At 45.7% G+C, this 117,067-nt stretch overlaps 1 protein-coding gene and 2 pseudogenes across 2 annotated transcripts; all 3 read left to right on the top strand.

The window, feature by feature from the left end:
* The first annotated feature begins 15,585 nt into the window (after positions 1-15,585).
* Positions 15,586-105,987, top strand: RCAN1 (regulator of calcineurin 1). Of its 2 annotated transcripts, none has more exons than XM_064475687.1 (4): positions 15,586-15,928; positions 99,662-99,835; positions 101,848-102,007; positions 104,211-105,987. In XM_064475687.1, the coding sequence occupies exons 1-4, from the start codon at positions 15,686-15,688 to the stop codon at positions 104,381-104,383; spliced, it is 750 nt and encodes a 249-aa protein (XP_064331757.1). In that variant the 5' UTR covers positions 15,586-15,685; the 3' UTR covers positions 104,384-105,987. The 2 variants fall into 2 exon arrangements, with proteins under 2 accessions (XP_064331757.1, XP_064331761.1); XM_064475691.1 differs by lacking the exon at positions 15,586-15,928 and adding an exon at positions 96,738-97,019.
* Positions 30,336-32,768, top strand: LOC105089846 (large ribosomal subunit protein eL21-like; annotated as a pseudogene).
* LOC116155169 (protein kish-A-like) lies at positions 77,902-81,416 on the top strand (annotated as a pseudogene).
* Positions 105,988-117,067: the final 11,080 nt, after the last annotated feature.

Here is a 117,067-nt window from a genome sequence, read left to right as displayed (position 1 = left end):
GGGGCAACTAGGGATCAGTAGGTTGCTTGGTGAACACGGACCAGCGCACAGAGAGGCATTTATCACGGGACGACACAGCGCTGACTGCACAGCCCGGGGTGCTGAGACGCTTGTCCCTGCCGCTTCCTGACAGCTTCCCCTTTTTTCCCCCTAGATTCCATACAGGTCATGGTCTTCTTTTTTCAGCTGTTTTAAATATTACAGAGTAAACCACTGCTTTCTCTTAAATTCCGAAGCCCCAAGGCTACACAGATCTCAAGAGGGAAGTGATCCTGTCCTGCAGAGGGCTTACAAACAGCCCCTCTCCTCTGTCACAGGGTGAGTGCACGCCGGCCCCCAAGAGCGCATTGTCCTCCAGCATCTGGATCACCTGTTGTGACCTTGTACAGAGTTAAAGAATAAATGCCCTGGATGGGAGAGAATCTGACAAAGGGAGGATTGGCAGGTCGGAGCAATGGATTGGAGGAGAAGGCTGAGAAAGAAGGTGGAATCAAAAGTGATGGAGAATTTGAGTCCCTGTGATGGTTAATCTTATATGTGGGTTGACTCGCCATAGGGCGCCCAGATTAATGTTATTTCTGGATATGTCTGTGAGTGATTTTCAAGTAAGATTAGCATTTGAATCCGTGGACTCAGTAGAGCAGATGGCCCTTCCCAATGTGGCTGGACATCACCCAATCCACTGAGGGCCTGAATAGAAGGGAAGGCAGAGGAAGAGGGGATCCTACCTGATTGCTTCATCTGGAAATATTGTAGGATTCCACTTATATGAGGTACCTTGAATAGTCAAATTAACAGGACAGAAAGGAGAATAGAGGTTATCAGGAGCTGGGGGAAGAACCAGAGAGAGATTTACATTTAATGGATATAGAGTGTATGTTGGGGATGTTGAAAAAGTTTTAGGTCCAGATCATGGTGATGGTTACACAACATTGTCACACTTAATGTCAATGGAGGGTATACTTACCCATGGTTAAAATTATAAATATTATGTTATGTGTATTTGACTGCAGTTAAAAAAAATAGAAATGTATTCTCTCAGAATTCTGGAGGCTAGAACTCCAAAATGAAGGTATTGAGGGGAAAAAAGAAAGAAAGAAAAGTAGATTAGAGTTTTTATTTTTAAGTGAAGTTTATATAATCTACTGCGATAAACCGAACATCTTCAATCCCATTGGAATAAGGTGGGGTATAAATACAAGCGTATGTACTTCCTTTAAGATCTGTGATGGCGTAGGATGTGCTAGTGCTCTCTTTCAAGCTGTGGACGGGTGTGTGTAGGAACGGGTGTGCTTCCTGTCCAGACAGCTGACCCAGCAGAGGCCCTGGAGGAAACAGTCTGTCATGACTGCCCAGGCTTACTCCACCATTCCTCAGGTCTCTTGGAAAACATCTTGAGACAGGTATGAAAAGATCCGTAATTATATTATTCTGATGAACGCCTAAGACCAGTGACTTCCAGACTTGAGTGTGAATCAGGATCATCTGAGACGCCTATAAATGCGCATCCCCAGCGATTCCAACTCAGTAAGTCTGGGTTAAGCCCAGGAATCAGAATGTTTAGCATGGATCCCTAGTAAATCAGGTGTATTCGGTCACTGCATCTAATTCAATAAATCCTGCCTTAGGTACCAGTTTTCTGATGGGGAGAAAGTGAGCTTTGTCAAAAGCTATAACTTCATTTTTTTTTTCAAACTTGCACCATAGCATGTTTCATCAACATTAACACTATGGAAATCTCACGGTGGCCCCAACAACTCAATAGAGTGTTACCTTCACCAGTCATTGATATACTCTAACTGGAGGCATCTTCCCTCTCACACCTAGGGTTATTTGAGTTCTGCTGCAAACACAACTGAGGTGTCTGGTCTGGGGCCATCAGAAGGTGACAAAACTCCTGGGCTTTCCCATCAGAGGAACAGTCAAGTCCACCTGCCCTCGGGTGTTCTGACCTGTTACATCAGCTCCTGGTTGGTGTGGGTGGGTTTGAATATTTTCCTTCGGAATTCTCTCTCCGCGTCCTTGAGCCCGCAGGTAGAGCCCTGCGAATTCCTCCAGGGTCTGGGGAGGGCGTGGTGCTCTTCAGCCCACGATTGCAGGCTTCTGGGAATTTCCAAGCTGTGTGTCTCTGAAAGAGGGCTGCCAGCCCCCGACTCCACTATGGTCACTCCACCACCACCTGCCAGCTCCTGGGGAAACTGGGAAAGACAAAAACAACTTTGCATCAATATTCCATACGAAACCCAGAGCAGATGTCACCAGGCCTCTCATCAAAACCCAAGTCGGCCTAGTCCAGAAGGATGCTTTGTCCGGGTGCCCATGACGCTGCCTGGCCTCACATTACAATCCTACTAAGTCAGCTTGCTAACCTGCACGCCCGTGGTCATTCATCCACAAGGTTTCTCGACCCCACTCTCTTGCCTTCCCTCCATGACTCATCCTCCTACTCTCACCACCGGTCCACTGTGTCTTCAGGAACCAAACCACTTTGTAAACATGCTCCCTGTCACCATCCTGCCTCTCTGCGGCATACCTGGGTTCAGACACCAGGGGGAGCCCTTACAACCTCCACGGCCCAGGGTGGCTGTTCATCATCCCACGTCCAACTGTGGGTGTGAGAGTTCCTGCCTGTTTCAGGCAGGATCCCCTTACAGATGTAGGACCCAGTCTCGTTATTTAGAGCAGAAATAGATGTAATATCAGATTTATGTGCTTACAAAACCTTCAGAAGCGCTAGAGAAGCAGGTGGTAGATGGGGCCCCGAAGAACAACTCAGAGAATTAACCCACCAGGAGAGCTGCCTCTTTCAAGTCCAGCAGCAGGCTCTGGAATCGGGAAGTTGCACAGCCCTGGAACCTCTGCCTCCAGTGACAGAACACCTGGAGTGGCCCTTCCACACCTATGAGTTATGAATAAGCAGCACAATAGTTAAATGGGGAAGGGGGAGGGTCGAGCTCAGTGGTAGAGCACATGCTTAGCATGCACGATGTCCTGGGTTCACTCCTGAGGGATGAGGCTGTGGTAGATGGAATACTGGTCCCCCAAAGATGCTCATACCCACTTCCAGGAACTAAGGTGGCAGAGGAAATGAAAGTTGCTGATCAGCTGACTTTTAAATAAAGAGACTATATTATGTTATCCAGAGAGGGCCGAGGTAGTAACAGGTGTGCCAAGACGGTCAAAGAGGGAAGCAGCAGTGTCACTCGGAAAGAGAAAGGCAAAATGATGGAGGCAAAAGTCAGAGCAGAAAAAAAAAGTCAGAGCGATGCAATTTCTGGCTTTGAAGATGGAAAAGGGCCACAAGCCAAGAGCTGCAGGCAGCCCCTTGAAGCTGGAAAAGACAAGAACACAGATTCTTACTGGGGGGAAGGGGGCGGGAAGGAGCTCGAGAGTTGCGATTATTCACTACTATATATAAAATAGATAAAAAACAAATTTCTTCTGTAGAGCACAGGGAACTATATCAATATCTTGTAGTAACCTATAATGAAAAAGAATATGAAAAGGAATGTATGTATGCATATGCATGACTGAGACACTGTGCTGTGCGCCAGAAATCGACACATTGTAACTGACTGTACTTCAATTAAACAGAAAGAAGAAGAAGATGAACACAGATTCTGCCTCCAAAAAGGGATGCAACCTGGCTAACACGTGGATTTCAGTGACACCCAGTAAGACCTGTTTTGGACTTGGACCCTAGAACTATCAGATAATATATCTTAAATTTTCAAAATACTGTTTTAGGTCCTGATTAAGTGCTGTTTTCAGGCAATGTGATTTGTTACAGCAACCATAGGAAGAGATGCAGGGGCATAGGCAGAAAAGTCATTGTAAATCTTCACAACATGATAAATAAACAAGCTACTACAGAACATGGTGATAAGCGTTACGGAGATAAACAAAGCAGCAGAATGAGACATGCTGGTGGGCCTGGCCTGCTTTTAGTTAGAAATCCTCTTTTGTGTTTGCTTACAGATCCAGGGACCATGAAAATTCCTCCATGTGGGAGCCCCAGAAGTGGTAGGACCACTGTCAACTTGTTCCAAGGCAGAGTACCTGCTTGTACTCTGGGGCGGAGAATGTGCTGTTCAAACTTGTCACCTGCAGTGGAGGAGTGGCTTTGGGTGGAATCTCAGCCCCCGTTCCCTGAATGCATCCAGCATTTGTGAGCAGAATGGCATCACCCACCATTACTGTTCTGTAAGAATCCATCCTGCTATCAACAGTGTATCGGGGAAGCTATAGACAAGCCGACTTCCAACAGCTGGCCCTTTATTGGGGCAGAAATAGCCGAGCAGAGATTCCCCCTAACTCAAAGGAACCCAAGGTCATAGACACACCAGACCAAACGCAGCTCTGGTTCCCAGGGAAGGGATGCAACTGCCGGTGGGTTATTCTATATGGTACCTCAGGCAGGCTGTTGTGGGTGGTAAGTTGACCCCCTCCCCAAAAGAATGTTGAAGTCCTAACTCTCAGCACCTGTGAGCGTGACCTTATTTAGAAACAGGGTCTTTGCAGATGTAATCAAGTTAAGATAAGGTCATACGAGATTCGGGAGCCTTCATTCAATGACTGGTGTCCTTACAGGAGAGAGAGATTTAGAGACAGAGACACACAGAGGAGAAGACCAAGTGAAGATTGAGGCAGAGATTGGAGTGATGCAGCCACAAGCCAAGGAGCACCTGGAGGCACTGGAAGCCACAAGAGGCAAGGAAGATGCTCTCCTCGAGCTCCAGACGGGGCGTGGCCCTACTGACCCCTGGATCTCAGACTTCTGGCCCCCAGAACTGTGAGAAAGTCCATTCCTGCTGTTGTAAGCCTCCCAGGGTGTGGGACTTCATTTCAGCATCTGTGGGAACTGACATACAGGATAATCAGGGAAGGAGCAACAGAGGCTGAAACTCTGCCTGGAGTCCCTTCATAATAGGAATTTTCCTCCGTGGGAAGTAAAGTGGCCTAGAATTGGCCACCCATTCGCCAGCTCACATGTTTCACCAGGGGCTGCTAATTCTGCTGTCATCGCAGACCTAAAGCAAAGTCAGGGAGTGGCTAACTCTTATTTTCACTCCCCACCCAGCTTCTTGCCCTGTAGGTCTCCCCTGCACCTGGTAATTGGCATCCTTCTAAGCATTCTCAGGGCCAGGAGCCCTGGGCTCCCCCTCCACCTCCAGAGCCTCCCATCAAAGAATCCATTCCTGCTTCCGTTTCCTAGTCAATGGGATACATCTCTTTGCACCCAGGAAGAGGGGCTAGAAGGCTGCCTGTTTCCAGATGCCATGGGAAGTCTCCGGGTATAACATTTCCCACAAGCGCCCATGGGAGTGCCTGGCCCAGGACAGGTGCTCACTGGAGACCCGCGGAGTGAGGGGCGGCCCTGCCATTTGGGTGCTCACATCCTGCGGGATTCACCGTCAGGCAGGGCGTCCGAGCTGTCCTACGTGGCAGAGATTTTTTTTTAGCAAACAGATCCTGCAGTGCCTTTTCAATCACTCTTATCTGTGTCAGAACCTTCTGGGTTCTCCAGATCTGATCCTCCTGCCTAGGTCGGTCTGTTTGATTGAAAAGGTACCTGACCACGTGGGCAGCCCAGCCCTCCTTCTCCTTCTCATTTACTTTCCCCTTCCCCCCATGTCTTCTCTTTCCCAACTTTTATAAAGGGATGTGGGCCCTTCCCAGGTGTTAGTGAGAACATCACAGAATGTGACCTGTGCAAAGCATTAAGCCAAGCTTTGGACCGTCTGTCTTTGACCACTAGGTGGCAGTGTTTCCACAGCTTGCTGTCCCTTACCCTGCAACTTGCTAGGAGCCTCCCCAACAGAGGCACCAATTTGTTCTAAGAATGTTTAAGAAGGGAGAGCTACTCTAAAGCTAAATCATTCTTTTAACACATGTTCTCCAACATTATTCTGGAGAGGTACAATTTGCCACTAGTGTGTTCCAGCAAGTTTCCTTGGCTTTCTTGCTTTAAATCAGGTATATTGTGGCCATATTATTAGGCAATTTTTAAAAGAATTAGTAGACTGTTTTTTTAGGTCAGTTCTAGGTTTCCAGAGAAGTTGAGCAGAAAGTTCTGAGAGTCCCCTTTTATCACGTCATAACCCCCACACAGCACAATTTTCCCCTATTGTTACCCTCCTGTGTTGGTGAAGTCCATTTGTTACTAACGATGAGTCAATATGATACATTATTATTAACTAAATTTCACACTTAGCATTGGGATTTACTCTGTATGGTACATTCTATGAGTTGTGAAAAATGTTTAATAACATGTATGCACCATTACAGCATCATACAGAATAATTGGTTGGTTGGTTGGTTTTTGGTGGAGGAAGTAATTAGGTTTATTTTGTTTATTTATTTATTTATTTTTAACAAAGGTACTGAGGACTGAACCCAAGACCTCGTACACGCTAAGGTATGCACTCTACCACTGAGCTATACCGTTCTGCCCAGAATAATTTAATTGCCCTGAACATCCCCCGTGCTCTGCCTGTTCATCTCCAGCCCCTCCCCCACTAACCCCTGGCAACCACTGATCCTTTTACTGTCTCCATAGTTTTGCCTTTTCTGGTATGTTGTATAGTTGGAGTGATACAATATGTAGTCTTTTCAGATTGATTTCCTTCACTTAGCAATATGCGTTTAAGTTTCGTGTGTGTGTGTGTGTGTGTGTGGCTAGATAGTTCATTTCTTCTTACTACTGAATAATATTCCATTGTTTGGATGTTTCTTTATTCACTCAACTATTGAAGAGCATTTTGGTGACTTCCAAGTTTTGGAAATTATGAATAACACTGCTATCAGCACTTGTGTGCAGGTTTTTATGTGAACGTAAGTTTCCTGGCATTATGCAGGGGCCAAGGATACCCACCCCCACACTGTTCCTGTCCTCAGGGGGCTGTCAGTGTAGTGGAGAGGAAAGACAGTTAAGTGCTATAATGCAGTATGACCCTTGTATTTGATAAAAGTGATAAATAGGGCATCACAGTAGGGGTTGCAAGGACAGGGGAGCACAGACCTTGACGGGGAGGGGTGAGGGAGGGGAATTTGATGATCCTTACTTGGACTCCTTCCCCTTGGAAGTTTTTGATGATTAATTCAACCATGAATGGAAAAGGAGGAACTGAGCCAAGTCCTCAGCTCTGCTCCTGGGAACTTCCTGGAAGACACTGGAGGGCACCCATCTTGTCATCTAAGAAGAGAGGGGACCGGAGTGGGGGACTTGGAGCAGGGACTCAGTTACGAAGCAGCTTGGGTGAGCCACACAAGAAATGCTGGGGTCCTGAACGAAGAGCCTGGAGGTGGAAGAGAGGTAAGTGGGTAAACTTAGCCGGGGTGGCAGGACGATTCAGCAGGAAGATTGGCTTGGGGACTGGTTGTCTGGGGTGGGGATGGGTCAGGTCGGGGAGCAGTGGGGAGGGTGCAGCTCAGCAGGAGAGCACATGCTTAGCATGTGCAAGGTACTCCATTAAAATAAATAAATAAATAAACCAACCTAATTAACCCTCCTCCCTAAAAACAAAGAAAGCAACAACAGGAAAGTAATAAATTTAAAAAATAAAAAAAATTGAAGGAGGTAGAGGGAGCAGTCTATGGGATTCCTGGCTTCCTCCCTGGTGACCAGGCAGATTGAACAGGACAGAGTGGGGTGAGCAGATTGGGTGAGAAAAGTGAAAACTCGCATTCTGGCCCTTTGAATGTGAAATGTTCTTTGGAGACTAGCCTATGTTTCTGACCCCACTGATAGGCTGGGAAGGTGGAGAGGGCAGAACTCACGTAAAGCCCAGGAAGCCCCACAGCCGGAAGCTCAGCCCTGGGTCAGAGAGAGAGAGAGAGAGAGAGAGAGAGAGACAGGCTAAGTGTAAGGAGCTGTCCTTGGTGGAGTCTTGCCCGTTCTGTGTAGTTGCCCTGCTGGTTCAAGGTCACTCACCGGAGTGAGTGAAAATGTTAGGATTTCTGTTTTATTGGTTGAGAGAGAGGAAAGAAAGAAAAAGAAAGAGAGAAAGAGAGAAAGAAAGAAAGAAAGAAAGAAAGAAAGAAAGAAAGAAAGAAAGAAAGAAAGAAAGAAAGAAAGAAAGAAAGAAAGAAAGAAAGAAAGAAAGAAAGAAAGAAAGGGAGGGAGGAAGGAAGGAAGAAAGGAAGAGAGAGAGAAAGAGAGAAAGAGAGAAAGGAAGAAAGGAAGGAAGAGAGAAAGGAAGGAAGGAGGAGAGAAAGAAAAGAAAGAATCATTTCCTGCCACTCTACTATGTGGGGTGACCCAGGTGCCCACCCTCCCTGCTGGAGCCAGACTGGTGGGGTTGCACCAGGCACCCTGATGGGACATCTGGAGCTCCAGGTGATGTGGGTTGATGCCACTCCTCACATTTTCCTTGATTCCAGAATTTCGCTGTTATTGCAGGTCCCAAATACCCATTAGGAAAATTTACAGGTTATATTGTCTAGTTTTAAGCTAAATAAATCCTCAAGAAAATGGACAAGTGCCTTACGAAGCTGCCCACTAAACCATGGCATGAAGACACTTCTCAGGAAGCAAACAGAGGTGGACGGCAGGTAGGGGGAGGGCTGGCACGTTTCCACTCCAGGTATGAGCAACCACCAGCCCACTTATGAAGTCTGAGCCTTGGTGGAAGTTTTAAGTAAATAAATAAACAAACCTAACCCACCCCTTCAGGGTCAAGGGGACATTTCACAGCGAGTGAGCAAGTGACCGCTTTCTGCCAGAAACGTGTGGTAGGGTGAAAACACGGTGAAAACAGAAGTTTGGAAAGGTTTCTGTCATTAAGTGATTTTACTGCCAACAAATGATGTGTGAATCTATAAAAGCTCTCATATCTCACACTTTATAACTGGAGACACCATTCTCTAACCTGTTAAAAAGCTTCCAAGTGATCCCCTGGATTTTAAAACCCATTTGTGAAGCACATAAAAACAAGTAACTTGCAATTAATTTGCAAGAACCATTTACCAACATCACGGAGCATGGAAATGTACTAACTGCGTAATAATAATAATAATAATAATAATAATAATAATAATAATAATAATAATAATAATACACCTTTGCATATTTGGCAGGTGGGGTTGAAAAATGAGTACTCTGATTTAATAAGCAGAGTGCACAACACTCACTATGATTTTCCAAAAGAATGAAGCGTATTTAATCACATCACTCTCACTAAGACACTGTCAAAAGTAATTCAGAGGAACAGAAGGTTTTTGAGAAAACAGAGTATTTTTGATTGCTGATAGAAAAAGACTTTGCCTTCCTTGATCTTCCAAGCTAGAGATGATAATAAAAACACAGGAAACATTTAAATTTGTGTTTATTTCTCTATTCTTATACTTTAAAAATTCCTGTTTCTGTGTACATTTTTAATGTGTATTGCATATTATGAAGAGCTGGGGAGACGGGTAATTCACAGATAAATATTTTAAAGTGTATATAATAATACACACAGCTTAGTAATATGTTATTACATACATGATCTGCATGTATTTCTATACGACCCTTATGATGGGTGAACATATATTCATATACCATGTTATATACAGTGTATATTATATTATTGATTGTAATCATTTTGTAGTATATGTTACATTATGTTATGCATATTGTACATAAATATCATATTTGTTTATATTTGATAATGCATATGTATATGTTGTAATCACATACATGGATTTATGTCTTGTAATTTACGTATGTTATACTCTTACTGCATAAGAGTGTATGTGGAATCCTCCACCATGTCCCTAGTCCATTCACTCTCCCTCATTCCTGGGGGACTTCTTCACATTTTCTTAATCTGCCTTAAACTCTTGACGTCGTGTTCCTCATCCTCCCCCTCAGCTGATGGTGTTGCTTCCTATTTCACCGCGGAGATCATACCACTGCAGGGAACTTTCGCCATCCCTGCCCCGCTGTCACTTCACCCCTGCCACCAACACCTGTGCCCAGCTTGCTACCTTCTTTTTATGGTGACAATGAATGGATGCCAGTCTTCCAGCTGGGCCCGCCTCTCCACTCATGCACCAGGTGCCCTCCCCTCCTACCTGCACAGAGATGGCTCCAGAAACCCTCTAGCCCCACCTGGTCATCATCAAGTTTCCCTGTCTACTGGGTCATTGCCATCAGTATACAAACCTAGTGTTTCTTCTACCATCTGTAAACAACCCCCACCAAAATAAAAAATTCCCCTTACTTTTACTTCTCCCAGACACAGCTGTCACTTTAGCCTTGCTCCAGGTGAGCTCATGAGCACTAAGTCACGTTATGCAACACACCAGGCACTGTTCGGTGTCATAGGCAAATAAGATGTGGCTCCTACACTACAGGGTAAAACCAGAGAAGGAACCCATCACAGTGGTTAGAAACCATCCCTGAAGGAGGACACTGGGAGAGGCACCAATGATGTCCCACCCCGGCCCCTGAAGGGAAGTCTCTCGTATTGGAACAAGACAAAGACATCAGCTGGATCTCAGGACGGGTTAGCCCAGCACACAGGTGGCTTCCAGGGACAGACTGTCAATGGACTGGGTATGAAGAGGGACAAGTCATTGACGTACCATCCATCTTGCAATCTAAAGAAGAACTAAAAACAATCATAATAGCTTACTGGTCCCTAGACCTAGCCCCTGCCCTGGTATTCTTGCCCGAGCAGCTGGCCAGAGGGAAGGTCTATCTACCTGGCTTCCCTTTGTTAAGACTTTAACACAGAGGAGAAGGGGCTCTCCAAGTGGAATATCCAGAACCAAGAGTAAAATGATAATCCTTCCATTCTGAACCCCTCCTCTGAGCCAGGCAGAGGCTGGACAAGGTTTCTACACAACACTTCTAAAAGGAAGCTATTTGCATCACTTATCCATACAAGAGGATTTGAAGACTCCAAGAGGTCAAGTGACTTCCCCAAGGCCACAGAGATAATAAATAAGGGACAGAACTGGAATATAGACCAGCTCTACCTGGGTTTTGGCGCTACACAGGAGATTGTGTGAGACTATTATAGGAGTGATCATTGTAGCTCAAAACAAAGAGAGATATTTTGGACAATGACCACTCACTGAAAAAGCTCGGGCTCTGAACTTTCAGGAGCAGACATCCATTTGCTTATGTGCCCATCCCCTATCTCTGATGGCCTTACGATGGCCCAAAATGACAGCCTGGCTTCTAGGCAGCTGTTGAGGTCCATTTCTGGGACCTTCCTGAGCTGCCTGGCTGCATTCCTGCCTTTGGCTACCACGAGACGCCCACATCCTTAATGTAAACTAGCTCCAGGGATTTTGGTTACTTGCAAGCAGAAGAATCTTAACTCACATAAAAGCCACGCAAGTATTAGCAGTTTTGAAAGAGGGCTTAGAGTAATGTAAAAGTCAGGGAATTTCCTTTCTAAACTTGGAAAGGCAAAGTAACCAAATTCCAATACTTCCCCCCAAACCTAATTTATAACTCTGGCTTTCTGATTTAAAAAGCACCAGAAGACTGTTAGAAATAACAGGGGGGTTTAGGGGATTAAGAGGTATAAACTATTATGTGTAAAATAAGCTACAAGGACATATTGTACAACACAGGGACTATAAACAAAGATAAAAAATTACCAAGGATTTTTAAGAAGGGATTTTAAGAATGAACCTTGAGTAGGGAAAAATATCCCTCTTTCTAAAACCAACCAAAACAACAACAACATAGCATTTATTTTCATTCATTTCACAGGAGGTAATGAAATAGAAACTTTCAGTTGGCTTATTTAAAGGGTTTACTTGTCTGAGCAGACTTTGGAAAAGTTCATTCTTTCTAAAAGCAAACACTTAGAAAGCTGGCTATTTGCTTCTATCTTGAATATGTGCCTAAATGTCTATAATTTCCCAGAATGTGCGGAAATGCGTTTGGTTTATTTCAAAAGCCTACTGCACACAGCCCCCTTCAATTTCCAGAACAAAATAGGAAGCTATGGAAAAGTACTCTACAGTGAAACTTTCCCACCTGGCAAATGAGTAGGCTGGTTTATCTGCGCACAGGCATGTTTGCATAACCGGGTTGCATCAGATATGAGACAGACAAGTGCTGAGAACAAAAATAACCAAATGTGGTGTTCTGAGTGCCTCTCCGCCTTCTGTATTAGGAAATTACCGTGGCCGACTAGAAGGAAGTGTTGGGACGAAAATGAATGTGAGGTGGTAGGATGCAGTAATTAAACTGTGTGCCCTTTTCCCCATTAAAAAAAAAAAAAAAGGAATCACTGAGAGTAGCTCTTTATCCATGTTGGTTCCTTTCCCTTCCGGGATTTCGATCAAGTCCTCTCCTTTGAACCAGTGAGGAGGGAAAGTTCTTGAGTTAGATGCCAAAACAGGAAGCAGGGATCAATCTTAGATCCCAATGCCACAGCTCGAAAAAAGAAGGACAATGAGCAATGCCCAAAGGATGCTTCTACAATTTTCTACTGATTTTATGGTGAAATGGCTCTCAAAATATTACCCTCAAGTTTAATTGATTTCATCCTTAGAAATAAATGTCTGCATTCATACTTCAGCAGCACGTTTTGCTTAGTTTCTACCTGTGTTGTTGACAGCTCACATTTTCTGCTTCTTCCCCCTTGGAAGAGACCATTGATGTTGATGTTAATTGTGTGTCAGTGAAGGCATAGGGCACAGCATCCACCTTTCTTAGAGATGCAAGTTACTATAAAATTCTATTTTCTAGATGGAGAGAACCATGTGACATTTTATTACTAAAGATGTCACCTGCGATAGGGCAAGAAAGGGGCACTCAGACGTGGAAGGCATGACACTTACCCTATTTATTGAGAGCTTCCATCATCTCACTCTGCTATATTGACAGCTCTCTACCTCCGGAGAGGCAGGCCCAGTGCTGGCCCTGGGGCTGTGAGAGTGTGTCCGTGGGGCTGGCTGTGCTGGGGTAACTTGCGCTCTTCCTGGGATCATCCATCACTCTGGACCACAAGCACCACTGACTTTCTGCTCTCGATCTCCTCACCTCTCTCTTTCCCCTTCTGTTTCTCTGCTTTATTTTCCCTCTCTACTTTCTCCACCATTTTTTTTTTTCGGTTCCTTCCCTTTCTCTGTTTCCGTTAGTCCCAAAGAGCAGAGGCAGCTCCAGAACGAAACCAGGGGTGATGTCCTGCTTTGTCATGTGCTACGTGTTTGCTTGTGGGAAGGCCATTCAATTCCTTTGAGCTTCGGTTCTAAGAATCTGGAGTAATAATGTTTGTGTGGCTAGTTTATGTGTACTCCCACATACTATTTAAGAGCTGGTATTATGATTGGAGAGGTACAAACAGATACATGACACCCTCTTTACTTTCCTGCCTGGAGTGGGAGAGGAGAGAGATAAAGGTGGGGATCCAAAGTCACTGAAGGGACGTGAGACGCCGCCTCTCAGTGAGGACTCATTGCGTTCCAAAGTCAGTGACAGGTAACTTTGTCTTCACCACTTGCTTGAGGTGGACCTTGTGCTTTCCTCTCTTAGCTCAGTGACCAGCCGGCCGGGATGCCCCGGTCTGTGTCCACTACAGACACAGTGGACTACAGGCTTCTGTTTCACCAGGGCTTTCTTTCCTCTCACAGGCTTTGTCCACCAGGTCCATTCTGCTCTCCGTCAGTGGTTTAGGGAAACCCAGGACTGAAAGAGCTTACTCTCCTAAGGGTGATGATGACACAGACCTGCCCAGCAACAGATTAGCTGGGCGTCGCTTTTCAAAACTGGCGGCTCATTCTCTTTGTTACCTTTTTGAGAATATTTGGCTGAGCTGACAGTTTTTGACTCTAACATCACTCACTCCACCACACTTTATCTAACCCCTCGTGGCTTTTATCGCATTCTCTTTTTTTGTAAATACGGGCTTCACTGAGATACAATTCACATACCATAGAATTCACCCTTTAAAGTGCAATTCAGTGACTTGTAGTATATCCATGACATTGTGTAAACATTACTGCAATCCAATTTTAGAACATTTTCTTCACCCTCTAAAGAAACCCCATATCCTTTAGCAGTTACTCCCCTCCCCTTCCCTTCTCTCTCAGCCCCTGGTCACCACTAGCTGCTTTCTGTCTCTAGGAATTTGCCTACTCTGGACACCTCCTACTAATGGAAACATACAACATGTGGCCTTTTGTGACTGGCTTCTTTCACTTACCATTGTGTTGTCACGGTTCATCCATGTTATAACATGTATCCGTACTTCATTCCTTTTTATGGCTGAAAAGTGATCCATTGTATGGATATACATCTGGTTTACACATTCATCCGTCGCTGAACCTTTGGGTTATTTCTACTCTTTGGCTATTGTGTATAATGACGCTATGAACCCTCCTATATAGATTTTTGTGTGGACATATGCTTTGATTTCTCTAGGGTCTATTCCCAGGAGAGGAATTGCTGAGTCATGTGACAACCCTATGTTTAACTTTTTGAAAAACTGCCAAACTTTTTCTAAAGTGGCTGCACTGTTTTACATTCTCACCATGTGTGATGGTTCCAATTTCTCAAGATCGTCACATCACATTCTATGTTATGAGTTATCTCTGCACACATATTATCTTTGCACACATATTACTTCTCTCCTTGGATTTAAACTCCTAGAAGGCACAAACTTCACTGATGTCATAACAGCAACCACGGCACTCGGCAGGTTCTGAGTAAATCTCAGCTGTTAGTTGGATAAACTTTTTAGTATAATCACTTACAGTTCCTAACTAGAGGGTAAGCTTACTTTAGGAGAAAATGCAGGTTTAATTTCACATCTTCCAAAAAAGTCTACACATAAACAGCCCTTCCATTTACTGGTCCTTTACTGGATTCATATATGACATTCAGGTTACTTGTCCAAGTAATTAACAGCAAAGCTGAAATTCAGACTCAGGTTTTCACTGAACTGCATTGCCCTTTCCGTCTATAAACTCCCCAAAGGAAAGGACCAAGGTTTCACTTGTTATTTCCCATTGTACACAGTACATCGCGGTAATTCAAAATAGCATGTCTGATTATATAAATTTTGAGCAGTGATATAATGACTAATAAGCTAAAATCTAACAGTAAGGTATCGTTACCATGGTCTAGTTCAATTCCCTAATGCGGCTATATCTGACTATATACGGTAAGCATCTAACTACTTGCAAAGGACCACGGAACCATAGCCAGGACTATATCTCACTTAAATCCCCCGAAGTTGGCCTGTGTGCCTCAAAACGTCATCGCGTGGGAACCACAGAGGCGCTGCCTTTACAGCTGTTATCTCTGCGTCCAAGACACTGCCCGGCGCCATTCAGCTGGCATCCGCTGTCAGAAAAGCGGAACTGGCTGGAGACCTTTGCCCCTAACCAACATGGCCGCCCTGAGGCTTCAGGCTGAGGGCGGCAGAATGAGTATCACGTGAAAGAATCCTGCGCCTCTACTGGCTTTCTCTCCTGGCCGGGCGGGGGACAATGACCCCCATGGGACCAGCCTTAAAGGGCCCTTGGCTAAATCCGCCAGAGCTCCGCCCTCGGCGGAACAGCGGCGGGCGGGGCTGGCGCGCCGAGGCCGCGTCTCCGGGAACCCTGGTGACCGCCGCCGGCTGCGACGCGAGCCCGAGGAGGTTAACTCACAAGCCGGCCGACGGGAGAGCGCGAGGATCCCGCGCGAGCCCGGCGCAGCCGGCGGGGGCGCACGGGTGCGGGCGCCGGGATGGAGGACGGTGTGGCCGGGACCCGGTTCGGGACGGCGGCCGAGGCGGCCGAGGCGCGAGCGCCGCCCGGGGTGACGCTGCGGCCCTTGGCGCCGTTCTCAGGGGCAGCCGAGGCCGACGAGGGCGGCGGCGACTGGAGCTTCATTGACTGCGAGATGGAGGAGGTGGACCTGCAGGACCTGCCCAGCGCCACCATCGCCTGTCACCTGGACCCGCGCGTGTTCGTGGACGGCCTGTGCCGGGTGAGGGCCGGGCGGGGCGGGCCGCCGGGCGGAGGGCGGACACTTGTTGCCGGGAGGACGCAGCGCCGAGATCCCGGCCGGCCCGGGGCAGCCTCTCCCTGCCCGGGCCGCCGGCGGGGCGGGGAGGCGACCCCCGGGGCCGCGGCGACGTCCTGGGCCGCCCTGCCGCGGTCCCCTATGTCTCGGCTGGGGTGGGGGCACGCTCCCCGAGGTCCGGGTCCCCTGAACACCTGCCGGGCCGCGCGTACAGCCCGCCCAGGGGGTTTTCAGAGGCTCGCCTTTCCAGCTGGTAACCGCCTCCCAGCGACTCCCCTGCCCTAGGTGTTAGCTGGGGTGGGGAAGAGGGGGCGACGTAGGAGGAGACAATCAAGGGATGAATTAGCTCCTGTAATTAGCTCCTTGGAGCTCGTACTGTCAGCGTGGGGGCTTGGGCCGTGACAGGCACTTACTCATTTGAAAAGGGGGTCGCCTCATTCACAGGGAGAGGGAAACAGACGTTGATTGGCGACGTGACTTACTGTTCATAAATAGGACCGCGTCTCCGCATTCTCAATCTGCACAACTGGAAGAAAAGCCAATGTTTGGGTGAGGATCCGCGGTTGTTCATTATCCAGCTCTTGGCCAGTTTTGGTCGAATGGTGTTGCGGGGGAAGGGGCCCACTTTCTCGGCCTTTAGGATATTTAGTCAGGAATCTTGCTCCCTGATGGGCGACATGCCACCATAAGGGACACTCAATACATGGTGAGTTGATTTCCCCCACCCAAATCCACACAGTTTAGACGCTTTGGAGGGTGAGGGGGCAGGTATGAGTAATCAGCTGTGGTGAGGAGGAGGAATTTATTTCAAATCTGCAAATGTGTGCAGAATAAAATTTGGACAATGTGGGCAGTGCAGAATAAAGCCTGTCTTTGAGAGATATGGCCCATTTAGGAGAGCAGCTGTCAAAGAAAGTGATGCTTTCGGTGCTTGGCTGAGTCTCCATGTACTGTCAATGAACTGTAGCTGAAGGCGGCTGCCAAGAGGAACACCACTGTGGAACAGAGAATGGTGTGCCTGAGTCCCATTTATTTATAATTTATATGCTCATCCACTTTCAGAAAGGATTTACAGCGGCTGTGCTCTCAGATAATCGTCTATGTGTGCTTTCTAAAGCAACAATTGGCACACATACAGGGCCTCACTCATTCTACTCTAAAACCTTTTGTCTTCTTGAGGCTTAGGTCTAGCAGCATATCAAGTCTCTTTCTTAAGGGTCCTGGGTTGTCATTCTAAAGGAGCAAGATGAGATCATGTAAGATGCAGCTTATTCGCTTGGGTGTCTAGCAATTCGTAGGTTTACAGTTTCCCCAGTAACTCTTGGGGACCATCCTGAAATTGCTTTGTATAAAATCTCACCCACTTTGCTAGCTATTCTTTTGCCAAATGTATATTGAGATTCTGCTATGAGCCAGGCACTGTTCTAGGCTCTGAGGGCGCAGCGGTGAATAAAATAGCATCCCTGCCTTCAGGGCCGGCATTTTTGTTGTGGGAAACAGACAGTAAGCAAATACATGTCAATTATGTCAGGAGGTGATGTGCTATAGGAAAAAGTTAGACTGAGAAGATGGAGAGGTGGGGGGAGATGGCTGTTTTACATAAAATGATCAGGGAACAGCTTACTCACAAGGTGCTATATTGAGCAGAGACAATGTGTTGATGTTCATTCACTCATTATTCTTTTATTCTTCTGTTGTTTATCGAATGCTTACTACGTTCCAAGTACTGTTTTAGGCCTAGTGGATAGAGTGGTGAATATGGTGAGCTTCCTGGATAGACAATAAAAAAGGAAGTGAACAGGTGATTTCAGGTGGTGATCGGTGCAGGGACAACATACACAGGGTGATGTTTCAGAGAGCGACAAGGAGAGGGCAGGGTCTGGGTTGTATCAGTCACAGCCTAACAGGGACACTCTGGTGGTTCAGGAGGTTTTAATGAAGAACTGGTTAGTTGGGGCAGGACTGAGGGAGTCAGCGAGGAGTGTTGGGTGGCAGGGAGGAAGTCATGTCGCTGGCACCCTAGCAGAGGAGCCTCCTGGCAGAGCTACGGACACGAAGGTCTGGAATTGAGATGGTGAAGCAGGAAGTAGCAGGGAAGAAATACCCCCACTTGCCCCAGTTTTCTCATCTCAGTGGCAGAACCCAGCTGGCAGCCAGGAGGCAAGGGAGCCCAAGCAATACAGCCCGTGGGTGGGTCAGCCTTCCAGGGCCCAGGGCAGGTGGAGGGGGCAGAGAAGGGCCCTGGGAGCATTGCAGGCCAAGAGGACATGCAGACGGGGTCAGCACATGGCCACTTTAGATGGGGTGGCCCTGGGAGGCCGCTCTGCACAGCGTGGGCTTGGCTGACAGGGAGAAGCTCCTGGTGTAGTTGTAGTGTGTCTGGCATCCAGGTAGAGGGAACAGCAAATACCGAAGTTCCAAAGCAGGGATGAATGGAGTGTGTTCAGAGGACACAGGGAGGGCAGTGGTGGTGGCCCAGGTTGGAGGTATCCAGGGAATGGTTTCCATGGGGGCCTGGGAGGCGATGGCAGAGATTCGGATGTTATTCTGCTTGCAGAGCTAGGTGGAGAATGTCTTGGAGAAGGAGGTTGGGTGGGCAGGAGAGGAAGCAAGGAGGCCCCTTAAGAGGCTCTTGACTCCCGTGGTGGGGGCGCCGGGCAGGTGTCTGCACTGGGACAGTGGTGTTGCAGGTGAAGCAGGGCCTGTCCTCACCTTTCGGGGGACCAGAGCCTCAGAATGTGGGCTGGGGAGCTCTGAGCCTTGGGTGCCCATCCACAGAGTCCCGGAGACCATTGGTAAGCCTTCCAGTAGAAACATAGTTCCTCATTTAGCTAAAACCATCTCTCTAGGTGGGAAGATGTGACTCCTGAGATTTCAGTCTGACAGCCTTATTATTTTGAAAGCCCTGTTTCCTTAAAGCTGGGGTGTCACCTTTGGACGGTGTGATGAAACTGTGATTCCACTTCAGATCAGGGGTGTCTGACCCTTGAGTAAGTGGACCATTAACTGCATTGCCAACAGAAGTCCCTGTGCTGGTGGCCTGGGCCATCCCTCTCTTTAACCAGTCTGTTGAGGGGGACGTCCCCTGAGTGAGTGATGGTGTAGTAACCTGTTAGGGCTATGGTAACAAAGTACCCAGGGCTGGGTGGCTTATAGCCAGTTCTGTCGGCCGGCATGGATGGGTCAGGGCCCTTTTCCAGGTTTCACGCTTTTCACTGTGTCCTCACGTGGTGGAAGAGATGAGACAGCTCTGTGGGGTCTCCTTTATAAGGGCACTAATCACATCAGGAAGGCTCCATCCTCCTGATCCCTAAGCACTTCCCAACAGCTAACACTGTTACCTCTGTGGATTAGGATATCAACATATGAATTCGGGGGGAACACAAACATTCAGATGGTGGCAGCTGGTGTGAAGGAAAAAGACTGTCAGCGTTGTTTACATGTGTTCATATCATTGTCTAAACTTAATCTTAAAGGAAAGAAAGAAATTGACCTGAACTACCAATTCATTTGGGAATTTACATCAGAAGCCCGTTTTCTGACCAGTAACAGTTGGATCTGATGTGTAAATTTGTTTTATTAGCCAGATCATCATCAGTGCTGTAAATAATTTATGATGACTGTGTTCATTAAGTGTTTATCTAAAAAATAACTGAAACTGTATCATTAATTTCAAGTAATATTATTAGAGAGTTTCACACCATTACACATGAATGAAACCTTTTATTAAAATAAGGAGTTTTTTTGCTGTACAGATATTTGCTTAGCATATTTGATTCCCGTACTCTTTTTGTGAACCTTTTTTCTTTTTACTGAGAAAGCCAGGCAGTGCTTTGAACCACTAATTACATGTGCTTTGGATTGTTGGCAGTGGTTCACTGGGTCTCTGGAATAAGACTTTATTCCGTTGTCACCAAGTTAACCAGAAATTTAGAGTTCTCAAATAATATTCTGTTAGTTTCCAGACAGTAGATGTAGTTCGATAGAGTAATGGAAACAAATACCATTTTTCTGTTGTCTAAAACATGAATGTATATTTGATTGACAAAGCTTTGCCTGAAGGCTAATTTGGAAAATGCTAATCATAGAAAAATTTACTCTTCTAGTGAATAAACTCACCTTTCTTAAATGGCCACGTAAGATTTGTGATACTTTCCTTTTTTTTTTTTGTGGATTTTTTTTTTTTTTGGTTTGTTTGTTTTGGCGGGGGAGGTACTTAGGTTTGTTTATTTATGTATGCATGTATTTAATTATTTATTTTAATGGAGGAACTGGGAATTGAACCCAGGACTTTGTGCATCCTAGGCACGCACTCTACCGCTATGCCTTCCCCCTCCTTTCTTTTAATAACGTGAAATATTCTGATGGACATGGAAGCAGCTTGAGTGGTGTCCTTAAATTCTTTGCATCAGTGATGACTCCTGAGCAGTTCGGGAAGCTCCCATGCCCAGGCTGCTCTAGGCCAGTCCCAGTCTCAGAGGCTGGGGGCCGCCTGGAAAGAATCACCTGGAAAGCTCCCCAAGGTGATTCTAATTGGGAGCCAACGTCGAGGACCATCGTCTAGCCAGAAGCGGGTCTTGCCTGACCAGAGTCATTGTTGTATCATGAAAAGATACTGAATAGCTGATCCTTGGTTCCACTTGTAGCCAGATCTGTGCCTTGATTTCCTCCAGTCTAAAATGGGAGTCAGCCTCTGGTTCTGGCTCCTCCCTTCTCCTAAGTGGTGTTTGACCTTGTGGCCAGGAAGTGGGATGATTGGCTGTCAGCACAAGGGTCCAGCCTTTGGGCAAGTGACACGGGAGATAAGAACATTTACTTCGACAGGGGGTTGTCTCTGGGGCCTCTGTACACATCCTCTCCTGGTGCTGCTCACCCTCCATCCCGGCGTCAGGTCCCAGGCTTGTCCTCCCAAAGCTTACACTTCGGTAGACAAGATACCACTCAGTAGTAATCTGATGATTGCAATATTTTGAAGATCCAAGGGGGCACGGCTGATATGCAGTTTCCTCTTGTAAAGTTATATATGCTTGACTGTGTATCTGCCTGTCCCCGTGACCAGTCATCCTGCGGCAGCCTGTTGTAAATGTGACATTCCAGCAAGAGGGTAACAGGTGGGTTCTGTTACCGCATGAACCTCAGCCCTTCCAGGCCGTTTTCACTTTTCATCCTGGTGTCACAGGCACGTGGTTTTTCAGACTTCAATTACACATGAAATTTCCCCTGAAACCTCCTTAAGGGTGGAGAGATATTAAACCAATATGGTCTGGTTTAATTTGTTTGGGAAAGTTCAGGATGTTTTAAGTTTAAAGAAAGAAAAGCCTGCATATTATCTTTGTGCAAAGTTTGCTTTAGAAGTGCCCACTATTTCTCTAATTTTAGAATTTCTGACTCTTAAATAAACCCCTCCCCATTTTTTTTTTACATTCATGGGGTTCTTATGAGTTCTCACCACTCCCTTCCCTAGCAAAATTTGGTCCTCTTTTCAGCTCCATTGCTCCAAGCGTTTTTTCTTCAGTAGCTGTAGCTTTAAATGTTATTGCCAGCACCTACAGACTTTTCAAGCCCCAAAGACAATTACATAAGGGACTCAAAAAAAAAAAAGAAAGATTTGTGATATAACAGAATAGCTAAAGCAGAGGCTGTTTGATTCCCGGGTTTATGTTTCAGGCAATATTCTTTCTTTCATTTCTATAAATGTCATCAGATGACACAGTCCACTCTTTTTCAGACATGCCAATGAGGGGCCTGTCTGCCCTGTCCGGTGAATGCACCCCTCCTGTTACCATCAGAGCTGTTGTGCCCACATCAGTGTGTGTGCCGGGGGCAGGGTGGTGATGGCAGAGGCGGGAATAGACTCCTCAGTGTGCATTTTCTGTGCAAAATTGTGAGGACTCATTTCAAGGGCTGAGGGGAAGTGCCAGTTATTCAAAATACAACTCAGTTGTGACAGAGAATTTTTCCCTTTGTGAATACTAATCACTGTCACAACATGGGGACGCTGACAATTAATGAGGCGGTAAATGGCTTTGCTGTGTTCTCTGGGCGTTGGCAGGCTTCTGCCATGGTAATAGGAAGTAAAAATAGCTCCTCGACCCTTCTTGGGCAGAACAGAAACATTTTCAAAATATAACATCAGGAAAATATTAATGAACTCAACTCAGTCTTTGATGTTGGAGAGAGAGTTGACATCATGTTGTATAGATTTCAGTCACTGTAGAAATCCTTTACTATATTTGATTTAGTTTGTGTAGGTGTTTTTATTTATGTTTTATTTATATTTATTTTACTATTTATATTTATTTCATGGAGTTTAATATACTCCCGTTCCCCACTGATGTGTGTACATGAGGAGGCAGTGCAGCGTAAGAGTTACTGGAGTGGATCTTAAGCACACCTTTACCACTTACACGGTGTGACTCTGGGGAAGCCATTCACCCTACTGCACCTTAGCTTGCCTACCTTAAAATGGGGTTGCATAGTACACCTTAAGATGTGCATAAAATGCTTGTCCTAGGGACAGGAACATAGTAAACACACAATGTAGGTTAGTGTATTAGTTACCTACTACTGTGTGACAAACTAACTCAAGACTGAAAACAATAAACATTGATTATCTCCCAGTTTCTCTGGGTCAGGAATCAAGGGATGGCTTTGCTTGGTGCCCCTACCTCAACGTCTGCAATAGAGCATGAGCCGCCATTTCATCCGATGGCTCAAGTGAAGGAGTGTCTACTTCTAGATTGACTCACGTGGTTGTTGGCAGGATTGCATTTCTGGTGGGTTGTTGGACTGAGTTCCTTGGTGGCTACCAGCTAGAGGCCTTCCTCAATCCCTTGCCACACGGGCCCCTCCTTAGGGCAGCTCACAACTTGGCAGCTGGCTTCCATCAGAGCAAGCAAGAAAGGGCATGCGAGATAAAATGGAATGCATGGTCCTTTTTGTGACCTAATCTCAAGAGTGATTTCCCACCACTTTTACTGGATTCTCTTCGTTAGAAGTGAGTCAGTAAGTGCAGCTCACACTCAGGGGCTTACACCAGGGCATGAATCCTGGGGGGTGGAGGTCCCTGGGGGGCTGTCTTACAGGCTGCCTACCACAGTAACTGTTTATTAGTACATTTTTTACTCTGTAACCTTTTTTGACTTCTTGGAGCAGCTACTGTTCAGAAATGTTTAAGGTAGTTTCCCATCTGATTTGTTTTAGCTTCAACTCTTAAAAGAATATCATTTTAGACACCAATACTTAACATAAAATACCTCCCTGATAGGTTTATAGCTGGGTTTTGTAGCAAAAGCTGTTAGCCACTGAACTTTTGAACCAAGAGCTCAGGAAACTGAACCCTTTTTACACTGTGAAGGTTCAGTACATTTCCTTTCATTACTAACTTCAGCAGGTGCAGTGTGAAGTTCCCATGTGTAGTCATAATCAACACCATAGAAAGAGGTATTTGAGGTTGATCTGAATTCAGAATTAAAAGACAGAAATGTTATTTAATTCAGAAAGCTACTTTGGATTTTTTTTTTTTTGCACAATATAACAGTAGTCTGCTTTACTTTATCACCTTTATATTTTTTGTTAAATTTTCTGCTTCACTTCACAGATAATATAAGTAGTTGCTATTCATTAACATGAGATGCTTGAAGTATAATGTGTATCATTTCATCTTTTTACAAAGACTCTATGAAATAGGTACTATTATTACTCCCATTCTACAGATGTGGAAACTGAGGCTAGGGGGAGGCCAATTAACCTGTCCCAGGCCACATAGCCAGTAAAGGCAGGTTTTAGGACTCAAACCTAGTTTTAGCCAACTCCAAAGCCCATGCCATAATCATTTTATAGTGTGCAGTAACACACGTGAATTTTTTTGTATCTTTCACATCTTATTTAAACCCTAAGACATCTCTATGAAGAAAGTACTTTTATCCATAGGAAACTGAGCTTCAGATGAGCAACAACTCTGTTATTCTCTCAGCCGTTTATTTACATTAACGGATCTGTTGGAGGGCTTGCGGTCCATCAGTGGCAGCCGTGATGATGTTCTTGTGTTCCAGCAGAAGGCAGTGCCTGGTCACTGGGGCCAGACAGACCCGGATTTGATTCCCAGCTCCATCACTTCACTCACTCACTCACTCTCCCATTCATTCATTCATTCATTCATTCTACAACTGTTTCTGAGGGCCTGCTATGTTCTGAGCACCGTGCTGGTGACAGGCCAGCTGTGGGTCCCCAGGTGAGTCAGTCAACCTCCCCAGGTCCAGTATCCCCAGTTGCAAAAGAGGGACAGTAACCCTACCCCACAGTCACCGCAAGGCCAGTGTGAGGGGAGCGCAGCCCTCGGTGAGTGACAGACGCCATCCCTCCCGTTACGGGCTCCCCGGCTGGCAGGGAGGACCTGATAATTTTTTGTTGTGTGTGTTGTGTAAATACAACTAAATGGCGTAACAGATCCCTAGTAAACCACATGTCCTTGGGCACGACATCTACCCAGACCTCGTTTGCTTCATCTACAAAGTGACCAGGTTGACTGGGTCATCTCGGCGAGGTCACTTCTGGCTCTTGGATCACGGAGCACGGCCTGTTTACCCCTTGCTCCCCAATGTGTTCAATCAGACTTTTCTAAGTAGAAATTTGCTCAGGAAGAGAATTTCCTCTAGTGTGATTCTGGCTCTCTTCCACCCAGCTTCCCGGAGTTCCACCTGCGGGGGAGACAGCTTTTTTCGCCCATCCTGGGTTTTTGGCTGCAGCTTTTCCCCAAAAAGATGGATCACGAGAGAAAAACAGATAATCATGAATATCCTTGCGAGAAGCCTCAGTGAAACCTAACTCAAGGTGGAGGCTTAGAAGGGATGTGTGTAGCCACTTCCACAAAGAATAAATTGATAGAGAAATGACAGGAGGGGGAAAGCGGTGTCAGGCCCCCACACGGTAGCCTGCTGGGGGAAGGAACCTGACGGGGTGCCCCTTCAGGTCCCTCTGTAAGAGTCTGGAGCCCTCTCAGTAAAGGCGGCATTGCTATGCTACCTTCAGGCGGAAAAAGGGGAGAAGACAGACCTCTCCTGCATATGCTGCTTCGTAATGGCCTTCATTCAACTCAAAATAACTTCTGTGTCAGAGAGGCATATTTTGGGGTGACATTCTGGTCTCCACACCTACACTCCTGCCTGATCCTGCGTTGGTCAGTAGGAGGCCTGTCTGCTGGTTTGTGGTGAGAGAAGAGGTAAATTTCAGCCACTTAACACTTGTGCCTGTATTTGGTCTTGGAAATTTAATTGATCAGAGAGGAACTTGTGTCAGAGATGGTTTCACTGACCCCAGCGCTGACTCTGTCCATTTACCATTTGAGGGTTTGCCAAAGATACAGCCTTGCAGAGCCAGAACACTTAGGTGAAACTTTTTTTTTTTAAGTTTGTCCATTATTGGGGATTGTCCCAAAATCTCCTGATAATTATTTCTTTTTGATAGAGTGACAGTATATCCCAGTCGGTCCATCTGGTTCAAGCCTGTCGACCGGGAAAGTTACTAGTGGTACCGTCTTTCACTCTTCTAAGTTTGGGTGATAAAGTATATATGTAGTTTGTAATTATACAGTTAGTTATAAACACCCTATTTATTTAGCATTTACCATTTGCCACATATTTTATGTACATCATTTCATTTCATCCTTCTTACAACCTCCTAAGATTAATACTATATTTGCCCATTTTATAGATGGGGAAGGCTCCTCCCTTCGCAAAACTAATCAGCACATAGAATCCCATGGCACCTGGGCGTCTGACTCTGGGCGCAGCTGCAGAACCACGGCAGGAAGGGCCCTCACGCCCAAGCCTTCCGTCTCTCCAAGGAGGAATCAAGGCTCAGAGCGGTGACAACGTTTTCTCCGGGGTGGGGGGGGGGGGGGGCCCGGTCACCACACATTTACAGAACTAGAACTTGCTCGCGGGTCTCCTTCCTCCCAGCCCACGAGTTATGCAGCTCATCTAGTTTCCTGTGGAATAATGTCCTCCCCATCCCAGCTCCATCCCCACAAAGAACTCAGGGCATGCAGATGAGGAGAAGGACACCAGAGTCAACCGCTAGAACCGGCAGGGCTGTCTCCTGCGCCACCGTTAGGGGGCTGCCGAGGAGCAGGGTATCCCATCCCTCTTTGGGGAGGGGCGGAGGGAGCGTGGCCCAGAGAGCTGATCCCGGGCTGTTCAAACACCGGCCACCAGGGGGAGGTCACCTCACGTGTGTTCTGGGATGGAGCCTGGTAGTTGCCTTAGACTGTTTCAGGCATCAAAGACCGAACAGGCATTGTCAGAACGGAGAAGTCACTCCTTGTGCTGCCGAAGAAGCTCTTGTAACCATCAATGTGAGGTTGGAACTTTAAAGTGGAGAGACACCCCCCTCTGCTCAGTTCCCCATACAGAAAGCCAAAGCAGTGACAGCCACCCCCTGAGGGTACCCTCCCGCCGCGGGGCGATGGGACCCCCTTTGGTTAGAGCAGGGAGCACAGGGATGCTGAGCTCCCCCCAAGGAGTGACCCTCCTCTTCCAGCTGTGCCTGGTACGCGTTTGTGACATGCTCTGCCCCCGCCCCAACACACACATTTGTTGTACCAGCCTCTGACTCAAATTATCCGCATAAAGAAATGTAAAGAGAGAACTCACTCAGATGAAATAAACACTTCATTTCAGAGAGAAGAGGAATTTTCTGGGCTGGCTTCACCTATTAGGTGACTGCGTAGATTACTTCCAAAAGGCAAAGCTTGTGCTGGTGCATGGATTACCAGGCCAGTGTGGTGGGCTCCTGTCCTCAGACAAGTCCAGGACTACCTGCTGCTCGGGCCATGGAGGGACAGCTTTCTTCTGGGCTGGAGTCAGGATTCTGGGGAATTCACGTAGATCTTGGCTGTGCTCACACAACCACCTTTGCGTCCTGAGCTGCAGATCTCAGATGGTGATGGAGACCCCTCAGGGCTGAGTCAGCAGTCTGTCAGCTCCTGAAAACAGACCTCTCATCAGAAAAACTCACTGGGTTACAAACAGTGCGTGGCCTGGCCTGAAGAGCCTTACAGACGTTTGGCATCAGCAGGGTTGGTTGGCATCTATAGCTCTCTTTCTAGAATATCCGAATCCGAGATGTTTCTTTCAAATTCAACCACCTGTTTTACCCTGGCACACTTCCAGAGTGGTTTTCATTTTTAAAATCAGTTCTGGAATTTGTGTATTCCTTTGAAGTGAGACCCTAATGCAGTCTCTTATTCGTTTAATCCCGGACCCATATTGGGAAATACTGTAATGGATCATAACATACTTTGTAACATCCACACTCAGAGGATTTCAGTTATTTAGAGCATGTTCAGGGTAATGACCTGGTCCTCAGCACTAAGAGCCTGCCTGAGACTGTGGCACAGGTGAGGTGGATGAGGGTAGAGAGGTATTCGGGGCATGACTTCCTGCAGTGATTGGAAGGTAGTTGTGCAGAGGACAGAGTGGAGTGTTAGGTGCTGCATTCGTGGCCTGGAATGAAGCAGTAACACCTGAGGGCCGTGTCTGAGATTCTGAGCAGCTTTATCTTATATTGTAAAAGGAGGGCTGGGTGGTCCTTCACCTTACTAGGATGTTGTGAGAATTTAAGTACAGCAGGACAGTGTTTGTGATAGTATCTGAAGGCAGGGGATACCTGAAATGATTTATTTCTTCTTTATCAAGAACTCTGTTTGAATGTCAATGAATATATGATTAGAGGTTTTATATTGAGTAACCATTTAATTTTTGTTTGTTTATTTCCTTTTCATTTATTATCTTGTCCTCCTTTGTTTTCTCTGCTAGATAGCACCAGGGCCACATTGGCAGGATCACCTACTTCCAGGTCTTCTTGTTGCTTGCTGCCTGTCTTATTTTTATGCCTCAGCCGAGAGTGAAAATGTGCTCCAGAGTATGCACATATTACCTGTGAGCGCTCACCCTTTATGGACAAATGCCTTACTTTGGAGCTGTGCATATGATAAAGGCAGTAAGATGCAGTAGATAGGAGTGTGGACCTCAGAGCCAAGTCAGTCTGAAATCAAATCCCAGCTCTGCCAGCAGCTAGCTATGTGACCTTGGGCAAGTAATTTAACTTCTCTGTGCTTCAGTCTCTGTGCAAAATGGCATGATAGAAGTATGTACCTCAAGGGGTTGTGAAGATGTGAGCATAGACATAAAGGGCCAAAAATAATACCAGGCTTACAGTGAGTGTTTTGTACATATTACCATATTATGTAATTTATTTTTCAAACGCAAAGATTACAGTGTCTGTATTGCTCACTGCTATTTATCCTGTGCCTAGGACAGTGCCTGCCACATAGTAGGCACTTCATAAGTATCGGTGTAGCAGTGGAAATCAAACACTAACATGAAAATGAAACTATTGCTCTTTTCAGTTCATTAAATATTAAGCCTTATTTTCCCAGGAGTAATTCTGGGCACTTCCAGAAATTGCATAAATTACTTTAGGCCAGTAGGCTCTGAAGCTCTAAAATTATTGCAGTGATTGTGAGCGTGCGCACACACGCGCCTGTGTGCAATTAACAGACCTAGATGTTGCTGAGCGGCTAGAATGCCGGCGTGAGATGCATTACTCCAGACGACTGGTGTGGCTTGTTATCACGCGGCGCGCTTAGAAAATCATGTTTTAACATGGATGAGCGTTGCTAAAAAGTTGAAGACATAGAAAACCTAAACACTTAAAAAGAAACTTGATAAGATAATGGATATAAAACCATAAACTTTATCTAAAGCATAAAATCATTATTGATGACAGTAAGACATCCTAGGCTTTTCAGCACAATTTAAAAAAAAGATCCTGTAATTGAAAAATAAACATCCTGTTTGCTGGTGAGGTTTTACCCTTCCTCCTTCCCTCCCCTCTTTTCTCTCTCTCTTCCCCTTCCCTCCTTCCTTTCTCTCTTTTTGTTCTTAGAATGCCTTTTAGGAGACACAGATCTTTTCAGAAATTCATTGTCATCTGCTAAGTCTCCACCTACTGGCCAGGCTCTAGCACCCTCCATAGAAGGTCGTTCTTTTGCCAAATCTTGTCCTAAGGGGGCAGAATCAACTTGTGATCTTATCTTTGAATGCTGCCCTGGTTTCCATTAGATTGTGCCAGGAAAGATGACCTTCCATAATGAAATGCATGCTGTCTGCTTAGCACGCAGTGGCCTGCTGTGCTTTTAATTAAATGAACCAATCTTTTAAAACTCCATTTTTATCCCCGAAGCAGCATGTCACCCACAGTCTGTCCCAGGTCAGTCATTCCAGTTGACTATCATAGGGCGGCACCAGTGGGGACTGAAGACTGGATCAAGGGGCTTTAGCGTGGTGTGATCTGGGCTCATAGTTCTTGGAGCCAGTTCTCTGTGCTTTTGGTCCAGGATTACTCACCCCTCATCCAGCCTTCTAGCCAGAGAACACAGCCGTTACAAGCTGACGTTAGCGGAAGTGACCCTCTGTTGCCCTGTGTCCACACTGTGTTGGCGTAAGGGTATTTAATGGCCCTGGGGAGAACTTTCTGAAGATCACAGCTCACAGTGAGTGCCGTTTACTGAGTACCAACTCTGGGTTATTATATTTGTCTAGGTTGCTGTGTGCTTTGAAGTGTAACTCACTGTAAAGTTTGTATTTGGTCATAAAAAGCATTTACTAAAAATTCCTCATCGTCTTCCCTCAACCTGTTTCTTAGAGACAACCTTGATAAGTTTTACTGTCCTCCTTCGTGCATGCTCTATGCAGGTCTGACGCCATTAGCATGTTGCCTGCAAGTTCCAAATCCTGCAGATTTGAAATAGCACCTAAATGGTCAAATGTCCTTGAATCAGGGCTCTTCTGTTTAATCTCTTCGTCCATTATCTGAACCATTTTCATAATATTTTAATGACCAGACCTTATGTTTTAGCCTTATTTAACAATTAAGAGGGCTGATGTTCCCCTGTTCTCATTTTCAGAATTTATTTTCCTGGCCAGTTTCCTTTGCTATTCTCCTTCGAGAACTTTTAAGAACCACTCTGTCATGTTCAGAGTATCCCCCTGCAAAGAGCAAAAACAAAAACGCAACAACCAAACCTGTTGGTATTTTGAGTGAGATTGTTTTGGGTTTATAGTTACTTAGGGAGAATTGACATCTTTCAGTATTATGTTCCTGTAATGTTGTTCTACTGATTTAAGCCATCTCTCACGCCACCTGTACAGGTTTGACGTTTTCCATATATGTATATTCTTTATATAGATCACCCATGTGTTTCTTTGGTTTATGCTTTAGATTTTTCAGTATAAATATTTTTATGTAAGCTTAGGAAGTGTATTCAAATATGAGATCTTGTCTTCCGTTATACTTAATTTTACTTCCATATAAGGGAAATTGTTGTTTTCTATGCATTAACTAAAGCCTCTTACTGTTTCTAATAATGTTTCAATTGATTCTCCTGCATCTTGGAGGTATTAAATCATATCACCTGCCAACGGTGATGATTATGCCATTTTCTTCACAGCGCTTCTGTTTTATTCTCTTACCCACATGATTCTTTGACGTTAGATTTTGGCAGCGGCAGGTGGCATCCTTGTCTGGTACCCAGCGTTTAAGGGAAATGTGCTAGTGTTCCACCGTTGACCTTAACCTTGGCGTGGTGTTATGGTACTTTAATTTACCTTCCGGTATTGTTGATGAATACTTTCCTGTTCGGGACCTGGTCACACACAGCAGACACATTCAGCTCTCTCTCACTGCTTTTTTTGTAGTCTCTTACCTAGCACGCAATTCTCCTTTTAAAGAAGCGACTTTGGCCCTTCGGCCAGAGCCACCATCTTCCAATAATTCACCAAGATGACCAGCACAGAAAAGAGGAGAGGCACCCGCTCCATGTTCTCTAGGCCGCTTAGAAAACATGGAGCTGTCCCTTTGGCCACAAGCCTGCAGATCTACAAGAAAAGCGATCTTGTCGAAATCAATGGAATGGGCACTGTTCACAGTAGAACATCCCCCAAAACTGGATGAGTGTACAGTATTAACCTGGCATGCTGTTGACAGTGTTGTCAACAAACAAGTTCACGGCAAGATTCTTGCCAAGAGAACTAATGTACCTATTGATCATAGTAAGCATGCTAAGAGCCGAGATAGCTTCCTGCAACACGTGATGGAAAATGGTCAGAAAAGGAAGGAAGCCAGAGAAAGTTACTTGGGTTCAATTGAAGCACCAGCCTGCTCCACCCAGAGAAACACGCTTTGCAGAAACCAGTGGAAAGGAGCCGGAACTACTAGAACCCGGTCCCTGTGAGTTCATGGCATGATGGGTGTAAAAATAAAATAAAATGAAAGACTTCTGGACTAAAAAACAAACAAAGAAAAAGAAGTGACTTCAAGCATTTTTTAAAAACTTTTAAAAATTAAAGTATAGTTGATGTGCAGTGTTATGTGACAGGGGTACAACATAGTGGTTCACAGTTTTTAAAGGTTATCCTCCAGTTACAGTTATTATGAGATATTGGCTGCAGTCCCCGTGCTGTTCAGCATATCCTTGTGGCTTGTTTGTGTAGTTTATATGTAACAGTTTGACCTCTTACTCCTCTAATCCCACCTGCCCCTGCCCCTCCTTCTCCCCACTGGTAACTGTTAGGTTGTTCTCTCTATCTGTTTCCTTTTGTTGTATTCTCCAGTTTGTTGTAATTTTTAGATTCCACATGTAAGTGATATCATAACATTATTTCTTTGTCTCTCTCTGTCTGACTGATTTCGCTGAGCATGATACCCTCCAGATCCATCCACGTTGTTGCAAATTCCAAAATTTCATTTTTATGGCTGAGTCGTATTCCATTGTATGTACATAGCACATCTTTCCAGAACATTTTCTGAGCCACACGTCTCCATCTGCACAGTCTCTACGCCGTCAGCGGAACCCCCTGTGTGGATGGAAATGTTCTGTGTCTGCCCACCCAGTGCACTAGCCCCTGAGCGTCTGAGATGTGGCGGGCATGACTGTGAAGCTGAATTTTTAATTTTATTTCATCTTAATTAATTTAAATCATGACAAGCAATGGAGCCCTTAAAATGTGGCTAGTGCAACTGAAAAACTGAATTTTTAGTTTTGTGTGAGATTACTGTATTTTCGTTGAAATAGCCGCATGTGGCGAGTGGCTCCAGACTCGAGCAGCCTGGGTTCCTCAGCCGTGTCCTGAAAGGCTAGGATGTGAGCGTTAGCAAGGCCCTAGCGGCTGCTCACTGAGCCCAGAGAGGTTGAGATCGGCCCCACACCACACAGCAAGTTCATGACTAAGCTGAAGTGAGAGGCCAGGCTCCTTGTTCTCGTCTCAAGCTTTTCCTGCCATGCCTGGCCCTCGCCTTACTCCTCAATATCCACGTCCCTTCTTTAAATGACAACCAGAGTCGCGGTGTGTGCGGACCTATATGCCTTCAGGAAACACATCTTAGCCCCGCTGACTTCTCCGCTGAATGTGGGTGGACCCCAGGGCTGGTGTGGATGGAGAGGCTTCAGCTGCATCATCTCGCTCTGCAGGGCAAAGGCGCTCCGCCATCAGGGCGGGTGCACGGGCCCTGGAGGCCATGTCCCACGGCTGCTTGTCCGGGTTTTCTGTGTGGCCTCTGCTGGTGGGATGAAAGCACCATTAGGCACTGTGCCCGGGCATCCTCAGGAGATACTAGTACTGAGCCCTGTTAGTACAAATGTGTTTTCTAGCCCATTCCCTAAAAGAGTGTAAATGCCCATGAGGTTGCCCTTTGCGCCTGTGACTAAGCTAAACCTTAAGAGAATTCAGCATCCAGTCAGGGAGTCGGGGAGGAGACAGAGGAAGGAGAGCCTTCCAAGGAGGCCCTTGGCCGGGGGCTCCAACGTAGAAGGAGGGCCTCCCAGTAACCAAGCAGCCACGGCGTTGCTCACAAGCTGCCTGGAATTCTTTCTGCCTCGGCCGGCCCCTTTCTCTCCCCTGGGGGATCCTGGTCAGGGCCACTGCTGGTGCCCTCTTAGCTGTCCCTTCAGCCAGTCATTCAGGTGAAGCAGGAGTGACCCGCCCTGGACAGGAGGACCCTACCCTTGTATCTGAAGGTCAATGATCGTGGCTTAGAGGTTAAGAGCCCCGGATCACCTGGGTTTCAGCCCAGCCCTGTGGCTCCTTCCGTGAGCCTGGGCCACTCACCACCTGCTCTGTGCCTAGTTTGCCCACCTGGAAGATGGGGGCTCAGAATCACACCCCATCCTGGGGCTCTGGTGAAGATTACGAGTCTATAGGTGGAGGGTGCGTGGGGGGCCCAGCTCAGCTGTCCACCTTCCACAAATGGTAATTCTTCTTCACCTGGGAGAGGTCACCTCTCTCCACTGTGAGGGCGGGTGACCTCCAGGTTCCATCCACCTCTGCCCATCAGTGAGAGCTCTCCATGCGGGCAGATCTGAGGAGTGTTGCTGGGGTGTGCGCAGATGGCTGCACCAGTGGCCCCAGAGAGTCCCCTTTCCCAGCGGCATCACGTATACATCCTAGCTTGGCAGAGGGGCGGCTGGTGTATCTGACAGCAGGGTCCCAGGCCCCTGGGGCAGCTGGTCCAGCCCCATGACCCTGTCGGAGCTGTCAGGACGCCGGCTCACAGGCCAGTCCAGACAGCATGTTGGTGATGCTTGCCCGGTGGCCAGTGCAGGCGGGTACAGGTCTGAACCTGTTTGCCAGGTGAGAAGTCAGCGCCTCAGGTGGGAAGAGGACCTGCCTCCTGGGAGCCCGATCACACCCCCTTGTTTCTCTTCCGCAGCACCGGCTGCCACGGTGGCTCCAATGCCAGCACCCACCTGCAGAGCCTGGCCCCCAGATGCTGGAGTTTGTGATGAGTACATGGGTTATATACACTCATTGCAGAGTCAGTAACTTGCTAAAAGGTCAAACTCAGCTTGATCAGAACACAGCATTACTAGGATTCTACTCCTCCTGCAGCTGGTGCTCCAGTATTTCCCCCCATGATCAGGGAAGAGTCTTAGAGTACTTTCTTAGAGCTTAAAAACTGGGGAATTTTGCCCCCCTCTCTTTTCTGGTCTCCCAGCACACTCAGAGAAGGCACATGGCCTTGGTGACTTTCTCCAGCCGTTTACTCAGCACCTGCTGTGTGTGGTCCCCATAGCAAGGGGGCCACACGGATGTGCTTAAGTAAAAGCTTGTATGGTGTTTTTTGTTTGTTTTTAATTGAAGCACAGTCAGTTTACAATGTTGTTCATTTCTGGTGCACAGCATGTGTGATTCAGTTTTTTATATATATATATGTATGTGTATATATATATACATCCCTTTTCATATTCTTTTCCATTATAGGCTATTACAAGGTATTGAGTATAGTTCCCTGTGTCAGTGTTTATCCTGTGCCAGGTGCCGTTGCACCTGCTTAGAAAGGCAGATGTCATCCTCACACAAACCCTGTGAGGGAGATGCTGTTATTGCCCCATTTTATGGATGGAGTAACTGAGGTACACTCACTGCTGCACAGCTAAGTTGGGGTTGGGGTTGGAGCAGGATTTGAACGCAGGCTGTCTTATCCCAGAGTCCTAGTTCTTAACCACTACCTCCCACCCCCTACTGCCTCTCTGCTCCGGTCCCTCGCCTTAGTTCGATGCCAGCATCCCTGGGAGGTCTACACTTGTTGCATGAAGACACTGAGGCCTGCAGAGTTCACGTGCAGGCAGTAGCCAGCCTGGGGTTCAGACGCCACACCCAAGGCTCTGACTCCAAACGCTGCTCCAGCCTGTGCCCCTGGGGGCATTGCCATCCTAGCCCCTGGATTCTGCCTTGCCCCGCATCTGTCAAGGGCAAGTAACTGACTTGAGGGGGCTCCAGGCTCCCCTAGGGGCACCTCCTTGCTCCTCTTCCGTGGAACATTCTCGTATTTCTTTTTTAGCTGTGTCTCTGACTACAAAATTGTTCTATGTTCCCACACACATGTTGACTGGTTCTGTTTCCTCCAGACAGTTCACATCCTTTGCCTATTCAGCTGCTAGACTGTTTGAGGCAGGTCCACTGTCCGACTCAAGGGTCAGGACAGAAACTCTTCTCATCTCATCAATCTGTGTGGAACATCTTTACCCCTTTTCTGTCCTGCAACAATTCTGAAAATAATCACGTGCCCCTAATGTGGAGTAAGAGGATCAGAATGCAGACGTTGTTCATCCCCCAGCCCTCCAGCCTCACGATGAAACAAAAGTGTAAACTGGCAGTTTTTTCCCTACACATATTCTACAAGCATGACTGCCTAGGGAAGTGGTCATCCAGGGCACAAGCCAGTCCTCTAGTCTGAACACCGGTTCCTTGAGGGCAGGGCTCTTCCTGATTCACCCTGCACCCTTTTTGGGACCTAGCATGAGGGGATCTGTGATACATGTCTGTCACATGTAATTGATGGGAAGCCCCAGGAATACAGAACTTCCACGAAGAGAACATCCATGGCGGTTTTCTTCTCAGTTTTCTGGACATTTTCTCCAATGGTGTATTTACTAGACCTATTTCCTACTCTGAAAACCATGCATATCTTTTCTCCACGTCCCAGTTGTCTCCGCAGCCAGAGGACCCCTCAGCCGACCGTCAGACTCACTGAGGCCCGGGTCCTCCATCTCTAGGAAGCTCTGTGTCCGCGCCTCTAAAACCCAGACGGTTATTCCAACTCCGGCAGCTCCGTCCCTGCCTAAGAGGGAGGCCGTCTGGACTCATGCGTGAGAACACTTCACCTTCTTAGTAGGAGCACAGGAGGGCGGAAACACTGGCTCGCCCAGCATCCCTTCATAACTTCCGTAAGAGGAGGCTTGTGTTTCTGGGTGGCACCTCAGCCAAATCTTACTCCTAACAATTGAGTTATTTTACGATTGGTGATGATGCATCTGGGACCAGCCAAGCAAGGAGGGGCTTTGCATGTGGTAAAAATAGGTTGTGCCTTTGTTGCCGGAGAACAATAGGTTCTTTCTTGTCTGGAGCAGGAAAGAATTCAAGAGCGAGGTACAGTCAAGTGAAAGCAAGCTTAGAGAGATACACACTCCATAGACAGAGTTGGGGCCATCTCACTCAGAAAGGAAAGCGACTGAGGAGGCACTCACTCCAGAGGCAGGATGCGGGCCATCTCAAAAGGCGATAGGGAGAGAGGCCGAGCGGTGTTGGGTGTTTAAAGCAAAAGCAGATACAGCCTCCATAGGCAGAGTGCGAGCCGTCTCAGAAGTCAAGAGAGTGACTGTGAGGTGCAGAGCTGTTCGTTTTTATGGGCTCGGTAATTCCACGTGCTAACGAGTGGGAAGATTATTCCAACTATGTTGGGGAAGGGGGAGGACTTCCAGGAAATGCCCACCTCCCTCGCCTGCTTTTTGACCTTTTCTGGTCAGCCTAGGAACTGTCCTGGTGCCTGTGGGTGTACCGTGAGGCTCAAGGTCCACTGGAAGTCAGACCTTCTGCCACCTTGGCTCTAACCAGTGTGTCCTGTCCTCAATGGCTGTGCCATTCCTTCAGTGCTCGTGCCCTGCCCCCCTCCCTCCGTCTCACCTTGGCCAACGGTTGGTTATAGGCACTCTGTTAGCACTTGGTTGTTGGGCTAATTAGCATTATGTCGAAACCCAGGAAATTGCTCATATTTGAGCATCTTTGACCTAAAAATATTGGTGCTTTACTGTTAGGCGTCCCTCCATGATCAGGTTTCTTGTATGAAACCGTTTCATAGTGAACTTCTCCAAACTAAAGCAGGATTGAAGTCATCATCTGAAGTCCCAGTCTGTGTAAACTTGGGTTAAATTTTACTGAAATGTAAGTGATGGAAGATTTAGCTCATTACAGAGGGAGGGCCAACCCACGTGTATTTGCAGTCATGTCGGCGTTGGTGCAGTACTGAGCTCATGGGTGTTCTGTGTAGCGAAGCCCTCATGGCTGCTCAGAGCCCAGAGCGGGTCCATCTTCATGCTTCCATATGCGCTTAAAAGGAATAGCACCCCAGTCCCTTCCCACATCCTCCTGGTGCTCCAATTAAGTCAGGCCATTGAGGTTTCCTGTGATTGTAGATTGATGTCTCCCAATAAGCCCTAGGGTACGTGGAAATCATATAGGAAAATCTGGTCAAGGACAAGATGGCCTGAGCCAAGAAATGTTTCTTCTTGGAATCAGGAAACACAAGTCACAGACAATTAGGTTCTGTTCACTTTTTAAGACCACACAAATCAACACGGGTCCTTGATAAATGGCTGTGTCCATGTAGACTGTGAGCCCTGCTGTAGAGCAATGATAGGCACCTAGATGGTCCCAGAAAGGTGGCTCGGATGGAAAAGGAGATCAGGGATTCGGTGGGTGTGCATGGGAACAAACCGTCCCATTGTGTTGATGTGTTGTCTAATCCTGGTGCTGGGAAAACAGGATTTACCCCTCCCCCTCCCACTTAAACTTTAATCACCTCCCGATTCTGGTGTTGTATTCAGAGAGCAGCAGCCTAAATACTGATCCTTGGGTTTTATCAAATCTTTTTTTAGCCAGTCAATCAGGAGGCAGCGCCAGCCGGCTGTGGCCCTGTGCTTGGGTGCTGTCACCCTGAAATAAGGAAGGCAGTTTTATTTGGGGAGGGGGCCTGAGTCCAGCAGGAGAGCTACCTGCAGATGGGGCCAGAGGGGGTGTCCCTGACCGGTCCTGACGCCCAGGTGCCCTGCGAGGCTGGGAGCTACCCCTGCCCCACCAGTGGCCCCCAAGAGCAGAACTTAACTCCAGAATGAAAGTTCAAACATTGGGGTGAATGAGGGTTATTTTCTCAGGTTTTCTAGCTCCCCATCATTTTTTTCGTCTCTCTAAAAAGGAAGACTTGGTCAAGATGGTGGGCCTGGAAAGTCTGACAGGGTGCGAGGGGGTGGGAGCGCTTCCCCATCCCATGCAACGACATTTTTACAGCTCAAATCCTGGCCGCGCTTCCGTTTGCTATGCAACCATGCATGTTGCAGCGGGGACAGGGGTGGGGGAAGGAGGGGTGATGGGGGTCAGATTAGATGGTGGCTCTTTCTGCCAACTCGCATAAACTGCTGGCCAGTTGGATATTTGCCTGCTAATCAAAAAATCCAATTTGTGGGGATCTGGACCCCTTTAGGTAGATCAATTAATTGAATTGGAATTTAGTGGCATTTATTTATTTATCTATCTATTTTCAGTTAACTGAAAATTTTTTTTTTCCTTTTCAGTTTTATTAGGTAGAATTACTACAGTAAAGCTGCATACATACATTCTATTGCATGTAACCACATACACACAGTACACTGCACATTTCCTTTTAGTTTACATGTATGTTACTGACCATTGCTTCTAAGAACAAATTAGAGCTTTAGCTTTTTAAACTTTTCAGTGCTTTCAAATGACTTAAGCTGTTTGGTCTCAGAGTCATTGTGTTTGAAGCCCAGCTTCAATTTCTGTCCCTTGGCTCATACCCACCAGGGGTTCCCTGGTGCGGAGCCCCTCAGCACCCCTCCAGCGGCTGGCGCGCCCCTCCTCGGGCTCCTGGTCTGCACCACAGGGCTCTGTGCCTGCTCTTCCCTTCGCCCAGAAAGCTAGATCTGGCTTCCTCACCCGCTTTGGGTCTTGGCTCAAATGTCACCTTCTCAGGGGGCAGGACCCTGGCCATCCTATTTCAGCTGCACCCTGTCCCCTGGACCTTCTGTCCCCCACTTTGTCCCCACAAGACCCGCGGTGGGTCTCACTATTTATTGTCTGCCTCTTCCTACCCAACTCTGAACTGCATGCGGGCGGGGTTTTTTCTCCTTTTGTTCACGCTGTATCTACGTTCCCAGGTCCGAGGGCTGTGCCCGGTATACAGTAGGGGCTAAATCAGTACCTACCAAACTAGGGAACAGATCCCTTCTGACAGATCTCCAGTGGTGCAGCATCCTGGAGGTGGGCGCGGGACTCGGCTCTCTCTTGATTCTCTACTCTTCGTAAGGAGAAAGCTTTTGTTTCCTGGTTTCTTCTGAACACCGCACAGGTATCACCTTGGACGTGCATTATATGGGCGCAGCTTGATGGGTTTTTACTAAATAAACAATTCCTTATCGCCCCCAGATCATAACAGAGAATAGTATTGTGCCCAGAAATTTCTAGCCCAACCAAATCCAATCATTGTGGTCACTTTATGCTACAGCTGTCATTGGCCAGATGATCTTTATGTTTTAACAAGGACACGGTTTTACTTCTCCAGGAGATTTCTAGCTTCTCAAGTGCAGGAGACGTGTCTTCTAGTCCTTCTGTAACCTTCCTCTGCAGCCTCGCCCAGGGACAGATCAGCCATAGGAAGAAGCGTTGGCTAAAATCCCAGTGGCCTGGAATATTGCAGCCCCGTAGGGTACTAGGTGAGGAGCAGGTGCTGGATGAGGGGGAGATTTGTTAACATGAAAAAAATGTGTGTCAGAATAATGCAGAGATAAGACTCCACCGAAGAGATGCAATTTAGAAAGGGAATTCAGAACAATTTTCCTTCCGTTTCCAGTTCTCATTCTGATTTAGAGGAGTCCTAAGATTGGTATCCTGTGAGGCGTGCTCACCAGACAGCCATTCAGTCGTTCACCTGTTCGTCCAGCTGACATTTACTGAATGCTTCTGGCGGTGTCCTTAGCCCCGGGGGAACCAGAACCTTGCCTTTGCCGTCAGGGGAGGTGCATTTTCACAGCAGAGACAGATGATATGTTTAAATGTCTTGGTGATAGTTTATGATTAGTGCCCCGAGTGAGGCACCTGAGGAGCCGTGAGGAAGGAGAACAGGAGAGATTTAATGGGAGCCCGGAAGGTTCTCTGATGAGGTGACATACAAACTGAGATCTCAGGGGTGTTGAGAGCCTGGTAAGATCCAGATAGGGGGTGGCTGGTGCAGAGGCCTCAGAAGAATGAGCGTGGGGTATTCACGCAGGAAGCCGGTGTGAGTGGGAAGTAAGAAACAAAGGGAAGATGGGTAAGCATTGAAAGGTGTTCTCCAGACTTAGGTCTTAGTCGGGGTTCTGCAGAGAAACAGAACTGAGAGGAGAGATGTACAACTACATCTACAGGTCGACCTCAGACACAGCGTGGGTCCCAGACCACAGCTATAAAGCCAGTTATTGCAATAAAGTGAGCCACACGAATTTCTGGGTTTCCCAGAGCACATAAAAGTTATGTTCACGCTATACTGTAGCCTATTAAGTGTACAATAGCATTATGTCTACAAATACATTGGATATAACTTAATTAAAAAGTAGTTTATTCCAAAAAAATGCTAACCAGCATCTGAGCCTTCAGTGCGTCTTATAGTAACATCAAATATCACTCACCACAGATCACCATAACAAGCGTCATAGTAATGAAAAAGTCTGAAATGTTTCAAGAATTACCAACAGGTGGTGCAGGGACACAAAATGAGCAAACGCTGTTGGAAAAATGGCACCGATAGACCGGCCTGAGGCAGGGTTGCCACAAGCCTTCAATTTATTAAAAACGCAGTGTCTTCAAAATGCAATAAAACGAGGTATTCCTGTGCTTGTGTGTCTATATGTGTCCATCTATGTACACAAGCAAAACGGAGTTCCGTATTCACAGATGCAGATATAAAGAGCTCTGCCCAGATGTCAGTTCCTCAGAGAGCTTCCTTGAATCTCTAGCTAAAGCAGCGCACTGTCCCTGCCCCTTCCCATCTGTCCTCACAGTTGTCTTCAAACGAGCATGTAAAATTTTAAAACACTGCCCTTTCAGCATATGAAACTGGTATCCACTGAATGCATATCAAAGTGTGACCCTCGGATAATGGATACAGCTTGCTTTTTATTTTATTTTATTTTATTTTATTTTATTTTATTTTATTTTATTTTATTTTATTGAGTTATAGTCAGTTTACAATGTTGTGTTAATTACCAGTGTAGCGCACAATTTTTCAGTCATATATATTCATACATATATTCATTGTCACATTCTTTTTCATCGTGAGCTCCCACAAGATCTTGTATGTATTTCCCTGTGCTGTACAGTATAATCTTGTTTATCTATTCTATATACACCTGTCAGAGATACTTCTTGCTTTTAGTTCCTAATGTCACACATTTGTATGGGGCTGTAGGGGCTAGTAGTCAGTGTGCATTTAGTTTTGTCATTTGGATTCAGGATACTCTGATGAATCCTCTCATGAAAGTCAGACTTAGAAAACGTACAGATTTCTTTTCGAAAAGACTTTGTCCCCCAGGCAAGCAGGTACTTGCTTCTGCAATGGTTTGAAGGAGCTTGACCTGTGAGCATTTTTTAAAAATTTGTAAGCACATGAGCCAAAGTTAAAAACAACTTATGATCTCTTCGGGATTTATCTCCTTTGGACTGATGTCCTCTGCACCCTTTGTAATTTTCCCCTGGCCTGTCCCTCATTACACCGTCTCACCTAGCAATTTGATGAAAATCTTAATTGGTGTCAATATCAACAGGACGATCTTTCGTAGGGGAATGTAATTTTCCACTGCAGTCAGCGATGACAGAAGAGGAGGTCAGTAAAAGAAAACCTTTTGCAAGAAGGCTGTATTTGCGGAGTTTTTCACAAGAACACACTGTAATTATGAAGTTTTATTTTTACCAAATACAATTTTTTTTTAACCATAGTAACGTCTGTTGTCTTAGATTTGGTAGAAACACTAGGAAAGAGAAATACTCTGAAGGTTTGTTTTGGACCATCATTTTGCCATGAGATTGTTGGGTGCTACCTGAGTCTCTGACTTCCCCTTTGGATTACTAATGTCTTCTGAGGGCCAGGGAGGGGTACGAATAGTCTTTGAAATGAGGTGTGACTTCTCCACGTCTGGAATACGGGCAAGAGTTAACCTAAAAAAATTGTTGCCTGGTGGCAGGTGGCAGACTGGGCTCTTGGAGGGCTCTTGCCAGCTGTCTCTGGTCAGCCCCGTCCTCAGAATCCACACAGGAGCTGGAGACGCAGGGCCCTAGAGCAGGAAGCTCAAAGGAAAGCTGTCCTGTGGTAACTGGGAGTAAACAGCTGGCTCTGGGTTAGACTTCTTAACCTGTTTAGCTTGGTGCGCATGTGTGTGTGTGTGTCTGTCTGTGTGTGTGTAGAGTTTGAATTTTTAATGGTCAGCCTTCAGGAGTCTGTGGTGGCTGATCTGGTCACAAGATCTCCAAAAATTGGGGTTAAGTTTATCAACCTACAGAGATTTAAAACAACATAGAGGCTCTTTGTATTAGTTTTCCACGGCTGCCATATCAAAGTTCCACAGACTGGGCAGCTTACACGTCACAGCTTATTTTCTTACAGTTCCGGAGGCTCTAAGTCCAAGAGTGAGATGTTGGCAGGCTTGGTTTCTCCTGAGGCCTTGCTCCATGGCTTGTAGACGGCTGCTTCTTGCCGGGTCGTCCCTCTGTGCGTGTCTGTACCCTAATTCCCTCTTCTTACGAGGACATCAATCAGATCGGATTAGAGCCTGCCCCAAGGACCTCGTTGTACCGTATCTCCTCTTAAAGTCCCTGTCTCCAAATACAGTCACATTCTGAGGTCTAGGGGTTTCGGGCTTCAACATACGAATTTGGGGGTGGGTCACAGGTCAGCCCATAACACTATTGGTATAATCTTAGCCCTCCAGCTGAAACAGAGTAGAATGGTGGTTATCACGGGTTGTGGGGGGTGGGGAAGATGGGGAGATGTTGGTCAAATGGTACACACTTTCAGTTTTAAGGTGAATGTAAGTTCTGGAGACCTAATGTACAGCATGGTGAGAATAGCTGATAATCCTGAGCTGTATACTTGAGATTGGCTAAGACAGCAGATCGTAAATGTTCTCACCACACACATGGAAAAAAGGGGTAACGTGTGAAGTGATGGATGTATTAATTAGCTTGACTGTCGTAGTCATTTCACACTGTGTGTATGTCAATCCATCATGTTGTGCACCTTAAATATGTACAACTTCTGCGGTCAATTAAACCTCAGTAAAGCTGGGGGGAAGAATCTGCAGGAATTTATTAGCACCGTGGTTCCTAAAACAAGCAAGAGGTGTTCTCCCTTTGATGCTCTAAAATGGCAGCCACCCGACTCCTTTCCCCAAGCCTCACGTCCAGCCCAGGTGCAGGGTCTTCGGGTGTCTTGTCAGAAGATGCTCTGAGTTCACCTGCCCTCCAGCTCCTACTCCCTCATCTAACCCAGGATCGTTGATTCCCTGGATTATTGCAATGGCCTCCGAATCCTCGCCTCTACCTTTGCCCCCTGCTAGAACTCCAGCTCTCCACATAGCAGCCAGTGGTGTTTTTAAAACAGAAGTCCAATCCGGTCACTCTCTTCGCTCAGAATTCTCCAGCTGCATCCCAGCACAGGCAGCACAAGCTCCAGAATGCTTTTCTGGGCCCGTGAAGTTGTCCATGAATTGGCCGCCGTCTGCCTCCCCCCAAGTCTCCACTTGGATCATGCCCTTGTTGTGAGTTCTCCAGTGTGCCAAGTACGGTCCCTCCCGCAAAGGTCTGGAACCCTGGAAAATTCTTCCCAATCAACACACGGGGCTTACTCCCTGTCTTCTAGGTCTCTGCCCAGATGTCACCTCCTCCAGGATCTTCCTTGAGCCCCTGGCTAAACTGGTGCACTGTCCCCCACCCCCTTCCCATCTGTCCTCACAGTCGCCTTCAGACCCCTTGTCGCTCCCAGACATCCGGGTACATAACTGCTTATTTCCTCTCTATGCTGAAATGGGAGCTTCCTGAAGGCTTCCGTCCTCCTGACCACTCGTTCCCAGCACCTAGAGCAGTGTCTGCTTGTAAATAGGCAGGAGTCGTAACTGAAAATCCGGGGCTCATGGGAACCTGCGGTCAAAGGCCGAGAAGGCAGAGCGCCTTCGCCAGTGAGCACAGACCCTTTCCCCCCCAATCCTAAGAGGTCACAGGGGGAGACCCGCACTGTTCCCAGTCCCACCCAGAGCATGCCGCGCCTGGGACCATTCCTTGAGAAATCACCTGCAGGACTAATGACTCACCCAGCTTGCAGGAGAGCAGCCCTGTTGGCATTTTGATAACAAAGTCAGAGCTGGGAGGTCACGGGCAGTCTGGTCTCTAATTCTCGGACCTTAAGAGAGCGGTGCCCGCTCTGCAGGAAGGAAGCAGAGCCCCGGGAGCTGCCCTGCCCGCTGTCTTGCTCAGCCGACGTGCAGACCACTGACCCATCTTCCTCACTTATTTTTTTTTTCCATAAATACTCTACTGAAACTGTCATGTGAGGTATCCTAACTGTGTTTAGTATTTTTTAGGTTCTGTAAACAATAGAGACTTTTCATTCTTAGGGATTTTTGTCACATATAATGGGACTGCCGTCTGGGAATGGCCACTCCTTTCCTTTGGGGCTCTTGACTTCCGTGATCAGAATTTAGCAAACGGTGTGAGGAGAGTTGGGGGCTTGCGGGGGATGGAATTTCCCCTTCCTCTTTTCTCCTGTTTGAGAAAACTTTTCAAGTAAGAGGAAGGAGAGGGTATGAATAATACTTTCTCAGATTGAAAAGATCTTTTAAAAAAATTTTTTGTTTTGTTTTGAGGGGAGCTAAATTAGGTTGACTGATTGATTGATGGAGGTGCTGGGGATTGAGCCCAGGACCTGGTGCCTGCTAAGCATGCGCTCTAACACTGGGTTATACCCTCCCCTCCTGAAAAGACCTTTAAGGGGGCAAGCTCAACTTATTTTCTGACTTCCAGAGATACTCAATTTTGCTTTGTTCTGTTTTTAAGAAGCCTTTACTCCTCCCTTCCTTGCTCTGCCCAGTCCTGGAGCTGTCTGAGCAGAGACAGTCAGGACCCTAGAAACAGTGTCTTAAGTTGACTGGGACGCAGGACTAAGCAACTTTCCATCCTGAGACTCTGACAGAATTACAGGGGAGGCCCAAACACTGGCTACTTAAACCCTCCAGCTGGAACACGTGTCCAGTTGCTCTTTCCCACAGAGACGAAGACATCTCCGGGGCGACCCTGAGCCTGTCCCCAGAAGGGCCTAGAACTCAGGACTCACTGCTCAGTACATCTGTTTGGCAGGGGGGTTCTTCTCTGAGTGCTTGTTTAAAAGCCATATTTGAAGTTTTGGCCTAAAACTCCGCTCCCTCCTCCCTACCTGTCCTTTTCACAAACACCCCTGTGTCCCATACTTCTCTCTGCTTTCCCTTGACTTACAAGGAGCTTCTGCACCTGTGAATGTGCATGTGACACATGTGCGTGGTGGGAAGCTCCCAGGTCTCAGGCTTCAGACTCAAAGGGCCTGGGCTTGGGGTCCCTGCTCTGTGCAGCCTCAGATTAATTGCCTTTCAACTCTATGAGGATAAAGCGGGGCAAATACTGCACACCTCCTAGGATCACAGTGAGGCTCCCACCAAGGTGAGTGGCCTTGGAGAAGCTTCCAGAACTGTGCTGGGCAATGGGAGGCGAGAAGCACCGCCAGCACCTCACCGCCCCACCTTGGTTCTCATGACCTCAGCCCCCACCCGCTGTTGCAGGCGCCGTCTCTCCAGCTGCTCCGAGCTGCAGCGCATAATTCCTGCAGCCCCGAAGGACGTGACTGGATAACAGCCTGACAAGTGAGCTGCAGTGATATTTGAACACGAGCCCCGATCTGATTATTCTTCAGTCACTCAACCCCAGGCAAGAATGGATTCATACTTTCCACTGCCGCCTGCGCCAGCCTGTTTCCATATCAGCCAGAGCCTCAAGAAGATGGAAGGACACGCTGTCATTCTTTCCATCCACGCTGACCCTGCTTGCTTCAGGGCGAATGCCAGCACGTTTGGGAGAGGAAGTTGCAACTGCTGACCAGGCCGTGCAGACCGGCCCCGTTTCCAACACGCTTGAAGGTAGATAAGCAGGCTCTTGTGGTTCTGAAGCTGGACTTGCCTTACCTGTGAAAGCAAAACAAACAGGGCCGTCTCCTTCCTCCTTGGGAATTCTTGGTCAGGTTCTCTTATTTTGAGCTGTCGGTGTAACGGCGGTGCAGACGCTTTGGGTCTGGAAGTAGTGCCATGTGACTTTCTCCCTGGTGTTCCCTGACGCTTGGTGTCAGTTGTAAAAGTCAGCTTGATAACAGATTCCTTATGGATTCTTCCCAAGAGCCCCGGGAGACAGATTGGCGGTGGTTACTTCTACTTTACAGAGTCGAAAGGCAATTTAAAAGATAAAAGCAAAAATTCTGCTCAGGGTCATCCCTGCAAATCAGCGGTCCTGGTGGAATCAGAGCTCATGGCCCCCGACCTGCCAACCCCCCACCTCCCTCCTTTGAGCTCAGGGACATTCGTGGCTGACATTCTTTTCAGTTTTAGTAAATTCATTCAAGAGAAATGAGAGACCAGATCTATTTTAGGACCCCTGACTAATTTTGTCTTATTCTGTTTTCTGTAAAGCAAAGAGCTATTCATCAGCAAGTGTAAGCAATGTCTGAGTAACGCAGCTACACTGTGCTGGGTTTGGGGTCACGGTCATTGAACTGGTCATGAGCGCTGATTAGATACATGCATTGAGTCATACAGTGTACGTGCTGGGAGAGACTTAGTAATCATGTAATCCAGCGGCTCCCAAATCTGGCTGTTTACCAGAATCACCTAGAGAGCTGATTCCACATACAGACGCCCCAGAACTTCCCCAGTCCCAGCACCAGCGACCTGGCCTCTGTCTTTAGTGCTAAATTTCTAACAAGCTCCTCAAGTGATTCCTATACACCCAGCCTAAAAATCTCTAAATTTGAGGTTCAGAGAAACATTTGAGAATCACATTTTCTTATTTGCTGTTTTTTTGGGGGGGATTGGGGTTGTGTGTGGGGGGTGGTTTGGTTGCCTGCCTACTGTTTTTATTGTTCTTCAGGTGGAGAACCTGGGGCCCAAAGGCTAGGTGCCCCTTGCCTGGGGTCACACGACTAGTCAAGTGTTACAGTTGGGACTGGAAACCCACTTCTACTCTGTGCATGGCATTAGCGTGAACGCAGCCCGACGGCGTGGCCAGCAGAGGCTGGTGGCCAAGGCGCTGTCAGCAGAGACACACACAGCCCACTCTTGGGAATGTGTTGTAATGTGTCCCAGGCTCCTGTAAAGTCACTCTGGCCAGCATGCAACTCTCGGAGGACCCACTGGGTTCAGGAGATTCTTGGCTAACCCTCAGGAAGCATTACTTCTGTCTAGAAAGACTTTGCCCTCTCTGGGCAAGCCCACCGCCCCAGGGCCCAAATGGGACCCACCAGGATTGGAGCAGGTGCCAGGGCTTGGCCCTAGAATAGGGCTGGTCGGTCCAGTCTACCTGCTGCCCTGTGACAGCAACCTGCCTGGCAGTCTTGCTGTTACACAACCAGTTCAGTTGTCGTAGACAGTGAACTTCACTTGTCAGTGGCTTCAATTAAATGGCCCATTTTACTTTATTAAACATTGTTTTTCTTCCAGTTTTGTTGAGATCTAAGTGACATACAGCACTGTGTAAGTTTAAGGTGTACAGCATAATGATTTGACTTTAGTGCACATCCATCATACAGATACAAGAGAAGAAAAAGAAAAGTTTTTTCCTGGTGATGAGAACTCTTAGGATTTACTCTTAGCAACTTTCATATATAACATACAGCAGTAATAATTGTATCATTCATGTTGTACGTTACATCGCTAGTACTTTAAATGGCCTCAAAAATGATTGTCCAGTAGCTTCAGATGGGGCACTGGCTATCTTATTACTTACTGGACCTAATAGAGAGATGATAAGAATGGGTAGTTCGGTCTGTCTCAGATTTCCAGGGGGTCTGGCTAATTGCTACTCACAGCAGAAGACCTACTAACCTACGATGTAATACATTCCTTAATTTCCTCCTGCAAGATAATGCTGGTGCCCCTTCTGTTCCTGGACTTTCTCAATCTAATGTTGTGACTTATTTCCAGATCAAATATATAGAAATTTCTTTTTCAGACTGTGCCCATCCTGGCTACTCATGTAACATGGAGTCCAGTATGATGTCCTCATTTAGTTACCTAAATTATGTATATTTGGGGGGTGGGGATCATGAGGTAAGTAGTCAGAGATGCAGGGTCAAGGACAATGTAACATCTCCTGTTTCCATCCGGCTAGCCACCTTCCTAGGGGACCTTCCCCTCAGATACTTGCAGGCATTTCAAGCTCTGTGGTTCCAAATCCTAGCCATTGTCTTTATTCCTGCACTTGCCATCTGTCTTTTGCCCCATCCTATCCAAGGAAAAGGCTGTCACCACCTTCTCTTTCAACCTCACTTATTCAGCTACAGCTTTGTAGATTTCACATCTGCTTCCACTTTCCCATCCTCACTGTCACTGCCTCAGTTCACTCAGAATGCCTCTTACCTGGGTTTCTGAAACAGCCTCTGACCTTGCCTTCCTGTTCTGCTCCGGCGACTTCTGGTCTACCTCTTGTCTGCTCCCTGAATGATCTTTCTGAAGACCTATGCAATCTCCTCCCTATGCTGCTTTTAACAACTCTTCCACACTTACCGGTTGTCTTTAAAGTTCAAAATCCTTACTTTGCAAATAAGGCCTTTCATTTGCTCCTGCTTAGGACCCTGCCCTGTCCCTGCCATCCCCCAGCATAGCTCATCAAAGCCAGGGTGCAGAACCACTTGGGGTCCCCAGAACGCAGTGTGCTGTGTGATGGAATCTGGTGTTGGCTCCGTCCAGGATGCCTCACCCACTTATGCATCGCGCAGACCCTTTCCAGTCCTTCCGATAGCCTTAATTATTTTAAAATAGACTTTATGTTTTAGAAGAGTTTTATGTTCACAGTAAAATTGAGCAGAAGGTACAGAGGTTTCCCTTGTACCGCAACGCCACATGTGCACCCCGTTATCAGCATCCCCCACCAGAGCGATCGATGCATTTCTTACGACGGATGCACCTACCCTGACACATCATGATCACCCACCATCCATAGTTCACATTAGGATTCACTCTTGATATCGTTCATTCTCTGGGTTTGGACAAATGGATAATGACATACCCACCATGACAGTATCATCCAGAGTGGTTCCACTGCCCCCAAAATCCCCTATGCTCTGCCTGCTCCTCCCAAATAGCCTTTCAGCGGAGGTTGACTCCTTCCAACTAACCTCTGATCTTTTCAGATGAAGAAACAAAGGAACTGTCTCAGTATCACCAGTTCCCAGCACAGTTGCTTGTCATGTTGTATGTTATTAATAAATGTTTGATGAATGAATGAATGAGTTAGCTAGTCACTTTAAAACCAAGACACAGAATTGCCCCAAAGGGGAAAGCATGATTCATGAAGTATCTCTGGGTCTTCTCTCGCCTGCTCGTGTGTATTATTAAATTCATCTGACTGCAGTAGATTTCCTGCCAAGCAGCAATTAGACCCCCTGGAAATCTGCCCGGTTTCAACTTTAAAACATTCACATGCATTTACCAAGATGTGCAGCCTTCTCCAGTGCTCCTGCACTAATCTCTACCTGCTGTAATTTGTTTCTTCTAAAGACTATACTTGCTGGCTGGTTTTGGTTTTATTTTGTTTTTTTTTTTTTAATAAAATGCATCGTTTTTCCTTAAAAAGGAAGGCTGAGTTTCAGAGCACACAAGACAATCATAGACTGATTTAAAGTACAAAGAGAGCTCCGTGGACCCTGGAAGCCCCACCAGCCGCCCACCCGCCGCTCCCTTGTTCCGAGTTGGATGGCGTCCCGCGGGCTCTCTTCTTGTCACAGGCTTGTCTGGAAGGCAGCCAGAGCCCTGCCCTTGAAGAGGCCCCAGTTCTTGTTGCTGGGAAGAACAGGTCAGGGAGAGGGCACGTCTCGAGGCCGGGGGGTGCAGGTGTGAGCCCGTGGAGCCCCTGGCTCTCAGAGAGGATGCAAAACCATCCTGGTGTAGGGAAACAGGGGAAGCTGGGGGGCCACGTATAGAATCGTGGAGTTTCATCTTCGGGCGGTTCCTAGGGACCGTCTACATCGCTGAGCTCTTGGACACGAATCAAAACCTCCCTCAAGCTCTTCTGCACGTTGCCTTCCCTCCCCTCCAGCCATCACATCTGGGGTGCGTTGTTTTGGAAACTTGGGGAGGGCCCTGGTTCATTCACCCACTCACTCAAAGAAACACAGACTTAATGATCCCAGGCGGTGTGATGGGTGGAACCCCAGGGCTGGTGCTGCACAGGCCTGGGGGCGCCTACTCCACTTCTTTGAATTTGTTTCCCCATCAGTAAAACAACTCAGAGAGTGGTCCCGAGGATCAGTGAGATGGTGAGTTTGAGGGTCACATGGTGGCTGGGGGCTCATCCACTCTTCTGGGTTTCATTTGGTGATTTTTGTGCACGTCCTTGGTCAGTGGAATTATGCTTCAGAAGTCCTGATTCCTGCTCGATGCTGAAGGCCCTTGAGAAGACACTTTTACGTCACATCTTCCTCTCTCACCTCCAGGAGTAGTGTCTTCAGACTCCAGATGTGACTTTACTGAAGAGCGGTTCACCTGGAGAACAAGGCTGTCTCAGTGACAGTGTTTGGCGCCTGCAAGAAGTTCCCGAGGGGGAGGGGAGGGAGGGAGGGAGGAGAGGAGGGAAGGCAGTGACGTCACTGGCAAGTTGAGTGGGTGGTTCCAGGCAGGGGGAGACCCTCAGCTGCATTTGCTTTACGGTGCTATCATCAACACTGAGGTGGCCCTGGGCCACCTGGGGGCCCCCGGGCGTGATGGCAATGAGGGGTCAGTACGTGGGGCAGAGAGCGGCTCACTCCACAGCTCTTAAAAGCTCCCGATTTCGGTAAAGAACGATCCACGATGCTGTTTGGAAATTCACTTGCTATCAATCGGCCGTTTTTAGCAGAGCCCCTCAAATTCTGGAATCCAGAATTGCCACCGTCCTTTTCCCCATATTTCCCCTCAGTTCCCTCTTGCCTGTCGGGTTCCACCTCCTGACAATCACACATTTACTTTTAGGTGTTAACATTTACGTTCTCTGCTGTAACCATTGCCCATGTTTTAGTCGTAACTTGATTCTAAAACCTGTAAATCAGGAAGTAGGGTTTATGCTATTATAGCTACAAAATATTCTTCAGTGCTGGGCCAAGCCATTGGTTAGAATTACATGTCCTTCTGAGCAGGTCCAACTTCATGACCCAGAGGCACTTGAAGAGAAATGTATTTAGCGTCAAAGGTGAATGGAAACTCCTTTGATTCACTCCCAAAGCTGCCAATTGAAACTCGCGTCACGTTATGCTTTCCTTCATGTTTGGACCTGACTTTCTTGAAGAGATTTTTGTTTTTCTTAGAGTTTCTATTATTTTTTTTTTAAGTGTCGTCATGCTTTATCACCGTCTTGAGTGTTTGCATCTTCTCAACTATGGCAGACGTTCCGTTGTTCTCGTTTTGGCTCTTGGACTGGCTCTTCTCAGGGTCCGAGGTTCACCTGCCACCCAGGGAGTTTTCTTCACTCCTTTCTTGCTTTGGCTCCAGGGTTTCCTAGATCCCACGTTTTTCTTCTGTGTGGTTTACGTCTTTATTTTGCTGGACTGCATTCCCGTTAACTTCTTCTTCCCAATGAGACAATAAAGTAAATCGATTTCTTGAAAATATCTTGAAATGCATGTGGAGCTTTGGGGGAGTTTTTGTTCTTGCTGTTGCCGCTGCTTTTTACCACTGCGCTCGAGGGCTAGTTTCTCTGCATGAAGAATTCTCTAGGGAACACTGTCTTCCCCAGAACCTTCAGGGAAAGCTCAGTGTCTCTTACAGTCTGTTATCATTCTGACTTGCCCAGCTTTGTAGGTGACTGGATTTTTTTGTTTGTTTGTTTTTTGTTTTTTTGTCTTCAAACATCTCTCCTCATCTTTGATATTCTGAAATGTTTTACCCACTTGTCCACATGTGGGTCTTCATTCATGGTCGCCTTCATTTGGTAAGTTCTTTCTGACTGAAGCCTCATCTTGAGACCTGAAGAATCTGTTTTTTTGTTTTTGGGTTTTTTTTTAGCATTCCTAATCTCTCCCTCTTTATTTATTTCTCTTCTTTCTGGAATCCTAGAAATTGAATGTGGAGTCTCCTGCCTTGGTACTCTGTATCTCATGATTTCTATCTTTATGGGTTATTACGACACGGGTCATTTTGGCAGTTTTCTGCTAATTAGAGCAGCAGTGTGTATTGTAACAGCAACAACAAAAATGACAAATCTGAGTAGTTATAAGATGGAGTGAGTCCTTGGCGGAGGCAGGAGGGAACTGAATTGAAGGAATAAATGAAGGCTTTGTCTTTGAGAAGGAAGAGGAATGCTTCTTATTGACATAATAGCCAAGGAGCCATGCCAGGAAATAGAAAAATGTTCTAGTACAGAAGAGAGAAGTTCACTCCAGTTTCTGGGCTTTGCTGGTCACATAAAATAGAAGTTGAGGTCATCCACTTAGACTGAAGACTCCTGGGCAAGAAAAGATATGGAGCATCTGCTGAGGCAACAAGTGGTGAATGAAAGTTTGACCCAGAAGCCTTGAAGACTCATCTGAAGGACCCAGGGTGTATCAGTGGTAGGGCAGGTTGGCCAGGTTTTGTAACATCCAATAATTCGGGGCTGTGAGCAGGAGGGGATTGAAATTTGGCAGCAAGTGTGGTAACAGGACATTGATGAGAGAACTCAACCAAGATGAAATATTTTCACCAGTGATGTTAACGTGAGAGAAGAGCTCGATAATCTTGACTTTATCCAAGTCTGCGACTCAGTGTTCTCTGTGTCCCTCCCCCCAACCCTCGATCACCATCACCATGTCAAAGTTTGTCCCCAGAAGAACTGAGACCAAAAGGAAGTTGGAAGCCTTTGGTCCCCAAATTTGAGGGTCTCTGCTAAAATCTTTCCTTTTACATCAAGCCCGGATTCAAACATTATCCTTGGATCACCGTCATAAAGCCAGTCATTCTGGCTTGCACACACGCAACTTCCAGCTTGGCTCTAGGAGCAGGGCCCAGATAAGCCAAATGCACTCACTTTCATGGACTCTAGAATGCTGAAGCTGGGAGAACCTTCGGAGATCAAGCTCAGTGGTTTTGAAATGGTCTCATTTCGGGTTTTGTGGTTGCTGTTGTGTTTAATGAAATACCATTTTAAAACGAACTCTTCCACTGAGGCCACCAACACATACAGCGATGTACAGCCACCCCCCTGTGGAGTAGGGGGTCTGCCCTGGAGCCCCGAGCTGAGTTCCTCTTTACCTCCTGTACCATCGTCACAGACCCCCAGGATTTCCCCTTATTTTATAATTGATGAAACTGAGCCCCAAGGAGGGCAGGCGAGGTCAGAACTGCACCCAGGCCGCCTGCATTCTGTTCACTCTGCTCTCCCTGCCACTGAGAAGCAGCACGTTCTGGACCCGAAAGGGCTGTGGATGAATCCAGACATTTGACATTTTAGCCTCACGGGGATGAAAGGAGACACCTCAGGAGAGTTTTAATCCGAGGCTCTTTTACCTTAGGCTCTTATGAAATCTCTCGGTCATAGGGGAGTTAACAGCTTGTGTTCTAGTCCCACAGATTCATTTGTGCCCTTCAGATAAAGTGCAGGCTCATTCTGAAGATTTTCCAGCCTGCTGTCCTCAGAACCTCTGGGTACCGTGTTTCCATGGTGATAAAGAGGACTCTTCTTGCAATAGGGTGATTGGTCTCTGCCTTTTCTTGGTCACCAATTATGTTAGTGATAATTAAATTAGGTCTTTGACAGGCATGCAAGTGAAAGCAGTTTGTTGTAATTTACCAAATTAAATAGAGTGTCGATGATTAATTGTAAAGTCATTTGAAATCATATCTGTATCCTCTGTATAGTTTTAATTTAAAATGAATTGATTAGCATTATTAGGGAAATTTGGATTCATACATTAAAAGTACATTCATGTTTTGGCATAGTATTCATTTTTAGGTGGTAGATGTAAGTTTAATTCTTATAGAATAATTTAATGAAATTTTAAGTGGTGATTTATTTTTATCTTTTTTGTCAGAAAAAATTTGTCAGAAAAAATCAAACTATGTTTTGGCACATTTAAACATGTTCCATTCATTTATAAAGCAACTTCCCTCTGAGAACTCTTTAGAATCATGGTTAATTTTTGTGGGTCTTTGTTAAAGTTTGCAACTTACTTGAGTCTGTGATTGGAGAAAGGATTTTTCTTTTAATGTATTATTTATACAAAGTCACGTAAGTCTCTATAAACAAGAGCATTTCCTAGCACTGTACTGAAAGTCATTTGTGGGTCTTCTTTTCAAATTGTGTTTGAAGCAAGTTCACTAAGTATATGAAAATTAGGTGGGGGTTATGATCACATTCTATTTCTGGTTTATAACGGTGTTATTGTGTTGACCATGTACTTTATGTAGCAAATTTTGTTTCAAGTTTTCAAAAAAAAGAAAGAAAAGAAATCCAATCCACCATCATCAAAAGACAGAGATGTATTAGCAGAAAAATGTGTTATAGATGAAGGTAATCTGGAATGTGATTTCCAAAAACGTTTTGAGCCATAAAGTACGGGGCGCGTGGACAACATGCTTTGTAGGTTTTAGCAGCGGAGTGCTAACTCGGGACGCTGGCCACACTGCTCTGTAGTCTTAACTCTTACCACCGAGGAAGCTGTCATTTACATCCTATTCTTGGGATTTTTTTCCATGTTCACTAGGCCTCTTACACCACTGGTACTTAAATTAATGGAAGTTACATGCAGAAGCAAATAACCTAATCTTATTTGGAGAATTCTTGAGCCAAAAAAGCTTGCTTCATTTCCCTCCCTCCCTCCCCGACTTCTTCCCTCCCCCACTTCTTTCTTTCTTTTCTTCCTTCTTTCTTTTCTTTCTTCCTTCCTCCCTTTCTATCTTTTTTCTTTTTTGAATTATTGCCCTTTCACTTGATTTGTTCTCTCTTTTTTTCACCAGAGCATATTTTACCTATACCATTTTTTTTAACTCTGCATTTTTAGAAAGGAAAAGGCTTTTTTTGTTGTTTTCTGGAATCTTCTTGGTGTATTTTTTTTAATCTCTACAGGCAGCACACTTAATGAAACCTCAACTCATGTAGGAGCTTGGGGTTTTCATGTGGGGCCATAGAGGCCATGGGCACAGGCCCTCCCCTCCCTGTCCCCTGTCCCCTGACCCTCAGCTTCAGTCCGTGGTTGGACAAGGCCGCCAGGAGGAGTACTGGGAATGCCCCCCTGACCCCTTCATCCTGTTGCTTCCTGCCTCCTCCAGCCCCCCTCACCTCCACTTCAGGCCCCTTAGATCTCGCCCTGAGCCCAGTGATCTTTGCCTTAAAAACGGAGTTAACTGGCTTTAACCTCCTGGAGATTGTTTCCTCCTCTATAAATGGAAATAACCCATGTACACCATGACCAAGATGAGAAATTTTAAAATATATATGAACACCTCCATATGCACAGTTGCTGGCACGTGAGATGTGCTTAAATTGTTAGCTGCTTTCCCTTCCTGGTCTTCCCTTTTCTCTCCAGTTATCCCTCCACTCCCACCCCCTGGCTTGCTCCATCCTAAGAGCTCTGTCCCGCGACCTCCCTGCCACGCAGTGCCTGGGGGGGCAGGGCGCACCCACAGCAGGAAGTGCTCCTGGTTCTCTGGGTGGAGGGAGGGAGAAACCCCTGCCTTCCATCTGCAGCTCTGGATGTTGCTCTTTCCCTCTGGATCACAGTCAGATCCAGTTTGCAATCTAAAAGATGCTAATGGGCAAAGAATCGCTGCAGAATAAAGGCAGTATTCGTTGTTAGTGTTTGTATTAAATTCTTTGAAAATAACTTAAGAGAAATTAGCTCTTTCTTGGGTCTCAGTCTTTCAGGATTTATGGCAGTTCCTACACAGCAGTTCTCCCAACTTCAAAAATAAGTTTTTTCCCCAAAATTCCCTGTTAGCCTACCATTTAGTTCTTGGAAGGCATTTTTCCACATGCTGCCTAAAAGGCAGGTCCAATGTGCCCTGTTCAGTGGCTTCTGCCCCCATCGTCCACAAGCATAAGAACTTAAGAGAACCAAAGCTCCCTTCTGGTTAGAGCCCTTCACCATTAACATGCTACCAACGTGGGGTTCTTCCTTCGACTGATGTAAGGAGACCCATCCAGGGCATCCCAGGTACTGTAAATGTCAAGGAGCTAAGATCTAACACACCTTTGCTCCCTGGCATCACTGCCATTCCTTATCAGCAAATGCACATTTGAGACTCAGTTGCAACTTCACATCATTATGAAGTTGGAAAACATGATTCTCAAAGTTAACGGAGAGGTTAAAACCCACTCTACTCCGAAGTCAAGCTCTTAACAGCCAATCTGATTATGTTAGCAAAGTCTTTCGATGGATTTTGTGGGGGAGCAATTGCATCAAATATGGAGTGTCTCTACTTGCCCTTTCTCCTGCCTAGCGTGAGCACAGAAAAGTGTCTAGATTGCAAGATGGAATTCTGACAACTGGAGGGGACTATGAGACATTGGCCGAGGTATCAGCAGCCTTGGAAGTGCTGAAGCAGGAGATCGGCTTTCAGTGTGCACATCGATCTTCTTTTAATGAGAACGTATTGTGCTTTCAAAGCTGGAGCTCAAGTCCTGAGTGGAAGGCTCAGGTCCCCGTGGACGCTGCATTAAGTGCACTGCCAACCAGATCTGCCAACACCTCCCCTGTTCTCAGAGCTAAGCCCTTTCTGTGCGGTTATCCATCATGTGGAATTTGGTCCTAACTGTGCAAACCAACCAAATGCACGAGAGACACAGGACAATATCCATTTCACTCCGATTATCTTCTGTCCACGTAACAGATGGAACTCTGGGATATAAATGGCAAAAGAGGGACACATGTTTCCTCCTTCTTTTTTTCCTGTTGTATTACTATTTCATTTCCCCAGCAACAGCAGCAAGAAGTAGGAAATTCCAGTGAAGCCAATACTTGCTAGAGATTTCTTGGGTTGTAGGTTTAAACCTCACAAAGATTTCCCTAAGCATTTCCCCTGTCAGTAACTGGGCTGAAGTTTTAAGTTTCAAAGTTGATTTGAGATTATTTGGAATGGTTGGTTACCGTTTTCTAGTGGAAGGCTGCCTCTCAGAGCTTGTGTTCTCAATCTTTTAAGTATTCAGAGTTTCTTTTTACGTTAAAGCATCTGGTTTGTGCCGACACAGAGCTTCAAGTCGCAGAAACACGTAGAACCATAAAGACCTTTGGGGACGGGGTTAGGGTGGGAGGACGGCAAGGCAATACCATTTATCAGATTTTTAGTTTAAAGCCACGTCAAAGAACGCGAAAGTCAGGGTGAGGGGGTTTAGCGTGACTCTGGGCCCTCCTCGGCCTCCCCGCCAGGTGAGGATGAGGCTCGCTGGTCTTGCGTGTCTCCTGCGGGTCAGAAGCGGTCTGACTGGTGCTCCCCCAGGCGAACAGTGGTTGGTCCATACCTGCGCATGCGCGCCCAGGATGTGCACGTGGGCAGGTGTCGGTCTGTGCCGCCTGCACGTGTGTGCAGGCACTGGTAGGGGAGGATGGGAAAGGAGCAGGGAAGAAGAAACAAGGAGAGTTTGGTTCGTTGTAAGTGAGAAGCTAGTAGACAAAGGAACCATGTTCTTTTGGGAGTGGAAGGGTGCTTGTCTTGTAATCAGGACCTCCATAGACCCTGGCAACCAGCACGACCCTGGACCTAGCGCTTCCACACTGTAGCCCTCCTCTGTCCAGGGGACGTGCCACCCAGACCCTACACCCCTCCATTAACACCACGTTCTGGGTGCCCAGGACCCTGCAGTCCCTCCCCAAATGACCCACATCCACTTCCAAGATCTGTGTGGGCTTCTTCCCCAGACTGTGGACAGGTGGTGCCCTGCTAGGGCAGAGGGTGGCTGAGGGCAGCTGTCTCCGGGGCTGTGGACAGAGCTTCACTATGTCATTTGGGGTACCCACCTGGAGTGGGTAAGGCCATTTGAGGTGTGACCTCAGAGAGTGAAGTGCAGGCAGTCATAGGAAGAGAAGCGGTCAGTGTTCTCTGTCACACTCCAGTGGGGAACACCAAGGAGTCTGAGATCCTAAATTTGAGCCTGGCCTTCCAGGACACTCTGACTATCTTTGTCAGCTCAAGCTGTTATAACAAAATACCATAGGGGATGTGGCTTGTAAACATCAGAAATGTATTTCTCACAGCCCTGGAGGCTGAGATCAGGGTGCCAGCAAGGTAGGGTTCTGGTGAAGGCCCTCTTGTGGGTTGCAGACTGCCAGCCTCTCCTGGCGTCCTTACGTGGTAGAAAGAGTGAGTAAGCTCTCTGACCTCTTCTTATGAGTGCACTAATGCCATTCATGAGGGAACAATCCTTATGACCTAATTACCTCCCAAAGGCTCCACCTCCAAATACCATCCCATTGGGATTAGGGTATTGATATCTGAATTTGGTGGGGAACATTCAGTCCATTGCAATGACCATCTGTTTTTTCAAGGTAGGAAAATAGAAAGTATTTGATTTAAAATGTATTATTGATGTATAACTTTTGGCCATTTAGGTTCATGGTTATGCAGGCCTGTGTTTGTTCATAAAGGCAGCCTGTTGCAAACCCCTGTGCTGTATTATTGAGCAGGTCTGGAGTTCTTCACTCAGAAGTTGGAGACCTGGGGTCTGGAAAGGACTTTCTGTGCCCAGAAGCCATCTGTGCTTGCCAAAACTATCCCCATTTCCACTGTGGCATTATCTAGAACATTCCAGAAAGGTCTCAGGTTAGATGAGAAGTCCAAAGCACCTGAATGAGTGCAGTAACCATCCCTGCCTTCCAGGAGACGGGTGCAGCTCCACTGAGACAATAAGCATGGAAAGGCCTTACACTGTCGTGTGCCATTGGGGTTATGGTGGTGTCCCTCATCCTGTGGACCTGATGGTCACTGTACACAAAATGGTGAACAAAAATCCAGACGTGAACCTGCCCTTACAGAGCAGCAGTCAAGTGCATATACATCATCATTGTTGAGGAGACACGGTGAAGCCCTTGACTCAAAAGTTATGTCTTTTCTCTGCAGCTAGGATTTATTAGATGTAAATGGCAAAATTTTCCAAGAGCACAAAGAAGGAAGGCCATTGGATTCATCTAATAGCACCTTTTTAAAAATGGCAAAAAATGAAGGTATCAGCCAGGAAGAGGTCCTAGTGCTACGTGATGAGACCCCTTTTTGTGTAGGCAGTGTTTTCTAACCTGTAATTTGTGACACACACATACACACGCTCATCCAAGTGATCGCTGCAGTAGTGTCTTCCCCCAGTTAGGGCTGTCTGACTATGACACAGCTGTTCCCCAGCTGCTGGGCCCTCACCCTGCTGACCACCATGTAAATGGAGCAGCAGCCCAGATTCAGGGGCAGGGGTGGGCCAAGAGGCACTGCCAAGAGGCCGGTGGAGCAGGCAGCCCTATGTGGACCACACCAGCCTCTGAGAGCCCACTAGCTGTGCAGTGTTTTCAGTCAAGGTTTCTCAAACTGTCCATAAGGGTGCCCTGCTTTGTTTCAATGTCCAACCTCTTGCCAACAAATAAATAAAATATAATAAAAACAAATTACTAGAAGAATGAAGTGGATCAGGAAGACATACAAAACACAAGCCTTAACTTTTTATTATTAGATGCAAGGGATATGTAATTTTTCTGATAAATTGCTTTTTTGTTTTTACATTTTTTTATTGAGTTATAGTCATTTTACAATGTTGTGTCAAATTCCAGTGTGGAGCACAATTTTTCAGTTATACATGAACATACATATATTCATTGTCACATTTTTTTTCCACCGTGTGCTACCACAAGATCTTGTATATATTTCCCTGTGCTATACAGTATAATCTTGTTTATCTATTCTGCATATGCCTGTCAGTATCTACAAATTTTGAAATCCCAGCCTGTCCCTTCAGTAAAGAAGATGTGGTATATTTATACAATGGAATACTACTCAGCCATAAAAATGACAACATAATGCCATTTGCAGCAACCTGGGTGTTCCTGGAGAATGTCATTCTGAGTTAAGTAAGCCAGAAAGAGAAAGAAAAATACCATATGAGATAGCTTATATGTGGAATCTAAAATTTAAAAAAAAAAGAACATAAATCTGATAAATTACTTTAAAAGATTCTAAACTCCCAGTTTCTTTTCTTACCTCACTGAAGACTGGCCACTGGCCACAGACCACACTTGAGTAGCACCGTTCTAAATGGCAAGGAGAGGTCAAAGCTTGGACTTAAAATTAGAAATATGTGTATTTATAATTATGAGGTTTTCATAAACTTTTCAGGAAAAAAAGAAGAAAATCAATGAACATCATATTCAATTTGCATTACTTTAAATTTTATTTCCAGTGAACAGAGCACACATTTTACATAGTTGTGGTTCTTAACCTGGTTTTTGTGGGGGTTTTTTGGTTTAGATTTTATGTATTTGTTTTTAGGGGGGGGAGGTAATTAGGTATATTTATTTATTTTTTTGATGGAGGTACTGGGGATTGAACCCAGGACCTTGTGCATGCTAAGCATGCACTCTACCACTGAGCTATTCCCTCCCCTCTTAACTGGTTTTTTATTCTGCTTTTGTTCACTGGCCCTTTTCTCACATGTACATCCCCCAGCTGCACTGCCTGGGTCCTGGCCCACCTCACCTCCCACCAGGTCGCTGTCTCTGCTGTCTGTGTTCCTCCAAGGCCTGATGTGGCCCCTACTTGCCTCTCTGACTTCGTTTCTTATTTATTTCCCATGCTACAACCCTTCCCCTGTACCCCATGTGCTCCACCGTGCTGAGTTCCAGACAGTTCTGGACCATCCCTGGCTTTTCACGCCTCCCGCCCGCAGCCCTGATAAACCAGCACTCTGTCCCCAGCGCTCAGTGAACCGCAGCTGTTAGTTCCCACAGATAACAAGCTCCCCACTTTGCTGCATTCTCTCAAGTATCGTTCTATCATAAACAGCACTGACTTAAACATCTTTACACAATTTGTCTTTTTTGAATATAGGAATTAATTCCCCCCAATGGAATCATAGAGTCCCAAGATTATGGACCTTATAAACATGGTTGTCTATTGCCAACTTGTGTTCCAGAAACGTTGAGCCACTTTTTGGTGTCAACACCCATAAATCCTGAATTTCAACTCAGAAATATGGTGCCAATATTGGCCCCAAGTTAGGTTTTACACTAGAGCGTACGGTAAGTCCTCAGGTTTGTAATCGCTAATGTCAAACTACTTGGCTTTTTGCCTTGGATAGTAGTTCTGCAAAGGCAAGGGCCTGTCTTCCAAAGTTCATTTACCTTGAAAACAACGGACACCTAATCAATGCACGATGGCAGAGGTGAAGACAGTGAGCCTGATGCGGAGATGAGTAGGAGTTAAGATAAAAATTCTGTTGAAAGATGTCCCTCCTATGTATCTGGCAAAGGTGGTGCTGAAGAGTAAAAAAGAGAGCCAGGCATGCGCAGAAGGTTGACACGGATGCACCATCAACAGCATCTTTGATTATCTGGGGTAAGGGTGTCTATCCAACATGTGCGCTTGTCGTAATAGTGCCGGCACTGTGAGCACTTTGCGGATCTCCCACTGAGTCCTCACAACAACTGTTTGGGCTAGTACTGGGGTGTTCTTGTCCCTTTATGGATGAGAAACTGAAGCACAGAGAGATGAAATAACCTGCCCAAGGTGGCAAGTCCACAAGGCACATAGTGGAGCTGGGGTTCACTCCTGGGTGGCCCAGAGCCCCAACACCACCCTGTGACAACGCTGTGTTGAACTTCTGCATTGGCCTGACTTGTAGTTCTTTGTGTGTGTGTGTGTGTGTGTGGTTATTATTGTTATTATTGTTGTTATTATAGAAAAGTCACAAGTTTAATACCAGTAACATTTGAAACCATTTGCCAACGATGCCCACCATGCTTGAACAGAGTAGGATATCCCTGAAAACAAGGCTATCCAGAAGGATGATCACCATAAAGCTATCGGGATCAGGGCATAACACGGACACCTTACAGCCATGCAATCCCGAGCCTCCATTCAGAGTTCCCCAGTTGTCCCCGTGGTGTCCTTTGGAGTCAAGGATCCCACTGGGGCTCACTTGAGGCAAGTGGTTTGTCTTATCTCTTGAGTCTCCTTAAGTCTAGGACAGCTCCTTTGTCTTTCCTGGACTCATGACCTGGACACTATTGGAGGGTACTAGGCCTGTCATGTCACAGAATGGCCATCATGTCTGATGTTTCCCTAGGATTAGATTCAGGACTTGTATCTTTTTTTTTTTTAATTGAAGTGTAGTCGATTTACAATGTTGTGTTAATTTCTGGTGGACAGCACAGTGATCAGTTATACATATATACATATATATAGATTCCTATTCATATTCTTTTTCATTATAAGTTACTACAAGATATTGAATATAGTTCCCTGTGCTATAGAGTAGGTCCTTGTTGTTCATCTATTTTATATATAGTAGTGTGTATCTGCAAATCCAAAACTCCCAACTTATTCCTCCCTACCTTCTCACCCACTGGTAACTAAGTTTTCTATATCTGTGAGTCTTTCTGTTTTGTGAATAAGTTCATGTGTGTCCTTTTTAAAAAATTCTACATATGAGTGATATCATATGATGTTTTCTTTCTCTTTCTGGCTTACTTCACTTAGAATGACAGTCTCCAGGTCCATCAGTGTTGCTGCAAATGGCATTGTTTTATTCTTTTTTATAGCTGTGTAGTATTCCATTGTGTATATATACCACAACTTCTTTATCCAGTCATCTGTCAGTGGACATTTAGGTTGTTTCCATGTCTTGGCTACTGTAAATAGTGCTGCTATGAACATTGGGGTGCATGTATCTTTTCAAATTAGAGTTCTTTCTGGATATATGCCCAGAAGTGGAATTGCTAGATCATAGGGTAAGTCTCTTTAGTTTTCTAAGGAATCTCCATACTGTTTTCCATAGTGGCTGCAACAAACTGCATTCCCACCAACATTGTAGGAGGGTTCCCTTTCTGCACGCCTTCTCCAGCATTTTTCACTTGTGGACTTTTTCATGACAGCCATTCTGACTGGTGTGAGGTGATACGTCATTGTAGTTTTGATTTACATTTCTTTGATAATTAGCAATATTGAGCATTTTTTTAATCTACCTGTTGGCTATTTATCTTTATACCTTTTTATAAAGCACAGCTCAGCAGTGTTAAGTATATTGACAGTGTGCAGAGATGCTGTTGTCCTAGCACTTCAGGTACTAAGAATGTCTTGGGAGGATGCGGGCTTAGCTGGCACCACATTCCTCCCTCCTGCCCTCCCATGGTGTAATTCCTCTGCCCTTTGCAGTGCCTCCCCTGGGCATTGTCACCTGTACTTCTTCCTGTGCCACGTGTGCCAGGTGCCTGCCTCCCCTAGAAAATCTGCTTTCCTGGGAATGCCTAGTACATAGTATGTATTCAGTCAGCAATGGCCAAATATTCAGAACATCCAGGGGGTAATTATGGAATATAGAGAAATTTGATTTTTCAGGAGCATGAGAATGTTTCCAAACTGATGTCACCGCAGATTAAATCAGTGCTCCAGGAAGTCTTTATTGATTTACAGCCAAAATGTGACCTTCAGAGATTACCCCTGAGGGAACCAGAGCCAGATGATTATTTGATGTGCCTTCATAATGGAATTCACAGAGCATGCAGTCAGATTTTCTTGAAGCGCTCGTTCTGCCTGACATCACAGAAAATCTGAGGCCGACCTGGGAGTGCCCCACTTCGGTTAATGCAGTCACATTTAAGAAAATGTAATTGAGTGTAGCACTAGTGCACAGAGTGACAAACGATGTGAAATTTTCTGGGTAAGTCCCTGAGTTGGAAAAGATAGGATCTTGAGCCTTTTGAGGGCCAAATCCTGAATCCTATGTGCCTGTGGAAAATTGAGTCGGGCAGGAGCCAACCCTGCATCAGCTATTTTGAACAGTAGGACTGTTCTGGTCCCCTGAGCTGAGGCCAGTATCAATAGAATATTTCTGAGTTAAAATTCAGGTTTGATTGGTGTTGACACTGTGTATGAATTCATGTTTAGCTTTTTTTTTTTTCCTAAACAGATTACTCAGGTAACTAACTTTTATGTAATATAATCCAGAAAGAGGTAAACATTTTCCAGAAAGAACTGTTTCTAACAATTCTGCTTTCAGATATTCAAACCAGCTAAGTAGAAGTAGCAACAATATTTTTAACTCTTGGGGGAAAATAAAACTCTTCAAATTATTTTTGTTTACGTACAGAGCATCAGAATGGTATTTAAAGTTAAATAGGGTAAGCAGGCAGAGAACTATTTTCGGTAGCAAAAATAGTCCAACCAGGGCTTATAAATATATTTGGGGGATTTTTTTTTCTACTAAAAATAAAAGTTTTAAAGTAATCACATACCAAAAAGAGTTTTGTGGTGCTGGAGAAAATGGCCTAGATTGGGAACGTTTACTATGTATTTATGCTCATTGTGATTTCAGCCCAGCATTAGTTTTTAAATATATTGAGAGAGGCTTTGCTGGACATTTCTCTTTTTTGTTTCTTTATTTCTCCATTAATTCTTCACTTAGCTTCCCCCAGGCTCTCATTATGCTCCCTAGACAGACGTATCATTCTTCTGAGGTCTTTGTGAAACCATGTCAGTATTTGTGATTTTTGACACGCTGTTTTTTGTTGTCGCTTCAACCAAATTTTCTTCTGGTACATTTCAGATTGTTACATTAAGTATTAAAATTATTAAATAATTGCATAAATGGTTTCCATCCTAAAGCCTTATTTTCATTATTTAAAACTATGTACCCACCCTCCTTCCGTGCAGATGTTTTCCATCAAAGGGATGCCCCATAAAAACCAGAAACCTTGAGAGGAGTGTCAGGATGAGCCTTCCTTGTCTGCTTCTGTTCCTTTTCATCAGTTTCTCTTCTTCTCTATTTCCCGTCCCTTCTAAGAGTAAGAGATGGAGAAATGGGAAAGGAAGAGCCTGCTTTTCAAGTTCTTACAGAAGTCTGGGTTGGTGTCCTTATATGGAGCAATTCACAGAGGAGTGTTCAAACGAACCTTCTTGCAGAAACTTCCAGCGCCTTCCAGCGTGGGGGCTTCCTTAGTGGCCCCTTCATGGGTGGTTTGCACTTGTGCCAGACTATGCCCTTGATCAGACCCACCTTCAAACCAAAGCAGTCTAGTTAGAGTCATAAATCGTACATCCCTGTTAACAGTTTAGGCAGATTCAGGGTTTATATTCAAGTACTCAAAAATGCCCAGAACCTGACTTCTTGGATTAAAAATTGGGGGGAAAATTTTTTTGATGGTCTTAACCCTATCTCAGTTCAGAGCCTGAAGCGTGAATGAGCTCACTGATCAAAGTTCCCTTTAAGTCATATTTACTGACTCACCACAGAAATCTGCAGGCATGTGTGTATACCTCACCTGTGCCTTTTTTGGTACTATCTTAAGGATTTACAAGAAGGCGTATTTGGGTACAGCCATCCTGGGTAACAAACAGTCAGAGGGCATGAACGTGCATGTTGGTGGTGCCAGTATGAGCTACATGACCTTGGGCAAGCGATCTGAGCTCACCGAGCCTCATTTCTGCAAAGGTAAGAATGAGAATGCCTTCCCTGAGTCCTCCCAAGGGCTTGGGAGAAACTGAAATGAGTTACTACATGTGAAAAGACAAAAACTGCAAAGTGGAGTTTGAATATAACTTAGAATTATTATCAGTCAGAGCCTGCATAAGCAACTGGCAAATGTGAGCTACATTCTCAAAAGATCCTCAAGACCTTCTCTGGGTCCCAGTTCCGGGTATTTGGACTGACTTAATCTGCAGGAACAAGGGGCTGTTTGAAAGCGTGGCATCTGCAGCATTAGGCTGATTAGACCATGACCAGCAGGATGCTTGTGCGTCTTACAAACAAGTTCTTTATCTTCTGTCTTGCCTATAAAAGTTATAGAAACACCTGCATAATAGGATTCATCATGGAGCTTATTAACTTGAACTTGTCTGAACCCATCACTCAAGAGCATACGAGCCACTATCCAGAACAAACAGGGTTAGATAAGAGTCCTTATAGAAAGAATCCTGTGCTGTGAATCACAGATTGTGTCCAGCTTCCTGACACTGCTTAATTTTTCAGGCAAGTTTTCCTTCTCCCCCTTCCCCCCACTAATCCTGACCTTGTACGAATTTTCGAACGATGCCTGGAATAAATAGGCTACATTTATCCACCTTTGCATTCTCACAATTTCCAGCGACTCTAATCGGAGTTTCATGCAGCTAGGATGACAGTAATTTATGATCTTTTAAAAAAATTACTGCAATTACTGGGAAGCCTATTTTTAGTATTCAGGTGAAATGTGTTTATAGTGCTCCATTAGCATAGATATTAATATCTCTCCTCTGCTTTCCTGCAGTTTGTTCCGTTGAATAAGCTGAATTCTGTTATACGTGATTATGATCTTTCCTGCCCCTGCTATCATCCTTTTGGAGCTCCCTCATCACTGATTTTGCAACAGATGAGACAGATCCGGGGAGGTGAAACATTCTGCCCAGTGCAGCACAACTTGTTTTTGCCAAAGCCAAGGCTAGAGACCAAAACTGACTCCTGGACCAGTGTCCTAAGATGCCATGGCTCCTCGGGAAACCAGATTAAAGCCTCTGCTATTCAAAATCCTTAAATTGTCAGATTTTCTATAGAAAAGGGTATATAACATTCTGATTGTTAGAAGTTAAAGGCTGAACCATTTTGAGCTGTCAGTGTCTAAAATGGACAGTGCAGCCCTGTCTTAATCTTAAATAGAGATGCAAGGGTTTTTCTTGATATTATCTTCTCTGGATAGTTCTTGATAAAGCCATTCCTCTATCAGCCCTGCTCATCAATCCATCTGTGCCACAGGCACTGTGTTTTGCTGGAGATGAAGGTGGTGCGGTGCATAAGGTGAAAAGAAGGGCCTGAGCCCGAGGCCAGCTTTCTTACAGAAGGTCGCTGGTTTTGCAGACCTTGTTGGCGCAAGACATCAGCGTGGGTTAACATCTTCCACAGAGCGGCCAAATGTCTCATGAATAATCAGCAGCCTTAAGAGAATCCAGCTTTTTCCATCAGCAGTACATGGGACCACAGGCACCTCCTTGACAGCTCAAACTTGTCAGCATCGTTTGCCACGGGGTATGATGGATCATTCTTCGCTATTTTAAGAATTTGTGTTAGGCTAGGTACAGTTTCATTGTCGCTTTGCTCCAGATTTTGATGCCACGTCAAACCTCCAAGAGAATTAGGCACGACATATAGCCTCAGTTCCTCATCTGTGAAAAAGAAATAGCGCCTCTCCCACAGAGAAGTTCGAGGGTGAAAAGAGAGAACAGATGCCAGGTACCTGCCTCCAAACCCAGTAGTGAGTAAGCTGTCGATTTGTGGAAGCTGTCGTTTCCCATCCATCTCATCACCACCGGTGTCACTGTTGACTGCCAAGTCTATTGACGTCTTCTTCTGTGAAAGGATATCGTCTTTCCATCCTTTAAGTGTGTTAAATGTGACAGTTTTTTTTAACGTTTATTATTTTTTCGAAGTTATCTGGAAATTTAAAATCCCATCCCCTGCTATGTGCTAATATGCATCTTAATATGTCTTTCAGTTCAGCATCTTCCCCAGGCTTGGAACAAAAGATACTGTCAATGATGGTGAAAGCTGTATGCGGGGCTTTCCAAGTGCTGGGTTGGGTTTTATTTCCTGCTTTCCTCTTTGGTCACTCCCTGACTTGAGGAATCACATGATCTGCATCAATCTTTCCATCAATGAAATAAAAATATATCAGTTGCCACCTCCACAGCTCATGGGATCATTGTGGGAGTTATGAGTTAGTGCTTCTGAAATGGGTGGCTGGAATGAGCCAGGTGAGCATGAGGAATCCACACGGCGTTTCCAGTTGAACGGACATTACCCTTATCCATGGCTTCTGTGTGGGCTTCACAGCTTTCAAGTACCATAATGTACCCAATGTTCCCTCAACCGTTCGGTAAGAACACCCACCTCAGCATGGCCTCTAGACCTTTCAGGTCACTTGACTGATCTGGCCCAGGTCTATTACACAGTAAGAAACAAAAACTTCCACACTACTGGGTCCTCATCTGATAAGTAGGCTGAGGTGTTCCTTTGCACATATTTTCCAGCATTTTGAAAATTGTTCTAAATAGTTTCCCTACTGACTCAATGGCAGTAATTGCAAAAAATGAACCATGTCCAAGAGAGTTCTGTCGTATACTTTATGTCAGAGTATGAAATTTTGTCTTGAAAAATGGTTAAAAATTAAATGATGTATTTTCAGCTTGTGTGAATTACGAAAATTATTTATACTGTGTCTGTTTAGAATTAGTACCAGGAATGCTGAACTTATTTTAAATCCTTTATCAATTCTTTGCTACTTTTTTTTTTTGCCTTTTAACTTCTTAAAAATAACTTTTTATTTATGGAGGTTCTCAGACACTTACAGTCTAATGAACCCTGTGTACTTAACTCACCACCCAGATTCATCAGCGATCAACACATGAATCCCTCTTCCCATCCTTACACCACAAGGTAGTTTTAAACATACCTGTGGGCTTCATATTTCAATGATGTGCATCTCTGAGGGATAAGGACCCTTTTATAAATAAATAAATAAATAAATAAATAAATAAATAAATAAATAAATAAATAAATAAATGTACTTTCTTAATATCAAGTATTGATTCTGTGTTCAAATTTCCCCAGTTGCCTCACAAATCTCACATTTTTATATTGAAACACATACTTTTCAGGGTACTACCCAGAAAAATAAAAATACTTCTCAGTCTCAAAGCTAGAAGATGAGTAAGAGAAATAATTAGTAAGGGGATGGCTTGTTGACTCTCTTCCCATCAGCTCCAATTGAAGATTTGAATTGTGCATTGCGTCTGAGTTTTTGGTGTTGGTGTTGGTGGTGGTGGTGGGTTTTTTTTAGAGAGCACAGGTAATTTTAAATTTAAAGATAAATACTTTCCTTAAAACACAGGCAAATCAAGGCAATTCAAAGTACTCTGTGTTTCTTTTGGTAATAGTGTAAAAAAAATCGGTGATTACATATTGAAGTGTCCTTTTAAGCAAAGCATAATGGTGACATTTTACAGAACAGAAACGTCTAAACTGCTTCTAATTCCCTCTCAAGATACGTCATCTTGTTCTGAGATCTCTTTTTGGTCTCAAAATATTTTTGCTTTACAGCTTCTTTGTTTCATTAAAAGAAGATCTGATTCTGAATTGAATTCACTAACTTTTGATCGTGAGCCCAGTTCTGTGCTATGGACTTATCTACTGGAATATATGATGTCCTTTTGAAACCCGGAAACATGGGTCTGTCTCACGAATTTATGACCAAAAGTTTATTTGGGAGTTAGAGTTAAGATTTTAAAATTGTACCTAGGTTTATGGATTTTATATATCATTCCACTTTTTATGTGGAATAACCTTCATCAGAATCATTTCAGGAAATGAGAAAAGTAGGATATGGTTATGAGTCAGCCATGGAAAACTACAGCATGGAATGAATTAGTCAGAAGAAGGGTTTCAGTGGCCAACATGAGCTGTGTGCTATCAGGAAGTGGTGTGACTTTCCATGATTTTATGTACTGTAAATCATGTGGCAAAATGCTCCAGACACCTGGAGTCTTTTTTTTTTTTTTCCAATCTTAAGTTTTGAGATAAAATTGAAAAGTACTATGGCGTGAAAGCACCACAGCCCTCTCAGTAGTTGGCCATCCCTCCTATCAGCTCAAATGGATTTCCACCCCACTCCCACTCTGTGGGGGATACAGACATTGACCCAAAAGCCCATCAGTGCTGCTAGATCAAGTCAGAAAAGCAGTTGGCCTTGACAGAGTCGCTGCTACAAAGGACTCTGTCCTTTTCTTTTGTTTCTAATACATTTTTTGTGCCCCTGGTGTTGCTGCTTATATAGCAGTGCCATTTATGGTCTGCAAGAGAGTTGCCGCTCCCTGTGCCATGCCGTGTTTTAGAAAGGTGCTCTGAAATTTCAGAGGAAGGCAGCATGAGCTGCCTTCTGTCAACCCCTTAAAGAGAAAGAAAAACTCGTAGAAGTGAAGTGGATTAAATTTTGGATCATGTAAGTTTCATAAAACTACATCTCTAGAGGCAAATGTTGAAAATATAATCAACCCCTAAAACTAAGCATGGAGGAAAATAAGTTTGTTGTTTTATTGGCCATGTAAGTCAGTTAAGATCAGTAAGTAAGCGAGTCATCTCTTCCCTGTTATGCTTGATAGGGACATAGAGCATTCAATAATTACAGCTGGAGAGGTGTATATTTAGAGAGAGAGTGATAGATATCTGTATATACACATGCAATGTATATGTTGTTTACTGGCGTATCTAATGGAATAATTCTGTGAGTGCTCAACTTCTCATCAGCCATCGATGAAAGTCCAGTTGACTCTGATGCCCATGGCAACCTGGATAAATATCCCTCTGGAAGAATCCTGTACACCAGGTTCGCCTTGTTTGCCATGTGTGGCCATCTGGCAAGATTCCCCTGGAGAAGTATCCGTCCACAAGTGAACCCAGGATGGTTTAGTGTTCTTGTCACGCGGTACCACTTAGCGATCAGATGGTGATAATCAGCACGATCTTCCTCCCCTTCCGCCCTCGACCAGCGCTTCCCTAACCTTACTGCGTCCCACAGATGAACGCTTCTGTCCCCTGAAATTCATACTTTGCAATGCTAACTCCCATGTGGTGGCATTAGGAAGTGGGACCTTTGGGGTGATTAGGTCAAAGGGCAGAGCCCTCTTGCATGGGATTAGTGCCTTTATCAAAGAGACCCCCAAGACTCCCCGCCCCTCCTGCCATGTGAGGACACAGTGAAAGATAGCCCTCTATGAACCTAGAAACAGGCCCTCACCAGACACAGGACCTGCCAGCACCTTGATCGTGGACTTCCCAGCCTCCAGAGCTGTCAGAAAGAAGCGTCTGCTGTTTATATGCTGTCCAGTCTACAGTGTTCTGTGTTAGCACCTGAACAGACTTAGACAGCATGCATGAGCATCACCTGGGAATCTGGTGAAAACAAAGACTCTCCTTCAGTAGCTCAGGTGGGGCCCGAAGTTCTACATTTCTCACCTGTTCACAGGTGAGTCCAGTGCTGCTGGCTCAGGGCTACCCTGTGAGAATCCAGGCCATCCAGGCCAGGACTGTATAAATGAGCAATGTCTGCAGAGTTAGCAAGAAGCCAAACCCCAAAGGGTGTCACCGTATGATGCTGATACCTCCAGAGCCCTTCTGTGTCCATGACCTCGAGGCTCTACATGACATTGATACCTACCCCCAGCAGGACCGGGAAACACCCCGGGATGGGAGAACCCTCACAGGCACGTGGCAGGACTCCCCTGCTGGCCTCTTCACCTAACCTCTCGACTACACTTCATCCTCTGAGCACACACGGCTGTCTGCACACACAGACTCTGCTGAAGCCTTGTAAAGGTCCGATAATTCCCTTTCTCCACTGGCTGGACTCTTTCTTAGTACAAAGATTTCTAGAACTGTTGGTCATCTGTGTCTTCTCATGGGACGCACAAGACCTATTCTTAATCTTCAGAGATTTTTATTACAGCCCACTTGTCTTCATCCTCCAATGTGCAAGGCTCAGAAAGTTAAGAAGGATGAGAAAGGATTTCAATTTTAGTGGCCTACGGGGAAATGCTAGACGTTCTATGAGCGAAGATTTGAGAGGTTTAAGAATTCCTCAAGATTGATTTAAATAAAGAGAGAAGAAGGAATTTTCACCCAGCGCGTAACCCAGCCTGGACACTTCAACGCTTGCTGTGTTCCAGAACCACCCATCATCAGACGTGGGTTTTGGACTAGCCAAAGAATGGTCAAGCCAAAGTGACAGAGCCACTTTTTGTCACCTCCTTTTCCCTTGATTGCGCCAATGGAAATAGGTTAAAGCTTTGATTGGTTATTTTATTACCATGGAATTTTCAAATAAACCAGCAAATCAAAATTATTATTTTAAGATCCTAGGAAATGTGATTCAGGGTTTGTCATTATTTTTTCCAAGGAAGAAACTGTTATAGACATTTTCTGCAAGGGTAAATTTCTGTGACTTTTCCAGTTAGAAGCCAGCCAGCAGACCCTTCACACAGCCGGTTTGAAAAGAAACAGTGTTCAGAATGTAGGAGTAAAAATAGTTCCACTGGCATGCATACATCCTCCCGGCTGGTCGCCCTTAGTGTAATGGGTGCCTTTGAAAGCCTTTCCACTGTTTTCCTTGGGTCTTTGTTTAGGGGGAAAAAAACCCATTCCAAATGATTGCCAAGAATGTGGCCTTTGAAAAGGCATGCTTAATCATTGACACAGAGTCTCCTGTCTGTCTTACTTTATCAACATCAGAGAGTTATGTGGTTTAGCGTATGTGAGACTGACTGACAGCTTGGTGCTGGATGATGGCGGTTGTGAATTTATGGCAAAGCTCCGCACAGGCCACTGGACGAGTCTGAAGTCTGTGCATTCCAGTGGTGATGCTCCTGTCCAGTCATTTTCTTTCCGGGACATTTCCTTGAAAACACGAAGACGACCTATAGATTAGAACTTGCACTTCTGCAGAGACCTTCTATAAGAATTTTTAGTTAAGAGCAGTAGGTAGTTCAAGATGGGTGTGTTTTATGTGGTACATACTCTGAAGTTGGAGATTGTACTAGTTTGCTAGGCTAGGGCTCCTGTAACAAAATGCCATGGACTGAGTGGCCTGACCAACAGAAATTCATTTTCTAATGGTTCTGGAGGCTGGAAGTCCAAGATCAAGGTGTCAGCAGGCGTAGATCTCTTCCGAGGCCTCTCTCCTTTGCTTACAGATGGCTGCTTTCTCGCTGTGTCCTCTGTGATCCTTCCTCTGTCTTGTTCATCCCTAGTACCCCTTTGTGTGTCCAAATTTCCTCTTCTTATAAGGACACAGTCCTGTGGGATGAGGGCCCACTCTAATAGCCTTATTTAATCTTAATCACCTCTTTGAAGGTCCCATCTCCATTTGAGAGGGGATGACGTTCAGCCTGTAACAAAGGTCATAGAAACCACTTTGAAATTGCAAAATTATTTTGTAGCCTTGTATTATTTTGCAGTTCTTCTGCTTCTTTTCAAGAATGGTTCTGTCATTATCTTAGGAGGGAGACGGCAGGTCTGGGATTCTTTTGTAGAAGTAAGAATTGCGACAAGGACTTCATTCTCTAAGTGATATTTCTGGTCAGTGGAGAGGGTTTCACTCTGCGAGGAGACTGATTTGGATGGACATCCGGGATGTTCTCCAGGTAACAGAGTGGACCTTTGCCACTTTGGAGTCTTGGTTGGGCTTCCTCTGTTCTCACTTGCCCACCTCGCTGCTAATGTGCTGTACCATGGCTACGGGACAGCAGGGGGCCAGTCCTCAGAATTCCTCCTGGATTCTGTAGCTCCTGGGGTCAGTTTGGGTGGCCAGGTCTGCCCTGTGGGACTGTCCACTCCTTAAGGAACCATGGTGGAGTCATTTCCGGGCCCCAGAACCTGGCATGGGCAGTGCCTGTGGGAGATATTCAACTAACAGATGAATGAACGAATGAATGAATTTCAGAAGAACGTCAGCTATCGAGGCTACTGACCTTGCCCTCCGTCATTTCCCTCCACCCCGTGCAGTCCCTTTAGTGGCTGCTGGTATAGATCCCACTGGTGGAGTTAGCCACTGGTGTTAACTTTAGGTACATTGGAAGCAAGGCGATATCGTGCGGTCAGTCCTGTTTTAACGTGAACTGGAGGGCCACCAGCTCCACCCTGGCCGGGAGAGAGTATTAATTTTCCATGTTTGGATGGACCTGGAGATCGTCATTCTAAGTGAACTAAGCCAGAAAGAGAAAGAAAAATACCATATGATATCACTCATATGTGGAATCTAAAAAATAAAAAAGGACACAAATGAACTTCCTTACAAAACAGAAACAGATGCACAGACATAAAAAACAAACATATTTACCAGAGGGGGAAAGGAGGTGGGAAGGGATAAATTGGGAGTTCGAGATTTGCAGACACTAACTACTATATATAAAATAGGTAAACAACAAGTTTCTACTGTACACCACAGGGAGCTATAGTCAATATCCTGTAATAACCTATAATGGAAAAGAATGTGAGAAGTATATGTATGTATATGTACGACTGAAACACTATGCTGTACACCAGAAACTGACACAACATTGTAAACTGGCTATACTTAAATTTAAAAAAATTGTTCCATGTTTACCTTCATAATTTGTCCTCTTGGGGTCTTAGGCACCCACCACTCATGCTGATTTTGAGCAACCACAGCGAGTCATGGGGTAGACGCCTCTTCAAATTCACCTAAACCACCAGGTGAGAATGTGAACATTGCTATGAAGAAATAAAAATAATAATTATACGAAGTCATAGTCTGTCCATGAAAGTGCCTTCAGGGCAGATTTCACCTTTCTGAACGCAAGCAGCCACAACCATGGCTTCTGGCCGGCCGACTCTGTGCTTTTGCCCGGTACCTCCGACAGCCACTAACCGCCTGAGTCAGGAGGCGCCAGGACCCAAACCAAGCATGCACGGACAAGGCCCCTTAGTCACTGGCCCAAGATACCCAGCTGCATTTCATCATGCAGGATGGAGACAGTAAAGAGCATGAGTAACAGAAGGCAAATGAAGGAGAACTTCAGACATGACGATTTGGTCATATCCCAGCATCCGACAAACGAAATTTCACAGTCCCTCTCCTGCTCATTGACCACAAGATAATTTGTTGGCAGGACAAGTTAGCAAACTCATCAAGCCTACCCAAAATGAGAAACAAGCACACAAAATCAGCACAGAGGGGAGAAGCCTGCATTTCTTGGTACCTGCTTTATCCTCTTACAGTCCTTTGCTTGAATTTACAATGTAAAGTTAGAAGGTTTTATTTGGATGGCATCGAGACAGAATGTAACATTCTTCTGCCAGCCCATTTTGCACTAGATATTAGTAGATTTACTGAGAGATGTAGATATTCATAACAGCTTTTAAAATTATCAAGAATAATGTTTTTCAGTTAAAACATTGTTTCTCATGATGTTAAACAAAATATCAATTTTATCACAATATAGTTAAAGACAAAGATTTTTTTCTTTATTTTTTAAAAATTTTGGGGGGGTAAGTAGATTTGTTTATTTATTTTTAGAGAAGTTACTGTAAAGACAAAGAGTTTTGAAGTATTATAATGGTACTTAAGTTCTATCTCGATAAAGCTGTTGAAAAAAATCCAATGCTCAATTCACAGATATAGAGAACAAACTAGTGGCTACCAGTGGGGAGAGGGAGGGGGGAAGGGGCAGGTTAGGGGTAGGGGAATAAGGGGTACCAACTACCAGGTATAAAATAAGCTACAAGGATGAAGTGTACAACACGCGGAATGCAGTCAGGATTTTGTAATAACTATAACTGGAGTATAACCTTTAAAAATGGTGAATCACTATATTGTACACCTGAAACTTATATAATATTATACAGCAACTATACCTCAATTAAAATAGGTACTATGCTCATATTTCAAACGTTTCAATATTGTGGAAATTTTAAATCCTGAGCACATACTGACTTAAACCTTTGTAATCATTTTTACCCTTTGGAAAACTGTGCTTTCCCAGTTCAAGGGGACCTCAAAGAGCTTTTGCAGAAATCAGAGAGCTGTCGTTTTATTAAGAGAACTGATTTGACTATTGCTATGTTAATTTCAGAATTCTTAATCATCCAGCTCATATCTAACCAGGCAAACCAAATTTCATGTGTAGCTTTGAAAGCAAATAGCATACTGGAATTCAAACACATTGAATGGCTTACTTCAGTGTTTCTCAAAAAGCAGTAAGGCACAGTTCTTAAGAACATGAGCTTAGAATCTGTAGACTTTGGTTCGCAATCCTGGTTCCAAAGCTGAGTGATAGCAAGCCTTAGCTGGAGATGCCATAACAAAATACCTTTGTCTGGGTGGCTTCAACAACTGACATTCGTTTCTCACAGTTCTGGATTCCGGGAAGTCTGGGATCAGGGGCATCATGGCACAGGTTCTGGTGAGAACTCGAGCGAGCTCTGGCCTGTCTTCCTCTTCTTGTGAGGACCCTACTCCCATGGTGGGGGCTCCCCCGTCATGGCTTCATCTGAACCTGATCACCTCCCAAAGGCCACACTTGCTAACACTATTGCACTGGGAGTCTGGGCTTCAAATATGAATTGGTAAGGGACACAATTCAATCCACAGCAGTGGACCAGGTACTTAATTTATCTCATTCTCCTGGCCTCTTCGTGACAGGTTTTCACTTTTTCTCCTGGGACTGTTTTTTCCAAATTTTCTATCTCCTAGGAGGTATTACGTAGGTACATGATAAAGGGAGAAATGTGGGGATAACTGGTTGCCCATGAAGTCCCTTCTCTTGGCTCCACTGGAAATGCCCCCATCTCCCAGGTGTGCTGGGAGAGTCCCGGCACCTGCCCTCAGGCTCCTGAGACGCCCGGGTGCTGGGGGCCCTAGTCCTTCCCTGACATCACTGCCCCTTGGTGACTGTGTGACTGCAGCCTGCTGGGAGCCTTCCTATGACCCTTTGGGATCCAAAGAAAACACCACCACCAAAATCCACCATATAGCTAACTACATAGGCCTTTCAAAAGTAAGCCTCACCACCGGGAAAGAAAGTAAGGACCCCCACATAGAGGTTGTGGGAAATGTCTGTTCACACAGGTACGTCCCTGTTATCCAGAAAGTCATTTTCAGTAAGTCATGCACTGATGACTAGTCATTTTCTCCATCTTTTTTATTTTCCAGATGGGACATAGTAACGGGGCAAGCTACTTATACCTTTCCTGTTTCCCCTTTTAGTGGGAAAAACACACTCTCTTTCCATATCTAAAATGGAATTGAACATTTCTTGTAAAATATACATCTCAGGGAAAAACCCATTGCTATTTTGAACCTCTTCCTCCAATTCTTCAGTTCCTGGTAGAGTGGCTGTTGCCTTTGCCCTCTGACTTCTACTTTCTCAGCTGGAGAGTTATAACAACTTACTTGCTTCTTAGTGTATAAGAAAGCTGTGTTTCTTCAAACGACAAAAACAGTTTTACTTTTAAGCTGCGATGATTTTTCTTCCGTGTTCCTGTGTGTGGCACCCCCTTTGCATCAGCTTCTAAAGTAAATAGTAGTTACACACATATTGACAATATCTTAGCAGCATGATTGGGATTTTTCCAACAGTTTAATGCTCAGTTATCCCAGTAAATGATTTCAAGTTAAAGCCTACTTCGTTGGAAACAAAGAAAATGGTTCCTATATTTAAAATAAAACAAAATCTAATGGTAAGGAAGGAACTGTGACAAGTACACGGAGTCAGTATTTTTACGTCATTTCCTCTTAGAGGCAAAATTTAGTAAGTTCTCAGCCTACTGGTTGGCAGGTATTTGGAGCAGGAGGCTGGTATTAGGCAGAGTTTGGGTTTTTTTTTTTTTTAGTGGAAAAAAGTGAACTTTTGCCTCGTGATTTCTAGGCATTTTCTGAGTCACCGAATTGTTGTTATCCATTTTATTTCTGTAAATCTCTTTCTTTCACCATTCTTCTGATGATCAAAGAGCATGTTGTCTGAAGGATTTCATCTTATTCAAGATTGCCTGAAACCTCTCTACATTTCTCTGTGTTCAAGCAGATAGTTGAGACTCAGACAATATCTCCTTTTGGACCCATTTGAAATGACACATTTCAAAGTATCTCTGTATTAAAAGAGGTCATTCTTTCCTGTTGAACAAGAAATTAAGTGAATGTGCTTGGCACGCTGGGGCTGTTCTTAGGGTGTGAGAACAAACCTGCTTGATTTTAGATCCCAGAGTTATGATCCTCCCAGGAGTGTTTCAAATTCATGGAAGACAAGGAGGGGCTGGGGTGCAGGGAGCCGCTGGCATTTGGGGAGGAGCCGCTAAAACGGTCTAGAAGGCAAAGGACAGGGCCACGCAGGAAAATTTCTTTCATCCAAAACGTCATGAGTGTTAAATGTTGAGAAACTCTGAGAGGAGCCGTCGGCTCACAGACTCTTAGGACATAAGGGACCTTCCCGTCCAGTTCGGCTCCCCCATTATCCACAGAGCAAGCTGAGGACACACATCTCTCTGCCCAGCGTCCTTTTCCCTGGGCCCCACATTGCAGCAGTTTTCATCAGAAACCACAACGAGCCCCAGATCCACTTCCTCATTTCTAAAATGATCCTCTTAGTCACAGCTCCGATCAGCTTTCTGTGGGGACCCACGCTCATGCACGTCAGCGGCACAATCTTTTGTTGGAAAATGTCAAGCCAATGTTCACACTGACCTCCGGTTGGGTTCTGGAAGCGTGGGTGACACGTGCTGACCGGTAATACTGCCCGTGGTGTGATGCTGAAGTCGCCTCACCGGGGCAAGAAGCAAACTTGAGGTAATGGTGGAACAAGACTGGGGTGTGCAGGGGGACTGCTTTTGTGGCTTTGCTTCGCTCTTGCCTCCTGATTGAGTTCATGTCCCACTGAGAAGCCCCCAGGGCTGCTGAACCAGAAGCCAGTCCACCTGCCCCCGATTGCAGGCACAGGGCGCAGGAAGGGTGGTCTGGGGGCTCTCACACCGCTGACAGGGGGCTGGAGAAGCTTTGTCAACATAAAGTCACGTGTCAAATGCCTCCATCTCTCTGATCGGTCCTTGGCCTTCAGGGCTTGATCTTGAGGTTTGCATGGCACAGCCTTATGCAGCTTCCCTCCTGGCGCCCAAGGACGCTCGCTGACCCCTTTCTCGCTCGTACTGCTGTATGCAAAGACTTAAAGGACAGTCCCATGTACGGCCTTTTACTCTGACCTAGAGCTGTGCTTCCTGAGAGCAAGGCTGTGACTCATTCACCTGCTGTCTCCCAGACCAGCGCGGCTCCTCAGACAGGGAAAATGCTCAGAAAACACTTGTTGAGTGACTAAGGAAAGGAATCCGAAAATCAGATTTTCCCTCACTCATTTACGAGTTTTAAAAGGTACCAGGTACCTTTTTCTTTTTCTTTTTTTTTCCCTAAACTTCTCTTTTTAGATCAATATTTTGGAGTTGACAGAAAGCATGATCATTAATTCATTCAGGCATTCAGTCCACAGGTAGCCACTGGGCCATCTTCCTGGTTCCGGGACATGAGCTAGATGTGGAAATACAGCAGGCCACAGCAAGGTCCTTTTCCAGCCCTAAACCTGGGACCAATTACCAACTGTCATGTGTGCCAAGAAGGAAAAGGAGTGCTCGATAGAGAACTTAACCATGTCTAGGAGGCCAAGGCAACTTCCCTGAGGAGTGATGTTTTAAATGGCTATTCAAGCGGGACTCAGCCAGGAGCAGATTCGGGTGCTCCAGGCAGAGAGATCAGCCCCGGTAAAGGTCCTGAGACCTGAAGACGGGCCCAGCAGCACCGATGGACCTGGTCAGTGGCCGGAGCTGGACTTCGTCAAGGGCAGGACCTGCACCAAGAGGTGGCAGGAGGCACTGGTGGTCACGATGCCGGGTTTTCTCCTGAGAGCCAATGGAAGGGCACTTAGAAGGGCTATAGAGAGAGAAGGACAGGCCATTTCCCAACGCTCACGGTGGGAACGTCTCAAAGAAGAGGACGCAGTGATGTATTTTCTGAGGCTTACGTGCCAGCCTGCTTCCCAAGATGCATCCTCTTCCTCATGCTCCAGGTCCCATCTGTGGAGCATCCTGCAAAGAACTGGGCGGGGCTTCCAGCCATCCCTTCAGATAAACGGGCTGCCCTAAGCTCAGGTAAAAGCATCATTGGCCATCCACACACGTCACCCTCCGCCAGGACCCTCAGGACAGCCCACGGTGAAGGAGTCCTCCCAGGAGTGAAGATGGGGGTGGGGGATGACTCAGGAACCAACCAGAGAGATAGAAGGAAGGATGGCGTAGCTGAGGGGAGAAATGGGCAGGGATTTAAAAAAGAGAAAAGAAATCATAACAAATATATTAGATATTAATCCAACCAAATTGGTAAGCACTTTGAATGTCAACAGTCTAAATGCACCAATTAAAAGACAGATTATGACAGTGGACCACTGTCTATAAGAAATAAGACCAACCATATATTGTATATAAGAAACCCATTTTAAATATAAAGGCATGTATAGATTAAAAATAAGTGGATGGAGATATAAGTAAATGCTAACACTAATTTTAAAAAAGTAAAAAAGCGCCCTGGGCCCGGAAGGGTGATGTGGCTGGGGCTTCGCTGGCCTCACTATGTCTGCCATTTCCAGTTTTCAGAGTCTGTTGACTGTAATCTTGCTGCTTATATGTACCTGTGCTTATATCTGATCCTTGGCACCCAGCCTCCTGGACAGAAATAAAACTGGGTTATTGGGTATATTTTGGAAGCGCGCCAGAATTGGCGAACGGAAGAACACTTACGTTGCAGTGTGCTGTATTGTGATGGCCTTCAGCATCCTCTTCAAACAGTAGCTTGGAAAAATGCCAGAATTCAATTGTCATCAGACTGATTTCGATATGAAAAAAGGGACTTACTGCAGAAAATAATGGAACGAATGGTTAACCCTTTTATCTCTGAACATTGAATGACAAATTTCCAGCTGCTATTCTCTATTTTTGTTATTGGACCAATGTTCTATATAAATAATTAGGATGTAACCATTTACTACTTAAAGAGTTAAATATGTCTGTAACAGTCAACCTCAATACTGTCACTACAGTATCACATTCTGCATATGTCAGTCTGTTGTGTCAGATACCGGTTTTTGGTGAGGTGTCTTTAAGGCACATAGTAGAAAACAAAATTGGTAAATTACTCAAGTTCCTTTCACTGTGATTTGGAAATGATAAATCTTTATAGAATGAGAACTTTTTTTGGACTAGCTTTTTTGTTGGGAAAAAAAGGTTCAATTTGTGTGGGTAAAGATTGCATTCATATTGCATAAGGCTTGCTTTTCCCCTGGCCACACCATTTCAAGCATTAACCAGAGTACCTCTTCTCTTAGCAAACTAGTTTATTACAGATGTTTAAACTATTTAAAACAAGCCTATGCAGTTCTTAAGGAGGAAGATAAAATGAGATGACTTAAAAGTAGTATTGAGGAAATGTTCCTATTTAACGTCAAAGAATTTAGAATATCTGACTGGTGGTGTAGCCTCTGAAACCTCTCTGGTAAAGTTTAGATAAATGTCCTAAGCATAAATTTGACCAGCTAACTGTCATTCTCTGAATGAGATTACATGCTTAGAGTAAAAAGAACAAAACAGGACAACTAGAGAATGATAATCCTTTATGTGTTTTCATTCTTTTTACTGTCAGGTCTTCACATTTTAATTACTGCAAAATACAAACTGTATGTGTTTTTTTTTTAAATACAGCACTTTAAATCTAGCTTATGTTTTGTCTATTAACTTGAACTGGAATCTTCTGTGTAACTTAGTAAGTGATGATACACAAAAATTCAAATCTACTTACCTGTATACCATGGCATAAATATCCTTGGGCTTTGGTGATAAAGGAAGACCTTCAATAATTTTCATCAAAATGCTGAAAATGTGACTTATAAATTTTGTAGTAAAGCAGTTATTATATATTTATGGTTAACATTTCTTAAGAACCAAAATAGAACTTCTTAGCTAAAAATTGCCCACTATAGATAGTATTAATTAGATATTGTTCTCAGCTATTAGTTTCCTATAAAGGTAAAAAGAATAAACCTTGTTTTTTTTTAAATAAAAAAAAAGCTGGAAGAAATGAGGAGGATGCAGGTGGATGAAATGGAGGAAGAAGATAGAAAAGAGAAACAAACACAGGACTGGTTCATTCTGACTCAACATCCCTGTGCTGAGCCCTGGGTGTGGCTTCTCCCATTACAGCCTGACAACAACCCTAGGAGACAGATCTGGCTCTTAAAGTTTGGGGACTGAGTTCAGCCTGCCCCTGCTTGCAGCCTCCCACCTTCTCTGGCCCCACTTCCATTAGAACTTTCCTTCTGCCACTGCTTTAATGGGTATTGGCCCCAGCTGCCCTGGACCCTTAAGTTGAAGGAGAAATGGGAAGTTTGCATGGCCCCCTTGTCTGGTGTCTGCAAAACGTCCAGTGGCCAGTCTAATCTGACACCTGAAAACGACAAGTCTGGAAGATTATTTTTCTTTTGTGCTTTTTAAAACTTTTTCAGATGCAACCAAGGAGTAGAAGGATCTTTGAATATAAGTTAGAACAGCCCCAGCTGCCACTCATGCCACCTCATCGTGCCAGGCTGTGCTGGGTGGGCCTTTTATGTACACCAGAGGTGCTCAAACTTGAGCATGCGTTCCAGTCACCTGCAGGGCTTGTGAAAACACAGAGCTTCTGATTCAGTAAATATATTCTTAGCTGCATAAGGAAATAACACAAGTTGAGTGACCTAACACAACACCCACTTATTAGCTGACAGGTCTGTCGTCAGTAGTCCGGGCGCGGTGCGCTGTGGCTGGCTTCTCTGCCCCGGGTCATACAAGGCTGGAATTAAGTCATCAGCAGGGCTGCCTTCCTTTCTGGAGGTCTGGGGAAGAATCTGCTTCTGCAAACATTCAGATCCCTATTTCTTTACAGGGTTACCCTCCTTCTGAGAGGCCACCCCCATCCTTGCCACCTGGCCCTTCCTCCTTCAAGCCAACAATAAGAAATCTCTCTCAGGTCAAATCTCTGACTTTGGGAAGAGACTGGTATCTTTCAGGAGCTCACCCTGGCTAACTAAGCTCCCCTTCACAAACCATACTGTGTAACATAACCTAATAATGGGTAAAATCCACCTTGGCCATAGTCCTGGAGATTATGCCCAGCGTGTCCCCCGGGGGGTGGGATAGTGGACCGTATTAGAATTCTGTCTGCGACAGGAGGTGGGGCAGAAATTTGCACTTCTAACAAATTCCCGGGTGATGAGATAGCTACTGCTCTGGAAATCACGTGGTAAGAACCACTTACCTAGGCTAATGCCACCACCTTTGACTTAGATGTGCCTAGTTTGCAGATGAGGAAACCCACAGTGTTAAGTCTAGAGGTAATATTCAAAATACACAGCAGCTAGTACCTCGTGGGCACCGACCGATCAGAACAGATGTCAAACCAATCAGGACAGACTTGGCTACGTGTAACCACTGTGGTCTTGCTGGCCAGCACCTATTGACAGAGGATCCCCCCACACCCCAGCAAGTGAGGGCTGGAGCCGGTGCCCACGTCAGAGCCGGCGCTTGGGCTGCTCCACAAACGAAGGTTACTTTTTGCTCCATTTTTGTTTTCTTGAAATACAGTCAGTTTACAATGTTGTGTCAATTTCTGGTGTGTAGCATAATGTTTCAGTCAGACATACACATACATATATTCCTTTTCATATTCTTTTTCATTATAGGTTACTACAAGATACTGAATATAGTTCCCTGTGCTGTACAGTAGAGACTTGTTGTTTATCTGTTTTATATATAGTATCCACAAACTAAGATTAAAGAGAAAATGTCCCACTAAGGCTAAGTCAGAAGAGGAAACAAAAAGATATTTTATTGATTCCAAAACCTGTCTTCTTTTCTTTCTGTCTGTTCTATGTTCTATAAAGCCACTTTCCTCAAGGTTAAAATCTGCATTAGTTTCCTGTTGCTGCTGTAACAAATTACCAGTTTCAGTGCCTGAAACCGCACAGATTTGTTTTCTTACTGTGGAGTTCTGGAGATCAGAATGCCAGAATCGGTCTCAGTGAGCTAAAACCAAGAACCAAAAATGTTTCCTTGCCTTTTTCCAGGTTCTAGAGGCTATTGCCTTGGTCCACAGCCTCACATCACCACAGTCTCTGCTTCCATCATCGTGTCTGGGTCCAACCTGATCCTCCTGCCTCCTTCTTATAAAGACCTGCCCCCAGACCATCCAGGGTCATCTCCCATCTCAAGGTCCTTAACTTAGTGCCACCTGCAGAGTCCCCTCTGCCATGTCAGGTCACGTGTTCAGGGCTGCCGGGATTAGGACAGGGGTGTCTCTGAGAGGCTGTTCCTCTGCCTGCCTCACTACCCAAGGCCCACGTGTATGTGGACCACAGCAGCGGCAGCTCTCCCAGAACCGCTTGTTGCCAAGGCCTTTGGAGACACGAGGTCATTAGCGTCACAAGCAGGTTCTGTCATTACTGTCCTCCTTTTTCACACAAAGAAACTGAAGCACTTGGGAGTTAAGGAGTTAAGCACTTGGACCTTGCCCAAGATCACATAGCCAGGAAATGGGACCACCAGGATTCAAACCCAGACGGTCTGGTTCCAGAGTCCACGCTCTTTCCCACTCTGCTGCACACCCCTCGTCTGTGGACAGAAGGAAAGCAGGCCACTTTATATAAATGGCAAGAAGCCAAAGTCACCATCCTGCCTCAACCCCTCCCCTCCCCTCCCCTCCCCTCCCTCTGACCCCCTCTGCGCCTGTTAAGGACCCTTCTCCCAGGTGGGAAAGCGATCAGTCACTTTGGTCTGTCCTTCCTTGCTTTCCAAGTGTCCTCAGTAACAAGGCCTAGTCACTTCGGCCTGCCTCTGAAACGTTGCAGCGACTGTTGCTGGGACACAAGCCACCCAGAACTCCGTGGCTTAAAACAGCAACGGTCCTTGTTCTGCTCATGGATCTAAGTGTGTGCAGAGATGGTTCTTCTCCCCTCCGTGTGGCATCTGCTGGGTTTGCTTGGCTGGGAGCCCGCTCTTGGGATGTCACACTCACATAGCTGGTGAATCGTGCTGGCTGAGCCCACTGGGAGCTTGGCCAGGGCTCTGGGCAGGGGCCCCGGCCCCTCTCCACGTGGCCTCCCCCCGGCCTGCTTGGACTTCCTGACAGTATGGTGACCGGGTTTCAAGAGATCAAGGCAGAAGTGCATGGCTCCTTATGACCTCGCCTTGGAAGTCACATGGTGTCATCTCCACTATACAGTGTCGGTAGAGACACTCACAAAGGCCCTCCCACATTCAAGGGCAGGGAATACACACCCTTCGTCTGGATGCGGGAGTGGCTAGATTCCACAAGGGCACGTTGGGTGGGAGATTTGTGGCATCTATCTTTAGAAAATTCCATCAGCCAGAATTATCTTTATAGCAGCTCCCTGCATCCCCCCCAGCCCACCCACACTCCTGGATACATTTTTCCCCAAGCTCAGATTTGGGTGTAGGAACTAAGAAGATTTTGTCTAATCTGTTCATTATATTGTTTTTACTAAAATATTAAAAATGTAGCCACATATATTACACGAATCATTTGTATTTTAGAAATAAGTCAAAGTAGCAAAAGTAGGATTTCCCAAGAAATCCAGGACACCAGATCAACAGATGTCAGCACTAAACCTGTGCCATGCCAAAATGCAGGCAGGCAAAGAAATTTATTCAGAAGGAATAAAGTGTATATGTCTTTTAATGAAAGCAGCTCCTTGGTCGATTCTGCATGATAGTGGGAGAAGAAAATGTTAACTTTCCTAACACCTTCTATTCAAATAGTAATGAGAAAATACAGGGATATATCCTTTTCCCACCCATTTAAAATCTAACCCTATTTTCAAGGCCTTGTGAAGGAAAAATGTTATTTTCTTGTCACTGGAGTTGCAGTCTTCTCTCCCAGGCTTCAACGTTTGGCCTCTGTAATGGCAGAAACCGTGTCTTAGGGTTTTGAAACCCCTAGTAGAGCACTGAGCCCCTAGTAATGGCTTAGTAAGTATTTTGTGGTCGATTTGACTGTGAATTTTTAAAGGACCAGTCACGCCTTACTCCTCTCTGTATCTGCAGCAAGGAGTCAGGTACTTAGCTGCGTGCTTTATGCAACAAATATTTATGGAGGGTCCTAAGTGTTCCAGGGTCCATGGCTTGGTCTGCCCTTAGTTCAGTGGAGAAAACCAATTAAAATGTGATAAATACTAAGAACTAGAGGTTCCCAGTGTTATGAGGATATGTTATGCGTAACTTGAACCAGTGGTGGAGTTCAAGAAGGCATTTAGCGGATCCTTAATTAATGGTGGTTGAATGATGAACAGATGAATGGTCTTCTTGAGACTTGGGAGTCTATTCTTAACTCCGAACATCCCACACAAGAATCTGCTCAATGTAGACACTCGGAAAATATGTGTCTCATCTCCAGGTAGGCAACACCCTGTCCCAGAAGAGCCCACCTGTCCAAGGAATTTTCCTTTGTAACTGACTTGCTGCCTGGAATTTTCCCCTTAGTGATGCATTCCTTTGGGGCTGAGACTTTGATCTCCAGAACGTGCTGATTAAATACAAATTCTCTGGGAGGTCTTATATGTTAAACAGTTGCCATCATTAACACAGCAACAGGAAAAAGTTCATTAGGTAACGTTCCAGTTTTGTTAGAAGGGAGATGCAGAGGGCAGGACTGTCCCAGGGAGAAAGAAAAAGATCTGGATGTGATTCTGGTATAGAAGAAGAACAGAAAATAATGCAGATGAGGAAGCCGTAGGTGTGGGACATGACAGTGACGGGGAAGAATTCTATAGTTTTGCTCTGAGATGGTATTTGAAAGACCTGGATGTTAGATTTTCAAAAAAAAAAAACAAACCCATCAGATGTTCCCTGCTGACCACACCCTGGAGCCCGCAGAATGTGCTGTGTGAGGTCTGCTCTACGGCGGCGCTCAGCCCAGCGACCCGCGCTGCAGAGCAGGGCAGACTCACACTCACCCGACCGTGTCCTGGCCTGGGCACGGCCCTGACTTCACGGAAACGGGCTCCACACGGCTGATTAGCCAGGCATCTCACCAGATAAAGACGGTGGCAGGAAAGCTTATCAAAGAAAAGCAAAATAAATATTTCTCTGGTGAAATCCCTGTCTTTCGAGGTTTTTAGGTAAGAAATGGGATTCTTTCAGCCGGCACTCCAAAGTAATAATGAGTTAAAAACACCAGGTTTGGCAATGGTGCATAATGAATACTTACAGTGCAAAGAATTAAAGGTCCTGACATCAGACCATTATGCAAAAAAAAAAAAGGAGTCTGTTTCCTCTCCAACTAACCTTCAGCCTTATCTAGTGTATCTGTTAACTGACCGTGGTTTCTGTGACCATTGAGACAGAATGTATGGTGGGGGGAGGGGAAAGAGAAAAGCTTTTTTTATGATTACATAAGTAATAAATGTGCATTGTAGAAATTCTAGGAAGTCCAAAGACACAAAAAAGGAAAACATTGCAATCTTCTTGAATACTAATACACATATTTTTTCTTTTCACCAAAATGGAGTCACAATAATAAACATTGCTTTGTAACCTGCTTTTTCCTCCTAAAAGCAAGTTGTAAACATCTTTTCATGTTGTTAAATAGTTTTCACCTCCTTCCTGTGAGGTGTGAGTGGTGTCCCAGTCTGCTGAATGGATTCAGCATATTTCTTGGATGGTCACTGATTGGATGGTTAGCTTGTTTCTAGCGTGTTATTTGCATAAAGAACATTGAGGGGATGTATTTGCATCTGAATCTTTGCCCAAGGGATGAGGATTTCCTTAGAATAAACTCCTGGGAGTGAAACAGTTGAGTCAGCATTCAGGGCTTTAGTTTATACTGGAAGTTTAAACTGTTGAGTTTACTGCATCACCCACTGCCATGTGCTTCCGAAGTCCCTTAACTCGGTGGGTGAGCTCATGAGTTGGAGTGGAATCAGTAGTATTTCATGGTGTCCAGTTTAAAGTCTGGCGTATTTGTGAGAAATTTCAGATGATTAACTTAGGGTTCAAACCTTTGAACCTGGGTCTTGTTGGTTCGTTGACTTTGGGTCTGGTTCGTTGGTTGGTTGGTTGTTGGTTGGCTGAGAGACACAGTGAAACACCCCAGGTCCCTTCAGGAATAATGGATTTGTCCCCTAGCTGCCCTTGTCAGCTGTCCCTTTTGGGGATTACTTCAGCTGAGGAGAGCCACCTCCCTAAGCCCCCTCTTCTCAAGGTAGCCCCTATCCCAGAGCTGACTAGTGTGGGGGTAACAAGCCCCAGCCCTTTGGCTCCAACGAGGGTCATCCTGTCTTCAGAACTGCCCACAGGGTCAGCGAGGCTTCCATTGGGACCACCTGGTAGCTCCACTCTGCCTCTGCCCTCCCTCCCCTCCCCCTCCTCTCCTCATCTTCCCTAGGTGTGGATCCCGGAACTCCCTAGTAAGCCCCCTGCACAAGAGCCTCTGTCTCAGAGCCTGGAAGCAGCCAATGACTGTTGAGTTTTTGGAGGGTTGGAGCAGATGCCGGGGCTCAGCAGACCCCAGCAGCCGATCATGTATGTGCCGCATAATTTCACCTCCGCAGTGGACAGTAGTGCCACCACCACCTCCCTCGGGATGGAAGAGCCAGGGCAGCTCAGACTCATTTCTTAAAAGGATGATTTCCTAAAAGGAGGTTTTCTTAAAAAGATGAATTCACGCTCCCATCTTCCTAAGATTTATTTCAACCTAAGAAGGAAGATCAAGCTGTACCCTAGCATTTTACAAGAGCAGTTTAAAGTGCTGACCGTTTAAAAAACTGTCTTAAAAGCTTCCCCCTGAGAAGACCGGGATCTCAGTCTATTTTCAGATCGTCTTTCTAACCATGTCATCAAACGTGCATCGTGGCAAAACCCTTCTGCGTCCATTCCTCAGAAGCCAGTTCTGTAGAAATCTGTGTCTTAAGGTTCCGATTCTCAGCCCAGCCATGCGCCTCCCTGGTGTGGCCCAGTCATGTCTCATGATTGCTAAAGAAACCAGCTGTGGTTTGTAAACGTTTGAGCGGAATCTGGGTCATCCCTATAATAACGTCCCCACCATTCACTTGCATAAGAGTGTAATTTCAGGAGTGGAGAGCACATTCTGCAAAATGCCCACGGAGTCACCCACAGAAATGTGTTAGGCCAGGAAAAAAAAATAAAGAATTGCTGTGTAAGGAGCAAGGGACACTCTCTCTAAAGGTACCATTTGGAGGAGATGATCTGACCCAGAACATTCTGAGCCTCAGGGATACGGATGGGTAGGCTGCTTTGTGTGTATCCCTGCCTCTCAGTGTCTGGCTCATAGCAGGGAGCTAATCTGTTTTTGATGACTTACTAAATTAAGCCAGAGACCAAAACCTCAGATGCCTTTGGGGTCGGGAGTGATGGGGTATTTGAAGAACATGGACTTAGCCACATGGGCCTCCAGGCCCAAATGGCCACATCTTCCTTTTTTTCTTTTTTTTTTTTTTAAAGTCCCAAAGAAGCTAGAAATTCTATTTCTGTGTGAACCCCCAACTTTTAAATATTGGCAACTAATTTTTTTTTAATCTTGGGGGCACTGCCAGTTCACAGCCAGTAAACTAACCTGCCATTCTAGACCTGATTGATGGAAAGAAGGCAGCTCTTCCTTCTCAGATGCTCTGCTGCTAAGATGCATGTGCGAGTTTTAAGTCACTTGACACGAACGCCCCAATTTTCCTAATGAACAAAGTCGGCATGATTGTTCTTGTCTTTCATGGTGACTGTTAATATTCAAGTTGTGGTGGTATCGTCTTTGTTCTGTTTAGTTTACTGCTCGTTACACCTGTTCTGAATCACTGTCTTACCCACACGGAGGCGACAGGTTATACTTTCTCCCGTGACTTGTTATCAGACTTTTAAACAATCCACGAAGAAGGCATTATAGGTGTGAAAAGCCAGCGAACCCTGTGGTCCAGTCGGTAACTTCTCTACTGCAGACATGGAAATCAGGCCCGTGGGTAGTGACAGAAAGAGTAGGTAAGAACACCTAACACAATTTTCTCTTCTCCTGCATTTGGCAAAAAATGATTTCTGAGCTGAGATCCCGAGATTTAAAACTGGGTATGGATACAAACTCAGTGTAGCTAAGTTACTGAAACCTGTGTTTTGTATCTGGTGTTAAAGATTTACAGTTTAGATTTGGCCTCATTCTTTTCCCTATCCTCTTTTTTTTTTTTTTAAGCTTTTTGTGGGGGGGATTAGATTTATTTATTTACCTGTTTGTTTTTTAATTTCTTTTTAATGGAGGCACTGGGGATTGAACCCAGGTCCTCGCGCATGCTAAACACATGCTCTACCACTGAGCTATAACCAACCCCCTCTCCCCTTTCTCTTATTGGATCTTCAACTCTGGTTCAGCCAGTCACGCACCGGAGATCCATGGGGTGTGTGCGTGTCCTTGGCACTGTGTCGGGTTCCTCGGGAGAACCTACCAGAATGAGACCCGGCCTCTGCCTCCTGGCAGCACACACACCAACCAGGATTTCATAGGGTCAGTTCTTCCGAGATGAGTATGGAATATGGAACCAAAAGAACAAAGCTTTTTGTCAGCATTAACACTATAGTGTCAAACTCATCCTTTGAATGAAGGGGATTTACTTGGTGGGAATGAATCAGTCTAGGACTGTGAAATCTGTTTCGAGCTGGAGTGGAAGGTAACCAGGTTCTTGTGACCAGTGACCACAGAGCATCCTGTCACTGGCCCACTCCTGCGTGACTGATCTTGCCCAGGTTTTTGTCACTGCAGGACTGTGCTCCGGCTTGAGAACAGCTTTGGAGCACAGATGAAAATCAGTAATTAAAGTGAGGTCAGGAAAGGAATTGACTAAAGAGAGCAAATAAGGAATGATTAATTAGGGTGGCTTTGGCCCCAGTCGTCTCTAAATAAATGTTACCTCCCTTAATCCGGGGCTGCCGGTCTCCAAGTCATTAAGTATAGTTTTGATTTGCCTATGGCTATTTCTCCATCTTAAGCATTGCAAGTGGTGAGTTTCCAAGAAGTTACAGAGGGGTGGTTAACCTTCATGTACTAAGGAAAGATTGAGGTAATAAGGAAAAAAGAGTTAATGGGATTTCAAGTGCACATGGAATTTAACAAACAAGATGAAATCTTGTATGAACTGTGACCTCTCTTGTAAGGGATAAATTTGAACACAGTCTTCACCTCTACTCTCCCCCTAATCAGTTGGTTATTTTATTTTATTTTATTTTACTTTCTGTCTTTTCTTTCTTTTTTTTTTTTTGGAGGGGGGGAGGGTGATTGCATTTTTTCTTTATTTCCACCGTAAGCTTTAACAGAGCATGATTGCCAATCCGCTAAAATATGTGTTTAGGGTTTTCACCATTGCATCCAGTATTTTTGGCACTGGCATTAATAAGCCACCTTTTAAAAATTTTATTTAAATAATAGGAAGTTCTGTGTTATCACAGAAATACAAATTATGTGTGTACTATCTTGTACTAATCTGTGCCAAGTATCAAACAACATTTCAGGCTTTTCCATTTTTTTCCAAAGCATCGGATATGACCCAGGCTGAAGTTTAGTATCAGTATCATCTCTTCTGTGTTATCCTACAGATTCAGAAGATTAATGGTTATTAAACAAAAAGGTGGTTTTCATTAAAGATGGTTTTCTCAGTTTAGATTTAGAATTCACAGAGGGGAGGGTCCAGCTCAGTGGTACAGTGCCTGGTTAGCATGCACGAGGTCCAGAGTTCGATCCCTAGTACCTCCATTAAAATACATAAATAAATAACCTAATCACCTCCCCCTCCAAATTAACTTCCTGAGCCCAAATCTGGCTCTCCTGATTTCCCCTAAGGGTGAACCAAAATAGGAATGCCTTTAGAGAGCAAGAAGAAGAAGATTTTCCTGTTCTTTTATTTACACGTGATCATCAGGAAGAAACAGGAGTCTGGGAACTTAATCACTACTGCTTGGACAATAGGCCTTTCTTTTGACTATGAACCTCTTGGATAAACGATTTTGAGCGCATCTGCTGGCAAAAGCATTTTGTTTGTAAATTCTATACTAATTCTACTCCACATGATGCACCTTATAAAACACACCCTAAAAATAGGCATTTTAAAAAGGCGAGGCGAGCATATGTTCAACTGAACTCACTCTGCCCAAATGACAAAGGATGGTCGAGACCCTCATCATAGACCCCTAAGGAGACTTACAAGGCCTCTGGGAGTGTCCATGGGATGGGACCTCAGAGTCTGGAGCTGATGGTGCAGTCCTGTGCCCGGACACCCTGTGAGCCCCCGTGCAGCAAGGACAGAGGAAGTGCACCCCAGAAGGTGGCCAGCACCCACTGAGTAACACTGGAGTGGTTCTGTTGCATGGGCGTCAATTCATGCTCCTTCTCTGCTCAAAACCCTCTGATAGTCGGCACGGAGGCCAGCGTCCTTGCAGTGGCTAAAGGTCTCACGTGGCCTCATTCCCAACCTCTTTCTCCATGTCCCTCCTCTGCAGCCAACCTAAGCCTCCTGGGCCTGGAATGTGCCAGGTGCCTTTGTGCCTTCTGTTCCTGGACTTGGAATGCTGTTCCCAGCATCTCACAGTTCTCTCCCTACTTCCTTCAAATCTTGATGCACCCACATGTCATCTTCTCAGGACACCTTTCCTGGCTAGTCAGTCTTTTAGCATCTTCTTTTCCCAACTTTTCCTTTCCCTCCTTTCTGCCTTATTCCCAGCACTATCACTATCTAAACACGCTATATATTTTACCAACCTAGCTTGTTTCTTTTTGTTTTCTTTTTCCCTATCTAGAATGTAAGCTCCATAAAGGCAGAGAGTTTTTGTCTATCTTCACCTTTCACCTCTAACACCTGGAACCGTGTTTGGGTGAAAGAACAAATGGATGCTTGGATGCATGGATGGACAGATGGATGGATGGATGCATGGATGGATAGATGGATGAATATCAAGTGAAAATCTTCACCTTTAACCTAAGGAGCATGAGAAGCCACCAGTTTTTATAGCAGAAGAGAAATGTGATTGAGCTCGGCTTTGGGAAGTTTTATGTTGTGGGAATTACACACTGTTTTGGAAATAAGAAATTGGCCATGGTGAGGTCAGTTAGAAAGGTATTGTGGTTGCAGAAGGCTGCTTGAAGCAGTGTGCAGGAATGCAGAGTGAGGGTGGTACACGGACCCTCCAGGACTCTCCATGGACCAGCAGGGCACATAGGAGAGGAAGACACCCAAGACTGCAGAGGGACTGAGAGGATGCTGATGGGGAAATACCAAGGGGCACTGCTGCGAGGGGGGTATAATTCCATGGAACAAGAATAGAATCTGCAACCAAAGCACCTGGGTGAGTCCCGGCTCTCCTCTAGACTGTGTGCCCCTCTGAACCTCAGTATCGTTATCTATGAACTGGGAATTAAAAACGCAACTAACACGCGTCAACCCCTGATTGTGTTCCAGGCCCGATACTGGGCACACTGCCTGCATCAGGTTGTTCCGTCCTCACCACAACTCTGGATTTGATGCTAACTCCATTTACAAGTTGAGGACAAGAGCAGTCCCCTGAGTTAATAGCACCTTTTAGACTGGGAAGTGATAAAGACGTGAGAGAGGCCCCTGTGTGTTTCTTTTGTACAGTAAGGTAGGTTGGGGGGACAATGCTAGAGGGAAGGGCTACGAATATTAAGTAACAGTAAAGCTACTCCCTTATCTCAGAAGCTAAAGCTCCCCTAAAACACAAGTTTCATCGGCATGCAAGATAAACACCCTGGGACCTTTGATCTCAGTCAGGTGTGTCCTGTTCCCTCCCAGGAGATCCTTTGCAAATGTCCTCATTCTTTACTCTGCTTTCATGTTCAGAGCAGAGTCAAAACTCAGTTTCTCTCCCTGCTCATTCTTTGGAAGGTTCCACGGTGGCACATTCTTGGCGGCATCGTAAACTCCTTGGGGTTTATAATGGGCGTGCTGAGGTCATGTTCACTGTGCTTTAGGAGTGCTGTAATGGGAATGATGGATTTCAACATAAACCTCAGTTTTTCCTCACTGAAAATAGAAACTTCTTAATGAAAATGTTCCAACTGCTTGAAGCCAGAGGAGGCAACTGCAGGTTAAAAGATTCGTTTAAGATTTTTATGGAGTGAATGGAAGAAATGCAAAACATCTAAAGCTTTCAGTGGACTAAAGCGTTTCATTTCTTCTTTAACTTCTGGTTTCAGTTTTACGATTTTAAAAAGTTCAGTTTTTCAGTGTGCTTTTCAAGAGCTCTAATGAGACGTTGCTGTGGGTGCTGCTTGCTTCAAATCATCTACATCAGACAAGCAAACAAGAAATCAAGAGGGGTCTGCAAATAGGAAAGTCAACTTTTAAATTCTTGCTTTGGAATAGTTTTTATTCTCAGTGGGGAAAATTGCTATTTACAAAGTGAATTCTTTTCCATAGGACGTTTAGAAATCCAAGTTCGTGTATAATAGACGTACAGTCGAAGAGTGGACGTCCCTAATAACTGTCAGATCAGCAGATGCAGGGAAGTACCTCTGGGTTCAGGGACAGGAGTCTGTCCCCTTGGGCAGCCGGGGTGTTGGGGCACCACGAATGGGCCATGCTATTCAGGGTGACCCACTGTGAAAGCTCGGATCTGCTCTGCACTGCGCATGCCCTGGACGCGGAAGCCAGTGTTGGCGGACCCAAGGCGCCTTCCCCTCTGGGCCAGAGCTCAGGTACACTTCGTGGCCCAGTGAGTTTTGCCAGCATCCAATCCAGCCTCCCTACAGCCAGCCACCATTTTGAGCCCCTTTTCCTGATCTAGAAATAGAAGCACTCAAGGTCACTAAATATGATTCAGATGGAGCTGACTGCCAATTCAAAGGCAGGTACAGAATTAACATATTTGAGGAGGCTTCCTGGACAGCCCAATGAAAGAGCTATCATTTCTTATTTATTTCTGTAAGCAAAGATAGTTGGACCATCTTCAAATACCTCACTATTCCTTTTTTTTTTTTTATTCATTTGTATAATGAAACGACGATTGTAAATTTGGGTGAGCTCAGCGCTGTTGTCTCAGATGAACAGAAATGTTCCAGATCTGCCCACACAAATGAGCTGGAGCTTAGTGGCATGAGTTTTAACAGAAGGAGGAGAAGGAGAGGAGGAGGAGGAGAAGAAATTAGCCTCTTCTTCCTCCTCTGATCACCTTTTAACTGTTTAGCGAGGCAGACTCTAGGAGAGAGAGAAGAGGAGGGAGGAGGGTTGGAGCAGAGGGAGGGAGTGTACTTTAGAGAAGTTCCAGACCACCCTGGAGGAGAGGAATGCAGTTCTCCTCTGTTTTCTGTCTCCCCATCCCTTTCCCACTGATCCGCCCCCCACCAGCCCCTCCCATACCCTCAGGGCCACCACGCCACCACCAAAGTCTGCCAGGACCCCCAGGACACGCTGTAGTCTCTGCACTGAAAACACAGCACATCCGAGCACATAGTCCCCATCACCCAGCGATGACCAATGTGACCAGTTCCTCTCGGTGCTTGATGCATACCATACTCTTCACAGGGTTCCAAACTTTTTTAGAACATATGCATTTAGATCTCTTGGGTTGGGAGTTACAGGTAATTTGGCAAAACAAACACCATACCTGGTCTCTTACATAACCTTACAGTTGGCAGCAGGGCACCGTGCAAGGAGATTAAGCAATGCTCACTCATCCAAGAGGACTCTGCATTTCCTTTTATGGAGAGATAAATGCTCTGCTTTGCTTTTTCCTCGTTGCATGTACTCCTTTTATTATTGGCTGACTTTAATGATTCTTTGAAGTTAATTTTTAAATGTGAATGGCAGGATTCCACTTAACTTTTGGAAGCTTAAGAGGCGTCCCTGTGTGCCCCTAGACTAGAGAGCATTTTTATAAATAATGTGACTGCATTTAGGTGAAAATGGGGAATTGGGGAGAGTGAGGAGGATCCAGAACCCAGACTGCCACAGGGACCTAAACTGGCAAAGTACTTGGAGGTTCAGGGTTGCAGCCTTCTGAAGGAACTGTCATCCTGCCATCCCACTGTGCTTCTCCAAGACCAGACATGTCACCTGAAAAAAAGGCCAGCTGAACTAACTTTTCAGTTGTAGTGTACATGCTTTCCATTTATTCTTCCTTTCCTATTTTTTAAAAGGAACTGAGACAATCCCTTTACTTGTTTATTTTTGTTGGTTTTGGGGGGCAGTGGCGGTAACTAGGTTTCTTTATTTGTTTGGAGGCACTGGGGATTGAACCCAGGACCTCATGCATGCTGAACGTGCTCCTTACCATCCTGGTACAGCCTCCCTCCTCTTCCTTTCCTATTAAAAGACAAAAAACTTTCAGTCTGTAGATCTCTAAGCAACACACCCTCTTAATGCTTCTTTTCTCAGTTTCAGAGTCTAGATTCTCTAAAATGTTTTGGTATCTTTTTCTGAATTCAGGAGCCATTAGAAAATGATCAAAGTGTTGCGTATTCCTAGTTCTCAAATTACAATAATAAAGTTTTCCAACGAAAACCCTAAAATCTCTTCCCACATTCTCACTGTGGACTACAAGTTGGAATTAGTACGTTCATCCAATAAAGTTCAATCAGGAAAAAAAGGGGGAGGGCCTATTTCAAAATGAATTCCAGTTTTTTCTTTAAAAACAGAGTTTATAGACCATGACAGATTTCAAAATGTTTTCTCTAATACCCCAATATGTGAAATTTTGACTGAAATTTTCCAGAAATGACAGGGATCAAACAACTCGCCAAGACTTCAGTTTCCAGGTTTCTCCCAGCCTTGAAACTCCCCTGGAGGATAATTACTATTTACTGCTGTCGACCTTCCTCCTTTTCTTCTGTAACATTTTCCATCTTAAGAAGGGTCGTCCCATTCAGCCCCGGAGACTGGTGGCTGAGTGGCTGAATGGAATTACTACCAGTGGAAACTATGCTGCAAGACAGGGGAGATAAAGCAGCTGCAGAACAAGCCTGGCTGTTTTTTCCATCCTCCCCAAGCAAAGTTAATTAGCATAGGGAAAATGACTAAGGTGTTGACGTCACCTCTTTCCAGTAGAAACTTACACTCTGTCCCTGTCTGCCGGAGTGCAAGCAGGACTTGACTCAGGAATTTGGTGTCCAAACAGGATGCTCTGGAAGCTGCGCTTTTTTTTTTTTTCCCCAGGGGGCTGGACCTCAGAGCTTTATAAGCGCTGGCTCGAGAAAGAACCCACAGCCTCTGGTAAAGGAACCTCACTTGGGGCTTGACTGAGTTCAGTCTCTAGTGCTTTCACTGTAAGAAGGCAAGATGCACTTTAGAAACTTTAACTACAGTTTTAGTTCCCTGATTGCCTGTGTGGCAAACAGTGATATCTTCAGCGAAAGTGAAACCAGGGTAAGGCTTCTTATATAATGTGATTTTTGAGAATTTTTGCAGCATTATGTTAATTGAGACTATTAACTGAAATATTTGTGGGGGAGAGAGGTGGGGGGTATGTGGCTCTATTGTGGGTTTTGGGGTTTTGAAATAGATCCAGAATACTTTGAGTCAAAAATCAGAAGTTTTTGCCTGAGGTTTAACTGTGAAGGAACTTTTAAAGCTCTCAATATTTAAAAACGTCCACGTCCCTTGACCAATTAGTAAGGCAGGGTTTGGCATTGTGTTTTTTTCATTCGGTGTAGCTTGTAAGTAACCTTTTGGAGGGAGGACTTTTCTGACAGTGAACAGAAACGTTTCACTTTGACATCTAGAATTCAGAATAATTTGATTTTATCTTAGGAAATAAATAGTGGAAAGATATTTAAATGTATGCAGTAATTACAAGAGCCTGTCTTCGAGTTTCCAGATTTGTCTAGTTGGAGAAAATGCAGCCACAGCAAATAATAAAACTGGATAAATAACTTAAGTGTGAGATAAGTTTACCTCCTGGGAAGCAGCTCTCATTGGTGGTAAATTAATATAATTAGTCATTTTAATTACTATACTTTTCTTCTTCATTTGATTAAAGTGTAAGGTTTTTATCAGTAGCCGTGCAGCTATCTAATTGGTCTTTACCAATATTGCATATAAATGAATTCTGCGTGTTCTGTTTGGGGGACCGTGATCACATTTCATCTTTATACCCAAAGCCTCATTGAGACATGGGAAGATTTCTTTCTTTTTTTTTTTTTTAATTCAAATTTAACTCTATAATTGTGTACTATGCTTGTGAGCCAGGACTGTAGTTTTTGAACTACTTAGAGTATGTTCTATGTATAAAAGTTCTATGAAGTCTATATATTTAATTTTAGCCTCATATGTGTAAAATCACTAATTTATTTATTTCATTAAGTCAAGATGCCATCCAACAACTATAATAACTAGGTATCAGTTATTAGAACAAATAAGATTATCTTATAAGAGAATAACATGCTAGCAATATGAAATTAACAAGATAATGTGGGTTCTCTTGTGTTTTGGTCCTAAGCCCTGACTTGTATTCTAAAAATATTCATCAAAGTCATCTCTCCCAAATTATGAATCATAACTTCAAAACTAAACAGTTGGCCACAGTGCCTATGGATGAGGTCACGTGAAATTCCAAATCTGCGCAGACACCCTTGCGCCGGCAACGTGCCCGTGCTCAAGAGAGGCGGATAAAAAGCCTGTACCTCCAGAGGAAACCGCAGGTTTCTCATTCTCTGCCTCTGCAACACCCCTCCTGGGAAAGGCACAGACATCTCCCTAAAGGAAAGAAAAGCCAGGGAATTGGAAAAGAGCAAGTTTGTGAGTAGTTCCCACTTCCCCTGAACAACCTGCCGGTAGAGACACCAGCCAGAAGGGAATGCAGGACCTGCCCACTGAATATTCTCCAAGATTCTCCTCTTTTGCTGAGTCCTCTCTCCCCTCTGCAGAAGAGCTGTGTTCTCCATAGTTCTCCAGAGAACTGGTGGGCCCCAGGCCTCCTCTTCTCACTAGTCCCCTGTGTAGAGGGCACCCCGCCTCACCCAGGCTCTCAGCCACCCCCATCTGCCTCTCACCATCCTGAGTGTCTAGTCTGAGAAAAAGACTCAGAAAACACGGTGACTAAAAGTCCATGCACCCTGTTTCTAGAAGCTTCAACTGTCCATCAACTCCCTCTCCGGTTGGAAGGATTTCTGTGGCCTCCCAGCCTCCCCCCACTGACACCCCCACCCAGGACCTAGCCCAGGGGGGCTCCCCAGAGCTCTTCTCAGGAGCCAATGAACTCTCTCCTGATTCTAAGCTTTCAGTCATTGAACTCAGGCATTGTCTTAGAAAGTTCTCTTAGAACTCAGCTCTAAGAGCTCCTGCTGTTCCGTCTTGCTCACTAGTTCCTGTAACTCTCCAGCTAGGTCTGTACATGTGTTAAAGCCAGCGTGCAGAAAAGGGTTTGGGTGCAGTACGTTCGTGTTTTAAACCAGTATTATTTTGGAGAGTTAAAACGTAACAGATTGAACGGGAAGATAGTCATGGGAATGTTTTAAAAACTGCTTCCTTTACCTTAAGAAATATAAGGCTTTTTATTAACATCATTGTTTCCCAGTTCAGTAAAAAAAAAATTTTTTTTCTTTCAAATTAGCTCCAGTGCTTTTAAGCCCTAAAGAAATATTTGATGTACAGGGCAGCGCCCTAAGTTGAGTGGTGGGACTGGAGTTCACTAGACTGGGGAAAATCATGGAACTGGCAGGCCATTTGGGTGACAATGACCAAACTGGACCTGCTTGGAAAATGTTCATTCTACTTTAAAAAGAATGTTTCTGTGACTGTAAGAAGTGTTTAAGTATTGATCATTGTTCAGCTGATTAAATGAATTTAGTAAATCATACATTCTTACTTTTGTATAAAATCACCTATATTAAATTAAAAGGGCAGAAAAGTCAGTTTCCTCAAAGAAGAAAGGCAGGTTCTCTGTCTTCTCTAAGAAAGAAGTTAGTTCTTGAAATGATTAATTAATTTTCCATATGAGATGTAATGAAGTCATCTAGTCAAGGGTCATTTGCAGGTAAATTTCAATTCCTTTTATATTTATTTTTCAGGCCAAATTTGAATCCCTCTTTAGGACATATGACAAGGATATCACCTTTCAGTATTTTAAGAGCTTCAAACGAGTCAGAATAAACTTCAGCAACCCCTTATCTGCAGCGGATGCCCGACTCCAGCTACATAAGACTGAATTTCTTGGAAAGGAAATGAAGTTATATTTTGCTCAGGTGAGTGGACATCATTGATACTCATGCTTCTCTCTTCTCCCTCCCACCCTTAAAAGTAGCTTATACGTCGATTACGTGTACGTTGATTTAAAACTGCAAGAACTCCTCTCTACAAAGGCAACATTTATACTCAAAAATATTCAAGTCAAACTATTTTTAAGAAGACATCAGGTGTATTTGAAAGTGACCTCAGAAATGACCTGAGTTTAGTAATGATCGCCCCGAGCCTTCCTGACTCAGGAAGGTGGTAGAGGGCAGGGTTGTGGGCGTGGCTACCCTAGAACCCTAAGACCACCCAGCAGGTGTGCAGGAATTTGTTCAAGGTTTAGTTTGGGCTAATGCCACCTTCCAGATCGAGAGAGGACGGGAGCAGTCCCGGCTCTGTGCAGGTTCCCAGCAGCCCACTCACTGCGGAGAGCTGGTCTCTGCCAGGCCGGCCTGCACATCAGCCCGAGGCTGCCAGACCCAGCCTGAAAAGAAAAAATGGGTTCACCATACAGGTGGTAAATGCTAAGAAATCCTTCTGGTAGGTGGGGGTCCGGCCCCAGGGCACTCCCCGTGGGCTTGTGGGCGGGTTTGCTTTCTCTCCTGCTCATCACCCTTCCAGCTGTCCCCTAGCCCGTGCCCCTTCCCCCTTTGATGCTGGGCCGCCCACCTTCTAGGCAGCTCACGAAGTTCCATTTGACGATGTGACAGGAGTCCAACAGGTTAGCAGGGGGAGAGGAAGGGACTTCTTGAACGCTTCCCCCTGGTTAAAGAGACCCCCACTGGGGTCCTGAGTTCCCCAGGCCATTATGGGAAAAGACAGACTCTTTAGAGGGGCTTCCTGACCTTGTGGGAAGGCGAACTTGCCCGCCCTCCCAGGGTAAATGAGAGCCGGGATGCCCTGCCCCCTGGTGGTGAGTCCGAGGTGCAGGCTTTGACCTTGGATCCTTGGTTAAGAGTAAGCTGCTTCCTGTGTTTGGTAGGGTTCCGTATAAACACTTACTTAGTCCCTCCACGACTTTTTCTGGTTTATTAAAGTAAATACATGTTCACTGTGAAATTTTTATGGGGGAAAATATTAAGGAACAAAGAAAATCCAAATTGTTAAGATTCTTTTTTTTCAATTGAAATATAGTCAGTTACAATGTGTCAATTTCTGCTGTACGGCATAATGTCCTAGTCACACATAGATAGAAACATATTTGATTTCATATTATTTTTCATTAAAGGTTATTACAAGATATGGAATATAACTCCCTGTGCTATACAGAAGAAATTTGTTTTTTATCTATTTTTATATATAGTAGTCAATATTTGCAAATCTTGCACTCCCAAATGTATCCCTTCCCACCCCCTTTCCCCTGGTAAAAACTCGTAAGGTTCTAATGTAGGATCTTTCCAAACAGCCCTCTAATCACTGGTATAATGTTTAAGCCTAAACTAGGATCTTGGGTTTTTGTTCCTTATCATTATTTTTTTAAATATGTAACCTGGAAGGTGGATTTCTTTTTCCTTCGTCACTTCTGGCATCTGACTCAGAGCCCCAGTGGGAGCCTGAGACTGTAGTGGGCAGGAGTCCTGCGTCCCCATCCCTACTTTGCCTCCCTGAAAATCTGTATCATCTTAGAAATGGCTTAGCCTTTTTGAGCTTCTGTGATATGAGGAGCTGGAAGCAGTTGATTTTGAGATCTCTTCTGACCTCAGCAACCGTGCTTTATTTTTTTCATTTATACCAAAATTATCTCTGTTCATTTCCATCAGTCTAGGTCAAGCATAATTACTTGCAGTCCCTGTGCCTGGGAGACCCAGTCCTGGGAGGGGGCTCTTATCATGTCTGCACCATAATCTGAGTTCCCTTTGCCCTCCCCTTATAAACCTCACTGTGATTCATCCTCGGGCACCTGTTCTGCTGTCTGCACGCGGGTCTGCCCTTCACATCTGTCTTCTGTAAGCTGTCATTAAGTGCTGCTGCATTGCTCCAGTTCTGCCCTTGAGAAACATCCACCTGTATTTCTCTCTCCCCCCAGACTTTGCACATAGGAAGTTCACACCTGGCCCCACCGAATCCAGACAAGCAGTTTCTGATCTCTCCTCCCGCCTCTCCGCCGGTTGGCTGGAAACAAGTGGAAGATGCTACTCCTGTCATAAATTATGATCTTTTATATGCTATCTCCAAGCTGGGGCCAGGTAAGCAGTGCTCTCAGGTGGGGAGGGGATAAGGTGACGTGCAGAGATGGTGCTAAAGGCACAGAGACTCGCCTGCAGCGGGAGCAGCCCTATCCCCATTGCTCTTTTGACCTCTCATGTGATTGGTGCCAGCGTGTTGTGAATCATCCCTATTTGCTTTCTTCTGAATCCAAGTAACCCATGCTGGGAGTGTGCACGCCTGCCTCTGGCCTCATCCCTTAAGAAGGCATGCGAGTTGGTCTTAGGGACCAAGTACCATGACCACATCATGTGAATCCATCCCCTCACCCACTGGGTACAGCCTGTGCGGGTGACTCAAGACCTAGCCTCACTTCTTGTTGCTCCAAGTGGGGATGGGCTATTGAACTTTGGGAAGGGAAATCAGGCCTTCCCCTCTTTTAGAAATTTTATTTTTAGCCAAGATAATTTCATCCATTGATCTGATTCTCACCTACCCTTTTGAATGTGTGAGGGAATGGAGGACCACAGATCAGAGTGGAGAAAGATCCCCAGTCACGCAGAGCCCCAGAGGGAGGGGCGCTTCCCTGCTGAGCTTTCCCAGGGGGTGGAGGGAGGGAAAGAAGAGGTTCTGGTCCTCTGAAGGGACAAAGGTGTGAGCACTTAGGGAGAAAGATACTCTGGCCTCAGGCTTCCCATCCAGAAGATGGGTATTACTCGGTGGAGTCCTGAGTGGTAAATGAGCTCACCATGTAAAAAACACTTCATACAGTGCCTGGCTTATCAGCATTCCTCAAAGCATGTTTTCTAGAAACAATAAAATTTGGCGGTTTCTGTCCCATCTGACAGGGTTTGGTTAAACAGGAGGTGCCGTGGGGATCTTGGGGCAAAGAGGTTTGAGCCCCTCTTCTGCCCTATCTGTGGAGCAAATCCAGTAAACACTGAGGCCATCAGCTTTCTCCTTGACCAGCAATCTGATGTTCCTTTGAGTTGAGATTTTATTTTCTTGGACCATCAGCCGTTTCCCTTGGAAAAGATTACATTTCTGAAAATATCGCTCTGACGGAAATTCCCTCTGTGGTAGAAAGCAAGGATCACATTACTTCCTGCTAATCGTGGCCTGAAGGTCAAGGTGGAAATGGCTGGTGCTCCTCCCAGCAGCTCCGGGCCAAGGTGCATTAGCAAAGCCCAGGGTTGGAATCTGCTGGGATGTTAGAGAAGGGAGGACGGAGAGCTCCACCTGGGGAGAGGTGTCAGACTGCCCCGAGGCAGGACATTCTGTTCTACTAATGAACATTCTTCACTCTAGAATCTGCCACTTCTTTACAGAGGTCTTGTTTGAGAAGCCTTTATAGAAAATAGACATAATGAGATCATTTTGCCCTTAGTTTCCTTAACAATGAGTTTGAGTTTTTTCATATTCAGCTGTGCTTTTCAGCCAACAAGATGGCCAAGATTTTGCAAATATGATCATACACCCATGTTTTCTGGGTTGTGACTCACTGGCGGGTAGATAAGAATTTGTAAAGGGTATTCTGACCAACATTTTGAGTGGTCTGTCTGACCCTCCATCTTAATCCTCCCCCCTCAAGAATGCTGAGGCTCTTTAACCCTCTCAAATGCAGTTAAAATAACATTCCAGTCTTGCGTGTGGAGTAGAGAAGGAGCCACACCTTTTTTATGAATCAAAATATCTTGACCGAACCTGGTAAAACTCAAGCTGACATAGAACAGCAGGACACTCCTGGTTCCAGGGGGTTGATAGTTGTATGAAAAGGATGCTGTGTTCAGCAATGTTTTCGGAGCGCCTGCTTCAACCAGCACCGCGTCTCCCGTGCTTCCTGTCCCTGGTGTGGGCGGCGCACTGCAGCTGGAGCTGGGGAAGGAGGCTCAAGATGTCCTTTCTTCATGCCTTTATTTGTGCAACGTCTTTTCACAAATGGATGCCGCTGGTACCACCAGCGGGCCTGGTGGACATGCTAAGTATAATTTACATTCCTTCCATACCTTTCATGTGCTGGGACTCTGAGTGTTTGATTGAAAGCAGAGTTATTTGTATGGTGAGATATACAATAAGCCACCAAAGAAACACCAGTCCAGAGTGTGTCTGGCTGTGTCCCTCAGTCCCCACTGGATGCCCACGGAAGCTCGGTCGAGCAGACCCCTCCATGCGCGTCCACCCGCTCTTGCTCTTTGGCCCTCAGGTCCATGCCTGAGTTACCCTGCAGTTCTTTCCTTTCCCTAGGGGAAAAGTATGAATTGCACGCCGCGACCGACACCACTCCCAGCGTGGTGGTCCACGTGTGTGAGAGCGATCAGGAGAACGAGGAGGAAGACGAGATGGAAAGAATGAAGAGACCCAAACCCAAAATTATCCAGACCAGGAGGCCGGAGTACACGCCCATCCACTTAAGCTGAACTGGCCCCCGGACGAAGAGGTATTCCAAGTCACACTCACGGGAAGGAATCTTTTACTGTGGAAGTGGCTGGTCACAGCTTTGGAGGCGGCAGCCGTGATCGCTGTGGCAGAAATTGCAGCTCACGTTGCTCAGAAGAGAACCGAGGCTTAGTCTTCTGGTTCCGACGCTGTGTATCTGTCAATGTTCATGGCTCCCGGGAATTTTCCTGAGCCAATCACTGAGTTTGGGGTGATCGCACAAGGACATTCGGGAACGTCTCGAGAAAACCGATAACGATAGTGTTCTGTACTTGTTATTTTCTGGTAGGTTCTGTTTTTGCCAGGGGCAGGTTGATCAATGGGTCCGGGGAGAGCCTTCTGTTTCTAACCAGCCTATGATGTAGACGCTCTCTCCTGGTAGAGAAAGGCACTGCGTGGGGCCACGAGGTGTCTAGTGCAGAAGGGTTGTGAAAACAACAGTGCAACGTGGAAATTGTAGCGTTTCATTTCTTCCCTGTCATGTCCTAATGTTTGTGCATGTATATTACTGATTTTCAGAGCTAACCTTTGTTCGTATATAGAGTTATGCCATTGTTGTTTCACATCTTTTGGGAAGATAGGAAAGCATTTGAAAAGTCTGTCACCTTTCCAGATTCGTGACTGTCTCTGCAACAGCACACACACGTGGGATTCCACCTGGAATACATCCACTCGGCATCCTATCCGATGCAACATGGACTTGTGCTTTTGCAAAAGAAGTCGATCTGCAATTCCTATGTAGCGTTTTGCTTATAAAATTCAGAGACAGCAGTTCCACTGCCAACTTTTAGTGGGTGAGAAGTTTTAGTTTAGGTGTTTTAGATTAGACAATAAATTGGTTTCATTTATTTCTTTTATGTGGGGGGTTACATGAATCATAGCCAAAAACCTTTTTTGGGGAACTGCCAGTTGAGATCATTGATTTTTTTTTTAATCCCACTAAAACATCAAGATAAACTTGTAAATAAAGCTGATAGAATACATTCACACCTGTTGTGCACTCGGGTGAGGAATACATCAGTGGAGGCTAGTGTAAGATGTATTAACCTACTTGTATGTTGTGAATTGTATGTTGTAGAAACGCCTTTCAAATGTTGGGCAGGACTTGAATTCGAAGCATGTGAAGTGGATAGTAGATTGTGTAAAGGTTATGAGAAGGATGCAGTGCCTTTCCCCATTAACTCCTGATGGAATTGTTACACTAGGTTAACGTTTGTAATTTTTTTTCTAGTTGTAACGTGTATGTCTGGTAAATAGGTGTTATATTTTGGCCTTACGATACCATAACAAGGTTTGTCATTTTGAAATACCGAATGTCAAGTAACAGTGCATGCTTTGGAAATGTGGGAGGTGGTTTTCTTTAAGAAGCAAATATGTTTGATTGTTCATATCAAGAAATTGACTGAATGTTCTCAAAACCCTGTTTACAGTACTTGGTGGGGCTGGGGGCAGGTGAGGGAGAGACCATTGCCTAGCTGTTCAAGTGTTCCTAGTTAAGTGCTTTTAAACTGGAGAGGCTAACCTCAAAGTATTTTTTTTAACTGCATTCTATAATAAATTGACACAATATGCTCTTTACGGAAAAGTTATCCATTTGTCATTTTATTTCTAATGGTCAACCTGTGACTCCTTTGAATTCTGAGGTCTCAGAAGAATTCATCCCTTCATCAGTTTCAGTTTGGAAACTCCTGGTTCCCAGCTGTGGTTCCCAGAGGGTCAGCCACACCAACAGCACATCACTTAGTAAAGGGGAAAATGGATGAAACTGAAATCAGAAGTCTGAGAATGTCCTTTGTCCAGGGAGATGATACTATGATGAAAACCCTTTTTGCCAGCAGCTCCACTAAACAATGTTTTTGATTGTTAATTTGAGGAGTTTTCTTTCCTGTTAGAAAAGATATCCACCAAAGACACTAAGTTACAGAGGCCAGTTGTGTTCAGAAAGTTGGTCTGTAAGCCTCCTGTTTGAATCTCACCTGGAACTCTTATTACAAATGGTGATGAGCTTGGCCGGCCCTCAAAGGCTAAATAACCCCCTACTTATTTGCTGAATTCACACAAATGACGTTAATCTTGATTAAGCTGCACAGCAGGCATTTTTCCACAAAAATTCACAGGCTTCTCTGTTTTCTTCCTCCTTCTGTCATTCTCCCAGAGCACTGGCACATCTTAAAGCCATATATGTTTGAGGTTTACATATGTTACAAAATCCACATTTCCATCGGTTTGGCTGAATCTGATTGTTGGGGAGATTAACTAATCAGGCACCCGGGGTCGCGGGAGCTGTTATCTGTCATCAGGTTAAATAACCAGGAGCCACTGCTGAGCAGAGCTGGACTGGGAGGGGTGTTGGTCCAGGATCCTATTTCATAAATAACCCTGGAATAAAGTCGAATCGTGTTGTCAGTTAACTCAGACTTTCGCAGGTCCCCTTACACAGCTGGGGAAATACAGGTGGAGGGTCCCACTGCCCGTGAAGCCATCAGATCCCAGAGTAGAAATCACAAGGTACCGCACAGCCTCACTCCTGACGGATGCTGTCTGATGAGCAGTCCTGTGGCAGGTGCGCGCGGCAGCCTCCGCTGAAATTCCGAAGCCAAAAGTGCTCACAGCCTGGTTACCAGGCAGCAGGCTGCGGAGGGCCCCAAATCATGTGCCCAGAACTCACGTGTGTCTCCAGCCCTGCTGGCAAGAGGGCTCAGTAAAACGCAAGATGACAGACACAATGCAGGTGGAATCACGCAGAACACATCCTTTGCCATCGATCGGATGTGTTCCTTAAATAGCTTTTTGATAGAATGTATTTCTCATCTGAAGGTAAGTAGCTTAGAGCTATCCATCCCTGGGAAGAAAATCAGCCCCTCGAAATGTATTCTAAATCCAAAAAAAAGGCAGTAAATGGTGAGAGAAGTACAGCATTTCAAGCGGCTATTAATCCTCCAGCTATAAGCACTGATTTGCCGTCAGCGAGCATTTAGGATTTCACATTTCCAGAATGTTGTGTGAATTAGCACCCACGGGAGATTTGGGTTTTCAGAGAGCTTTCACTTTAGGTGAAATTATACAGAACTCGCTTACAAGGTGAATAGATTTTCTCAAATATTAATTGCAAAGAGTTAAATACACTGTATGGACATGTTATGGCCAAAACTGAATCAGCCGGCAGCTGGGGTGCGTCACACTTCACAGCACTGAAAGAACCCTGGGGAATATGTGCATGAAGTGCCTATCAAGTCACCTTCATCTAAAGGTCAACAATTCGAATGGAAACTAATAAATAATTCACCTTAAAATTATTTGGGAAGACGTTAGGATATGAAAAAGAAAGACCTTTTTTCTCCCCCAATTCTCGTGGCTTCTAGTTCTAAAGCAGAACATGTGAGAAATTGGTTTTCAAGTATACCGCCACTCTCGGCAATCTTTAATTCACATCTGAAGTTCGCACTCTTGTGACTCACCAGCAGTGACATGGCCACCAGGTAGATGGGTTTTGTTCTCACCTACCTCACTTTGTTGAGCACCCCCTCCCCGCTGATCGTGAAAGGTCACTTTCATCATGGCTCTGTTTATGAAAGACAGGAGATTATCTGCGAGTGATTAAATGTGGCGCTTACATTCAATATTTCTTCTTCTTTCAAGATTCTGATTAGGGATCCGATGACCATTCCACAGCGATTGAGAGCCAAGCGATGGCTGCAGCCCCTGCTCACAGCTCTGTCTTTCAAGGTCATCGGGGCCTCTTTCCTGGCTGGCATTCATATCCCGGTCATGTGGAATTCTCAGTGTTTCTAACTCACCGTGTGCTCTCTTCCCTCTGCTCCATTACGCATGATTCCCCTGCCTAGAACATCACCCCACCGCCGCAGGCCAGCTTGGGCTAACTCCACAGTGATGTGCACCCCCTGAGACCAGTCCCATGTCTGCCCTGCTCACCTCTGTCTGAATCACTAGCAGCTACCCCTGTGCCCAGCCTGAGGCGCTCAATAAATATTACTGAAATAATTAACCGACTCCTTGACATTTGTCCTATGAGTCTCCATCATTAATGTCTCTTCCCACTGAGAATCATTTCCAGCTACTCCTGCCGAGTCTCCCATGGTGTCCCGTACTTCTCCATTATAATAGGTATTGATTTTAGCATAATTGTTAACTTGTCTGTCTTCCCTGTTAAAACTTCAGTGGAGGTGGGATTCCTGGTGGCCTGTGGCTCATAGTAAACATTCAATGAAAGCTGGAGGGAGGGAAGGATGGATGGATGGGTGGATGGATGGATGGATGGATGGATAGGTGGGTGGGTGGGTGGAGGGAGGGAGAGATGAATGGATGGGGATTTCAGAAGATGAAGAGTAAGGGGGTCACTGAGAAAAATAGAAAAATAGTAAGTCCTGTTCCCCTCTCCCTCGGGGTTCAGTAGAACCAAAAGCAGCTCAGTGTTTTAATCCAACAAATTGCCAGGTTGCTAGAGCAACAAGAAAGAAAGAGACAGAAAGGAGACATAATTGTGTTGGGGTAGAGCAGTAGATGAGAAAAGAAAAAAAAAAACTTTGTTTTTAAAATTTTCTTTTCAGAACAGGGTGATTGGCTAGAGGGTGAGTGACTGGAAAGGAGCCTGAAAGAACTTTTCAGGACGATGAAAATGTTCTCTATCTTGATGGAGAAACTCAGTAGGAGGAGGTGTTACAACCACACAGCAGTAGTTTGAGCCCCACTCACAACTTCTTCCAACTGCAGAAGCTGATGGAGACGAGGAGGAGAAAGGGGCGGGGAGGGTGGTGCAGAGGAGAGGACAGCCATGGCGCTGGGCAAGGCCTGCGTGCAGGGGACGCGGCGCTGGCCCAGCAGGTCACAGCTCATACTGCTGGCCTGCAGATTTCAGGGCCCGTGTAAGCTGGCTGCCAGGGCCAGGGAACCCTGGTTCACCGCCACACAAGCCCCTTGGCCTGTCTGGAGGACCCAGAACCCTGTGGCCTGGAGCTTACCCAGTGCAACTGTGCTCGGTGGGGGGGTTGGAGACTAGAAAGATTTCCACCAAGTTCCTGAGACCACCCTGAAGACAGAACCTCCCTCTGAGGATGCGAACCCTGCAGTGTGGCTGGGGGTGGGGCCTCCAGAGGCAAGAACGGGACAGGAGAAGGAGGTCAGCTGGGGACCGCTCCCATCCTCACCACCATCCCAGACCACAGACACAGGAGGGGCGGCCTGCTCAGCCGCCGACAGGGGCCTGGCCGCCAAAGCCACGTGTACGGAGATTTTTATCAAGGTGTCCGATGACTGCTTTCCCCACTCCCTGCATATTTCTCGTGTTTGCAAAAACATGTTCTGTCCTAATGTCTGATTATTCTGAAAACTTTCAAGAGAGAGTTACCCCACAGATGGCCTTCCCGAAACACCAAAAGCATGAGTTAAACTGATTGGCTAACCTAGACCCGAAGTGTTGTGCTAGGCTATTTGTATGCCTCCGAAGAAAGATGCCCTGAAATTTCAGATCGTAGTGTCATTACACACAGTCCCTGTTCTAAAAACCAGAGTAGGGGGCTTTCAATATGCCAAAGCTGCTAGTTACTGGTGGCCCTCTCCCCTCCTATGTGGTTTGTGACGCAGTGGAGGTTTTTTTTTTTTTTTAGGTTGTCATAACATGTAAAATGTACTTCAAAGCGCAGTGGAGTTTTAAGGAAAGGAATTGTATAAAATATAATATGACTGCTCAAAGATTCCTTGCCATCACTCAATTAGGTCCTCTCATAGGCAAGGGAGAATCTGGGACAGGCCACCCCTGAGCCAGCATTTCATCCTCCCAAGAGACATATTTGAGGCTGACGTCCTGATGTGTGTTTATTTCTCTCATCATTAGAGAAGTGCTTTCCTTCTTTCAGAAAGAAGTCTTGACATGCTTCTTGGATCAGGTCCTTGTTCCCTGCCCCCTCTCCCACCCAGCCGTCTCTCAGGAACTCCAGAATTGCACATCCGGCAGGGCATGCTGATTTCCCATCCGCATTTCCAGGTGGCAGCCCTGTCCACCCTGTAACTCAAGCTAGGGCCATGACTCAAGTCAGGGCCAAGGAAGGTGGCCTCTGGCTCCTTATCCCCCTCTTCTGTCACTTTGGTCACTCTGTCTTCTGTCTTTAGGACATGCCCCCTGTGCTCCAACCCCATCAGACCCTCATCATTTCTCACCTTACTCTAGGCAATGCTCCCCCAACCATTCTCCACAGTGCTGCTCGAGTGAGCTTTCTAATGTGTATGTCTGACCTTCGTACCTCCTTCATCTTCATGCCGAAGTCCAAACTCAGTCTCCTAAGGTGCCCCCATCTCCCCTGGGAGTTCTTCCTCCCCTCCCGCCAAGGCTGTAAGCACAACGGGTACCTGCGCTTCTCTGGACGTTCCTGCCACGCTTCTGCCTCGGTGTCTCACCTGCAATGCCTGTCTCTGACCTTCCAGCTTCTGGTTGTTCTCCAGGACCCTTCTCAGGCCTCGTGTCCTTTGGGAAGTGCCTGACCCTTGCCTGTCCCACCAAAGAGAACTGCGTGTCCCTGCTCCAGCTGCTGCGAAGCCACTGAGTCCCCAGCACAGCTCTCACCCCACTGAGCTAGACCCCAGGGGTTGGCCTCCCTTCCAACCCCCAGCCAGTTCACCAGCTCTTTCAAGTGACTTGCCTCTGACTTCTCAGCACCCAGCAGGGGCTTAGAATGGAATCGTCACTCAATAAATATCTGTTGGATGAATTGCTTACAACCCAGCTTGATTCTTTTTTCTTTAACTCTGGATAGACGCAGTTCCCCCCAAACACAACTGAGGGGCTGAGTCTGCAGGCAGTGGAGGGGAGTGGCACCTAAGGCAGATGAATACTTCACAGGGGTGTTCGTGTTTTCTTAATGAAGAATCTGTGTGCCAACACGGAAACCCGGGCCTGGCTTTCCCAGGGTGTGTCTAGGAGAGGCTGGTTCTCATCTCTGTGCCCCCTGGCTGTGTTCACATTGTGATCTGCCCGACCCACCCAGCCAGTTTAATTAAGCAAAAGCAAGAAATCCCTAAGTGATGAGAAGGCACTTCAAGGACATGATTAGTCTAGACACCCAGCAGTTTTCCAAAAGGTTATCCCCTTGGGGTCTGTAGGGCTCCCCAGTTTTTGACCTTCACCTGCAGTGTGGAACCACTGCAGCCACATAATTCTGAAGGCACAATAGTGATTCACTCCTGAGGAGTTCCCCTTAGGGCCTGGAAGCAAAAGCATCTCTGAATAATGTAAGGCATTTAACATACAAGTGCTGTGCCGCTCAGCCGACAGTGTATGTTGAAATCATTTCTAAACAGTATTCCATAAAAAAATATTGTTGTTAAAAATGTTTATTTATTTATTTTTTTCAGAACCCTCTGTCTTCTCTTACTGAGCTCAACACACGAGAATTTCTACCAACTTGGAGGTGGAAACTGAGTGTCCTGAGGGTGGGGTGACTGGGAGACACCCCATGCCAGGCCCTTTTCAGGGGTGTAGTCTGACCTCTTTTGAGCTGGAGTAACCAGCTGGGGGTGTTTGCATTCACTTTGTTTCCCTTTTTTTCACACAAGAGGGGAGATGGAGAAATCTGCATAATGATATTCAACAGGACTCAGGACGCATCAACAGAGAGAGTGCAGGGAAACCAGCGCATCCCCAGCTCGTAGGGGTTGCAGCGTGAATTAGAGAACATTTGTTTGCACCCCCGATGTCAACTGGTCCTGCTCGGGTCTCTAAGACCTGGGTGAGTTCAAACTCCAACTCCGTAGCTTAGGAAGCCCTGAGCGCATGCAGGATGCCTGCTGCTTCGGGCCTCACACTGTCTCAGCCCTGCTCTCTTCCCTCTGGGCTCATACCTCCTGGGTCACAAAGTGTGCCTGAGTCATCAGCTTCCACAAGAAATCAAAAGGACAGAAAGAAGGGTTTGGTTTGGTTTGTTCGTTTTAAACATCTTTACTGAGCTATAACTCACATACATGCAAATCACCTGTTTAATGTATGCAATTCAATGGTATTTGGTATATTCACAGAAATGTGCAACCATCACCACAGTCAATTTTAGTGCATTTTCATCACCTCAAAAAGAACCCCCCACCCTTTAGCTACACCCCGTCTCCTCTATCTCCCCGTCCTTCCCCTGCCCTGCCCCCAGCCCAGCACTAAGCAACCAGCAGTCTACTTTGTTTCTCTACATTTCCTGACTCAGGAACTTCACATGGACAGAATCATATAATATTCTGTGGCTGACATCTTTCACTTAGCATAACGTTTACGAGGTTCATCAGTGTCATAACGTATCAACACTTCATTCTTTCATGGCTGAATAATGTTTCATTGTATAGATACACAACTTTCTGTGTATCCATTCGTCAGTTGACGGACATTTGGGCTGCTTCCACTTTTTTTGGCTTTTATGAATAATGCTGCTGCGAACATTCATGTGAAGTATCTGTGTGGACATACAAAGTTTTTATTTCTCTTCGGTAAATACCAAGAGTAGCGGGGCTGGGTGATATGGTAACTCTATGTTTAATCATTTGAGGAACTGCTTTTCTGTTTTCCAAGGCAGTTGAATCATCATACATGCCCACCAGGAGAGTGTGAGGGCTCCAATTTCTCCACATCCTTGCCCGGACTGACTGTTTATTGGTATCTGATTTTTTTTTTCTGGTCATCCTCGTGGGCATGAAGTGGCATCTCACTGTGGTGTGAGTTTGCATTTCCCTGATGACTAAGGGTGTTGAGCACCTTTTCCTGTGCTTAATTGGCCATTCATCTGGATTTGAGAGGTTGGCGGGGGGGGGGGGGGTCTCATCTTGCAGAACATTCTACCATCTCACTCTCCCTCTCCTTCTTCCTCATCCTCTATCCTCTTGAATCCCACATGCCCCAAACACTCACCTAGATCCAAACTCTTCTCCCTCCACAACATGCAGTGGGGGCCCCTTCCTCTGAAGGCCCCATGCCAGTCGACACAAGGGCCAGGGCTCAGGGTCTGCCGACAAAGGTAGGACGTTTGACACCAACTGCTTAGATGAAAATTTCTCCATCTTCTTGCATCTGTGTAAGTGGCATATGGGAGTGGCTTACTAGGAGATAACTGTTAGTATTGGCAAGCATTTCAATGTGCATGCTCACTCCTTTGGAGTGCTGCAAATTCACACAGAGAGGAGCTAGTCCAAAATTTCAGAGGGAAGGAAGGAGTCTGGTGGCACATGTTGAAATTCTGGACCCCAAAGTGCTCACTTTTCATAAGGATGTTCTTCCCTTAAAATAAAACAGGTGGTTTTCTGAAGAAAGAGACTTTGGAAGATGAGAAACTCACCCATGTCTGATGGTAGCCATGGTGGGATTTGAATGGAAAGCTCAGAAATTCTAGAGCCGTACTTCTTAAGGGAAACTGTCATGGCTTCATAAGTATTGTGACTTCTGATCAGAGAGTCATCTGACCAGCCTTGGCTGAATTTCAATCCCAGGCCTGGGCCCTGAACAACTCTTTGCACTGCACATGCATGTCCTCAATGCACTCTTGTCGACTGACGGATGGACCAGGTCATCAGGTGGGGTCAGGGGGCTGAGCGCAGGGGTTGGAGTGGGGCAGGGCACAGGCTCTCCTCGTCATCGCACAGTGTGTGCTCCATCCAGGAAGGCACTAGGGGTGATCAGGAGTGGCCAACAAAAGAACTCCAAGGTAAGCCTACACCTGTATAAAGGATGGGACATGTCCTGCAACAAAAAGCCAGTCTGAGTTTTGGTCTTTATTCCTGGTGGGTGCAAAGAGATAAGAAACTAACAAGCTGGGTGACTTTGTCAAATGGGCAAGCCACCCTCAGGCCAGTGTCTTCACCTGTTGAATTCATTCATTCACTCATTTATTCATTCATCTCTGAACGGTTATTGAGTGCCTGCTAAGTAGCCAATACAGGGTGAAATGACGGAGCTAGAGATGAGTCCAAATCCTCATAATCCAGCCAGGATGAAACCGAGCAGGACTTTGAGGGGCCCTCCCGAGTTCAAGACCCTTTCCACGTCCCCCACTTCTTGTTTGTAGGAAAATGGTGTCAGCCTCTTAGATCTTCCCTGAGTTCCAAAATGTAGATTCAAACAATTACTAATTAAAGGAGTGAGAGAAGGCAGAAGCAAAGGGAAGGCAGCCAAGAAACAATAGTGCAGATGGGAACCAGGGTCCTGGCTCCATCTCGTGGGATGTACTTAACAAGATAGCTCTGAGTTCTTCTACAGGAACTAAGGCCCCCACCCCTCCAGGTGGAGGACCCCAGACTGACTGGAACCAGGAGGCTGAAGACCACCCTGTCACCTCACCACCCACCAATCAGAGGAAGGTCACACTCCCTGTGCCCCTCCCCCCAAGTTTTGCCTGTAATAATTCTTCCCAAGAATCATCAAGGAGTTCGGGGTTTTTGAGCAGGAGCTGCCCAGTTCTCCCTCCTTGGTGCTTTGCAATAAACCTTTCTCTGCGACAAACTCCAACATTTTGGTTTGTTTGGCCTCGCTGTGTGTCAGGGACAAGAACTCAGGTTCAACAACAAGGATTGAATGCAAGAGGAAGGATTGGGCCATTCTACCTTAGGGAACCCAGGAAAGGTTCCTTCAGCGTGTGATGTTAATGTTGGCTCTTAACAGACGGGAAGGACACTGCCACAGCGATCAAAAAAAGGAAAGGTGTTTCAGATTGTTGGCACTGCAACAGCAAATGAAATGGAGTGTTTATCTTGTCTTTGCCCAATTCCCAGGGCAGCCACATTCCCGCTCTTACTGAAGTATGGGACTTACAGGTCCACATCCACTGGTTGGTGATAACACCAAGTTCAAAGCCTGCCTTGGGGTCTACTGCTCCCCAAGGCTAACAGCAAACCTGAGGCTCGGGATTCTTGTTGAACTCATTGTTCCTGGAGTCCAGGGTGTAGCTGAGGTGGACCTTGACTGAAGACTAACAGATGCTGGCCGTCATTAGTCGGCAGAAGTCATGGACACTCCAGCTATAGAGCGAGGGCCTGCGGAGGTGAGGTCATAGTTCAGGGGTGGGTTCTCCTGTCTGGACCTGTTCCTGGGGCACTGGCACGGGGCCCGCAGACTCAGAGCTTCCTTCTGTGTACCAACCCTTACATCCCAGGCTCCAATGACTCTTTAATTCTCCCATGTTCTCACCAACCACGCCTCTTGGACCCAGGGACTGTAAACCTTCCCATCCACCTCCACCCAGCCCTCCGGGTCCTGAAACCCATTTTGCAGGCGCTGAAACCAGTGTATGATCTCAGTTTCTTTCTCAGACAGTTGAGTATCTACCTCTAGGACCATATCAAGAGCAGAGTCCTGGCAACAGGCGTATCCTCCCAGACCAGTGGGTGCCTGTCCCCACACCCATGCTGGAGCCCCCTCCCCATTCCCAGTGGAGCTGCGAGCACCAGTCCTCGAGGTCTGCCTGGGGACGTGCTCTCATCGCTGCCTGCAGCAGACTACTGCCGTGTTCAAGGCTGTGGGGGCCCTTTCCCCGTCACTTTTTCTTTGGACAGAACTTAACGATAGTAGATAGCCTTGACTTGCCTGGTCCTACTCTCTGCTGCGATATGTATATGAGTTCCTGGTCCCCCTTCCATGAGATCTGGGATGGACTTGGCTGCTCAGCTGTGCGCTTACTGGGCAGTCCAACTTCCATGGTAGTGCCGCTCCTTGCCTGGCCTTTACACAGGCTTATCTCGCCTTTCCCAGAGCAGAAGACAGCAGAGGCAGACCAGAAAGAGTCCTGTAGCTTTGGGCTGAGGGTGGATGACTCTGGACAAAGTCTCACCTCTCTCAGCCACCCCAAAGCAGAATTTGGCAGGAAGCACCTAATTTTAAAGAAAATTAAAATTTTCGTACCTTTGTGAAAGCAGGAAGTTACAACTTAGAGCCAGAGAGGCAGGGAGTCAGGGCACCATCCGCCTGGTTGTTCACATTTCAGAGAGATGGCTCCAAGGCCCCCAAGAAAAGCATTTCGGAGAAGCCAGACTGTAAAAGGCTTACTTCGTTTTCTGAAAGGTTTACACACATCTCAAAGAAACAAAGAAAGAATTCTAAAAGGAATGCTCTAAGAAAGCGAGTTTCCCTTTTGGCCCCAGGGAAAATCTTTTTGTTTGTATTTACGGTTACACTGCCCAGGGCATTAGGAACAGTTGAGAATCCACTGAGGAGCACTGGGAGGATGGTCCCCCAAGCCCGGGGTGGAACTGCCCTGTAGTCCACTAGGCTGGCCTTCCTGGCTGCTGGCCACTTCGCTTCTGGGGTCGCTGGCTAGTCCCAGAGCTGCCATTTCTCCAGCTCTCAGGAGCGCCTTCCCAGATCCTGGTCCCCACATTTTCCTTTTCTCATCCCCACCCTCATCTCTCTGTCTGAAATCTACTGTATGTTGCATGGAGTGACCTTGGAGACACAAACATTTTTCTTATTTTTGAGCCACTGGAATATTCTAAATAGTTCCAGAGGTGTCACTAGGTCCTGGGGAAGTGAATGAAAAATCCAGATACCTGGGACTCTCCCCACACCGATGAAACCAGAACCTCTGGAAGTTTTTAAAGCTCCCCAGGATTCTACAGTGCAGCCAAGGTTGGAAATTGCTGGCAGGGGCAGAACGTGGAGAGATCTTTTGTGTGTTACTAGGGAGTCCGGACCG

The sequence above is a fragment of the Camelus dromedarius genome, chromosome 2 (genome assembly GCF_036321535.1).
Source record: "Camelus dromedarius isolate mCamDro1 chromosome 2, mCamDro1.pat, whole genome shotgun sequence".
Taxonomy (NCBI): Eukaryota; Metazoa; Chordata; class Mammalia; order Artiodactyla; family Camelidae; genus Camelus; species Camelus dromedarius.
Note: the sequence above shows the minus strand (reverse complement) of the source record. Positions and strands in the feature narration are given on the sequence as shown.

Coding starts and splice junctions, on each gene's coding strand:
- RCAN1 (XM_064475687.1), top strand. CDS start 15,686: ATGGAGGACGGTGTGGCCGGGACCCGGTTCGGGACGGCGGCCGAGGCG. Junction 99,836..101,847: donor TGAAGTTATATTTTGCTCAG/GTGAGTGGACAT, acceptor CTCTCCCCCCAG/ACTTTGCACATAGGAAGTTC. Junction 102,008..104,210: donor TATCTCCAAGCTGGGGCCAG/GTAAGCAGTGCT, acceptor TCCTTTCCCTAG/GGGAAAAGTATGAATTGCAC.